The following is a 144,179-nucleotide window of genomic DNA, read 5'->3' as shown; positions in this document are numbered from 1 at the left end:
CAAGTATGCTGAGAAAAATATATACTATAATAAGCTTAACAGTAGTAGAGTAATCAGAGCAGTTGCTAGGTGTTGTAATGGGAAAACTCCAACTAAGTGAGAAACCTGAAATTAGCAAATGCAATAAACATACAGAGATGCACATGGAGGTAATCCTAGTATGTGTAAAGCAAAAGTAATAGGAACTGTATTGGAATGTGCTTCACTGTCATTTGTTCAAACAATTGATTTTCCTCCTGATTTGATTATCTTCAGGATTATCTTCAATAATATCCTGTTAACTAACATAAGTCCATAAATTATTGAGAGTATAGATTTAATAATAAGAAGGACAATAAAGAGGGTAATGCAATACAAGTTGTTTATTTTGTTGTATGGTTACTAAATTTGAAAAAGCAAGGTGATTTGGAAAAGGGGAGAAAGTGGGAACATACAGAATCTCACTATATAATTTAATCTTACATAGTCTAAACGCTGCAATCAAACTGCAGATTAAAACACTAAAAATTAGAATTATGCAGGGAAAACTATTTTATTAGTTGAAAGTAAAGGAGAATTAGAAGAAAACTCATTATGAAAGAAAAAAATAGAAAGTGAAGAATACAGGTAAATGTTAAATATCAAGAGGACAAAGGATATGCCAACTAATATGTTTATTTAAATTATACTTAATAGCAAAGAAGTAAAAATGATTTGCTTTTTGGGCTTAGCAGTAGAAAAAATAAACTGGAGAACTAAAAAGGAGATTGCTAAAACAAAAGCAATAACAATAAGGTCATATCATGAATAATAAGGACATTTCAAGGATAAGAAAAAAATCATCATTGATCTTTTTAGTAGTAAAGTATGATGGATGGAAACAGAATTCTAAGGAGTAAAAGAAAGGAGAAAGCTGCTTTAAAATTATGGGTTTGATTACTAAAAATAAATCCCCAATGGTCTGTAAAAAGAATAAATCAATCAATTCTGGATCAAACAGATTACTCCTTTGAAGTGGTGATCAGCAAGCAGAAATTTATATGCTTTGGGCATATGATAGGAATAGATAAGGAAGTGTAAAAGAATCATTATGCCTGAAAATTTGGGGAAGTCGAAGAAAGAAGAAATGGCATGGACAAGGTCAAAGAAAACTACAAAAATGTCTTCAAAAGAGCTACAAATTATTGGTAGAGACAACTTAAGATGTCCTAGCTGATGACACTTAGGAAACATAGCTAAAACGCCACAAATTGTCTTTTTCATGTAGTGTCTTACCCCTGTGTTAGGTTTGGTTTTAAATGGATGCTTGGCCAAACCATTTGTGTAACAACATAGCTAGTTTTGATAGACACATACTAGAGACTTATAGAGTGATTGTCACATTGTTGCCTGAAAGTCAGCATTTTGGTCTGGTTTTACAAAGCATTTTTTTCCATTTCATTTAAATAAACCAGCATTATTTAAATGAATATAAATAAGGGTTTTTTTTCTAGCATTTCTGAAGATCGGATTTGAATAAATGCCAACATTTATTCAAACAGCATTTGCTTTGTTTTATTATGCTGAATTTTGTTCAGAATTTCACCTTGACACATTAAAAAAGCATTCAAATTGGGTATTGGCCTTTTTTACTACATAGTTCCTGCTGTATGAGCTGTAAAGACAAATGTTTTTATACTACTAGTCTTTTGTTTTTACAATTGTTATGTTTTATGGTTTTCTGTCTTAAGGGTAACTGTTAATATAATAAAATTGAATTATTTTGAAATTAAGGTTATGGTAAGATATTTTGGCTGGCATTTCAAGTGACAGTAGCTACATTTTATGAGTCAGTATAGAACTAGGGAGACACAAACTATGGAAAGTATTTTTAATTTATTTTGAACCACTGTTACAGTGAGATAATATTTCATTTTAAAAAGTGAGGAAAACATATAGTCTCATGAAGAATACTTATTCATGGCTGGTTTGTAAATACAATGGAATTAAGAAATAGCTTGTGTTAAGGAGTAAAAAAATGTAAAAGAAAGAAAGAAAAGTCATGTTCCATATTTCCTTGCTTAAAACACCTGAAAATAACTTGGATAATTAACCTTAATATAAGCAGAACAACTGTTGTAAAGATATTGGCAGCTATTTATGTTAGATGATTTGCTATCCTATTACCCAACCTGGATTTGCATCCTATGCTTGATGTTCCTGGCAAATGTTATGACTCTAAGAATATACAAACATAACTTTCCACAGGCACATTACTAATTACTATTTGTTATGAAACAGTAACAGGTGTTAAATAATAGCAGTCCAGTGCCTATCTGTAAAATATTTTTCCATATAAAAGGAACCTTGAAAATCCAACCAACCTCCAACAGGTTTTTTCCCCAATCAGAAAAAGAGATTCATCAAAGTAGACAGTGATTCTACAATGTCTAATTCCTAATTTAGGATTCATTTTATCAATCACTGTTTTCCCTAATAAATTGTTTTTTATACTCTGTCAGTCCCTCCTTTTATGATCATTTTGTCTCTTTGTTTCTATGATTCTTTTTATTACTCTAATGGGAAAACTTGCTGCAGCCAATTCATCATGGCCATGTCACCACATTAAACTTGCTGCTGGGTAAGGTGCCATAGCCAACTCACCACAGAACAACTCACTGCAGAACAATTTAACAATTCTAATTAATTATTTAAAATAAATAAAAAATATTTTAATTTTTGCCATTCACATTTCATTCTGTCCCTCCTTTTGCATCCTTTCTTTAATGATTTTATTCCACCATTTCTTTGATATTCGTGTCATTCTTGCCCTGCAGTGAGTTATCCTATGGTGAGATGGCTGTGGCAAGTTGACCTGCAGTGAGTTGACTGTGTTGTAGATGACACAAAGCTGGAGAGAATTGCTACACTAAGGAAAATAGACTTAAAATTCAGAAAGAACTTCACAGACATATGGCCCTATCTAATAAGATGCAGTTCAGTGTTGAGAAAAGTAAGGTCCTATATATACTGAAGAAAAAACAGATGTACAAATATAGGACAGGCAAAACTTGACTCAACAGTAGTGTCTGTGTGAAGGATCTAGGTGTTCTGTTGGTCACTCCTTAAGTGTGATTCAAGGTTGTGTTGCAGCTGCTAAAAGAGCCAATGCAATTCTAAGCTGTATCAATAGAGGGATAGTATCAAAAACATGGGAAGTGATAGTATTCTCTATACTTCACTAATGAGGTCACATTTAGAATACTGTATTTAGTTTTGGTCCCCACAATACAAAAGAAGTTGTTGAGTCCCTAGAAAGAATGTAAAGAGCAGCTACAAACATGATAAGGAGGTTGAAACCTAATCATATAAGGAAAGTTGGTATGTTTAGCCTTATGAAGTGAAGGCTTAGGAGAGACAAGATAGCAGTATTCCAATACTTGAAGGGCTGTCACAAGGAAGATAGTCCCTGAGAGCAGGACAAGAAGCAATGAAGGGGAAGCTCAGATAATTTCCAACCTGGAAATAAGGAAATTTCTTGGCGGTGAGAATGTTTAATCAACAGTACAGATTTGTAATAATAATGGATATTAGAGGTTTTCTTTAAAAAAAAAAAAAAAGATTGGACAACCATTTATCCAGGATGGTATAATGATCCTGCCTTGGACAGAAGGTTGGATTAAAAGACATCTCAGGTCTTTTCCAGTCCTATGATTCTATGAAATATCTTTAAGGACATCAATAATGTTCAATTCCTATGATTTGCATTCACAAAACCACAAATATTGTTTTTAAAAAGTAATCAATTCAGAACTATGATCTTTTGAGCTTGCCTATTTAACCAACAAGAAAAGGAATTCTTATATTACATATAATTCTTATATTACATATATTACATATTACGTATTCTGATACAACATACTTATGACTTTGAGTGAGAAAGAAGAAGGTTCGTGTGATAGTCAATATCCGTCCTTGCCTTTTTCAAATTTTATTATAATTTCCTGCTGTAGGTAAGCACTTCATAAAGGCTTTTGGAAAAGGTGGGGTGGGGAAGGGTTAGGAAAATCATTGACTGAAACCTCATTATATGTCTAACGCTGATTATAAAGCTAAAGAATCTCCTTAGCCCAGGAATAAAAAGCAAAAAGCAAATATTCCTTCCTTCCTTCCGAAAATACTTGCTATTTTTTGTGCTAAATAAAATGTTCTCTCCCTTTTTCTGCAAAAGAAGGCAAACCAAATTCCAGCACATACAAAGCAATAGATAATTTCACACAACTTTCTCCTCCTCCTTTTTCTTTCTAAGTTATAAGGCTTTTAACAAAGGTGGTATTCAACCGGTTAGCACCGGCTCGGGAGAACCAGTAGTAGTGATTTGGCGTGGGTTGCTGAACTGGTACAACCTCTGATTGGCCATGCCCCCAACCCAGTCGCCCAGTTGCCCAGTCGGTCACTTCTCCTGGTCACTCTCCTCGCTTTCCCTACCACATTGCAGCTGTGGCGCAGCTCAGGCAGATGTCCCAGGGCTGCTGCACATGCACACTGCATGTGCAGCCACTACACGTACAGTGCACATGTGTAGCAGCCCTCCCAGAGCACATTTTCTTCCTTCTCCTGAAAGACATACCTCTTCTAGCCCAGCCCAGCCCGGCCAGCCAGCAGGTCGGTGGGCAGATGTTCCGGGGCTTCTCATCCCCCTTGTCTGCAGTCTAGGGCTGCAGTCTAGCAACCACACTGAAAAAAGCATGTCCTGTTCTATGTGCCAGGCCCGGCAAGTTTGAGCAGCTGGTGTATAAAACAGGGAGGCACCGGACAGTTGGAGTAGCGGAGCAATGCCGGAGGTCAGTAACCGCCTCTTTCACAGTGCAAGAAGCCTCCCCCAACCAGCTGGCTGGTCTCCTCTTTCTCTGTCTGTTTGTTCTGTATGGCCAAGGAGGAGGAGACCAGCTGGCCAGTTGGGGGAGGCTTTCTGCACCAAAAGAGGCAGCTAGACACAGAAAAAGAGTCACCTCCAGCAGCGGCCCCTTTGGCCGGCTGGTAACCTCCTCAATCATACAGAATAAACAGGCAGAGAAAGAGGAGACCAGCTGGTTGGTTGGCAGAGGCTTTCTGCTCTGAAAGAGGCAGCTGGAAACTGAAAAAGAGTTACCTCCAGCAGCAGCCCCTTTGGCTGGCTGGTCTCTTTCTTCACAGTCATACAAAACAAACAGGCAGAGAAAGAGGAGACCAGCTGGCCAGTTGGGGGAGGCTTCTTGCACTGTGAAAGATGTGGCTACTGATCTCCAGCTCCGCTCCACTTCTCCAAGGTCCAGCACTACCCTGTTCTATGTGCTGGCTGCTCAGACTTGCCAGGCCCAGCACTTAGAACAGCGCATGTTTTTTTTGGGTGCATCTGCTAGACTGCAGCCATGCTGAAAAAGCACACAGCAGCTGCAGGCATCTCACAACAAGTGGGGCGAGAAGCCCCGGGACATGTGGCCACCTGCTGGCTGGCTGGCTGGGCCAGGCTGGAAGAGGCACGTCCTCCAGAAGAAGGAAGAAAACATGCTCTGGGAGGGCAGATGTCGGGCAGGTGGGTGGATGTCCCAGAACAATTTAAAGGTTGACTTTAAGAGCACCCCCATGGAAGAAGCCGAGAATCACAAGGAGTGTGAAGGGAGGAAGACACCGTGCCTCTGAGGAAAAGAGGAGGTGCCGAAGTCCTGGCTGTCACCCAGGAGGGAACTGCAGAGGGACCCATCACACGCCCCTGTTGCCCCCACCGCTGCCACTTTTGCTCTCATTCTCAGCTTCTTCCATGGGGGTGCTCTTAAAGCCGATCTTTAAGAGCTGGAAGACATTTTGTTAGATCGCCATCAACTCATCGTTGGGAGAGGTGTAGCCCCTGACTACATGATAAGACTTGGGCAAACTTCTCTGACTTTTAAAATGCATCCATGCAGTGTCTGCCTCCCTTCATGCTCCTTGTGCACACTGGGACTGCCTAACTGGAGTGAGAGAGAGTGAAGTTGACTGCTATGAGGCAAGCACCTTGGCATTCCCTCTTGCTCCTCACAGTCGCCCTGAGCTGGTGCAGTACTTTACTTGGGCAGCCAGACAGCCGCAGGAACACCCACAGCAGCAACAGGCAGCGCCACAACAATAAGGTACAGTAAGATTTGATGGTGCAAATTTATCTCTGGAAAAAAACAAAACAAAACCCATTTGGCAGGCAGACTCGGCAGGCAGTCGTGATCTTTAGTTGGGCTTTTTTTTTGTCAGCCCAAGGGTGGAGGAGAGGGGGGAAGGTACGCAGGAAATCACCCTGTCTCTGCAGCATTGGTCATGTGACTGAGTGGCCATGGCCAACTCGACGTCACTTTCAGCAAGGTACTGCACCACCTTGCCAAGTTAGCCGCGCCCAACCAGTCACATGACCACCAAGCCATGACCACCAAACAAGCCACACCCACAGAACCAGTAGTAAAATTTTTGAATCCCACCACTGGTGCATATGTGCTTAACTGAAGATCTTTGTGTTATCCTTTAAACTGATAATTACTTGAGACTTCTCAGTTAACCAGAATACAGTTAATATCTTTAACTTTTTTGCCTTTTGCATTTGGTTGGAACCTTCATATTACCTTTCTCTAAGTTCTTTTTCACTGAATGGAATGCATTTCACATCAAGTATAAACTACTTAAGTTTTCCATGTTAACTTTAGGCTGTTAATTGCTTAAGATCTCTATAATAGCTTGTACACTGCTAACTGTACGTAGTAAATATCAAGATAACCTGACTCCATATGCCATTGGTTTCATTTAAAATAATAATAATGATAATAATAATAATAATAATAATAATAATAATAATAATAATAATAATAATAATGTTATTTTAATTGGTTTTTTTCAGATTTACACAATCCATAACTCTATTTAATAATATATCATACTTAAGTATTCTTTCAAGAAGAAGCTTGAGGCAACACAGTTGGTGTTGATGTGTTCAGTTACAATTGGACTGATGTTTCTCCAATCCCTCATGCCCAGTTCTCCTGTCTAATTCTTCAGTGCTGTTTTGGCTGCAAGGAAAACCAGAGCTCTTGCTGGCGCAGACTTCACCTTCACCTTTACTTTCACCTACACCCTCTGTGAATTGGACAACTGCACAAGAGAGTTCAAAGTCTTGAAACCAATTAGCCTGTTTCCAGTGTAATGCATGTAAGTGAAAGCATAATTGAAAAGACTAGGCTTTTCTTCAGCCTCTATGGAAAGAATTTTTCAAGGAAGTCCTGGATCATCTGCTTCTCCTTGAGGACTGCTTACTATATTGAGGAATGCAATATAGCTTCAACATATAGTCTCCTTTCGACCATTTTGAATGATTACAGCAGCATATGCACTGTGATTTGACACAAGAATCAAATCACAAATTCAGAGCCTTCAACATCATTTATCTGCCTGCTGCAGCTTGACTGTATCAATCCAGACAATCACTATAAAGCCAAGAGAAACAAAATCTACCTTTTTGCTGCCATTTATAGGTTGATGGGTAGCAGGCATAGTGAATTTATAAGGACTCATTCAATTTTATTACATCAGATAGTATATTTTTTCCTAAGGCCAACAATATGACTTTACAGTCTCCTATTCATTATTTGTAGTCTACAGTATCATTAGTTATACAATTTGGCATGTCTCCACTTATTATTTCTGCAGATTTAGCACCTGCTTACATTGTTTTTTAGTAAAGAGAATATCACTAAGTAAAACCAAAATAAATTCTGCAAGAAGAGCAATGGAATAGCTTAGACAGAAAAACAGGTGTTTAGAGTATACACATTTTAGTCATGCTGACATAATATTTTTATTGCAACATTTTTGTCATTGCTTAGAAGGAGAAAGAGCAGAAAAATAATAAGCTTGGAACACATTTTCTGTATTCTAGATTCTTGTCTAAATTTTATAAAACTGTAGTTATTCCACTATAAACAGGGATGCAAATTTCACAGAATCATGGATTTGCAAGGAACTGTTTACTACTCAGTTCTGGAACCTAACTTAAAATTCCTTTCATAGTGTGAATGTATCAAATAAAAGGAAACCCACATCTTTATTTGTAATTGCTTCACTCTCAAACTGATCCTATTGTTAGACAGTATCATTAACATTCAAATGGGATATATGTTTCAATAATATAAAAGCATTATTCTGTGACTTTATCCATATTAATGATTTATATGGTCATCTAGACATTGCTATGTGGTTATATAACTAATTCAGTCTTTATATTTCCATAGCAATGGCAGCTATAACTACTACCGGAATAACCTTTGTAAGATATTATTATATTAAATGGTGATGCAACCATCATAATGACATGAGGTAAATCTAACCTATAGGTGGTTATGTCATAATATATACATTAGAACCTTGACATCATGAATTCCGGATTACCTTTTTGGTATCCTTTAATTCTGCTTGAGTCTTCAAAACTCTTAATCCACATAGAAATAAATGAAATTAATTCCTTCCCAGGATTCTGAAACTGCTTTTATTGCTGTAATCAAAAATTATATTCTCCCTTACTTGTATCCATATTACACACATGCTTCTATCACATTTGGCATCTAATACATTACAATTCTAATATTCATATCACATATAAAGTGAGATATTTTCATTGGTTCTTTACTTCATACTCCTTAAATGAAGAATTTTATATTAATATTTTTATTTACTCTTATTTAAAAAAATACTGTCAAAAAAGAAATTAAAAAAGAAACAGCAATATGTGAGGATAAGGATACATACATACAAACGCACATACATATACATAAGAGAATGTGAAAAAAGAAACCAAAGGAAACTATATCATTTTTACAGTAAATAGTTACACTTCTCTATACACTTATCTAATTTGATTATTATTTAAGCTCATACATATTTGTAATACATTTGTATAAACATCATGTTTTTCTCTCAACTTTTTCTTTTTCACTTATACAAGTGAACCTCATATTTCATTATACTTGTCCATACGAAGTCACATCTATAGCTAATTTGTATAGCCCTCATAAATAGGAAATATAATCAATCCATTCAATGAAGGGGACCATATATTTCCAATTCTGCAATGTCAGCCTCACGGTTGTAGTAAGCAACAAGGAGTATACATTTATATTGTCCAGTTGTCAAATTCCAAGTATGAAGTATATAGTTAAAAAGAATATTAACCTCTGAAAATTTTAGCTTTTGTCACATAATCATACTTTTCATCTATTTTCTCCTGCTGAACAAGATAATTTTGAATGTTGTGCATTTGCTCAGGAATTTATATATTCCGCAGATTTTTAGTATATTGTGTTCATGTCATTATCCATGCATAAGGAAAAGTTTATATATTAAATTCTATTCTCTCAGTCCCACCTCTTCTGCCACCCCCTCCCCACCAGTCTGATATTACTAGTCTCTGACACCAATATCCTATCACTATATATTTCCTCTTGCTGAGGATTTTTGTTTTATTTTATTATAAGAAAACATGTGTAAACTTGGAAAGCTCCTCATATGCTCATATGCTCCATCACAATTGCTTTCTTCATGTAATGGACCTACATCTGCTGGTGTTTCTACTGGTTGGTACAAATAGATTTCTTTTCAGTTCTGCAGGGTTCCATTTTAGATATCCCAAGGCTCTGAATCAAAATGAACAACTGCTTTTTCTCACTGCTATTATATATTCTTTCATAAAAATCTACAATATAAGATATTATTGATTAAATTGCACATATGAATAAAAGCAAAGCAAATAGTATGCATAATATAGCTCACAACAGGAATAGGCAAGTTATTACTGGCTCAAAGCACATGTAAAAATGGGAGACCATCTGATAGGAGCAGTTCAAAATGGCTACCATATAAGCCTTACTTATTTACAAAAAGTTTTACATAATGAGAATAGTCAGTAAAAAAAAGTGCATTTATCAGAAGACAAAAATGCCCAAATATATATTCTGTATCATTCTAGTAGAATTGCTATACACCCCAAATAACATCAGGAGCCACTGTTTTTCATATTAATATGCAAAAAAGCCCAAACTCACCTCCCAAAACCAGTCAGGCAGATGCTGAGGGATTATTGGAAACACATAGGAGTCAATGTCACTATGCATCTTATATCTAGCTCAAAATCATATGTAGATTTCCATTACATATATTGGAATTTACTGAAGAGTAAATATTCATAGAAACATTAATAGAAAGAGCAGAAAGGAATCGACTGCTTTTTTTTTTTTCAAAATAAAGTTTTGCATGCACATTTTTCAGGATTCCATTCCACCCCCCACCCCCCCATGTACCATTTTACTGTATATTCAATACTCACAGTAAGTAGAAGATGTAAGAGATGTGAAGAAAAATCTTACCAGAAAAGATAAGGAAAGTCACAATTGGCTTTACTTTGATAGGAGATCACAAGGATATACCGGGGCTGTAAACTATACTGGAAAGCAAATAAATTTCACAGAAGAAAGCTGGAACAAATAACTTTTATATTGCTGTTCAAATCCTCCCAATAAGATGGATGTGCCCTTAGAATCATTAGCAGTTGAGCCCAACTTGAATCATGTTATTTAGTTTATCCTGTTATCATTTTTTTTAGAAATGCTCCTGATTATGAAAGGAATGCAATTACAAGACAATTTTGGAGCTTTCTTTCAATTAGAAATGTTATTTAACTTACAGTTCAAACCTAAACCTGATTCAAAGGGCTCAGCTCTCTGATACTGCTTTCAAATGAAGAACCTTGTAAGAAAAGTTCCAAACTTGATATACCCACTGGGAAAATATCAGTAGAGGCACAAAAGAAAGAAATATTTCAAATACAGTATTTAAACTACTGAGAACTCTTTCTACATAGGCTTTTGTCTACATTTCAATATACGTTAATGTTTGGTGATTTTCAATTTCAGTTCTTTTCTCCTTAAAAATACAGCCTCAAGAAAAAATGATGAAATCTTAGAAATGACCTTTATTTGTACCTGGTGTTATTTGTCATTTAAAGTTTTTCACTAGACTTGCTTAGATAATACTCAGCAATGGAGTTCTAGAAGTATTAATGTGGTAAGTTTGTGATGAAAACAGTATAATGAAAAAATGATCTTGCTAAATTAATGCTTGATTACAGCATAGCTTAGAGAGTGATTGGAAGACATTGCAATTTAATTTTACCAAACTACAGGTGAACATTAATAATATACCTATGTAATTGAATGTGTCTTCTTAATCAGAGAAGCTGAATGGATACCTTGGTAAAGTAGCTTGTTCTGATTTCTTCAAGAACTGAAAATATAGTAGCTATAAGCTTTACATGCTACTTTTATCCAATAGGGTAGTCTTCCCCAACTTTCAATAAGTATAGTACTATATCATCCATTACCTCATCAATTATAGCCATGATGAAGATAAATGTAGCCAGACATTTCTGTGATGTGTCAGGATAAAGAATGGTCAAATAAAAATTATATGTGAAAAGTCAAATCATATAACAAGATTTGTTGATTATAATTGCTATATGTTGTATATGAAATATGTAAGTGTTGAAAAGATATTTGCCAAATAAATAGTGTTGTTTTTTTATATCAGTATTTACAATGACCTACATTATACCCAGTAGAAATCATTTCCCACTAGGAGAACTCAATGTTGCAAGTGTCCAAATTGATGCAGTAAAAGAGAAAATAGAAGCTTTCATGTCCTGCATGATTTGGAACAACCAGTTGTTGCCTGTGGCATATGAATTAATGCTGAACTAAATGTTCACTGCTTGGAAATTTCTGCATATTTGGACAGCTTATGCAACATATAAACAAGAGATATTTTAAAATACCTACTATTTTAAAAATTAGTAGCAGGTACAAAACATTGAAGTGGAGAAGATGAAATGTTAGGGAAAGAATTTATTTTATATAGCTTTAGTGATATAGATTCAGGTATTCACTTTCTGACAAAGCCACATTACTATTTCAAATTTATTTATTTATTTTTATTTATTTATTTGATTTGTTAATCGCTTACAAGTTAATAGGTATAAGTATAAACATGAGTAAGAATACAGAAAATAGGTACGAATAAATGGGGACAAAAGGACAGGGACAACAATTGTGCACTCATGCATGCCCCTTATAGACCTCTTAGGAATGGGGTGAGGTCAAATCATAGTCTACTACAGAATTGAGCTACTATGTTACTGTTCCTTATATACTTGAAGTCAGAATGACTAATAAAAATGTCACTACATTATCACCATACTCAGTTGCACTTCAAGTAGCCGTTTCCAGGATCTTTCTCCCTCTCCCCTTTTCACTTTTCAAAGACAAGAGGAAAGAAAAGCAAGTCATAAAACTCTTTGCAGCTTTTTCTACTCATACCATTTTCTCCTGGAGATTACCTGAACTAGTTGGAAAGTCTTGAAGGTCTTTTAACACAAAACCATGTCCAGAGCAGGATTTGTCCAGAGGTGGTATTCAGCAGGTTCTGACCAGTTCTGGAGAACTGGTAGCAGAAATTTTAAGTACTTCAGAGAACCGCAAATACCACTTCTGACTGGAGATTTCACAGTATCCTTCCCTTGCCATGCCCACCAAGCCACGTCCACAGAACTGGTAGTAAAAAAAAATTGAATCCCATTTGTCACACCAACTCAGTCAAATAGCTGACATCTTATCTTCAAAAGTTCAATGTAATTTGTAATTTTATTGATTAGCCAATAAACCATATAAAAATACAGAATGCAAATTTGAACATTAACAATATCATATATAAAATAGTATGAAAGAAACAGATTATATAACAAGAGTAAACTAAATAATTCAAATCATATTTCTGTATCACTCTCTACAACTTACCCCGATGAGACCCACATATGCAGATCATAACTGGACTATTTTATTCAAATAAAAGATTGTGTTATATGCAATCTTTGAATTTTGACCAAACATTAAATATGTTGTTTTAATTTAAGGCTCCCAATATATTTTTCATTTAATGTGTGATCCAAGACACTGTTCCCTTTCTTCTACACTTGACATTCAAATAATATATATATTGTGTTATGTAGAAGATATCATACGTAGAAGATGGTAGTGCCCAACTAGGAAGGTGAGGATCTCACTTCAGCTGGTCAATCAATTGTGAGTGGGGCTCTCACCATTTTCATACCTGACTGAAGTATATAATTGATCAAAATAGATTTGCAGATCATCCCTGATCAGAATAGTTCTGCTGGGTCACTGCCTGCATCAATTATTGCCACAAACCGACTGATCGCATGGCTGAAAACCAGATCCCAGAGTGTTGACCATCTCTGGAAACTGCCGCCTGATCAGCCGCCTACATCTTTAATGACCTGTGATCAGCCAATCCCTTGACAGAGATCCTGATCTCGGAGCACAGGTGCTCCTATTTCACCAAAAAGCACTAAAATCCAGAGCCTGTTGAGCATTGTAGCACTACAAGCAATATATAATTAGCCTTGACTCTTAATCAACGGCAGAGCTCCAATGGCTGATTTTCTAATGGCTCAGTGCATTCCCTGCCTTCTCTGTAGCCCTACTGATTCATGCAGCAGCATAATCCCTAAGATTGCTGACTGAAGACAAGAAAATCTGTGAGATCCCTAAGATCGCTAACTGAGGATCTGAAGTAACAAGAGAAGAGTAACCTTCTGCCAAAAAATTTTCATCTACACTTTCAGCCTAATATATCCCTTCTTCCTACATCCCCCAGGAGCCATCAAAACCAAATCTTCTCTTTCTATCCCACATTATTCTCTTCTTGCCCTATTTCTTCTCAATTTAATTGATTAACTGATCTTAACTAATTGATTAATTAATTTTTACAATTTTTATCATTAGTGATTAATAGATTATTATAGATTATTAGTGACTAGTGGTTATTGTTTAGTTCATTTAACTGTTTTGAATATTAGTATAATTAGAATGTTTAGTGCAAATTAGTGTTTAGGGCAATTAATTGACTAGTGGGTTTAGTGATTAGTGTAATTAATTATTAGGGTGATTGATTAGTTAAATTAATTGACGAGTGTGATTCATATAATTGACTGTTTGGTTTGATATTGCTTTATTGATTACCATAATATCTTGTTTGATTGAACAACTCAATCAACAAACTATCTCAACAAACCCACCATGCCAGGAAAACATCCAATGTCAAACCACAACCTAAAAAGAAAGAAATCCCTACTAAAGAACCACAAGACTCCTGCTTTTGCCTTATATGTAAAGAAACTTTTAAGGAGAATGAAGATTACATCAAATGTCCCCTTTGTGACAACTATGCTTACTGTAATTGCATAGGATTACCCAAGCAAATGGCTCTATTCTCAAAATCATCCACCAATGCTTTTCAATATTTCTGCTCACTGTGCAGACCCGAACTAGACAAATACATTGCCCTGTTTGAAAGAGTTGATACCATTGAAACACGTATAACATCCCTTGACAGCATTGTAGCATCCCTGGACACTATGCAAGCAAGATTAACAAACCTTGGAAAAAAAGAGACAGCACAAAAAAAAGAACATCAAACAACTACAAACCATATCTCTACCCAACAACCGCAACCAAAACCCAATCCACAAAAAACCACAAATCCTACAAATATTGATATCTCCTTATGCTTATTCTTATTTCTATCATATTGTAAGTGTTAGACAAAATTAAATAAATAAATAAATAAATAAATAAATAAATAAATAAATAAATAAATAAATAAATAATGTCTTCTATCTCTGAAGCTCCATTAATACAAAACATTCTTTCTATGGTACTTGGTTAAATCTGCCATATTTAACATTTATCTCCAACTGCTTGAATCTTGCTTGGCTAAATACCATTCTAAGATGTTTAGACATTTTATATTTAAATATTAGGCAATTTGAAAAGTGCTCCAATGATTGAGCACCCATAATTCCAGGGGAAAAAAGTTCTACTGCTTAATAGCCCTAAATCAGTAAGTTTGAATTTCTCTTGGTAAAGTTTATACTTATAAATTCTTAGCATACTATCAAGCACTATGAAGCATATATACACAATTGACTATTTAATTATTATATGCAATAAAACAGAAAAATATCTATATACTTTGCTGTTTGTTTAAGAAATTGCATGTGGCATTGGCTTGGTGAGCCTGGATTACAAAGAATTCTGCTGACAATTAAAAAGCACAGCAAGAAATGTGATTTGTCAGATTGCTTTCACAATCTTTTCAATTCTTAGCATATTGAAATGGCTATCATAATCCACCTGAGAGAATGTTAAGGCTCAAGCACACCCTGGGATGTAGTAATATTAAAGTGACCAATGCCAACTCTAAGGTCCATAATATATGTTATAGCTAGATTTATAGATAAGCTTTATAATTGGGCACATATAATAATATAATGTGCCAAACTTTATAAAAGCTTGATTCACACATCAAGGTAGGACTTTATTTATTTTAAAAGCTATGGTTTATTTAATAATTAATCAATTATTGCTTACCCATGATGCTCAATTGAAGTTGATATGAAATAAGATAAGATATGAAATACATACTTTTTTGAGGCAATTGCATATTATTTAATAAACTTTAACATTATGCGTTATGTGACTCCATCTTAAGTCTACAATAAGTATCTTAATGGCATTTCCACTCCAGGCTTTGGTATACAGGTGAAACTCAAAAAATTAGAATATTGTGTAAAAGTTCATTTATTTCAGTAATGCAACTTAAAAGGTGAAACTAATATATGAGATAGACTCATTACATGCAAAACAAGATAGTTCAAGCCGTGATATGTCATAATTGAGATGATTATGGCTTACAGCTCATGAAAACCCCAAATCCACAATCTCAGAAAATTAGAATATTGTGAAAAGGTTCAATATTCTAGGCTCAAAGTGTCCCACTCTAATCAGCTAATTAAGCCATAACACCTGCAAAGGGTTCCTGAGCCTTTAAATGGTCTCTCAGTCTGGTTCAGTAGGAATCACAATCATGGGAAAGACTGCTGACCTGACAGTTGTGCAGAAAACCATAATTGACACCCTCCATAAGGAGGGAAAACCTCAAAAGGTAATTGCGAAAGAAGTTGGATGTTCCCAAAGTGCTGAATCAAAGCACATTAATAGAAAGTTATGTGGAAGGGAAAAGTGTGGAAGAAAAAGGTGCACAAGCAGCAGGGATGACGTCAGCCTGGAGAGGATTGTCAGGAAAAAGCCATTCAAAAGTGTTGGGGACTTTCACAAGGAGTGGACTGAGGCTGGAGTCAGTGCACCAAGAGCCACCACACACAGATGGATCTTGGACATGAGCTTCAAATGTTGTATTCCTCTTGTCAAGCCACTCCTGAACAACAAACAACATCAGAAGTGTCTTACTTGGGCTAAAGAAAAACAGACCTGGCCTGTTGCTCAGTGGTCCAAAGTCCTATTTTCTGATGAGAGCAACTTTTGCATATCATTTGGAAACCAAGGACCCAGAGTCTGGAGGAAGAATGGAGAGGCACATACTGGAAGATGCTTGAAGTCCAGTGTGAAGTTTCCACAGTCTGTTGATTTGGGGAGCCATGTAATCTGCTGGTGTTGGTCCACTGTGCTTCATTAAGTCCAGGGTCAACGCAGCCGTCTACCAGGAGATTTTGGAGCACTTCATGCTTCCTTCCGCAGGCAACCTTTATGGGGATGCTGACTTCATTTTCCAGCAGGACTTGGCACCTGCCCACACTGCCAAAAGCACCAAAACCTGGTTCAATGACCGTGGGATTACTGTGCTTGATTGGCCAGCAAACTCGCCTGACCTGAACCCCATAGAGAATCTATGGGGCATTGCCAAGAGAAAGATTAGAGACATGAGACTGAACAATGCAGAAGAGCTGAAGGCTGCTATTGAAGCATCCTGGTCTTCCATAATACCTCAGCAGTGCCACAAGCTGATAGCTTCCATGCCACGCTGCATTGAGGCAGTAATTGCTGCAAAAGGGGCCCAAACCAAGTACTGAGTACATATGCATACTTATACTTTTCAGAGGTCTGATATTGTTCTATGCACAATCCTTGTTTTATTGATTGCATGTAATATTCTAATTTTCTGAGATTGTGGATTTGGGGTTTTCATGAACTGTAAGCCATAATCATCACAATTTTGACACATTACGGCTTGAACTATCTTGCTTTGCATGTAATGAGTCTATCTCATATATTAGTTTCACCTTTCAAGTTGCATTACTGAAATAAATGAACTTTTGCACGATATTCTAATTTTTCGAGTTTCACCTGTATCTACTTTAGTGACAACATGCCATGTGATAAGTTGCTATCATTCTTCATGGCAGAACAGCCAATTTCTTTCAATTCAGCTATGACACAGTGCACACTGCAAAAATATTATTTTTGTCTTCCACTTCTTGAACTTGATTTCAAAGATACCCTTATCAGAACACTTGATCTTAATCATTTTCATCAGTTTTATAACCCAAGGAAGGAAGGAAGGAAGGAATTCAGCTTTCCTGCACATTTAAGCAGTTTAAATAGAACTCTTGCTTGGCTCATACATATAATTAGTCTATACCAAAGCATGTAGCCATTAATGAGCAGGTGGGAAAATACTGCTTGTAAATCTATTTAATGTAATCACAATTTTCATTTTCATTTTGTAGGCAGGCATAATGATGCCTTGATATTAAGCAGTTTTCTGTTGTTTCTCAAAAGTTATGAGAATCTGTTCCTTTGGAAATAAAAATGCAATGCATTAATAGCCAATGACAAACGGCCTTGAGAAGTTGGAGAACCTTAACTCTACCTTTAGATTAGAATATGAAAAAGTTTAAAGATCAGACTGTCAAATTGGTCTGATGTCTGGTCTTATAGCTAGAATGAAAATGTGCTAAAGCAGGGATGCTCACTACATTCTTCACACAGCTCATCAAGTGGGTCAGGTGAAAATGTTAGACCTTTTGTTTTGTTTTGAGGAATTTGGGAATGCTTTGAAGTCAAGATTAATGGGCAAGTGGGAATTATTCTCATAATGGGCTATTAGGAATTATGGTCTAGTTAATTCATCATTGTCTAGTTAGATTAAAATGTGTGTGAAAGAATGTTCAGTTACTATTCCTACTTGTTCTGTCTAATATCCATCTTAGTTCCAATTCTCTTTTTCTATTTATTAGTGTAATATAATATCCAGTAATAACAGCAAGATGTGTAGTAGTTCACAATGATCTTATTTATTTAGGTCCATCTTTTCTTCTTCACACCACATGACTTATGTGGAACAGATTATATTTATTCACATTAATTCAAAAATATCTTAGATATTTCCCATTTGGAAAAGCATCTTTCAAGAAATGTTGACTGAAATGGTACAGAGATATGCTTGGGCACATCATATTTTTATATGAATTTACCAAAAATGTACTTGTAGGAAGGTTTATCAATCTACAATAATCAACTGACTGTAAAAACAAACAATCCAACCAAGTAGAAAATACGGTAGATGTGTAAGATTGGAAAAAAGAGAACCTGGGTAAAATCTATTTTCACTGATTTTTGGATTATTTGGTTTTGATTATTTGGAATAATTTCACTTTATTATGCATAGTGATTCCAACATGACAAAATATCTTTAAATGTGTGTGTCAGTTTTTGTGTGCTTGCTTTTTTTAAAAAAAAAAATCCAGCAGCATTCCCCTATATGTTATTATTTTCTAGCCACTGAATGCCTCTTTAACAGTTTTGGGTGCTAAACCAGCACATTTTTTTAAAAAAAACCCACAGACTTTCTGTATGAGAAAAAGTTACTTTTGCTGTAGTCTAGCAACATTTAGAACATTTACATTGGGATAATTTAGATCTGATTGAACTATATATAGTTGCTTTCACTGTTGAATAACCATTTGTACTTTGTGATGGATATGTTGTTAAATAATATATTTTCTTCTAACATATTTTTTTTTCTGCAAAGAAAAAAGTTTCCATTTGGGAACTATGACATTCAAATCACAGGCTCTTATTTATATTTTAATATTTTCTTTAATATTTAAAGCTACCTTCAATTCATCTTGAGACCTTTTTTCTACCTAATCTGTTAGGGTTCTTTATTTAAGTAATAACAGTATTTGTCCTCCTTCTTTAAAATATGATTCAGCACTTCCCCTCAAAATATATGACAAGCATAGGGCTTTTTCACATTTTCCTTTTAATTAATGAAAACACTACCTCTTTATTATCTTCTTCTTATACAGCCTTCTTCTTAGGCTTGTTACATGATAGGCTTGTTTATGTTGACATTGATTCTTTCAGTGAAGGAATCTGGTTAGGGAAGTAGCATGATCCTCTTTTCCAAAATGAAAATATGACCTAGTTTTCCAGAAATTATAGAAATTATTCAAATGTTATGAAAGCATTGACTTCACATCCCACTTTCACAGTACTGGATGAGTTGCTTGTGTACTGGGTGATTGCCTTCAATATTTGTCAAAGAGGCCAGCCTAAAATATCTTTAGCACATCTTTAGCAAAGCAATTTCCAGTTGGCCACAGCCCCTGTGTCAAGGGACTTGCCTGTATAGCAAGAACAGTTTGACATAAAATACCATTTTGCAAGTGCTATAGATATTCCATCAGTCTTTTTATCAAACTGATCGGAGGGGAATGGAGTTAGCCATCATTATGGAAGTGCTTCCTCAGGACAATAACCACAGACAAATGTTCGTCTTTGATTGTTACTAAAATTATTCTTGGTCAAGGAATAAAATGAAACCTTCATCTGATTTAGTCTTTTCAACGGTGTTGCATTTGACTATCGTGTAAATGCAAAATTTTGTGTGGAGCTATATATTACTCATTTAATATTTCATCCATTTCTTGTTTAAATTGGTTTATGAAGTAGTAATAAACAAATTTAGCATATATTTTAAGGTTTCAATTATACAAGTATTTTTGATATGGCAAAGGCAATTAGTTTAGGTGGTGATATTAACAATTGCACTGAATATTAGTAGAGCCTGATTCTTTTGTATTTTAGAAAACATACTTTTGATTTATGGAAGATCATTCAAAATCCTATTTTCCCTTGACTTTTGTTGAAGTTCAGATTAGATAATCAGAAAGTTTTTAATCTTTCAATTGAATTTCCAGGATTAGAATATGAATAATTGCAATGACCTCGAGTGTTTATATTAAAGTCCTTAGTCTAAGGACCAAAACAAAAAAGGGATAGTAGAATAATAAGAGAGAAATACATGAATAATGCAATGAAGAACAGACAGAGGAAAAATGTGTTAAATAATTGATCTGCTTATAATGTTTGACAATTTACAGACCTAGTTGAATAAGAAGGAAAATTAATGTTCAAATTATTTATTTCACAAGTCTTTGGAAATGGTTCATCAGATGTTGAACTAAACACCAACATAAATGCAGTACAACTACTGAATATAATGATAGAGTTTAGATAGATTCTGACAACATCAAAAGGATGTGACACAAAATCAGTTTAGATTATTTGTTCCTTTCACAATCTTGCTCCAACATATCAACATCTACAGTAGTACATACATACATATTTATTTAATATTTCATTTCTTAAATAGGCATATGAATCTACCTCCTTGCCCTTCATTTTCCCATCATAATCATTTTACAAGGTAGATGAAATTAATAAGAAGAAGCTAAGTGCCTTGACTAATCAGGTGTAGTGAGAAAGACTTTTGGGAGAAAGAGTAAAGAGAGAGAGAGACAGGTGGATGGTTTTTTTTTAATATAAGCCATTTCCAAATATCTTTCTATGCAGATTCTAAACATGCTTTAAAATACTTTGCCAGGGGACAACCATGACCAAGAAATCCAGATTAAATCATAATAATTTATTTCACCTTTATCTCAAGCATGTGTATTTAGAAATAAGATCCTTGCAACTTAGTGGTTCCTCAGTAAATACTGTATATTGAAACTGAGTCATTTAAGCCAAGAGATAGATATATTATAGACAGACAAACCAACATCTGTTTCATTTTTTTCACTTTCTTCTCATGACCATATATGCCACTACCATTCTATATATTTATTTTTTTAAAAAAAACAATTGAATTTAATGGGATTTAATGCATTATTGGCAATGTATTATTATTTTTCTAAAAATGGTAAGTTTAGTAAACATTAAAAGTGTGATATTAATAGGAATAGCTTGTTATAAAGGTAACATTCAAGTAATGTAATGTAGTACATATCTATGGAAATTCTTAGTCATCCAGGTCATGGTTGTCCCAAAGGTGCTTTTTTCCAGCGGCAACTGGACTTTCTGTTTGTTTGTTTTAAGATGTTTCACTTGTCAACCAAAAAGTTTCTTCAGTTTTGACTGGATGGTGGGGAAATCCTCCCATTCCCCAGTTTATATACCTCCCTCCCTTTACTTATCAAAAGAAAGAAAAAATCCATTTGATATGTTAATTGTTCTGCAGAGAAAAAATATTTAATTTCCACTACATTGACTAGCAGATTTTACTTTGACTGAAAATGACTATTTGAAAAAAAACCAACTTGTTTCACAAGCTAGATACTGAAGTGGACTGATCCTCCTTTCAATACAATAGACTGGAGAAAAATGAATTCCCAAATCTAACATTTATTGTGAGAAGCGGATTCACAGATCTTAATGTCTCCTTACTTTCCTTCTTTTATAAAACATTCATAATCAATTTATATGAACTTTTCTTTTCTTCAAGCAATGTCACTAAATTTATTTCTATTTCTCTCTTGCTTACTTTAGTCTCCTGCTTGTAGCACTTAGCTTGATGATATACAATTAATTGCTTAGAGTAATTGTGTATTTGAGTAAGTGCAGTGGAATTATATATTAGAGGACGTTTGGTCATTGCTAATTCTAAAATTAGTTTCAGAATTTTTATACTTGATTACACTGCATATTTGTTTTGCAAGATTGCCTGCATGAATATTTGCATATTTCTAAAGTGGATTCAAGGTCCTAAATGCACCCTAGATCTTTAAAATACATTAAAAGGGGATGATCCTTTCTGACCATGATTTCTATGTATTTTAAAGGGAGTCATTTACTCCAAATAAAATTTGCCTGTCTGAAGTAATCCAACATATAGGGCATGCTTCAAATTTCCATATCCTTGATTACGTGATCAGACAAGACCCAGGAATAATATATATGTTACATGTTATGACAAATGTCTTTTGGAACCCTAGACCTGGATGTGTCTTTGTTGACATTTCAAAAAAACAGTACAGACAAGTTTTATACAGGTTCTTTGGAAATTAAAAGCAGAATGCATGAATATGGATCTGTATTACAAATGTTAAGTCAATGGATTTTGTAGAGCTATTCATTTACTATTCTATTTTTCACTATAGGTTTGTTATATTTATATTTGTGTTTGTATCATATTTTGTTATGCTTTACTATATCACACAGCCTTATGAAGAGATTTATTTATTTAAAAGATTTGTATGGCCAACCAGCTTAGCTCAAGTGACTTTTGGTGGTATGGAGAAAATTCAATAACATCTAACAAAAAGAATATAGAAAGTACAACACATAAACTGATAAATGGCAATAAAATAATAAAATGGTCATCCACATGGCTGTGAATGTAGTAATCACATGATGATTACAAATATATTACAGGCATCCACTCTGAAGTACTATTTGCATGGTATACAGGTTAAGTAACTAAAGGGTTTCTGAGTTTTTTCTGAGCTTGGTTTTATTGGTAACATTTATTATTAGGTAATGAAACACCTGCAAATAAACCTAACTATTCAATCCTGATATGCATTAGAGCCATTGTATAGGACATAAACCTGCACAGTCTGTAGAAGAGTCTGAGTAGTACTGTGGTAGTGAATATTAGTTGCAGTGGATGCAATATATAATGTTGAGTTAAGATCTGGGGCTGTATAACATAACATCTTGATAACATTTACATTCTGAGCAGAGATTTCTGCAGGCAAAAAAACCCCCTATTGTTTCACTGCTTTGTACATTCATTGTGACATCAAATGCACAAACAAAAGAGCATTACGATCCTTTCATAATTTTGACAAAAGCTTTGGATCCTACAGACACCTCTGATTCATAGAATGATTTTATATTCACATCTATGTTTGGTTCAAATGATTTCTTTCTCCCTGCAATGTTGATTTATAAAATAGTTATTTTTATTTACTTTTTAAAATATATATTATAATACTATAACAATTAGTAAAATTGTAAAACCAGTATACATTTTTAAAAGTAGGTAGTTGCACAATAAAATGACCATAAGTTTGCTGAAAAGTCTTCCAGACTTTAACTGCTCAAAAGAATACTTGAAAGATTGTTAGTAAAATTCTCCAAGCTCATTTTAAAATTTAATAGAAGCTCTTATATTTTTTTCATTCATCAATTTAAACCTAAAGCAATACTTAAAAGCATGGCCATGATTATCTATAAAAATAATTTAAATACCACATAATTCTGCCTGCACAACTATTCCTTAGAGCTGGGTTAACAAACACCATTGCATCATTATTTTTGGCTATGTAACCAGGACTTGGCAAGAGTCAAAGTTGCTAGATTTTTATCTAATTTCATATATTACATGCATTTAAAAAATTGATTTTCTTAAAACATTCAAAAAAAGAACTTTTGACCTCTGCTTCACACCAAAAATGCCATAAAAGTCATGGAAACCTAATGCTGATACAAATCAGCCACCCACAGGTTTATAACAGAGATAAACAATGTTTACATGCCCATTCAAAAGAGACAACCAAAAAGCTAAAGAGGAAAAAAACAAATAAAAACCACTTCCATGTCATAAATCAATACCCAGACAAATAGATATCAGAACAATATCCCAATCAGGGGACTAGCAACACAGACAAACAATGAAATAGTAAACAATAGTCTAATCAAGGAACCATCAAGAACTCTTCTACCAACACTAACAGGAAAAGTAAAACTGAGTGCACTCCACTCTAGCACTGATGATGTGACTTTTTTAGGTAATGAATCATCTGCAAGAAAGCAACCAACTTAGAGAGCACCCACAGTTCACACTCAGAAAATCCCACAGTTCTACCCTGAGCCACCCATATTCTCTTCTGTTGCTATGCTTCACCATTAGGTATTCTTGAAATGATTACCTTCAGCCAATTTTAATCATAGACAGAACCTTTATAACATAAAGTGGGGAGAAAGAGAAAACAGGGGCTCATGTGATGATAAGAAGAGAAAAATATAACATATAGCATCAGAACTTTGAGAAGAAAAAATATATACCTTATAAATAATGTTGGAGTAGGCATCTTGAAGCTCTTGGAAACCTGTTTAATCCTGCTGAAGTCTTCCAAGGTATCTGATAAAAGAATGCTGAAGCTTTCCATAATAGCTCTAAGTTTATAAAAATGAAGGTCATATCTTCTTTATGCAGCCTGCCCTTGAGAAAGGCTGAAGAAAATCAAGTCCAGTATGTATATTCAACTCAGGGTAGTGAAAATATCTAATATTTTTTCTCCTATTTTCCTTATAACAATAATCCTGTGAAGAGAGTTGGCCTGAAAATAATTGAATGGCCCAAGGTCACCTAGCTGGCTTTCACACCTAAGGGAGAACTAGAACTCATAGTTTCCTGGTTTCTAGGCCAGCACCTTAACCATTATGGCAAAATTGCTCTTCAGTTTGGTTGCCATGTGTAACATGATAGACTTTACTAGGAGCAGAGCTTTTACTTTGCTAGTAGAAAAATAGTTAACATTCACATGCTTGAATCATCAACATGCCAAAAAATCAATGTTTTCTGCTTGCTTGCTTATTGCAAAGACTGCAGGAAGGCAGCAAAAAGATTACAGATGATTGCTTAAATGCCTCCAGTGAAATGCATCTTGACTTAGAGCAATATGAATTGCTGAAATAAATGCTGCTGCTTTTGCATGCATTATGAGAAAAACTAAAGGGGAAAATGCTAAGAAGGTTTTTGTGCACTGAATTATTTATCATTTCTGGACCTGTCATGACATACAATAGACAGACAAGAAAAATAAGAAGTATTTTTGAACTGTGGGAAGCAAGTTACATATACTATTATGCTATCGCTCTATCTCTTTATCATTTGCCTGCCTGCCTGCTGCCTGTTTGTTTGCCTGTCTGTCTGTCTGTCTATCTATCTATCTATCTATCTATCTATCTATCTATCTATCTATCTATCTATCTACTCTTTATTTGCAGATGATACAAACACATATAAATCTCTAAACAGTTAACAATTTAAAGTTAATACAGAAATAGAAGAAAATAAAATAACGAGAAACTTCAACTAAACATCGAAAAACCTAATACCTAAACCAAAAAAATCTACTTTCAGATTCCCTGAAAATCCTTTGAAACAACTCAGTTTCAATTAGCTTTCAGAAAAGTGTCAAGACAGCTGTCAGCCTAGTCTCAAAGGGAGATTCTTCCATAGGACAGAATCCTATTACCAGGAGAGGAGAGGAGGGGAGAGGAGAGGTGGTGAGGGGAGGGAGAAGGGAGGGAAGGGAAGAGGAGAGGATGGGAAAGGAGGAGGGGAAAAGGAGGAGAGGAGGGGAAAGCAGCAGAAGGGAGGAGAAAAGAGTGGGAAGGAAAGAGGAGAGGATGGGAGAGGAAGGGAAAGGACAGGACAGCTTCTTGCTTGGGTTTAACCTTATCTTGTCTTTTTTCATTTTTCATTTTTTATTTATTGAAAACTTAAAATACAAACTCAGGAGAAACAACCAAGAGTAGAATAAAACTATACCGGACAAAAAACCAAACAAAACAAGTGCATTAGAAAAGAATAGAAAATACACACATATTACCCACCTTAGTTGAAAACAGCGAAACAGGTCTATAATACATAAATTTCTTCAACTTCATTTACCAAAAAAATTGACCTATCATCTATCTACAATTAGATAGTAACAATTAACAGGTAAGCCCAACAATATAAGCTAACTTCAATATCCTTGTTAATAATCCATTATTGTGTTTTACTTGCAGTTTCAACCTTAACCACTTAGCCAACACTATCAGATGCACATTGTGACAAAATGTGATTCTTTCACATGTGATTTTTTCAAATTTAGGCACTAATTTTTTCCCCTTCATATTCATTTTTTCTAGTGGGTTTGAAAAGTCATCTTGTTATTTATTTACTTATTTTTTGCTAGATACTGTCTGGGTGAAGATGACAAAAAAAGTGTCATAAAGCCAGGTGAATCTGTTCTATGCATATCAAAGATAATAAAAGCAGTATTAATATATGCAAAACAATAAGTTTTTGTCCAAGCTATAAACTAAAAGGTTAGAGCTAGTATCAGATTAAAATAAGTGACTATGCTTGAGTGTATGAACCTATGCAAACTTAAAATAGAAAAGTAATAATATATTTATTATGTAATTTCATTATGAAAAAATCTTACTGAATAGTGCAAGGAAGAAAAATTGTATTTTTAAATTACCTTTAATTTAAACTTATGAATGACTAATATTTACATTTTATAGAATAAGCCATCTTCAGTACAGTTGTAGGTTGTAACTCAGTTTAATTTTAACTGTGGTTTTGGAAAATGTATATTTAAGTACCTGGAAATATCATTACCAGTTCTCCCTAGTGATGGAAAAGGTATTCATTTGCAAGTTGTTGTCAATCAGAAGACAATACTTAGATAATTAAATCAACTGTTTACTAGAAAAGTGTTATACATTTTCTCATGCTGTTAATATCCATTTAGTATTCCAGATTTTTAAAGTTGTTATACACATTTGACATTATTTCTTTAATAGCTTAATGGTCAATCTTCATATCTTGATATTTTAATCATCATGTTAAGTATCTGCTATGCAAATGGGCATTCTTGGCAGACAGATAAAGAAATGGACTATGAGTATAGTATATATGGAGTATATATTGAGAGACATACATCCTGTCCTGAGTATGGTGGACATAGTACTACCATGGCATAGTCATGTCAGAAGCATCAAAGTCAGGGATGGGATTCTACCAGTCCTCACTTATTCACTAGAACCGGTTGTTAACTTTCTAAGTAGTTTGGAGAACCGGTTGTTAGAAGAAATCTCCTTTTGTTTTTTCCCACTTTACTGGCCCAATCCTGTAAGGAAGGCAAGAAGGAAACATTGGTGTTGCTTACAGAAACTGCCTCTTGATTAACCCTTATTACGTTCTTGCAGGACTACACTTCCTGTCTCTAGAGCTTCTCTGCAGATTTTTTTTCTCCTTTTCTGGTACTTTGCTTGTGTGGAGCCCAAAATTTATATATGTGTAACAATTTCACTTGAAAACCTGTCAGCTTGACTTTCTTTTTTTTTCTTTTTTAAAAATGTTTTATTATTTTTTAGACAAACATACACAAACACAACATAAAAACATCAAGCCATCTTCCACTTATGTACATACAGTGTGTCAGTTGGTTTACAGATTGTTTTGTGCATCCACTTCATAGTCACCACTTACAATTACTTGTATATGTTCTCATATTATCTATCAAATATTCCTAAATACATTGATATCATTGTTAATCAATCATTTGACTATACTATTATTCGTTCATATTATGCAAGATAATCCATATTTTAACTGATTTATTTTATGACAATTCTATCCCATAATTATATTATGATTATGATAAAGATAATACATCTTTATATATTCTTTATATTCTAAAATTCTAGACATTTCATTACCATGTTTTATTGTCTAACCATTGATAAAATAAATCTCAAATCTTATAAAATTATTTATCTTCTTGTTTCTAATTTCAAATGTCAATCTACTCATTGCAGCACATTCCATTATTTTCTTAATAACTTCCTCCTGCATTGGTATTTTCTAATTTTTCCAGTTTTTAGCAAATACAATCCTAGCTGCTGTTAATACATTTACAATCAAATATTTCAATTCCTTACTGTATATTTCAGGTAAAATTCCCAATAAAACTATCTCTGGTTTCAAGTCTATGTGTTTATTTGTCATTTTTTCCAACCATGTGTGGATTTTAGTCCAATATTTTTTGGCCTCTGCACACGTCCACTACATATGGAAATATGAGCCAGGTATCTGATGACATTTCCAACATTTTTCAGATTTGTTCTTGAACATTCTTGCTATTCTTGTTGGGGGTAGATGCCACCTGTAAAACATCTTATACAGATTTTCTTTATATGCTGTTGACATTGTCATTTTATAATTTTGAGACCACAATTTTTGCCATTTCTCTAATAGACTACATTGATGTGTCTTCTTTTTTATTTTCTTTGAAGAAAATAAATTGCATATCTTGTGAAAATTTGAAAAACCTCATCTATTCCATCCATCATCTTCTCTTTAGTTATTTCCAGTGCCTCAGCCAAGATTTCTACCATTATCTTTGCCAAGTTTTGTCCTTTTTCTTGCTCTATGTTTTGGAATCTAAGATAAAATTCTGATCTGTCCATCTCCCATCCCAGCATCCCACTTTTATCTTGTTCGATGACAGTTAATCTGCCATCAATATCTCCAATCTTCTTATCTCTTTCTTTATCTTCTTCTTCAATTTTTTTGGAATCTCTCATCATACTTCATCATCATTTGTTGAATATTCTCCACCTTTTCATCAATTTTTCCTGTTCTTTGTTCAATGTTCTCTGTTCTCTTTTCAATATTCTCTGTTCTTGCTTGTATGTTTTGAATTCTTTGCATTATCATCTGCAGTGTCACCTTTTCCTGTTCTTTTTCCTGTTGTAACATCATCTGTATTGAGCGTTGTCCTCCAGATGGTGAAGAGGAAGAAGTAGGAATTGAGGAAACAGCCGCTGTTAGTTTCCTCTCATTTCAAACAATTCAAAATCTTCAGGTTCTTCTAGACCTTAATCCGCTCGTATAATGGCCAATTGTAATTCCAAGTAAAAATAGTGGAGAAAAAAGGAAAGCAGAATAAAAGAAAAGCTTCTTCAGGTTCTTGTACAACTTAATCCAATCAATTGGTTAAATAGCGAGAAAAATCCCCCCAAAAAGAAGAAAAAAACCATAAAAAGAAAAAGGAAAAATTGTTAAGTATTGTAAGTGGCAAAGAAAAAAAAAATAAAGTTCTTCAGGTTCTTCAACACCTTAATCCAATTAAAAAGTCTCGAGTATAAAAAGGGAAAAAAAGAGCCACAGAAAAAAACAATATAGGAAGTAGATAAAAAGATGGTAAGGGAAAGGAAAAAAGACAAAAAACTACTCCCTTAAAAAGAAAAATTAATACTAAGAATTTCCCTTTAAAATAAGATGTAAAAACAAAAAATAGACTCCAAAAACAAAAAAAACAAACAAAAAAGAATTCCAAAAGGCCAGAGATCCAAGTGGCTCTCAAAAATAGTAAACTAATAAGGAAGGGGTTTGTTGCAGTAGAGAATAGCCCAACGTAAAAAAAAAGAAGGAACACACTGCACCTATTTAATTATCCACGGCTTTTGGTTAAGTTCCAAACAGTTTTATAGCTCTCTTCTCTAGAGTCTTATAATCTTCTTTCTGTAAATTTCAACACCAGACTCCAGCCACTGATAGAAACCCAGAGGAACACCTGCAACTCTCCCATGCTCTTTCCTCTATCTTATCAAACAGGCTCAAAGTCCTTGAAAAAAAGCCTCAGTTCTTTCTCAGCTTTGTCTGGTCGAAGAAGCAAAAGAAAACAATGTTTCCAAGCCTCTAGATAGCAGTGTTATAAATTTTCCTCTACTTTCATTTTCCCCCTCCTTTTTCAAACAAGATGTGTTTTAGGTAATAAAAAATTAATTCAAAATGAAAGGAAGACTTAAAAAAAAGAAAGCTAAAACGGAATCTCTAGCCTAGAATATTATAAAGGCAAAAAAAGAAACAATAAGAAAAAAGAAAAAGTAAAAAAAAAAAACAGTCCAGTTTCAAAGTGAAAAATCAAGCATTATAAGTCCAGCAATAAAAAGGAAATACTAATTTTGACTTCCTGTTTAAAATCGCCGCTTAGTCACTTCTGTCTTAAATTTTACAAATTCTTTCCTTTCCTTAGGGTATTCTCTCAGATCTTAAAATAAAAGAAAAATTCTCACCAAACACTTTCTCTTTCCATTCTCTTACATTTCGGAGCTGTCCCAACTTCAGCAGCTTTAATGGCTGTCTCTTTGCCGCTGGAAAAAGAGCTTCTCCTGGATCTACCAGCTTGACTTTCTTAAAGGGGAAGGGTTGTTTAAGTTTTTTACACTGTTATTGGGAGGAAATACTCCCCTGTCGGAGTTAGCACTTTTAAGAAATAATTGAATAATGAAACAGAGCTGCTGGAAAGAAGTTTTTAATGACAAGGAATCAAGATTAATGACATTCAGCAAGGCTTCTTGGTTAGGTAGAAAGATTGACATTCAAACATGAGTTTACATACCCTTTCTGAGTTTTGGTTTTTGGTGAAGTTTAATTCTGTGCTTGGTTACATTTAATCCTGTGTTTATTGATGGGATAATTTTCCCTATTTAGCTTTGTTTGGAAGGAAAAAGGTTTATCTCCATTCCTGAAAAGAAACTGGGTTGAGAAATCTGGATAGTTCCTGTGTCTATTTGTTCTAGTATTTGGTTTAACAAGCAACAGCTACTGTTGTGATGTAATTATTTGTAATTGTGTTTGAATTTTTTTTCCTGCCTCATGGTTTATTTTTCTATCTGGGAAGGGGTTCTTCCTTCACTTCTTTAGTGGTATCTGTCACTGTCCTTTTGGGGTGTACTTCCAAGAGGCAGGATGCAAGCTTGGTGCTGATTTTTTTACTGCCTTTCTGGGGGGCAGGTGACCTTTCCTTAAATCTGGATGTTTTCCTTAGGATATCTTGTGAGGTGAGACCAGCTGGTGTCTTTAAGTGGTGCAAATGGATCTAAGGATTGCTTCTCCTGGGTGTGCTTTTTCTGGAGACCTTAAATGACCTCTCTGCTAAAGGGTTTCACTTTATGAGCAAGAATTGGTTGCTGATAGTTATCATTGCATTTTAACTATTTTAATTCCTCAAGGTGCTCTGGCACCCTGCCTGATTTGTAACTCTGGCTTGCAGGCATTTTTAATCTAATGATTGGTATTTAGGGCAGCTTTTTGCAAGCAAAGAAGTTTTTTTGTATTTTTATACGGGTAATCCTTGACTTACAACAGTTCATTTAGTGACCATTCAAAGTTACAATGGCACTGAAAAAAGTGACTTATGACCATTTTTCACACTTATGACCATTGCAGCATCCCCACAGCCATGAGAGGCCAGGCGAGGAGAAGCGCCCCTCGATGTGAGTGATGTTGAGTTGGCCATGCCCACCCAGTCTATGAACACCAAGCCACACCCACCAACGAAGCCATGCCCACAGAACCGGTTGTTAAAATATTTGAATCCCACCCCGGATCATAGTGCTTCCAGGTTTAAAGGATTGAACAGTGACATCATTGTTGCCCAGGGGATGCATAGTTGAGGCTCCTTAAGTTGCCCACTGAAGTGGTACCTATTTGTCTACTTGATATCACTTTCTTTCAAACTGCTGTGTCAGCAGGAGCTGGAGCATGTGCGGCAACTGGGTCTTGAGCATGAGCCTGCTAATCATCAGTTCAGATCCTAAACTTGTGAGACACCACATTTCTTATGGTGGAGCTAGGATTGATTTAACGTTGTAGCATATGGTCACAGAATTGGAGGATCTATCTATGCTTTCCAGTGATATGTTCACTGCTTCTATGAGATAATGTGCTTCATCTCAATTTTGTGGAGAATCAAACAAGGGACAATTTTATTTAAGTGAAGTATCTTCCTTGTAATTAACCAATTTTTTACATATAGTATGCACACAAAGAAACTACTGTTGCCAAATGAACTAGTACACTCTATGAGGCTCCACTTTGCTCCATGAAGGCATTGCAGATGCTAAAGTGAATAGCTGCTAAAGTGAAGTATCCTTTACAACTTTATACAATGCTGTTACCATCACAGTCTGGTGGTGAATATACAACACTCTACACATCTGCCTAATTGTAAGAGTTATCTTACAATGTACAGTAGAAAATTATATAGCTTAAATATGCACCTTATGAAGAGTTTTTCCTTTTTATCAGCACTGAAGCTCCCTTCAGCAGAAACATCTGCAGGGAGTAAGCAGAAAACTCAGGATGACAATTAAAACCAGGCAATCGAAGCCCTAATCTTGTTTTACATGTGTTGTATGAGCAGATCATTAAAAGAGGGATGGTGATTATGGGTTAGAGGCTGCCAGTCTGATTTCTTTTTAGCCCATTATTAACCCAGTATTTCAAAATGTTAGGGAAATCTGTATCCATACATAATTGTGTATGTAACGTACTGTTTATTTCTTTTTATTCACCGAATTACTTTTTTCCTTACTAAAAAGGTATGCATACTGTATATTTTTCATTTCAAAGAAGGTGTGTTAAGGTCTCAGAATCTCCAGTCTTTACAACTTTTGTAACATTTATTTTAAATGTATATTATATTTGTATAAAACATTATATTGGTAGTGTTATAAATTACCGCCATCGTTTCCCTGTGTGCTTTTTTCCCCCACAGTAACCACCTACAAGTTTTCAGCATTTTCCATTTCACCATCACTTAAAAGCCTCTAACATGTATGTGTAGTTTAAACATTTGCCCCAATACTTTGTTTCAGTTTTATACTTGTCATTATGAGTCCAGTCATTAATTGGAAAGATCCTTTTAGAACTCTTTTGGTTCATATCAAGAATTATGTTCACTCATACTTTGCAACTTTCAATTGGCATGATGGCACATTATAAGATAACAATTTTTAATCAATACAATACCACACCACACCACACCACACCATGTCATACCATACCATAATACACAATACAAGACAATATACATACGTACACATACAAGATTAGGAAATAGAATTTACCAACGTAGGAATTTTATTATGCTGTCTTTTTAATGACTTGGTCTTTCAATGTACTTGATATCTCTGTATTTAATAAATATTTCAAAAATTCACCTCAACCAATCATATAGTAATAGAAATAGAACACTTTGAAAATTATCTACAACTTTCTGCCAAATGTATTGCTTATAGATAATTATAATTATTTAGTCCTTGTTTAAAATATCCAGGAATGTCAGGCTATCTATTCCATTGTTAATATTTTCCCTCCCTAATAAATACCAAAATACATTCACTTATAATTTAAACCCATTTTTTTCTTCTCCTTTATTCTGGAACATTTCTGAACAATTATGCCTCATTAGATGTCTGAAAAAAACTATTTCTTGCAATTTTCTCTCTCAAGCAAAGTACACAAATTGGTCCTATTTTTTTATACATTTTCATTTTAGATCCCTTATCAGCTAGGTTGTTCTCCTGAATGTGCACATTTTTCCACCATACTTCCTAAAATATAATGCCTTATACTTCTTTGATGTAGTCTATGATTTTATTGAGTGTTGTTTCTGTATTTCAGTTAAAGGTACATTTACAGTTGGTACCCTATCCAGTTTTGCCTTCTGTCCTATTTTTTTTTAATGTAGGATTTGTGCTTCTTAAAATTCATGATGCTAGCTTTCCTCCTTTGGCACAGAAAGTAGATATAGTCCTGAAATATGCCATTCAACAATTTTTTTCAGAATGAAATAATCTCTTTATGTATCTGGTGACAATCCAGTCCAGCTCACATTTTGTTATCCTCTCTAACAGAATCTCATGTTTGTCAAACTTATCTATAATTTGTCATTTTAAAATATTTCCAATCTTCCAACACAAAGACCAATCTTGTATTATTGAAAAAATAATAATTCTATATAGCTTCCTAGTTCAAGGACCAATATTGCATGTTTAATAATGCATATGTTCAAAGAAAGTTCTGTGTATCAGAATAAAATTCAGGACTGATAATTAAATAACTGAAAAATTATTGGTATCTTTTCAAGAGTTTTTAATGTATTCAAATGTGAAACATCTCTATGAGTAAAGATGTGCATATTAGAATAGAATAGAATATTGGCCAAGTGTGATTGGACACACAAGGAATTTGTCTTGGTGTAAATACTCTCAGTATACATAAAGAAAAGGTACATTCATTAAGAATCAAGAATCATAACGTACAACACTTAATGATAGTCATAGGGTACAATCAACAATCACATCATACTAGGAAACAGTCAAGTGGGAGGGGATGGGTGATAAGGAGTGGTGAGAAGATTAACAGTGATGGTAGTGTACACTTTGTAAATAGTTGAACAGTGTTGAAGGAATTATTTGTTTAGCAGAATAATGGCTTTTGGGGAAAAACTGTTCTTGTGTCTAGATGTTCTGGTGTGCAGTGCTCTATAGCATCGTTTTGAGGGAAGGAGTTGAAACAGTTTATGTCGGGATGTGAGGGGTCTGTAAATATTTTCACAGCCCTCTTTTTGACTCGTGCAGGAACTGTCAAGTTACATGGAGCTTTAACATTTGTCAATATAACAGAAAATATTTTGAGAAATAATATCTCACCTAAATTGTTTTTTTCCCTCTGTAAAACCCTTTATTGGATCTTAGCTTAGTAGGAAAAGCATATGGATAAAAAACAAAAGATCTAAAGTTCAGCCCCTGGTATCTCCAGTGTTATTAAAAGAGATCTGTTATGGAAATATGGAAATGACCTTTTCCTAAGGACCAAAAAAAATGAGGTAGATAAATAAGTGATATAAATGTGTATAAACAAATTTCTTACATTATTTTTATATTGTTTATTGTCTCTGCTAAAGCCTTCAAACCAGAGTGTGAAAAATTGGCTAATAGTCTGCCAGATCAAACATCCTTACAAAGAAATAACCTTTATTGAATATGCCTGATTTATGTCATTGTACCACAGATTATAATCTTTCCCAAACTAGAACTGTCATTGCTTTTCATAGCTCTTCAGATAACTCAGCTGTCATATGAAGGAAAAAGCATTTGAATTTGATCCTGCCTTTTGTTAACTGTGTCTGTTAGTATTCATTCTCCACTGATGTTGAAGTAATATCTTACAAGATCTTTAAAGAGGATATAATATACCTTATATACAGTATTTATCAAAACAATGTTATCTGTGGATACAATAAACTAGCCATGATGTTAATAAACTCTGAAAGCCTTGGCATATCTATTTTTCATAACAATTTTAATACTCAATACATTAGTTTCTGCCCTTCATATATTTAATATCTACTGCAATTTTAAATGGAACACCATGCCCTAAATCTTATTGAAGCATATCACTGAATAAAAGAAAGAGGAGGAGGAGGAGGACTTTTTGATGGCAGGGGGAATGTTGAGGCTGTACTGCCATACTTCCTATTACCTATCACAGTATTCCAGCTGCTTTTCTGCTATTCTAGTTGTCCCAGAAATATCAAGGTCCAGGTACCTTAACCAATTTGACCCATTTTGAACAATAAAAAAAAAAGATTACATAAATACTGCAAGAAATCCTTACTCCACCCACTTGAATATGTGACATTCTTAGTTTTCTATTTTTGCATCCCTACCACATCGCTCTTCTTCACAAGTAATTAGATCAGGGTTCACTTTACTATCAGATACAATGAAATATTTACTTCAAACAGCAGATCAAAACAGGAAAAATCAGTTGAGAAGCTAATAATGTACCCAATCAGTTTTATTTATGTAAATTCTTTCTTTGTGTGAAGGATATGGTGCCCTACTACAACTGTTGAAATAAAATTCTATGAATGGATGTAATTGGAGTCTTATTATCTTTTCCTTCTGATTGCAAATCTTTTATAATGACCCAGAATTAAATAGCATAAAAAGACCCCAAAATATGTCTACAATTGAAATATATTTTTTTACACTTAAATATTATACAATTAATTTTAAGGAAGGTTATATACATCAGCTAATTTAATATTACTTTATTTCTACAGCAGGTGAAACAGTGTTTAATTGAAGAGGCAATAAGAGTTTTACTAGAAGCAGTAGAAATTCACATACCAAAAGCAGTGGTAAAAGTCAGACCAAGATTGAAGTAATTTTTGTTGTAAATATTCAAATTCTGTTTAGATTTTAAGTAGGTAAAGGTTTCCCTGTTCAGATGTGTCTAGAGGGCAATGTTCATCTCTGTTTCTTAGTCATGGGAACCAATATTGTCCAAAGACATTTCCATGGTCATGTGGCCAGCATGTTTATATGGGGGGGACATGGAATTCTGTTACCTTTTCACCAAAATGGTACCAATTTAACTACTTGTATTTGCATGTTTTTTCATTATTAAGTAGACAGGAGCTGAGCAGGTATATAGAGCTCACCCTGTCATGCAGTGCTTGGGTCTCAAACGAGCTGACAATCTAAGCATCTTTAACCACTGAACTATCGTATCCTCTAGATCAAGTTTCAGCAACCTGCAGCTCCAGAGCTGCATGCGGCTCTTCGGCCCTTTGCTGTGGCTCCCTGTCCCATCACTGGCTAGCCTCACTCCTCACCCTCCTCTCCCAGTCACTCCTCGCCTGAGAAGATAAGGGTGATGGCAGGAGATGGAGAAGCAGCTAGGGCTGATTTTCCAATGCCTCACTCTTGCTGAAACTTCTTCTGGCCCTTGTTGATGCTGGGTATGCCTTGGTCGTATGGGGAGACACTGGCCCCACCCAGCCACAACCGACATGGCCTCACTAATATGAGGGCTGGTGGGGTGGGAATGGGATCCAGGAAGAGAGGACGACAAAATGGGGGATGGGCCCAGAGAGCCCAGCCGCAGCTTTAAGACGCTCAGGGAAGCAGGAAAAGGGGGCTGGCCCTGTCAAACCTTGCATGCCCATGCCAGGGATCGGGCTTGGAGAAAGCCAGAGCACTGTCGCCAAAGATGCTTGCCCATCAGCTGGTCTACCCTTCTCTGTGTCTCTCTCTCATTCTGTTTGTGTGCATCTCTCTCTATGTCTCTCTCTACATGTATATGTGTGTATGTATCTCTGTATCTCTTTCTTTCTCTCTGTGTGTGTCTTCTCTCTCTTTCAGAAAGCCAAGGCTGGGCCAACCCAGCAAGTTCTCCTTGGGGCTTTTCACTTCTTCTTTTCTTTCTTCTTGGCAACTTTTTGGAAATCCAGACAGGCTGAGGAATGAGTGTGACCCATGTTGGAGGCTCCCCTTTGGGCTACCCTCTTCCTCCTTCTCTTGTGACCCCATGGCCAGCTGTGGTGGAGTCTGCACATGCTTCCCGCCCTGTGGGTGCCTTTGCTGTTCTTTGACTGAGCCCAGCCACTCACTTGAGGAGGGTCTCTCCACTCATGCACACCCTTCCAGCCCTGCCACAGCCAGCCAGGGGGTCTCAAGAGGAGAAGGAGAGGGAGGAGGAAGAGAAGGGTCACCCAAAAGGAAACCTCCGGTTTAATTCATGCTTGTTCCTGAAGAAAGAAAAGGAATAATGAAGAGCCCCAAGGAGAGCTTGCTGGGTTGACCCAGCCTTGGATTTCAGAGGGGGGGGGAGGGAGGGAGGGAGACAGAGAGAAGAGACACACACAGAGAGCAAGATATAAAGATATATACACACAGAGAGACACAGACACACACAGAGAGACATACATACACACACACAGAGAGAGAGAGAGATAAAGAAAGAGAGAAGGGGAGATAAAGAGTGAGAGAGGAGGAGAGAGAAAGAGAGAAATGGAGACACACACAGAGAGAGACAGAGGCAGAGAGAAAGGGGGAGAGAGAGGGGAAGATAGAGAGGGAGACTGTTATATTCTGGGCATGGGCGCAAGGAACGGAGACGAGGCAGTGAACAGTGAACTTCAACTCTTTATTAACGACCAGGAACAGAGCAAAAACCCTGGGCAGCAGCAGCTCTTTTATAGGGCTGGCTGCTGTCCCATTAACCAATGACTTACATTAAAATGTTTAAATTGTACCCAATGAGAGACATTCCGCTAATAGCCAATCAGGTTGCTCCGTAAGGACCAATCCCAGCTCGCTATCCATGGACCAATCAAAAGTGCAGGATTACGAGCCTGCTTTTCTATCAAGGTTGTCAAGCTTTATTAAAATATGTTTATGTTAGTTCATAACACCCCTCCCCCTAGGTTCCGTTTGAGGGATGTGGTGATATAATCGCGTAGATATGCAGGTCGTTTCACCTGCCTGTTTGATTTTCACTGTTCCACGGTTTCTGTCTGCAGTCTGATTCGGTGGAACGCTTCTAAGTTTTTCTGGTACGGGTGGTTCCGTTTCGGTGCGGGAGGACTCGTGCGGCTGCCATTGTTGTTATCCCAGTCCCCAAGGGTTACTTCCGGGTTCCGTGGGCTTTCCTCCCTCGTGGTATTTCCCAGCGGTGAAGCTACCCGCTTCCTGATTCTTCTTCAGTTGGCGCTTCTTTGGGTTGGTTGCTGGGTTTCCCTGATTACATCATTATCTATTTCATTTTCGGTCCCTCGATATCCCTCCCCCTCAGTTTGCGAATAGGGGAGTCGCATGGAAATGGGTGGCAATCTGGAGCGAAGTGATCTATATGGCGTTTCCAAACTCTCCCGTCATTAGTCTGTAGGCGGTAGGATCTGGGGCCTGTGGGTTGGGTAATGGTTGCAGGGACCCACAATGGGTCGCCGGAGAAGTTCTTAGCAAACACCAAGTCACCTACCTTGAATTCGCGGCACTTCCCGCTAGACCCGAAAGGGTTTTTCTGGTGAATAAGAAGGATGTAGACGGTCGAGGTGGGAGCGAAGTTTCCGTCCCATTAACAGTTCGGCAGGCATTTTATTCGTGACGCTGTGTGGGGTGATGTGTTGAAGAAGCAGGATTCGGTTCAGCTTGTCGTCGATGTCTCCAGAATCCATTTTTGTAGTGTTTTTTTACGAATTGGACCATTCGCTCCGCCCTTCCGTTGGCCGCAGGGTGTGCCAGCGAGGTTAGCGCATGGCGGATGCCCGGTCTGCTAGGTACTGTTCAAATGCCAGGGCAGTGAACTGGGGCCCATTATCAGAAACTAAAACGTCTGGTAACCCATGCGTTGCGAACAATTTGTTCAGTTTGTTAATGACTGAATCAGTTGTGGTTGTCTTCATTTTATGTATTTCTAGCCAGTTGGAATAGGCATCCACTGTTAGTAGAAAAGTGTGTCCTTTGGTGGGTCCTGAAAAATCAATGTGGATGCGGGACCACAAACCCCGAGGGGTTTCCCACTCAGTTGGTGTCGCTTTAGGTGGGGCGTTGCTGACGTCTTGGCACTTCCGACACGTGGTTACCCAGGCTTCGATCTGTTTGTCGATGCCCGGCCACCACGCGTAGCTCCGTGCGAGCGCCTTCATGCGCACAATGCCCGGATGTCCATCGTGCAGTACTTCTAAAACTGTCTGTTGTAGTCTCTCTGGGACTTTGACTCTATCTCCCCAGAGAATGCAGCCCTTCTGAGAGAAAAGTTCTGTCTGCCGGCTTTTGAACGGTGCGAAGTTGTCGTGGAGTTGGTCGAGTGCCCACCCTCATTCAACCCAGCTGAGAACTCGTGTTAAGACAGGATCCCGTTTAGTCTCGATGACGATGTCTCTCGCTGTTAGCAGCGGCGAGTGTAGCGTTTCAATTTGGAGTGTCGTGAGGGTTGGAGCTGGGTTGTCGATGGCTTCCGGAAGTAGGGAATGGCTTAGCGCCAGCGTGGGGAATGGCTTTCCCGGGCGATGTTGCAGTAGATAATTGTAGGCAGCTAGGAACTCTGACCAGCGAGTCATTCTTGGCGATAATATATAGGGGGTTGGTTTGTCTCCTGCTATAATACCAAGCAATGGCTTGTGATCCATAATTATAGTAAATGGTCGTCCATACACGTATTCATGGAAAACGCTTTACAGATGATACAACAGCAAGAGCCTCTTTATCGAGTTGGCTATAGTTCCTTTCGCCCTTGATAATGTACGTGAGAAAAACGCAATAGGTGCTTCATTTCCGTTTGGTAATACATGACTTAAAACTGCTCTACTCCAAACGGTGAAGCGTCGCATGCAATAGTCAAAGGTAAAGTCTCGTTATACTGCATTAATACAGCGTCGGAGGTTAGTAAGTCTTTCACTTGTCGGAAAGCGCCGCTCTCGATGTCCCCAGACCCAGGTTGCTCGTTTGTCGAGAAGTCTGTGTAGGGGCTCAGCTACGGTCACCTTCTGGGGCAAGAAGATGTTGTAAAGTTAATGAGCCCCAGAAAGGCTTGGAGGTCTGTTCTATTCTTAGGTGTTGGGGCGTTTTTTATTGCTTTTAGCTTGTTATCCGAGGGATAGATTCCTTGACTATCGAGAAGGTATCCAAGGAACTCCACCCTCTCAGTACACAGTTGACATTTATTTTTTTTAACCTTGAGGCCGGCGTCTTTGAATTTCTGGAGAACCATTCTGAGACGCCTTTCTAAAACTTCTCTATTCGGGGCAGCAATTAACACATCATCAAAATATGGCACGACTCCTTTTATGCCTTGTAAAAGTCTCTCCATCAGACTTTGAAAAATTCCCAGGGCTACACTCACTCCGAATTGGAGTCTATTGCACTTAAAGGCGCCTCTGTGCGTAACGATAGTTTGTGCTTCCGCAGTTTCCGCATCTATGGGTAACTGTTGGTATGCCTGCGCTAAATCCAATTTTGTGAATATTTTTCCGCCACCCAGGGAGTGGAGAAGATGTTGAACCACCGGCACCGGGTAAGACTCTGCTGAAGTGCGTGGTTCAGGGTGGCCCGATAATACCCACAAATTCTCAACGACCCATCCGGTTTGATGGGTGTTACTATTGGGGTTTCCCAACGGGCGTGGTTGGTTGGTTCTAAAACACCCTGGGCAATTAATTTATCGAGCTGCTCGTCGATCTTTGGTTTTAGTGCAAAAGGCACCCGACGAGGCTTAAGGTGGATGGGAGGTATTTCAGGATTAAGGCTAAACGATATTGGGGTCCCCTTGTACTTGCCTAGCTTTTCTGAAAAAACGTCCTGGAATTCTTGGACGAGAGACTCCTCCCAGTCGTCGCTCTCGGCTCGGTGAACGCCGGCTACCTCGATCCCGAGCGGGGTGAACCATTGTAGGCCTAACAAACTAGGCCAGTCACGATTGACGACAGTCAGTGGTAGTGATGCGGTACGATTTTTGAAGGAGACTTGGACTTGGCTGGAGCCGACGACTGGGATTCTGTTGCCCTGGTAATCTTTGAGTATGATTCTTTGGGGGCTGAGATCCTGATGATGGATGGCCGGAATTAGTTGTTGGAGGGTCTTCCAGGATACCATTGAGAGAGACGACCCTGAGTCGACTTCCATTATGCAAGGTTGGTTCTCAATGGCGACCCTTACTCGGATCTTTCTCGCATCTAGGGATGATGCATGACCGATGGTAATAGTTTGGTGTGTTTCTTCCCATCTAGTTGAGGTGGCAAGTGCTTTATTTCTGTAGTAGTGGTTGTTCCATTGGTGGTTCTGGTGATCTCGGCTCACAGGAGGATTTCCTGTAGACTGGCGGTAGTTATTTTCCTTCTGAATTGGGCTGGAACCTTGCTTGCTTCTACAGACCTTTGCGATGTGGCCTCTCTTTCCACAGAAACGGCAGAGTGCGTCGAGGAATTTGCAATCAGATTGTGGGTGGTTTGCCCACAACCCGCGCATTGACGCGGGAATCGTTGGTTTCATTGGTCTCATTCTGACCGGAGTCGGTTGACCTCTTCCTCATCACTTTCTGATGAGGATTCTAGAGTCCTCATGGTGCGCCGTTATTGAGTGCCTCTCTGGACCAGGCGAAGTATCATTTGCGAGTTGACGGAGCGGTGCGTTGGTGCGGCGCATTCAAGCGGCCGACTTCCTGGTTGCTTCTGCTGCAGTAGCATCTGCAATGGCATCTGCAAGATCAATGTCCCCTTTGGCCATGATCTTGCTCTGCGTCGTGTGGTCATCTAATCCCAGAACTATGCGGTCTCGTAAGGCTTCCTCGAGGTTTGAAAACCCACAGAGGCCACCCAAGTTCCGGAGGTCAGCGATGAAGTCTGCAAGGCTTTCGCTTTTCCGTTGGTCCCTCTGGTAAAACTCATGTCTCCAGACAAGCGTTGGCACTGCGGGTGCATAGTGGGCCCGTAGAAGGGACGCAAGGGTGTCCCAATCCATCGTTTTCACCTCAGCCGGTTTTGCGAGTGCTTTCGCCATCTTAAAGACGGCAGGCCCGCAATGGGTCAGGAACACTGCTCGTTTTTTGCCGGTCGTAGCGTCCTTTAAGTTGTTGGTCTCCAGAAACATCTGGAACCTGTCCATATACGAGTCCCAGTCTTCGTTAGCCAGGTCAAATGGAGCGGGTGGTATGGCACCGCTGGACATCTTGCCATTGTAGGTGCTCCTTCAGCCACGTGCTCTGTTCGTTGCTCTGTAAGTGTTCAGTCAACTCTGATGTCTCTGCATCCCATCCTCGTCGCCAGTGTTATATTCTGGGCATGGGCGCAAGGAACGGAGACGAGGCAGTGAACAGTGAACTTCAACTCTTTATTAACGACCAGGAACAGAGCAAAAACCCTGGGCAGCAGCAGCTCTTTTATAGGGCTGGCTGCTGTCCCATTAAACAATGACTTACGTTAAAACATTTAAATTGTACCCAATGAGAGACGTTCCGCTAATAGCCAATCAGGTTGCTCCGTAAGGACCAATCCCAGCTCGCTATCCACGGACCAATCAAAAGTGCAGGATTACGAGCCTGCTTTTCTATTAAGGTTGTCAAGCTTTATTAAAATACGTTTATGTTAGTTCATAACAGAGACGGGGAGACAGAGATACAGAGAGAGATGGAGAGAGAGAAAGACAGAGAGAGGGGGAGAGGGGAGAGAGAGGGAGAGAGGGGGAAGAGAGAGACATAGAGGGGGAGAGAGAGAAGATACAGAGGAGAAAGAGAGATACATAGAGGGGGAGAGAGAGAGATACATAGAGAGGTGGGAGAGAGGGAAGATAGAGGGGAGAGAGAGAAAGACAGAGAGAGGGGAGAGGGGGAGAGACAGAGACAGAAAGAGATACAGAGAGAGGGGAGGAGAGAGGGAGGGAGGGAGAGAGGAAGGGAGGGAGGGAGAGAGAGAGAGAGAAGGATGTTGTGGTTCTATGGTATTTTTTAACAAGTAGTTCTCTGTCCTAATGATTGGCTGGGTAGGTGTGGCTAGGGGGGACATGTGACCGGGTGAGAGTGAGTGACGTTGAATTGGCCATGCCCACCCAGGTTTTGTGACTCCCAATGGTTTTTTTCCTCTGGAAAATGGGTCCAAATGGTTCTTTGAGTGTTTAAAGTTGTAGACTCCTGCTCTAGATTTGAGGTAGGTATGAATAAAACATATAACCAGCTTTCCTTCTTTTCTTTAAATTAAAAAAAAACATTTTTCACCTTGCCATTACAATTTGTTCATTCTATTTGCACAGATAAGGTTGCTATATTATCTAGTTTCCCAGATTTTATTCAGTTCCTATACAATTGGGCACTAAATCTATAACTGGCCTAGGTTCAGTTTTTAATTTTAAAAAGAGTTTCCAGCTATTCTAGAATCAATAACAGAAGCTAAAGTGACCAGGCATTATTATTTCTCATCATTTAGTGAAAAATTAGCTTACTTTACCACCGTCACTACTCTTTGTGTAGCCTATATGTAACACTGCAATTAGCTTGGTGTTTGAAGAAAGTAGTAAGATGACAAGCAGGGAGCTATAGGCATTTGAGTCACAGCATTTTTATCAAAAGGTGAAGTCTGACTATATCCTTTCCAATGTCCTTTTTTTTCTAAATCAGAAATTGCATCACCCATGGAAATCTGTGGAGTAACAATATAACTACACAAAAGTTAATATTAAGTACAGAAGTTCATATTACACGGTTCAGAAGCTCAAATTCATATTATTCTCTGAAGAAGATGGACAATTAAGAAATAAATAAATAAATAAAATTTTTATATCTATTTCATCAGAAAATTGATGCTGTTATTAAGAAAAAAAAATCCTTACCATTTTCTGTTTGATTATCACTTTAATCCATCTATAGCTCCCTTTAGAGAAGGGTGCCATGACTCTCAAAAACATTTAATATAGTGGATTTAAAATAGAAACTGAAAATTAGTAAGATAGTTTTGAATTTCTAGTCCACATTTCCTTTATGAAAAAGAATGCAACAACGGACAGTCTCAATAAATGCATTCCCATGTACAAGGGCAACATGAAGTCATGTTATTCTCCAATTGCTTCTAGTAATTATTATAAATATAATAAAATGTGCTATACATCATAGGTATAGTAAAATGTCTTTGTGTTTGTGTGTGTGTGTGAGAGAGAGAGAGAGAGAGAGAGAGGAGAGAGGGAGAGGGAAAGATGGAGAGATGTGCACAGGCAGCCTAAATTTGAGGAATTAGCAAATTGCATATTAATTGACAAGAATCATTTAATATGTAGGAGTATAGGCTGCTTTGAGATTGTTGTACTATCTACCAGTTCATTCCTGTGATCTAATTATTTAAGTTCTTATTTTTTCATTTACCCATTTCATATATTCACAACAATGTAACACTGTCTTATTATCAAACATAAATGCAAAAAAAAAAATAAATATGCTTGCACAGCAACAAATTCCTCTAACAGAAGGGAAAGGGCTTTGTGAATCTCCATGAAAATAATTTAAACAAAAGTCTTCAAGTATTTTCAAAATAGGACTGAAACTGTCACTGGAAGACATGCCAGCAGGTTTTCAACCACAGTGCTATACTTCTTTTTCTATAATTCCAAAAGCAATGGTATATGTTTATGTGGTATTAGGATATTATCGTGGTATTAAATTACATCAATTTCATTCTTGGAAGTTTGGAAGATGATTCCTAAGCTCTTTGGAAAGTTTTTACCTTTTAGTTATTTATTTACATACATATGTAAGTAAATCTATATACTATCAAATTCTTGGGTTTATTTGATATTTTGCAACCTTCAGTTGGGCACAACAGCACATTATAAGATAAAAAAGCAATTAATCAATGTACTTCAAATTAGCTAACTTAAAGAATGAATCCTAAAATCCAGAAGCCATGAGTCCTGTGGAATTGTAATTTGGCAAAATTGTGGACATCTTAGCACCATCCCTCCTTCTGACTACACTTTCCAAAAAGCCATAAGTTCTGTGGTACAAGGGAACATGAGAGGGATGTATCTCCATCAATTTTATTGCCTTCCTCTGGCCTTTGCACCAAATCAGCTTGTGGCAAGGTCTGAGAGGTGAACCAATAGATAAACTAGCAAAGGAATAAGAGTTATGAAGACCCAAACTATTAACAATTGATTGACCTATATTTTTTCATTTGGATATGACTGATACATGAATGTGCCCCTTAGTAATACTGACAAACATAATGAACAGAGTCTACAGAGACAAAGTCTAAATGTAATACAAATCTGATATAGCAGCATTCCATCTATATTTGATTCAGCTTGAAACTGCATAATCCTTCAGAACAGATTGCCATGCATGGATAAAGACACAAAAATGTCTCCCTGCCACTCCCTCACTATTTCTCTGACTATTTGTCTGTCTCTCTGTATGTGTAAAAACAGCCTGGTTTCAGAGATTGTAAAACTGAGAACTAGAAAATAAAACTTCTTGCCTAACTTCTTCTTTTTAATGAAAAAAGGAACTCTTTCAATTCACAACAAAAATGTAATCATCAAATTATTTATATGTCCTTGAAAAGAGATATCTCCAATTCATTTTCTTTTGTTTGTTTGTAAATCTGCACTCTTTACTGTATTATTAATAAACTATAGAAGGATATTGAAGGACATTTTATCAAGAGATGATGTTTACTTTGGTACAAAAGCTGAAAGTTTGAAATATGCAATGGGATCATAATAATGAATACAATGTCATGAGAATGGAGATGCATTCTGAAAGTGAAATGTAATAATGAAACAAAATGTAATAACCAACTTAACATAGATCATAAAAAGCTACCTGATAAGACTATTGATCCATGTAACTTAGTCTTGCCTGCACTATGAAGAGAAAATTGGGATCCAACTGTAGGCCTGATTGTCTTTGTTTCTTTTCCAGTTTAAATGTTCTAGTTGTAAAAGACAAAGAACTGGAGAAGATAATAAAATATCAAGATCTGAAACCTGAAGTTGAAATATTATGGCATAAACTGGCATAGTGGTACCAGCGGTTATCAGCACATTGGATGACATATCAGAAAATCTTAGACAGTGCTTAGAAAATCTGCATACTGACAACATTTCTCTTTCTCAGTTGCAAAAGGCCATATTGCATAGATCTACACATATACTACACCGACACATTTCAACATTCTAGATTTGGGAAAGAACTTGAGACTTATAAAGATCAACACCAGCTGAAGAACATAATAATAATTATAACAATAACAGTGGAATAGTGGCTTGGATTCAAGCCATATATACATAATAAGAAGACCTGGCAATGGCTAAGATCAGGAATGTTCAAGAAAGAGACAGAGGTATTAATTCTGACTACATAAGACCATGCCTTAAGAAGAAATAAATACAAAGCCAGAATTGAAAAAATAACAACAAAAGATCTCAAGTACCACCTCTAGAAAGAAGCTGAAGAAACAGTGGGTCACCTGGTTAACTGCTGATGAAGATCGCATAGGTTGACTACAAACAATGGCATGACAAAGTAGCAACAATGGTACATTGGAAGATTTGCAAGAAATATCATTTGCCTGCAAGTAAGAAATGGTGGGATCATATAATAGAGAAAGTAATAGAAAATGAAGAGGCTAAAGTGCTCTGGGATTTTAGCATTCAAACAGGCAATCATTTGTCACATAACATGCCAGACTTAATAATCATCAATAAGAAAGATATAGAAGTCTGAATAGTGGACATGGCAGTACCTGGAGACATCAGACTAAAAAAAAACCTAGATAAGATAACAAAATACAAAGGCCTGCAAATAGAAATAGAAGCAATATGGAAAAAGAAAACAAAGGTAGTATCAATAGTAATAGGTCATTGGGGTACAATCCCAAAACAACTGGAGCACCACTTGAACACCATTGGCATTGACAATTACACCATCAGTCAACTGGAAAGGCAGCTTTATGTAGAACAGCTTACAAACTGTGATGACACCTCCAATGCCATTAAATGTCAACATCTGCCTATTGCAGGTCCTTGGGAAGTATTCTATAGGTGGATAAAAATGCCAAATTCAGTCAAACATCTGGCTGACCATGCAATAAACCATCATCATCATCATCATCATCATCATCATCATCATAACCTACAATCTGTCAAATACTTTTGGAAGAAGTAATATTTCAAAATGACATGAGGTAATGATAGACAATATACGGTAAGTATATTGGTAAATGTTCTTCTAAAATTCAGGTGTATCATTGATAATCTACTGAATATGAAAGGGGATAAACCTGGGATTTCTGCTTGCAAAGCATTTGTTGTTGTTTATTACAGTTATATCCTAGCTCTTCTCCAGGAGAAAAACTACATATTGCAAAAAAAATTAATTTTCTTTTAGGTTACAAGGGAACAAGCTGTAAATGGATAAAGTTACAGATGTATTCTATCAGCTTGCTATTTTGTTCCACAGTGATAAAAACTTTAATAGCCATAAAAGACACCCGACAATTCTAACTTAAAATAGGTGTGGGAAGCTACCTACCCTCTAGCTCTTGTCTACTCTAACTCTCTAGTTCTTGTGTACTCTAATCTACTCTCAGCATCTCACAATTATTGCTCATGTCAACTGTGACATTAGGAACTGCAGATAATTTGAAATGATTATTTTTTAGTATAAAAGTTGTTGCAAATATTATGTTGTGTAATAATCACTAGAAATTAATTGAAAACAAAACTGTTCATGGATTACATATTTTAAAATTGCTGGAAAGTTTAAAATGAAAATGATGCTAATAATTTAGATTAAATTTTGGTTTCTTAAATATTTAACTATTACACTGAAAGCTAAAATATTGCTAGTGTATTTTCTTTATATGTTACATATTAATTACATAAAATCTTCACTATCTGTGATAAGTTTATTTTAAAAATAGATATAGTTATATGTGTTTCATATATAGCATCAATCTACATCAAACCAACAGCACATATAACCAACTATACTGACATGAAAATGACAACAGATTTACAAAAAAAGTACTCAGATAACTATCTTGTGATGCCATAATATCAGTTACATGTATGTAAATTTTGTCACTTGAGTGATGACATCAACATATATTTGTTATCAATTGACAACTTCCCATCCTTCCCATCCCCATGTCTCTAATTAGAATTACGCAATGAAACACTATAATGTGAAGTAAGATAAAAGTACATTTACCACAAAGAGCCAATTTGATACAATGGTTAAAGCATCTGGTTAGAAACTGTGTATTCTAATCTAGCAACTATGTATTCTAAACTTACCTTAGGTACAAAGGCTAAGCTGGGTGACCTTGGATCAATTTCTTTCAGCTCTAAGAAAAAGGGAATGGCAAACTACTTCTGAAATTTTGCCAAGAAATCACACAAAATCACAAGAAAATCACTTTTACAAGCACTGAGAATTAGATATATTGAATAGAAGAAAGAAGCTACCACTACTCAAGTCCTAAAAGGTACATAGAACTGTCAGTACAAGTGGCAGGATGCTCTAAATATCAATTGTTAGAGAACAATAAAAAGAGACAGCACTGTTCCTCACATGGTTTGAAGTGCCTTTGGTGCTCTCTGAGCTTGGTTGTTTCCTTGCAGAGGATTTAAACTAGGTAATCCTAGGTTTCAATACTGAACTACAAATATTCTCCTTTATTGATATCACATGGTTTGCTTATAGGCTTCCTTATCAGGTAGGACATGAGAAAGACATTTGCTAAACTAGAAATGCTTTCAATCAGATCCACACAATAATCCTTTTACTCCCCCCTCCCACCCTTCCTCTGAAACATTAAGTGTTTCTAGTCTTGGTACACCCTGGAGGTTTATATGATGGAACACTGACTGCAGTAAATGAGAAGCCTGAGGCAAAAAATATAAAGGACAATTGAAAGAACTTGTTTTCTTTCTTCTTTTTCCATTCTATTGTTTGTTCATTAATCATTAAGTCTATGTGATAAATATTTGGGGAAAAAAACAATCAGCCTAAGACTATATGATGTAAGGCTAGCATGCTAAAAAGCAACTAAAATTATAATCAACTCTGTGTTAAATAGACCTATAATGCTAAGTAATGCAATTGAGGAGATTATAATTCTAGTCCATTCTGCTCATATTACTGAACCACTATGTTATAGTAATTTTAGGTCTCTTTGATCACCAGAGGAGAAAGATTTATTTATCACAAAAGGTAACTCTTCTGAGTTAGCTTCTTAGCTACACAATTCAATGGCCTCTACAGAGCTAGTTAATACTTCTGAATCGAAATAATAGGGCACTCTTTGATGAGTTTAGACATATCTCATCTAAGAATAATTGAGTAGATTCCTTACATCCATCTAATACTTTTTAAAAAGAAAAGTCAGAAATGGTATGAATATATCTTTTATGATGTAATAAAATTATCAGTTCTTTTAACATAAATTTGGATTAAACTTTTGAACTATTTAAACAAACACAAACACCTTAGAAAGAGTACATGGAAGAACAATGATCAGGGGCCTGAAGGCAAAATCATACAATGTATATTTCTGGGTGTTAGGTATGTATAGTGTAACAGAGAAAAGGACTAGGGGTGATATGACAGCAAACTTCGAATATTGGAGAGGCTCTCACAAAGAGGGAGACAATCTGAATTCCAAAGAACCTGGGGGCAAGACAAAAAGTAGTGGGTGAACAATCATTAAAGAGAGATCAATCTAGAATTAAGGAGAACTTTTCTGACAGTGAGAACAATTAATCTGTGGAATGGCATCACTTCAGAAGATGTGGATGCTCCTTCACTGGAATATTGGATATTATTGGAAGAGACTGGATATTATTTGGGAATAATATAGGATTTCCTGCAGGATCAGGGGTTGGACTAGAAGACCTCCAAAATTCCTTCCATTATTCTATATTCTACATTTCTTCATCTTTAATGCAATAAGAGACCATTGTTCTACTCTGTAACCATGTTTTCTCTGCCATGCTCACAAAGTTGAAAATCTAGCATTCTTGCATGTTATTCACTCAGGATTTGCTTTTTATTTGCAACTATTTTTAGAAGATCCCTTTCAACCCTATTTTTCTATTTGTGTGTGTATGTGTGCGTGTGTGTGTTCTATATTCTATGTTCTATTTCTCTGAAATTGCTAGACTTACTTTAGTTTTCTGAAATATTGAATTAATAGTATTTCTATGAATCTACTGGTTTCTATAAATAATGAAGTGTCCAAGTCAATTTTATTTCTAAATTGAACCAAGTATCTTTAGACATGCCACTGTCTTTTAATTTCAGCATGTTTTACATCTACAGGATAGTAATATTGATAGCTTATAAAATCATGTTTACAAGTAGACAATTTATATGGATGAATGAAATTTTTTGAAAGAAATTGAATGTTTTAATATTGGGGTAGTAATAATTTTAATACTAATATTATATAGGTATGTATGTATGTATGTATGTATGTATGTATGTATGTATGTGTAATTCTGTTCTGTTCTCAGGTGGTCTTTGTCGGCTAGGCGTTTGGTTCTAGAGATAAGGGTCTTGGCTACGGAGTTGATCTGTGCAGGGTGGTGATGGGAATATGCGTTTAAGTAGCGGTTGGTGTGTGTTTTCTTCTGGTGGATGGTGTGTCAGAATTACATACCCTCACTAAAGTATTAATTTCCAATGGATACCAAAGAAACACAATTACCAACCTAATCCTAAGGGAGACACCCCCCAAAAACCAAGACACAGAACAGGACAACGGTATTGTCCTTCTCCCCCACATCAAAGGCACCACAGATAAAATCAGCAAAATTCTCCGCAAACATAGCATCAGGACAGCCTTCGGCACTGACCAAAAAATAGCCAACATCCTAGAACTCCAAGGACAAGATCCAGCTAGAAAACCAAGGAGTTTATGAAATACCATGCAACAATTTCCCAGACACATACATTGGACAAACCCACAGGAGAATAACTGCACACATTGCAGAACACAAGAACGCAGTCAGAAAAGAAGAGAATACTTCTTCCCTTTTCCAGCAACTTAAAGCCACAGGACATGAAATTAATTTCAAGGGAACCAAATTAATCTCCAATACTGAACACTTCAACAAGAGAATAATCAGGGAAGCCATCAAAATAGAGAAACATCTACATAACATGAATAAACAGGATGACACCTCCCACCTACCAGACATCTGGAAACTAGCCCTTATCAACAAAAGAGTCCCAGCCACGAAAACCAACACTGGACCCAAAACAACACATGATGCCACCACAAATCTCCCTCACCAGACTCAAACCCAAACCCATCCCATAGACGAAAGGCAACCACCATCCAGAAACCAGACCATGGCTGCATCGCCAGCTGCCACACACTCCGACCCCCAAACTAAGTAAACTGACACACACCATAAACGTATAGCCAGACCTGAAACTCGGAGCCAAACCAAAACCGAACGTTACAGCATAGCCATCCGTTCAGGATGTCACATCACGGAACTCAGGAGGTTACACCACAAAACCTCAGGATGTTGCAATACAGCCAATGACCCAGGAGATTACAGCACAAGACCCAGGATGTCACAACAATAGAACTCAGAAGGTCATCACACAGCCCATTACCCAGGTCGTTACAACACAGGAGGCTGATAGACACACAGCCAGTACCTCAGCCACACAGGTTCTTACGAAAAAGCCAACCAATCTGCAAACATCAACTCCATCAACCAATCAAAAAATAACAACACAGCCAACCAGCCCACTTAGAACAGAGCCAGCACACCACACCTCCCCACCAGTATTTATAGAGGGACAGCAGCTCCGATCATGCTTTGCTCACACAAGCACGAAGCCGAAAGCACCAGCCTGAAGATGGCGAGTGGGACCTTGTCGAAACATCACCAAGATACTCTCAATCTTACATGGGCAAAGACCTGAACACTCCAAACCTGCATATACATGTATATGTATATGTATATGTATATGTATGTGTATGTGTATGTGTATGTGTATGTGTATGTGTATGTGTATATATATATATATATATATATATATATATATATATATATATATATATATATATATATATATATATATATATATATAATGCTTAACAATCATATAAAAAGCTATTTCTTCAATGCCCACATTGAAGATACTATTTGAAAGACAGAGGAGTATTTTGTATTTTATTTATTTATTTGTTAAATTTATTTGCCACCTATTTTGCTGTGTGGCTTTTAATAATAAATAAGTAAAGCCAGGTCTTCAGGCTCTTGTGGCAGGATAGGAGGTCTTATCACAGAGAGTATGATATTCCAAAAAGCAAGCACTGCAGCAAAAAATGATCTTCTTCTGCATCCCACATTCTTTGATCAATGGGATCTGAAATAGACCTCTGCCTGCATGAGTAGGATAGACAGTTCATCAGGTAGCCTGGACCAATGCCATAAAGAGTTTTAAAAGTCATAACCAACACCTTGAACTGCACTTCTGGTAGTCAGTGAACTTCGTGGAGCAGAGATGTAATATAGACCATCCTAGGGACTCCAAAGATTGCTCTAACTGCTGAACTTTGCAATAGCTAAAGCTTCCAAGTGGATTTCAAGAGTAGCCTTATGTAGAGCACATTGCAGAAGTTAAGACAAGAGATGATCAGAGCTTGAGTAACTGAGCACAAAGAGTCATGATCCAGGGTGCACAAATTGAAACAACTGGTGCACAAATTGAAACTGTGCAAAAGTGCTCCTGGTCACATGTTTGAGCAGGAGACATGAATCAAGGAGAATTCCTAGGTTGTGAACTGAGTCTGATAGTGCAACCCTGTCCAGGACTAAGAATGACACACACTTAGGTTCTGAAGCTCCATGCATCCAAAACCACTCAGAGTTTCCAAGATTCAGTCTAAGTCTGTTGTCCCTCATCCAGATCTCTAGAACCTACAGGTGTTGTGAAAAGGCAGAAACAACATCACTTGGGTTATTAATAACAGAATAACACAGTTGGAAGAGACATAGAGGTCTTCTAGTCCAACCCCCTGCTTAAACAGGAGATCCTACACTATTTCAGACAAATGGTTTCCGATTTTTTTTAAAAAAGACCCTCCAATATTGGAGTACCCACAACTTTTAGAGGCAAGATGTTCCACTGATTAATTGTCTAACTATTAGGCAATTATTTCTCCTTATTTCTAGGTTGGTTCTCTCCTTCATTAGTTTCCACCCATTGCTTTTGTTCTGCTTTCAGGTGTTTTGGACAAAAGGTTGACACCCTTTTCTTTGTGGCACCTATTTAGATATTGGAAGACTGCTATCATGTCACCCCAGTCCTTCTTTTCATTACAAAAGACATACCCAATTCTTTCAACCATTCTTCATGTTTTAGCCTCCAGTCCCTTAATAATAGTTGTTCCTCTTCTCTGCACGCTTTTCAGAGTCCCAACATCTTTTATTATATCATAGTGACCAAAACTGGATGCAATATTCCAAATAGTCCACTCTTAACAAGGCATGATAAAGTGGTACCGTGGTAACCATTTGTCTGAAATATTATAGGACCATGATGGTGAACCTATGGCACATGTGTCAGAAGTGGGACACAGAGCCATCTCTCTGGGCATGCCAGCCATTGCCTGTTGCTTTTCTAAGTTCTGATGTGCGCCAGCCAGCTGGTCTTCGTGCACACAGGAGGGCTGGAAGCTGGAAGAGCAGCTCCTGGCACACACATGTGCACTGGGCACCTGGTCTTCTGGTTTCTAACTTGCATGTACATGAAAAGACCAGTTGGCATGCATGCATACGTGTGATAGAAACCAGCCAGCTGCATGCACATGTGAAGATCAGTGGATCGTCGCACATGCATATTAGAAACTGGCTGCTACCAGGTCTTTCTGGTTTCTAACACTTTTGTTTTTTCTTGCCTAAATGTAGAACCTTACTTTTCTTACCATTTTGTTTACATTTTGTAAACAAAATTACATTTTGTTAGAAAGCACCCAGTATTCAAGTTTGTTGAGATCCTTCTGAATCTTGAGCCAATCTTCTGGAGTGTTGGCTATTCCTGCCAGCTTGGTGTCATCTGCAATTTGATGAGTTCCCCTTCTATCCCCTTGTCTAAATCATTTATGAAGAAATTGAAGATTACTGAGCCTAAGACAGAGCCTTTAGGTATCCCACTACATATTTTCCTCCTTGTAGATACAGTTACATTAAGGACTCTATGTTGAGTGTGGTTGATTACAAATCCATCTGATGATGATGGTTATCTAACTCACATTTTTCTATCCTATCAAGTAGTAGGTCATGGTACTGAAGTCAAAGTAAACTATATCCACAGCATTTTGCTGGTCTGCTAATTTTGTCTCTCAAAGAATGCAATAAAATTTATCTGGAATTATCTTATTTGTGACAAATCCATGTTGGCTTCTAGTTATGACTTTCTTTGCATATAGGTGTTTTCAGATTTGTTGCTTGATTATCTTTTCCATACTCTGGTATTGATGTAATATCAATATTTACAGCACAAATGCTGATAATACACACTGTATCTCTTTGTATATATATAGTATATATATATATATATATATATATATATATATATATATATATATATATATATATATATATATATATATATATATATATATATATATATTCTTAAGTTTTCACGGTATTTACATGTATGGTATTCAGCTTTGTTCGGGTATTTGCCCGCGGCTTGCTTTCCCAGTTCTGCCCAGCCCGCACGGCTCTGGCGCGGACCTGGCGGGATGAGCAGAGGGCCTGGCGGGAAGCGCTCGCTGCCTTGGTGAGAGCTCTGCCGCCGGGCAGGAGGGCCCACCTGTCAGCTGCGCTGGGTGCCCCAGGCAAAGCTCTTGCGCTCTGCCCAGCGCCAGGCAGGGATGGTGGCTGGGCGTTTCTCCCGAGGTGGGCGATCCTGCGCTGCGGCCCGGAGATTTGCCTCTCCACGTGGGTTGGGCTGCCCTCTCGGGTAGGGTAAGCTTTGTTGTAGTAGGGTGTCATTTTTAAAATAATTGGCTTTACCTTCGAAGGCAAAGGGAAGGCAGCGACAGGAGCACCTGAAGCCAAGTGTCTCCGCAGGGCTCTGGTTGCAGGGAGGAGCCCTGGCTAGCCACACGTCACTGCTCCAAATGCCGCAGCATTGCTCTAATGCCGCAGCAGCAAGGGAGAAGGGAAAGCAACGGTGGCGAAAGGTCTCCCGATGAAGTGCCCCACCAACGCAGGCACCACCATATCCGGGCATGCAACAAAAGTACTTCCCTAACGGCAAGCCCCCGCCATTCCCCCCATTTTGCATGTTTAATATGGGCCTTAATTTGGGGGAGGGCTTAATTTGATTTTATGCCAATAAAACATGGTGGGGCTTCCTATTGGTGGAGGCCGTATTGTTGGAGAAATACGGTATAGGCATTTGGGATTTTAATTTGCCAGATATTAACTTTGTAATTGATTGGCCACTTTTAGTGGGTAAATAAGGAATTAAGGATATTTATATTAATACATTTGTACAATGTCTTTGCACACATATTCTTTTTACTTATGAGTAGAAAAATCACAAGTTTAGGAACAAAAAGTAGTATTTTACAGTCTATGTTGCATGCAATAAAACAGCCAAACAATGTTTTAGAATATTATCCTATCCTATCTTAATCATTCTATGTATATTTCTCAAATTCTTAGGACTAGATAAATTAATCATTATTAAAAGTATATAATTAATTATGTACATGATCAGGGAATATTTCTCTCCTTTTAATTATTTCAGATATCCAGAAACAGATGGAAATGTCATATTTCATACTATAGAATAAATAAACTAGCTGATGGTGTTAGAAGACATTTATATTTGAACTTTTAAAAATTTTGAACAGTGAAAGAGTGCCAGATGACTGATGCATAGCAAGTGTTATCTTTAAAATAGAGGGGGAAATAGAAAATTCAGTATAGTACAGCCAGTCAGTTTGATACCAACACTTAGGAACATCTTAGATTTTATTCTAAGCAGATTAATTTAAAAAACTTGAAAACAAGGGATCAATTACAAGAAAATGCTTTTTAAGCATTTTAAAGCAATTTTAATCAATTTTCAAAAATAATACTATCTTTAATTATGGGCACTTCATTTAAGAAGGATTCAGAGAAACTGGAACTGATTCATATAAAGACAGATTTAACTAAGAATATTTGGCTTTGGAAAAATTAACTAAAGGCAGATGTGATAATACTAATACATATAATAATAATAATTTGTGAAAAATATTTCATAGAAAAAGGTCATAACTTGTTAACTCTTAGTCTAAAATTCTGGACAAGGAATAATGGATTTGAATTTAAAAAAACATAGAATTTGATAGAGGATGAAAAACTTCCTGTTAGAAGAGTTAGACAGTTCAACAGAGAGGCTCTGTTTTATTGGATGCATTCCAGCAGAGGCTAGGCAGACATCCCTCTGGAGTGATTGAACCGGAAACTGAACTGGATGACTGGACTTGATGTGCTAAACTATCCCTTTTGATTTTCTAAGTTTATGCAAATCAATGGGCAAATGATTTTAAATACAGGGTCCTCATTTGTCTTTGAAATATATTTTGAGTTATAAAGCTATTAGCTGCATCTGTGAAGAACCAAATCTACAAATATTTAGCAAGTCCCAGAAATTCTAATATACATAAGTTGTTCCTAATTAACAAAATAATTTTCCATGAAAGCAATTGATTTTATATTTCACATTGTAGTTTCTAGATCACTTGATAATGTATTTATGGATTTATAAACTAATTGTACAGAGAATGTCTTTGAGCTGATAGAGTTCTGTGTCTTTTTAGTTTGAGTGACAGTTTTACTTAGTTTGGGGAGCTATCTGTGAAAATTCCTGTTTGCTGCCTTTCTTTACAAGGACTGTTGCTTTCAGCCTTATCTGTTTACTTTAAAAGGTGGGACATAACATTTTCCTGTTTGCTGCCTTTCTTTACAAGGACTGCTGCTTTCAGCCTTAACTGTTTATTTTAGAAGGTGGGACATAACATTTATATATATATATATATATATATATATATATATATATATATATATATATATATATATATATATATATATATATATATGTTTTCTTAAGTTTTCACGGGTATTTACATGTATGGTATTCAGCTTTGTTCGGGTATTTGCCCGCGGCTTGCTTTCCCAGTTCTGCCCAGCCCGCACGGCTCTGGCGCGTGCCCTGGCGGGATGAGCAGAGGGCCTGGCGGGAAGCGCCGCTGCCTTGGTGAGAGCTCTGCCGCCGGGCAGGAGGGCCCACCTGTCAGCTGCGCTGGGCGCCCAGGCAAAGCTCTTCGCGCTCTGCCCAGCGCCAGGCAGGGATGGTGGCTGGGCGTTTCTCCCGAAGTGGGCCGATCCTGCGCTGCGGCCCCGGGAGATTTGCCTCTCCACGTGGGGTTGGGCTGCCCTCTCGGGTAGGGTAAGCTTTGTTGTAGTAGGGTGTCATTTTTAAAATAATTGGCTTTACCTTCGAAGGCAAAGGGAAGGCAGCGACAGGAGCACCTGAAGCCAAGTGTCTCCGCAGGGCTCTGGTTGCAGGGAGGAGCCCTGGCTAGCCACACGTCACTGCTCCAAATGCCGCAGCATTGCTCTAATGCCGCAGCAGCAAGGGAGAAGGGAAAGCAACGGTGGCGAAAGGTCTCCCGATATGAAGTGCCCCACCAACGCAGGCACCACCATATCCGGGCATGCAACAAAAGTACTTCCTAACGGCAAGCCCCCCGCCATTCCCCCATTTTGCATGTTTAATATGGGCCTTAATTTGGGGGGAGGGGCTTAATTTGATTTTATGCCAATAAAACATGGTGGGGCTTCCTATTGGTGGAGGCCGTATTGTTGGAGAAATACGGTATAGGCATTTCGGGATTTTAATTTGCCAGATATTAACTTTGTAATTGATTGGCCACTTTTAGTGGGTAAATAAGGAATTAAGGATATTTATATTAATACATTTGTACAATGTCTTTGCACACATATTCTTTTTACTTATGAGTAGAAAAATCACAAGTTTAGGAACAAAAAGTAGTATTTTACAGTCTATGTTGCATGCAATAAAACAGCCAAACAATGTTTTAGAATATTATCCTATCCTATCTTAATCATTCTATGTATATTTCTCAAATTCTTAGGACTAGACAAATTAATCATTATTAAAAGTATATAATTAATTATGTACATGATCAGGGAATATTTCTCTCCTTTTAATTATTTCAGATATCCAGAAACAGATGGAAATGTCATATTTCATACTATAGAATAAATAAACTAGCTGATTGTGTTAGAAGACATTTATATTTGAACTTTTAAAAATTTTGAACAGTGAAAGAGTGCCAGATGACTGATGCATAGCAAGTGTTATCTTTAAAATAGAGGGGGGGAAATAGAAAATTCAGTATAGTACAGCCAGTCAGTTTGATACCAACACTTAGGAACATCTTAGATTTTATTCTAAGCAGATTAATTTAAAAAACTTGAAAACAAGGGATCAATTACAAGAAAATGCTTTTTAAGCATTTTAAAGCAATTTTTAATCAATTTTCAAAAAATAATACTATCTTTAATTATGGGCACTTCATTTAAGAAGGATTCAGAGAAACTGGAACTGATTCATATAAAGACAGATTTAACTAAGAATATTTGGCTTTGGAAAAATTAACTAAAGGCAGATGTGATAATACTAATACATATAATAATAATAATTTGTGAAAAATATTTCATAGAAAAAGGTCATAACTTGTTAACTCTTAGTCTAAAATTCTGGACAAGGAATAATGGATTTGAATTTAAAAAAACATAGAATTTGATAGAGGATGAAAAACTTCCTGTTAGAAGAGTTAGACAGTTCAACAGAGAGGCTCTGTTTTATTGGATGCATTCCAGCAGAGGCTAGGCAGACATCCCTCTGGAGTGATTGAACCGGAAACTCAACTGGATGACTGGACTTGATGTGCTAAACTATCCCTTTTGATTTTCTAAGTTTATGCAAATCAATGGGCAAATGATTTTAAATACAGGGTCCTCATTTGTCTTTGAAATATATTTTGAGTTATAAAGCTATTAGCTGCATCTGTGAAGAACCAAATCTACAAATATTTAGCAAGTCCCAGAAATTCTAATATACATAAGTTGTTCCTAATTAACAAAATAATTTTCCATGAAAGCAATTGATTTTATATTTCACATTGTAGTTTCTAGATCACTTGATAATGTATTTATGGATTTATAAACTAATTGTACAGAGAATGTCTTTAATTATATGAAAATAAGAATAAATCTGATCAGGATATCATGTGATACTTATTGAATGAACAATCTATAACTATTTAAAATTCCCACATATCCAGATGACAGATTTTAATAAGAGATTAATGTATGTCTGGAAGTTCTGGCAATAATATTTGCTCTGAATTGACTTTTTTTCTTGTTTATGATCGTGAATTGAGGAAATATTAAGTAAGTACCATATTACAGGCATTGAGAATAGATGTATCAGTTAAACTATAGATTAATATCATAATTAAGGATATTAATTATGTTAAATCATAGTTGAGAATTTTTATTGGAATGATCCTTGGAATCTTTAATTTACTCATCAATTATTGTAACCCAAATCAATATCAGAACAAACAAGATTTTCAATATGAATTCCTTACTATGATTTACACATGGAAGATATGGACTGTTCATTGCAGTAACAAATACTGAGTATGAAATACAAGAGATATTCGTATGTCTTGCTATAATATTATCTGCAAATGTCTATGAAGATTCTCAACCACCCAGGTCATGGTTGCCCTAAAGGTGGTTTTTTTCTGAAAAGCCACTGGACTTTCTTGGTTTTTTTTTTCTTTGAAAATGTTCATTTCTCATCCAAGATACTGTGTGGTGCCATGCATTTATGAAGTGGTTGTTTTGTTTCCCCAATGTACAAGTCGGCACATGTCTTACTGCATTGTACTGTATATATCACATTGCTCAGGTTGTGTCTGTGTGTTTTGTCCTTTGGGTACCCAAGCTTCTGCATTAATGTAATCCTGGGTTTAAATACAAGGTTGTGCTTGTATATTGTGTTGGCTGAAAATCCTCCTGAGATTTTCAGATATTCCTGCAATATTTGAAATCAAAATGTTGCTCCATTTGTTATTTTCTTTTTTGTCTGCATTGAAGGAACTCCTGCTGGATCATTTTTGTGGATTTGAAGGCTCAGTTAGGATAACTACAAATTCTGAGGGCTTCCTTGATGTGTTTGTGTTCTTTCTGTTTTTGTTCTTTGCTGACAGGCAAACTTTTGCTAGTAATGAGAACCCTATCCCATGGAGCTGAAGGCTGCAGTCCTGTTGCCTCTTGGAAAAAGCATCTTTGGGATTATCTGCATATATTTTTTTTGTTCCTTGCATTTATTCTGCAAACTTAGAAAGAAACAGCAGCTATTGGAATAACATAATATGAGGAACATTGATCCCAGAAATTGTGAGGTCAATATTGCTGGAAGGTTTTACAAGTTTGCTCTAACTCACCTAGCTATTTGATTTATTGACTTAAAACTTTTGTCCAGAAAAGCAAGCAGGAATAAAACAGAACCTTCACTGTATAAGCACAGGTGAAATGCAACCAAGGTTATTTTCATGTCTACAATTACAAATGCTGCTGCCAGACTAATGCCTACAAAGCCCTGCCAATTTTCTGCCTAGTCATTTTATGTAGTTGTCAAATACCAGAAATGATGTCTCTGGTAGTTCTATGTCATAATTAAAGTGCCAGAGTCAATAGATATAGAATATCTTTCACTTTTAGCATTCAACTTTGAACAGTACCTACCAATAAACTGTCTGTAACTGACATACAGTACTTCTATAATCTTTTTAGTCACTTTGAATCAATTTGTTCAAAATAATGGCAATGTCAGTATATTTGGTTCTATTTCATATTGCGCCTATGTATTGAATTTTTTGGTCTCATCTTTATTTCACATATAGATTAGAAGCTGCTGGACTGAATATTGTTTATGGAGTTTGTTTGCTTACTGAGTATGGAATTTTTAGTGTTTACCAACATGGAAGAAGTTTCTTTATGAGAAATTTTTGCATAGCTGTCATTATTTTAGGAATCATCAGAATGATTTGACATCATTTTCAAGAGAATCAGAGAATCAAAATGCAGTAAAAACACACAGAGAGAGAGAGAGAGAAAGAGAGACAGACAGACAGACAGACAGACAGACAGAGACAGAGAGACAAACACAAAAATGAGATAACGCTCAAATTATTCATATTTTCTACTTAATAGTTCTATTAATATGGACCAACATCTGATGTAGGGGTTTATTTATTTCATTAATTATTTCATTTATATAGCTGCCCATCTTACTACTGTGAGTCTGGGTAACTAAGAAGAAATTAAACAACAGAAAAGAAAACAACTCAATTAATTGAAAAAAATATAACCACTTTCAATTAATATATTATGTTCCAGCAATCCAAATATATACTATCAGTTAAAACACAAATGTAACAAACAAAAAAAAACATCTAATTCCCTGCCCCAAATGTTTAATGAAATAACTAAGTTTTAGCACCTCAAAAAAGTTAAGCAAAGTTAGAGGGAAGCTGTCCATAGGGCTGTGGGTTAAGAGAGAAGGAATATCTGCTAGACCTCACACTTGACATAATACAATAGATGTTAAGCCTTTTGATTATGTCATTTCTTGTGGGGAAAACAAAACAAATATGAGGAGAATGGTCCCACAAATAATCTATGCCATCCTATGAAAAAGCTACAAAGCCAGAACCTTGAATTACACCTAGAAGCTCATTGGAAGGTAGTGCAGTTTATGAGGCAATAGTCTTATATGAGTGTAGCATGAAACATACAGCACAGTAAGTGCCACCACATTCTGGACCAATTTCAATTTGAATGTTTTCCAAGGACAGTTCTGAACATAACACATCCAAGTTGGGGGTGACTAAGGCATGAGTTACCAAAAGTATAGTCAGAAGTGGGCTGCACTTTTGTTGTCAAGAGGTTCGCTGGTGGTGAACATACGAACCTTAAACAGGTTTATCAATGCATCAGAAAAACAGACCTAAGAAACTTTTGTGAACAAAATAAATGAAATGAAATAAATGAGAGAATTGAATTAGGAAGGAATGGGAAAATTTTAACTACTCAATGTTTTATAAAATATAAGTGAAGTGGGGGGGAAGTAATTATGGAAAGTTTATAAGTGTTCCCATAGAAGTATGATATCTATTTGAAAAGCAATGTGTAAAATGTTTAAGATTTAAATGAATATTAATATTAATGATAGAGTTGAATTGGTATGGATTGTTGTATTAATTATATTATATATTCATAATTTTCTCTTTTTTTAAAATACAGTGTGTAGTTTTAGAATGTGCCAAGCAGAATCCGAATGGAAGTTATGTATTATATTAAGTGTTATAATTTTAGGGGAAAGATATAAAGGCGTCATACTCCAATCAGTGATTACAGGAGAAATTTTGTTTAATGAGAAAAGATAATAGACAGCTGAAACAGGACAGACAAAGAATATAAGTATAATGATCTGAATTGAGATGAAATAAATAAAATAAAATTAAGAAAGTTAAAAGAGGGGAGAAGCTATATAGAAAATGTAGAATGGTAATAAGATATGGAATGGTATATAAAAATGAGCATGAACTTGAATTTGTGTCTGTACGAAGAGATGTAACCCGGGATCAAGCTGCTTTCAAAAAATATGTTTTATGTTTTTATGTTTTATGTTTTGTTTGTTTATGTTTGTTTTTAAAAATCAATAAAATTTTCAAAAAAAAGAAAAGAAAAATAGACCTAAGAGGAGGCGTCGCTGGCGTCGCGACGATACGGTGTGAGATCTTGAAGATCGGAGATTACCACCAATATCTTTGCTTCTGGACGGTCCAAACAGATCTAAACCGTCCTGAAGAGATGGTGAATGTAAAGAGTGCATCCAGTCAATCCCAGGGAGACCGCAAAGTCCCTGGTAGATCCAGGAGAAGCTCTTTTTGCCAGTGGCAAAGAGGCAGCCATTAAAGTTGAGAATGTTGAAGTTGAGAAATGGAAGAGAATGGAAAGAGAAAGTGTGCTGATTTGGTGAGAGTTTTCCTTTATTTTAAGACTTGAAAGAACACCCTAAGGAAAAGAAAGAATTTGTAAAATCTAAGACAGAAGTGGCTAAATGGCAATTTTAAACAGGAAGTCAAAATTAATATTTCTTTTTTTTATTGCCAGACTTTTAATGTATGATTTTTTTACTTTTAAACTGGACTAGTTTTCTTTTTTATCTTACTTTTTCTTTTTTTGTCTTTTTCCTATTTTTGGCTTTATAATAGTCTATGTTAGAGATTCCCTTTCAGCTTTGTTTTTTCTTTTAAGTCTTTTCTTCATTTTTAATTATTTTTTATTACATTTTGTTTGGAAAGGGAGGGGAAAAGTGAGACAATAAATTGGACTAAACAACACAGAAAAAAGCAAAGCAAAGCAGAAAGACTCTCCCTAGATCCTTTTTTAAAATGATAGATGAAATTAATTTTAAAGATGCATGGAGAGAAAGAAACGCTAAGACCAAACAATATACCTTCTATTCAAATAGACATTCATCATGGTCCAGAATAGATATGATATGGATGTCAACAGAATTGATCTCTAATCTCCAAGAAATAGATATTGAAACAGGTACCTGGGCAGACCATAATCCAATGATAATTAAATGGAAAGGACAAAGAAGAAGATCTAGATGGATGTTAAATAACACTATACTAAAAGAAAAAGACTTTATACAGAAAATGGAGAAAGAACTGGCTTTTTTTTTTTAAAGAAAACAAAAAGGAAGACACATCAATGCAGAATGTATGAGATACAATGAAGGCATATGCTAGAGGCTTGATAATAGACTACACAAGGAAAAGAAATGTTACAAAAAGATTAGCCTCTAAGACATCAGAGGATGAGTATAGGGGACTTGAAAAAGAGTTACAGAAAATATTAGAAAAAATGACAAAAAAAACCACATAGACTTGAAACCAGAGATATTTTTATTGGGAATCTTACCCAAAACATACAGTAAGGAATTGAAATATTTGATTGTAAATGTATTAACAGCAGCTAGGATTGTATTTGCTAAAAACTGGAAAAATGAGAAAATACCAACACAGGAGGAAATAATGGAATGTGCTGCAATGAGTAGATTGACATTTGAAATCAGAGAACAAGAAGATAAACAATTTTATAAGATTTGGGATTTATTTTATCAATGGTTAGACAATAAAACATGGTAATGAAATATGTAGATTTTTAGAATATAAAGAATATATAAAGATGTATTATTTTTAGCATAATCATAATATAATTATAGGATAGATTTGGGATGATAATATGAATTGTCATAAAATAAATCAATTAAAATATGGATGATCTTGCAAAACATGAATGAAAAATAATATAGTCAAATGATTGATTAATAATAATATCAATGTACTTAGGAATATTTGATAGATAATATGAGAATATATACAAGTAATTGTAAATGATGACTATGAAGTGGAGGCACAAAATAATTTGTAAACCAACCAACACACTGTATGTACATATGTGGAAGATGGCTTGATGTTTTTATGTTGTGTTTGTTTATGTTTGTCTACAAAAACAATAAAACTTTTTCAAAAAAGAAAAAGAAAAACAGACCTAAGAGATTTACCTTCTAGTTCTGATTTTCATTTTATACAATGCATCAAGAATTCTGAACAATATTTTTGTATTATTTTTTCATTCACTGATTAATGCTGCTATATATTTTTAATGTATAGATTATTCTGTCATTATTCCTTGTCAACCCATCATTGTATTTCCTGTATGGTATATATGATAGGATAGTATGCTTCTTTTTCTCTTATTTATACCAAATAAGTTTAAATGTACAATAAAACCCGATTAGCTATTTCAATTTACTGGCAGCTTTAATGGAATCTCTAATGAATACTGATTGTTTATTATTTGTGCAATGGAAAAGGCTATCCAGCTGTTAAACCTTCTGATTGCTATTTCCTCACTTGCAACTGGTCAATACAGCTGGCTGATTTAAAGCAATGGGGAAATCACTGATGCAGCTTCCAGAGAAAAATCACTAACTTGTGGTTAAGGAATGCTAGTCAGTTAGCATGCCAAGAAACTTGAAGCATTTTATCCTCAATACAGATTAGCCAAAGAGTCCTGACTTTAGTCTCTATATTCAAAAACCTTGTCATCTTGCTATGTTCACAATGAATTGCATTGTTAAACATAACATCTGAGGTAATGACAGAGTATGGATAAGGAATTCTGTTTGTGATGATCTCTTGGTAATCAGTTATAATGGTCACCAAGCAGTAACTGCTTGTTTTTAAAAATGGATAATAGCAATTATATTCCTAAAATTCATATAAAGTCATATGGTAAATCATAAAATTATTTTCTGGAAGTTGCAACCCAGCACAATACCAAGAAAAAAGTGCCATATGAACAGAGTGGAATGAAGTATTTATAGCAGCAGAACAGGTGGGTTTTTCAGCAATTATGATAATGCTAATAACTAATGGAAAAGAATAATTGGCAGAGTGAAGGCAATTGGGGTTGAGATGCTGAAAACAGGCAGGCATATACTAAGAGATAAAAGTCTCTTCTATGTTAATTGAAAATAATGAGTACACCTTAAACTGGAAATTTTCAATAGACAAAAGTGATTTATACTAGCATAATCAAGTTACACTGAATTTTTTTCTACAAGAATCCAACTGGCATTCTTCCATGTAACACTTGATTTTTCCTTGTGGAAAATCACAGTTCTAGATGCATAATTAATTTAAAATTGAATGAAATAAGTCAATAGAAGTAGTCTAGAGAGGTTAATTTTGAATTAATTCAGTTGGTCTTGGACTAAAAAGATGGATGAGAATGGATTTTACAATAAATGAATACTAAACAAGGAATGAAAGACAGAGATAACAAAAGAAGACTATAAATAAGAAAAAAGTAAATTAAAGGCATTTTGTTTTGTTTTTTGTTTTTTTCCTTCTAAGTAATTTTCTAAGCCAAAGTGGATAAACAAACACTCTTGAAAAATCATATAACTACAAGGCTATTCAAACATTCTATTTGGAAATTATATTTATAATTAATCTTAAATAATCAGATCAGACATTCCTGTATACACACAGAGAGCAATTGAATTAACAATTGAATTTTTACATTCTTAAAAGCTAGTTTTGAATATTTTTTTAAAAAAAATGGAGTTGTGATTTATAATGTTTAATTATACTATTTATTAATCATGTCAAATGGGGAAATGCATTAAAATAAATATTAAAACATAACATAAATAACAATTTAATCCAAATTAATGAACACTAGTATTAATGAACATTACAAGCAATAAGCATAAAAGAGCTGTAGAAATAAAATAATATATACAAAACACAATGAACTAATATCAAGTAAAGTAGATCAGTTACTTTAGTTAGAAGTTAGATATTTCATTTTATTTACTATATAATGTAGCTTTTCAATATGTAGATAATATGTAGGTAATGATATATTTATCAATTCTTACTGTTCTCATTATATGGTTATTTTCCTTTTATAGTAAATTTTCTTTTTATAGTAAAGAAACAATAAATGTTAATATAGACAATTGATTACTCTTTGATGTAAAACAGTAGTGAATTTCTTGTTTCAATGATGTGTAGTAAATAAATTAACTGTTGGAAATCCAGCAGTCATCAATCATGGCTGATATTGACAGCCATGATTGAGCAGAGTTGGACTGGCTAGTATTTCATGGACCACCAGAAAATAAAAAGCTTTTTATTTATTTTATTTAGTGTTGCAGAGTAAAATGTCAGATTGAAAACAAAATATATGGACAAAGATAGAAAGATTTGGTATTACCCCTAATAGAGGGATTATTGGTGAAGATGATGGAACCTACTGAAAGAGCTAAATTGAGTTCTTTGATCATAGAACAGACAATATCAGTGTTTATTACTGACTAGAAATCCCTTGTAGACCTTTTACATAAAACTGAACAAAATGTATGATTCACTTTTGATGATTAGGCAGGCTAGATTATAGAAATAGAATAGAATTTCTGTAGAATAAGGGGTTAATTTATAATTGTACTTAAAACAGCTGTAAAGATCAAAAGCTACTTCTTTTTCTTTTTTTAAATTTTTTTCTTTTCTATTTTTCTTTTTTTCCTTTCTTGCACATTGAGTTTTCTTTTTGATTTCTTACTTTTTGTTTTGTTTTTCTTTCTATTAGATTCCATTAGTTTTTAATCATTTTTAAAAAATCTTTAATAAAATTATCTTACAAATGAAATAAAAATCAAACAAATTCCAAAAAGTTATATTACGTATTGTTGTTTTCATATTATTGCTAATAAAATTAATGACATAGTCATGAAGTCACCAAGTGTTCAGCTGGACTTGATGGAAACTATATCTTTAATTACTGAAAAGTTAACAATGCTATGAATATTAATCTAAAAGACAGAAATAGTAGGATAATTTCAGATTATATACGTTCTCAGATTACTTCTCTAGAAATTAAGATTCCATAGCAGTGTTCTGATTAAGTTGAAACAGAAATGTTTGTAGCATCAACATGATTTTAAAACTATTAAGGTTTATGTTTATTAGATCATCCTGGATCTCAACATATATAGCATTATATAGTAATTTTTCTCCAGAACAACCCTAGGAAATAAGTGGAGTTGAGAGACAATGAGTATGTCATATACTATGGCTAAGGATAGACTTACTTTAAGGATTATGTCCTTAATCCAGGTTTAATATCTTATCCATGCACCACCAGGCAAATATACTTAATTGCTAGGGACTGCTTTCCCAAAAAACTAGCCATAGATAAAATAAACAATTGGACAATATCAAAACAAAACCAAATTTAATTATTATACATTTATATATTAAATGTATTTGATATAATTAGACCCCATGTACAAACAATAAATCTGCCTAGTTGTCATCTAAATTATGATTAAGTGGAAATATTTGGAGGTCTTCTATGGTAAAATTAGGCAGAGGTAATTTAGGTAGTTTTATGTATGAGATGCCCAAATTCATTATTTTAGAGATAATGAGCTTTAAGTTTATGTTCACATTTATGTTTCTCTTTTTAAAAAAGCTGAAATAACAATTCTAAAGTTAAAATGCCACAAATATTTTGAATGAAAATGATTTAGCTTTCAATCTTAATAAAAGACAGTTATATATTTATATCTATAATGCCTATACTATATAGCACCTAATAATAATTTATGACATAATCATTTTTAATTAATGAGAGAGTGTGATATAATACAGAATAGAATTCTTTATTGACCAAGTGTGATTGGACACACAAGAAATTTGTCTTGATGGAAATGCTTTCAGTGTACATAAAATAAAAGATGCATTCGTCAAGAATCAAGATTCATCAGGTACAACACAATAATAGTCATAGGGTACAATAAGCAATCAAATCATACTAGGAAACAGTCAATATAAATTGTAAGGATACAAGTGACTAAGTTACAGTCATACAGTCGCAAGTGGGAGGGGATGGGTGATAAGGAGTGATGAGAAGGTTAATAGTAATAGTAATGCAGACTTTGTAAATAGTTGAACAGTGTTGAGGGAATTATTTGTTTAGCAAAGTGATGGCATTTGGGAAAAAACTGTCCTTGTGTCTAGTTGTTCTGGTGTGCAGTGCTCTATAGCGTCGTTTTGAGGAAAGGAATTTATGTCTGGGATGTGAGGGGTCTGTAAATATTTTCACAGCCCTCTTTTTGACTCATGCAGTATACAGGTCCTCGATTGAAGGCAGGTTGGTAGTAATTGTTTTTTCTGCAGTCCTAATTACTCTTTGGAGTCTGTGTCTGTCTTGTTGGGTTGCAGAACCAAACCAGACAGTTATAGAGGTGCAGATGACAGATTCAATAATTTCTCTGTAGAACTGTATCAGCAGCTCCTTGGGCAATTTGAGCTTTCTGAGTTGATGCAGAAAGAACATTCTTTGTTGTGCTTTTTATATATGGATTAAAATCTGTTGTTGAAAAAGATCTTAGAAATTTATATGGACTAGTTTAACTCAAGATTTTGACACAACTATAGTAACAATTTTAGGACATTGTAAAATATCCAGGCAGAACATAAAAATATTATTTATCTAAATCTTAGTTAAACATCTAAATTCATTTCTTCCTATATTTTCTTTGCTTCATTGAGATTAGCTCACAAATTGCTGTGTTATCTTCAGTGTCAAATATAAAATCATTCATAATACACATTATAATCTCTTCTAAAATGTTATTATTCAGTCAGTTGAATAGAATCTGCTACTATACTGATATCTGACAAACAAAACTGGTTCCCTGCAGAACTGTTCCTTTTCAGAGATTACTATCCAATGTTTATTATGATTCTGTCATGTATTTTCCATGATAACCAGTGGAAAATTCTTTCTTAGCATTGAACCTAATTGCCACGTTTTATTTTAAAGAAAAATTAGTTATATATGGGCAATCATTAAATCTAGAGTCCTGAGAAACACTCCAATTTTACATGAACATGTGAGTGATATGCAAGAAAAGTGGGAGATACAACAGGCAACAGATCCATTCTGAAGCTAAATGATGCTTGGTTCAATAGAAAGTGACAATTTATTGAAGAATTGAATTTCTTTGCTATTAAAGAATTAAATTAAAATATTTTGGTTGTGCCAAGGGAACTTTTCTACCCTGTCTCTGTTTAATTTATTTTGGTAACAGTGTAATTAAGATATTAGGGTAAATAAAATGATGCAATTGTTACTCCACAGAAAGAATGAATTTCTCTAGCAGGTGGAGCTTTCTCACTTCTTTGAATTATAGCAATTCTTCAATAGCTTCTCTAATAAAATTGCATTTTGAAGTTCCTGTGTGACTCCTAGGATGTAATCAAGATTTGTAACAAGCATATAGTCTGTTTCAGGGGTGGGATTCTATCAGTTCGCACCTATTCACTGGAACTGGTTGTTAACATTCTAAGTAGTTTGGAGAAGCGGTTGTTAGAAGAAATTATTGGCCTAATCCTGTAAGGAAAGCAGGAAGGAAACATTTTAGTGTTGCTTACAGAAACTGCCTCTCTGTTGACCCTTATTACATTCTTGGCAGGACTAGACTTCCTGTCTCAGGAACGTCTCTAGAGTTTTTTTCCCCCTCCTTTGCTGGTACTTTGCTTGTGTGGAGTGACCATTCAAAGTTATAATGGCACTGAAAAAAGTGACTTAGGATCATTTTTCACACTTATGACTGTTGCAGCATCCCCATAGTCATGAGAGGCCAGGCGAGGAGATGCGCGCTTCGATGTGAGTGATATTGAGTTGGCCACACCCAGCCAATAACATGACCACCAAGCCATGCCCACCAACTTAGCCATACCCACAGAACCAGTTGTTAAAAAATTTGAATCCCACCCCTGGCCTGTTTGATAAATAAGTATCATGTATCTGTTGACAAACCATAATAAATTTGTATATAAAGTCATGTTAAGAGACATTTTAGCTGTATAAATGTTTTTCCTTATTCCAGTTGGGAGGCATAGAACAACATCAAAATAATACCTGTATCTCTAACTCTTCAAGTCTAACCAGTTCCATTATAATGCTTTGAAAAATAATTGCTCAAGCAGCTGCATTATATAAAATGAAGCACAGACAATGAAACAGAATGTAACCCACACAAGTGCCTTAATTGTGAATTACTATTTTTAGAGGAAACAGAACTCTGTGAATTATCTTTTTAAAAATATTTTTATTTTATTCAAAAAATTAAGGTAAAATGCAAACTTTAAAAAAAAGAAACAAAAAGAAATTATACAAAAACAAAACAAAGTTACACAAAACATTATAAAAGAAAAAATGTGCATTAAAAAGACAAACACAGATATACATATATTACACCCCCATTGGATATTGATAAATATATTGGAACATTATTAGTTCCCCCCCTTGTGAAACAGGCTCAAAATTTATAATCCTCTATCTCTATTTGCAACCAATTTGAGCTATTATTTACCTACTATATATAAAAGCAAAGCAGTTAATAGGTTGAACTACTCTTTGCACATTATCATGTATTGATAGCACATACAGCCAAGGAACTGCAACATCTTATGTCCATGAACCAAGAATGCAAGATAAATAATATGAGTATCAACAAAGAGAAAATAGAAGTAATGACAATCATAAAAAAGCACAACTTAAACACAGTAATAGCGAAGACAATAAAACAAGTATCAGAATTCATATATCTAGGAATGATACTGAAGATGGAAAAATGGATGAAGAGATTAACATAAAATACATTAATGCTAACCAAGTATTGGGCAGCTAATCCCACTCCAACAACACAAGTCAGTAAGTACTGAGCAACAAGAAATCTCATACAGAGCATATTCATCTCTATCCTATGTTACTAGTGCCAAATATGGTTACTTGCAATAAATCATAAGTGAAAATTAGTCACCACAAAAATTGTGTTTGAACAAAACTGCTGGAGTGACCAGAGGGGATAAAATTTAAAAAAATGAGACCATAAGGGAAGCAGAACCAATCTTAAACTAAATACAAAAACAGCAAGTTAAGTGATTTGCTCACCTGAAGAGAATATCTTGGGATTCTATACCCAAAAAAAAAAACATGAGAAAGAGGAGAAAGAACATGAGGCAGACCTAGAAGATGGAGAGACAACATCAAAGGCACACTACAACAACACCAAATATCAATGATTGAGGCTGCCAGAAGTGCAAGAACAAGAACTTTTTGAATAAGCATAGCAATAGGTAAGATTGCATTTAATAAACAATAATAAATGGACAATTAATAAAGCTGAAGGCATCAAATATATATGCTGGAGAAATGATAAACTGACTGATGCGACATGTCATTAAAAAAAATCATGTAGCCTGGAACTTCCAGTTGCTCTTCCATCGTGGTCGGAGCGGAATCTGCGATCGTGTGTGGTTTCGCTCCAAGCTCAGTTGTTGGAGGGTCCCAATTGGGACCGGAACCACCCAGGAGGGGTGGTGAAGAAAGGGGGAACTGCTTGGAGGGTCAAGGGGAGCTGCATCTCCCTTCCCTGACAAGATAAACCCTCTCTGAAGACAAGTTGTAGCAGTGGTCAAAAATGGCCACCATGAAGACAGGAAGCCCTCCAGGAAACTAAGACTGTGCTGGAGTGGTGAAGTGGTGAGTGGAGTGTGAACCAGGTGAAATATATGTACATTAAGGTACCACAGAATTAAGAAACAAAGAACTATTTTGGATGAAAGTTTATAGAAGCAGCGATCAGAGAGACAGGGAAAGAAATTGGAATTTATAAAACTGGCTTTGAATATTGAAATGAACTTTGGAGGTGAAACTCAGAGGAAAATATTTGAGCTTGGAAATTAAATTGGAAAACTGTTGGACTTTTGGCACTAAATAGGCATAAGTAAAGTCTGGAATTGAATGTGTTGAAAAGAAATAATAGCTAATAATTGAAATTAGCAAAATTAATAAAAGTTTTATAATTAAAAAGGGAAAAAATGAAAGAAAGGGTGGAACGTGAAAATAGTTAACTAAGAGAAAAGACCAGAAAATAAAGAGAAACAGGAAACAAACAAGAATGAAAAGAAATTACATACATAGTTAGGAGAGTGAGAGACAATGGGTAAAAAAGAATAGAGAATGAGATTCTGCAAGGTAATATGTTGTGATATATAAGAATAAGTATTTGAAAATTGATAAGATTGGAACTGATATTTTTCCTTTTTTCTTTTCTTTTTCTTTTTTCTTCTTTCTAATGATTATTGTTATATTGTTATTGTTATATATGGAATTTAACAGAATAGATATGGAAATGGGAATTTATTTTAAAAATGTTAATTGATAATCAGTGGTGTATAAAATTATGAGAATCATAATGGAAATATTAATATCAGTTTCTATAATTAATTGACAAGATTAATATTTTTGTAATACATAGATGATATTTAAGGTGATTGAGAAAAGAATACCATGCAGAATCTGACGTAAAATATGTGTATATCTGATATTTAATAGATAGGAAAATATTGTTATATAAAATGAAGGTGGCAAGCTTGATTTGACAACTAAAGGGGATAAATTTTAGAATCAATAGAACAAGGATTGTTAAAATGGCAAATGTGACAGATAAAAGTAATATGTGCAATAAATATAGAAATTAAATAAGAACCTTAGATAATATTGTAAAGTAAGATATGAGAATATCCCAAGAAAAATGAAGTAAGTTAAGATAAGAATTGAAAGTGGATAAAATATGTTTAATGAATTTAATATTAATAAGTAATAATGTGATATGAAACTGAACAAAAAAGATGAATATGTAACTATGGTCATGTTTGTACTGAAATGTAAAAACCTTGGAACCACACTGCTTGCCAAAAGAGAGGTTTTTTAAAAAAAATAAAAATGAAAGAAGGAATTGAATAATGAAATTATCATGCATACTTAAATAATATGGTGATGGCATTAGAAGAACATATTGGAATATTGAATAATTAAATGAAAGATTATAATACAAATATGTGTATTAACATTAGAGATATGATTAATGTTATTATTTTTGTTTGCACCCAAATGTATGATGCTTAGGTGCCGCACTGTTTATGTATTAATGTGTATATGTAGAATAAAATAAAAAACTTGTTTTAAAAAAATCATGTAGCCTGTATACTTAAATACACTAAGGGAAGAAATATTAGTAGAAATGAACACTGTACATATAAAAAACACATTTTCTTTGGCACAGTGCTCTGTAGTGTATAAGCATATACTGTATATAACAGCTCTTTAAAATGTTCTTAAAATAATTCTTAATACTGTTTCAATTCAAATATATGCTCTTACTGAATCAGAGCAATAAACAGATATATAATCTCTATTTCAACTTGACATTGTCAGGTTTTGTCTAGATTTACTTATCTGTGTTTCACTGTACCTTCAAAAAATGTAACCAAATCCATTATTGAATTCTCAACACATGATAGATTATATTTCTTTGATAAGCTGGTGGCATTAGCCATTCTTGTTTGGATTCTTTCTTCCTGAAATGCTATCCCCCAAATAATCTAGTTTTTATAAGCATTGTAATGTATATTGGATATGAATAACAATATAGTTTTTACAAGTGACATTAGAATAGATCTTAGTGAATTGTATAAAATAATATCCCTTTATAAATAGTATTTTAATAGCATTCGATGTAACTATACAGTGCATACTTTAATCAGTAAGATCTAAAAACCTTATGACATATTACAATACTGACATTTCAGTCAAAATGGTTTAAACTAGAGGATATTTACATTCCATGTTGGTTTCAGAAAAATATGGATACTATTTTTAGGGAAGCTTATAGCCAAACGGATTTGCTTAGTGTTATAACCTAACAGACAGATCTTACTTACACAGAACTCAATTAAAATGTTTTGCTAAAATGAATGCCACTATGATTAGATGTTGTAATGCATTGTTTTATTTATTTTTAATACATGAGACAGACATCTGTTTGAAATTTGGAAAACCATTCCCAGTCTGTGCAATGTTTAACTAAATTGTCTGAAGGTCTGATTCAATATCAGGAAGATTCCAATGTTCCTTTATTCTTGTTAAGAAAACATAAATGTCTATGCTTGTCCTTTTGTTCCAGCAGTGCTTTCCATCCAACTGATTGCATTCATTTTGCTACATCATTGATTAGAACAATGATTTTTCTTAGTATGAGACAGATGTAGTTGAGAATGCCCTTTATTTATTTCTGACTAAATAATATTGAAGCCATGTTTTACATTTTAAATTTGTTTTTATAAAGTTTTGGCAATATTTTAAAAATTTCATAAGAGTTACACACATTAAAAAATAATACTATGTTAAGCTAAATAATGTTGATGCAGATATTAGACCAATGTAGATAATTCAATTTGAATAGATTAAATTGGGACTCTTAAATACCACGGGACTTAAAACATTTGTTTTAATTTTTATAGAATTTTAATAAATTTTCATCTGAACATTGAAAGAAAGTGCAAAGTGGAATGAAAAGATGCTTTTTAGATTTTTTTTAGTCCTTCTTCAATGCTTCATCTGTCCTGCACTGAAGGTCTGTCAATGGTAGACTGTGTATGGGGAGAGAAATATATTGGTGATGATCCCTAAACATATCCTGTGGTTTTTCTATCCACATCATCCTAAGTTTCTTCTGATCCCATAGAGAGTGGTAAACATCTGTTAATCTTCTCTATATCTTCTACGGTAGCAGTCCATTAGCATCAGTTTTTAAGTGGCTCATATTTCAACATCAATATTCTCTGTAATGTCCAGATGCTTCACAAATTACTTGCATGTCTGTGCTATGCATTGATTATTCATCCAGTTTCTCTCACTATCTCCACTTCCATTTCATTGTGTCATATCACCATAAAAATCTTATTATAAACCATCCAGAATATATTACTTTTAAACTTTGAGATGATTTGGGATATGTAAAAATACTATGGAAAATTTTCTATGAGTTGTTCACAATAATAATTTGTTAACAGAGAGTTTTGAAACTTCAGCAATAGTACTTAGATTTGCATAATGCTTTAAAGCATTCTATGATTAATTTACAATGTCAACATATTGCTCCAACAATATGCTCCAACATCTCACCAAGCCTTTTATTTTATTTATTTATTTATTTATTTATTTTTATTTGTCAATTGCTTACAATAGGTATAAGTAAAAACATAGTTATGGGTACATGGATACATATAAGAAAAATATAAAAGAAACAATAGGACAGGGACGGTAGGTCCCCTACAGACCTCTTAGGAAAGGGGTGAAGTCAATAGTAGACAGTCTAAGGTTAAAGTTTTTGGGGTTTGGGGAAGAAATCACAGAGTCAGGTAGAATATTCCAGACATTGACCACTCTGTTGCTGAAGTCATATTTCCTGCAATCAAGTTTGTTGCAATTAACCTTGAGTTTGTATCTATTGTTTGCTCTAGTGTTGTTATGGTTGAAGATGAAGTATTCATTGATAGGTAGGGCATTGCAATGTATAATTTTATATACTATACTTAGATCAGACTGAAGACGGCATAGTTCTAGATTTTTTAGGTCTAGAATTTCGAGTCTGGTGGCATAAGGTATTTTGCAACGAGTAGAGGAGTGGAGAACTCTTCTTGTGAAATATTTCTGGACTTTCTCAACTGTGTTAATATCAGATACGTAATGTGGGTTCCAGACTGATAAGCTGTATTCGAGTATTGGTCTAGCAAAGGTTTTGTATGCTCTAGTTATTAGTGCAATATTACCAGAGAAAAAGCTACGTAAGATTAGGTTAACAACTCTTAATGCCTTTTTGGCTATGTAGTTGCAGTGGGCTCTAGCACTTAGGTCATTTGAGATGAGTACTCCAAGATCCTTGACAGAGTTTGGATCATCAACAAGGTCTTAACTATTTATTCTGTATTTTATTTTCTGATTTTTTTTGCCAAAGCTTGGAAGGATGGAATGCTGAGTCAACCTTCAGCAAGTCAGGATCGAACTCCTGAAAGTGGGCAGAGTTAGCCCGCAATACTGCATTCTTCCACTGTATCCTGGTTTTTATCTTTTATTTCTTTATTATTATTGTTCTTCTTGTTAACTATTTTGTCATTAATGTAGTATATAGATAACAGGTTAGTAATTTGCAAATGGATTTGGTAGTTTAAAATCTTTTAGACCTGTTTTGCAAGGAGTGGGAAATTAATTTTATAGTGATATATTAATCAATATTCAACTATGAGGGATAATATGTGTATAGGTGTTAGGATTTTTTTTAAATGCACTTTTTAAATATCTTGCTTGTTTTGTGTTTTAGTTTGTTTTTCTTTAATTGTTTGGGTTAGGGTATTTTTTTTTTTAATAAAATAAAATTTGAATTAAAAAAGTCTTGTTACAACCTGGCTTTATTTAATAAGACCTTTATATGTATTGTATTCTATGGTAAAATAGGAACAGGCATACATTCCATTCTAACATCTAGCTTTGAATATTTTACTTGCTCTAAATGATAATCTTCATTTAGAAATACAGGAAGTGAAAATTCGACAGTTCTTTTACTTTTCATTTCATATTTTATGACTAAGCAATATAAACTAATTTTCTAGAATGTGTTGCTTAAAGGCTAATAATAATAATAATAATAATAATAATAATAATAATAATAATAATAATAATAAAAATTTCAAAAAACAATAGCTTAGACAAGTCCCTTTATGATAACCAGGCAAGTATTAATGTGATTGATCATCTTGCAGAATGAGGCTTTCTCTCATGCTTTTTAACATCATACTGAAAAATACTGGGAGGATCCTCTTTTACAGAAAAATGTCCTGTATACTGATTTACCTCTACTTTCTATTCACCGTATATACCGAGTATAAGCCAAGTTTTTCAGCCCATTTTTTGTGCTGAAAAATCCCCCTCGGCTTATACTCGAGTCAGATTCCCTCTGAAAAAAAAAATGGTGTGGAGTCGCTGCCGCCGGAGCGGCCCCAGTCCCGCCGCCGGGAAGGGAAAGGCAAAGCGCTTTTGCCTTTCCTTCCCAGCTGGGGCTGTTGGGAGTCGCTGCCGCCGGCGCGCCCCAATCCCGCCGCCTCGGGAAGGGAAAGGCAAAGCGCTTTTGCCTTCCCTTCCGGCTAGGGCTGTTGGGAGTCGCTGCCGGCGGCGCCCCAGTCCCACCGCTCGGAAGGGAAAGGCAAAAAGCGCTTTTGCCTTTCCCTTCCGGCTGGGGCTGTTGGGAGTCGCTGCCGCCGACGTGGCCCCAGTCCCACCGCCGGGAAGGGAAAGGCCACGGCTTGGAAGGCCGCCACTGGAGCGAAGTTGCACGCAGCCGCTGCGCGCTAGCATCGGATCGGGCGCACCGGATGGTTCCGACCGAGCCCCGAGCCGTCTTTGGCGCCCGCCCAGCGCCGCGGAGCTCCTGTACCGGGAGAAGGGGAAGACCCCCCGGGCAGGGCAGGAGAGGAGCTTCTCCCACCCGCCCCTCTTTCCGCGCCCACCGGTGTCCCCGCAGGATGACCCCGCCCGCAGTCGCCGCCGCTTGAAAGAGACGGGCCGGGGTGGGTAGAAAGGTGCCGGGCGCCTTGGAGGAGAAGGTCCCAAGTTCGCCTGTCTGCCCGCGGATGTCAGCGGAGCAGCCGCTGCTACGGGAACAGTTTACTGCCATCACCCTCAAAAGGGGGCAACCGGACAGGGAATCCGAGGGCAGCGCTGCTATGCGTGCCGGAGGTGACAAGCCCCACTGGGTGGACGTGTTTGCCCAGAGACCCCGGACGAAGCAGCGGCAAAGCTCCGCTGACATCCGCGGGCAGACAGTCGAACACGGGACCTTCTCCTCCAAGGGCGCCCGGCGCCTTTCTACCCACCCCGGCCCGTCTCTTTCAAGCGCGGCGACTGCGGGCGGGGTCATCCTGCGGGGACACTGGTGGGTGCAGAAAGAGGGGCGGGCGGGAGAAGCTCTCTCCCTGCCCCGCCCGGGGGTGTCTTCCCTTCTCCCGGTACAGGAGCTCCGCGCACTGGGCGGGCGCCAAAGACGATGCTCGGGCTCGGTCGGAACCATCCGCACGCCCGATCCGATGCTAGCGCAGCGGCTGCGGCAGCTTCGCTCCAGCGGCGGCCTTCCAAGCCGTGGCCTTCCTTCCCGAGGCGACGTGGGACTGGGGCCGCACCGGCGGCAGCAACTCCCAACAGCCCAGCCGGGAAGGGAAAGGCAAAAAGCGCTTTGCCTTTCCCTTCCCGAGGCGACGTGAGATAGTGAGATCGTTTCCCAAATTAATTATTTTTATTTTTGAAATTTACCAGTAGCTGCTGCATTTCCCACCCTCGGCTTATACTCGAGTCAATAAGTTTTCCCAGTTTTTTGTGTAAAATTAGGTGCCTCGGCTTATATTCGGTCGACTTATACTCGAGTATATACGGTACTTGTGCCAGGGAGATGGTTGAATCATTACAAAATGGCAACTAAGAATATAAGAACATCTTTCCCAATAAAATGAAATAGAAGCTTACAAAATTTAGCTATATCTTTCCTATTGTCGCCCAAGCTCCTGTTATATTTATCTGCAAACCACTGTGCTCAAATAATAATTAAAATCAAGTTAAAATACAATAAAATCTATCCAGTCTCAAAAACTGATTTCCGTAAGCTGATACATTGAAACCAACCAAAATAATGTGCACAAATTCCAACTGAAATTCAAACCTCAAAAGTTTTCAAAAGGGAACAAAAGCAACTGGGGGATTTCATTCTAAGATTAGGTTATGTCAACATTCTGAATTATTCTTTCCCAGAAATGCAGTTCTGGGATTTTCTTTAACCAATGGAACACAGATTAATCATTCAGAAATAGTCTGTGTAATGACCACATGATCAGTGTAGGTAGTCCTCATTTTATGACCACAATTGGGACCAACAACACAGTTGTTAAGTGAAACATTTACAAAATGAAATCAGTGGTGTGCTTATGATCTTCAGCTTTTCTTTGCTTTACATATCTGTGAAGATCATAAGTGTAGGAATTTGTCCCCAAGTTACATTTCATCACCATCATAACTGTGAAAAATCACTAAATGAGTTTTAGATATAGAATCAGATGTCTATGTGCATATTCTGTGAAGTCAAAGTGAAGCTAACCCAGCTTGACCAGCCACTTGGTTTTGAGGCAGGGGTCTCTACTATACTATTAATGTTGAAAAAAATCAATGGATGACAGAAAAAAGATAGCCAAAGACAAGCTGCAAAGTTCCCCTTCCTTATTTTGCTTCACAAAACTGCTTTAATGATTTATTTATTGATGTTGATGAAGTGAATCTATCAACTGACTTGCAAATCAAACCATCACATCAAAGCCATTTAAATGTTTCTATGAGCGCATTATTTATTCATGTATCTATATAATTTTGTTGTTTATATTTTGTATTTTAATCATTTTTACTGTAAGCTGTTCTATAAGTATTGTGTAACCATCTGGTATGTTCACATATCAGTTTCATTCTGTCTTCTTTCTCACCCATCTTGAAAGAAAAGTATAGCTTAAATAGGGCATCTACATGAAAATAACTGTAATAGACAACTGAAGAAAACACGTACAGAAATATTGATATAACATGATAATAAATTATCCATGAGATCTGTAAACGACTAAGGCTATAATACTATCTCCAATTTTCCTGTAAGAATATTGTATTCAATGAGACTTTCTTTGGGTAGCTGTCTATAAGTTTGCTAAGTGAGCCTCATTGTTCCAAATCAGCTCAAGCCATGCTTGTCTTATTTCACTTTCTGAGAATTTGAAATAAGTGTTTTCCATAAATAATGCCTCAATCTTACATAGGCATGCATATAAAGTAAAAAGAAATGCCAATACAATAATTATTTAGGATAGGGATTTTTTCTTCAGGATGTTATTTTCACTACTATAGAAATAAAAGACGTTTAATAACCTACTATATCAGACGCTTGTCACATCCCATAATGATGGTGAATATATTTCCAAATGAAAAAGCAAGCTGGACATTTTTCATTTATAAAAAGTCATTCCAGGTAATTCTTAAAATTGCTTATTTCTTGGAATTAGAATGTAATGCTTATCTGTTGTATAACATGTCTGACACAGCTGTTAGATATAAATTTTGTTCAAGCTTTTACATGAACTTCAGTGTCAGTAAAGGATAGAGTTAGAAAACAGGAAATAGAACATTCCCTTGCCTATGGCACCACAGAAGGCAACAATACAAACCAATAATTGTATAGATTTATTGAATCAAAAAGTTGAATTAACTTGTTTCATTATTGCATTGCTTCAATCCTAGCACAACTAATTAAAGGGACATATGATTCCTTGACTAATGTAAACAGAGATTACACTAAGCTAAATATTTAGATTGAAATCTAAATATTTAGGTTACATCTAAATCTAAATCAGTTAATATTGAACTGTGTAGATCTTTTCCAATGTGAAAAGATAGTGGGATAAGTAGCAGTAAGCAATAGTGTGACCTATATAGTAGAAATTATATATTACATATACTAGATTTTTTTCTTAAATTCTTCCAATGATCAAGTGGGAAACTGAAGAGAATAAAACATGAAATCATGTGCAAGACTGCATGCACTTCCCATTTTCAAACCCCTTATCCATGTATGTTTCTATGATTTTGGTAGATCTTAATGAGGAAATAAATATATAAGATTTGTAGAAGGACTGTGCAAAACAAAGGGATGCTTAAGTGAAAATCAATGTTAAGTTGTTTTCAAAAGAAAAGTTTCCTCACGGGTCTCTATACTTCTAGTGAACTGAAGTGGTTTTGCATTAAAATTCAGATAAAGCTCAACCATGAATTTTGATCCTCTAGAAACTGAACCTCATTAACAACTTGTTTTTATCACATACTTCAAAGAAGTTCAATAAATTGCTTTACTACTTATAAAAAGAAAATCATACATGTACTGTAGAAGATCTGCTTACTGCCACCACAGCTTTATGTCTGTATCAGAGGTACAGAAATTTTGTTTGGAACTTCATTTGAGCTATGTAAACTATTTTAAACTATTGTAATAGTTGAATGAAAGTCTCAGACTGCCATAAATCAATTTAATGAAGAAACCACATCATCTTGTTGCCTTGTGGAGCACAATGTGAAGTGGAGCACATTGTCTCCAATATACATGGCAGGTACATTAATTGTTAAGCATGCTATACCACAGGATACTAAAATATCTTACATCCATTAAGGAGATATGAATTGTGCACAAATTTCATTGTAATCATTGATTCTACCTAGATAGATTAAATAGGAAATTTGTTTCAATTTAATTCAATAGTTCAAACTAAGTTTTAGAGGAAAAATATATTTTCTACAAGGTCTCCCAATTTTTCAAATCAGTTTAATTAAATATGATAATTTGTTACAACTTCCAATTTGACTATCATCAAACTACATTTTCAAACAGCTTTATATATTTAGTGCATGCTGAACCTCATATAGACTGTATTAAATTGAGAGAATGAAACTGAAATTTGGTGATGACAGATAGTCACAGAGAGAAAAACAAACTGACAGGATTATTTTAATACATGGTTAACCATATTGAACAAGCTCAATGCAGCTTAAACCTGTTTGACTAGGGAGGATTTATACTCTTGATATCTTTTTGCCTGGCTTGTGGTGTGGAGGCTTCCAAATAATTGACAGTCTGGTGGAACCCCAGCCACAGAATTATCAGAGAAGGCATAGAGATTGAAAAGATGAAAGACCTGAAAGCATGAATAGAAGAGATGATTCCACCAGACTGTCAATTATTTGGAAGCCTGCACTCACAAACAAAAAAATATCCACACCACAAGCCAGGCAAACACCTGGGCACAAACAGATCCCCCTGATACCTCCAGCTCAAACACACCCCAACCAGGCACCCAAATGAAACCTAGCTTCCTAACAAATGATAGCCGTCCATTTACTCGGAGCCAAGCTGCAACTAAAAGCCATGATTGAGCAACACAACTTGCTAGTAGCAATGGACCACCAGACAAAGAAAAAAAGCTTTTTATTTATTTTATTTAGTGTTGCAGAGTAAAATGTCAATTGAAAACAAAATATAGGACAAAGATAGAAAGATTTGGTATTACCCTAATAGAGGATTATTGGTGAAGATGATGGAACCTACTGAAAGAGCTACCAATTGAGTTCTTTGATCATAGAACAGACAATATCAGTGTTTATTACTGACTAGAAATCCCTTGTAGACCTTTTACATAAAACTGAACAAAATGTATGATTCACTTTTGATGTTTAGGCAGGCTAGATTATAGAAATAGAATAGAATTTCTGTAGAATAAGGGGTTAATTTATAATTGTACTTAAAACAGCTGTAAAGATCAAAAGCTACTTCTTTTTCTTTTTTCATATTTTTTTCTTTTCTATTTTTCTTTTTTTCCTTTCTTGCACATTGACTTTTCTTTTTGATTTCTTACTTTTTGTTTTGTTTTTCTTTCTATTAGATTCCATTAGTTTTTAATCATTTTTAAAAAATCTTTAATAAAATTATCTTACAAATGAAATAAAAATCAAACAAATTCCAAAAAGTTATATTACGTATTGTTGTTTTCATATTATTGCTAATAAAATTAATGACATAGTCATGAAGTCACGAAGTGTTCAGCTGGACTTGATGGAAACTATATCTTTAATTACTGAAAAGTTAACAATGCTATGAATATTAATCTAAAAGACAGAAATAGTAGGATAATTTCAGATTATATACGTTCTCAGATTACTTCTCTAGAAATTAAGATTCCATAGCAGTGTTCTGATTAAGTTGAAACAGAAATGTTTGTAGCATCAACATGATTTTAAAACTATTAAGGTTTATGTTTATTAGATCATCCTGGATCTCAACATATATAACATTATATAGTAATTTTTCTCCAGAACAACCCTAGGAAATAAGTGGAGTTGAGAGACAATGAGTATGTCATATACTATGGCTAAGGATAGACTTACTTTAAGGATTATGTCCTTAATCCAGGTTTAATATCTTATCCATGCACCACCAGGCAAATATACTTAATTGCTAGGGACTGCTTTCCCAAAAAACTAGCCATAGATAAAATAAACAATTGGACAATATCAAAACAAAACCAAATTTAATTATTATACATTTATATATTAAATGTATTTGATATAATTAGACCCCATGTACAAACAATAAATCTGCCTAGTTGTCATCTAAATTATGATTAAGTGGAAATATTTGGAGGTCTTCTATGGTAAAATTAGGCAGAGGTAATTTAGGTAGTTTTACGTATGGGATGCCCAAATTCATTATTTTAGAGATAATGAGCTTTAAGTTTATGTTCACATTTATGTTTCTCTTTTTAAAAAAGCTGAAATAACAATTCTAAAGTTAAAATGCCACAAATATTTTGAATGAAAATGATTTAGCTTTCAATCTTAATAAAAGACAGTTATATATTTATATCTATAATGCCTATACTATATAGCACCTAATAATAATTTATGACATAATCATTTTTAATTAATGAGAGAGTGTGATATAATACAGAATAGAATTCTTTATTGACCAAGTGTGATTGGACACACAAGAAATTTGTCTTGATGGAAATGCTTTCAGTGTACATAAAATAAAAGATGCATTCGTCAAGAATCAAGATTCATCAGGTACAACACAATAATAGTCATAGGGTACAATAAGCAATCAAATCATACTAGGAAACAGTCAATATAAATTGTAAGGATACAAGCGACTAAGTTACAGTCATACAGTCGCAAGTGGGAGGGGATGGGTGATAAGGAGTGATGAGAAGGTTAATAGTAATAGTAATGCAGACTTTGTAAATAGTTGAACAGTGTTGAGGGAATTATTTGTTTAGCAAAGTGATGGCATTTGGGGAAAAAACTGTCCTTGTGTCTAGTTGTTCTGGTGTGCAGTGCTCTATAGCGTCGTTTTGAGGAAAGGAATTTATGTCTGGGATGTGAGGGGTCTGTAAATATTTTCACAGCCCTCTTTTTGACTCATGCAGTATACAGGTCCTCGATTGAAGGCAGGTTGGTAGTAATTGTTTTTTCTGCAGTCCTAATTACTCTTTGGAGTCTGTGTCTGTCTTGTTGGGTTGCAGAACCAAACCAGACAGTTATAGAGGTGCAGATGACAGATTCAATAATTTCTCTGTAGAACTGTATCAGCAGCTCCTTGGGCAATTTGAGCTTTCTGAGTTGATGCAGAAAGAACATTCTTTGTTGTGCTTTTTATATATGGATTAAAATCTGTTGTTGAAAAAGATCTTAGAAATTTATATGGACTAGTTTAACTCAAGATTTTGACACAACTATAGTAACAATTTTAGGACATTGTAAAATATCCAGGCAGAACATAAAAAATATTATTTATCTAAATCTTAGTTAAACATCTAAATTCATTTCTTCCTATATTTTCTTTGCTTCATTGAGATTAGCTCACAAATTGCTGTGTTATCTTCAGTGTCAAATATAAAATCATTCATAATACACATTATAATCTCTTCTAAAATGTTATTATTCAGTCAGTTGAATAGAATCTGCTACTATACTGATATCTGACAAACAAAACTGGTTCCCTGCAGAACTGTTCCTTTTCAGAGATTACTATCCAATGTTTATTATGATTCTGTCATGTATTTTCCATGATAACCAGTGGAAAATTCTTTCTTAGCATTGAACCTAATTGCCACGTTTTATTTTAAAGAAAAATTAGTTATATATGGGCAATCATTAAATCTAGAGTCCTGAGAAACACTCCAATTTTACATGAACATGTGAGTGATATGCAAGAAAAGTGGAGATACAACAGGCAACAGATCCATTCTGAAGCTAAATGATGCTTGGTTCAATAGAAAGTGACAATTTATTGAAGAATTGAATTTCTTTGCTATTAAAGAATTAAATTAAAATATTTTGGTTGTGCCAAGGGAACTTTTCTACCCTGTCTCTGTTTAATTTATTTTGGTAACAGTGTAATTAAGATATTAGGGTAAATAAAATGATGCAATTGTTACTCCACAGAAAGAATGAATTTCTCTAGCAGGTGGAGCTTTCTCACTTCTTTGAATTATAGCAATTCTTCAATAGCTTCTCTAATAAAATTGCATTTTGAAGTTCCTGTGTGACTCCTAGGATGTAATCAAGATTTGTAACAAGCATATAGTCTGTTTCAGGGGTGGGATTCTATCAGTTCGCACCTATTCACTGGAACTGGTTGTTAACATTCTAAGTAGTTTGGAGAAGCGGTTGTTAGAAGAAATTATTGGCCTAATCCTGTAAAGAAAGCAGGAAGGAAACATTTTAGTGTTGCTTACAGAAACTGCCTCTCTGTTGACCCTTATTACATTCTTGGCAGGACTAGACTTCCTGTCTCAGGAACGTCTCTAGAGTTTTTTTCCCCCTCCTTTGCTGGTACTTTGCTTGTGTGGAGTGACCATTCAAAGTTATAATGGCACTGAAAAAAGTGACTTAGGATCATTTTTCACACTTATGACTGTTGCAGCATCCCCATAGTCATGAGAGGCCAGGCGAGGAGATGCGCGCTCGATGTGAGTGATATTGAGTTGGCCACACCCAGCCAATAACATGACCACCAAGCCATGCCCACCAACTTAGCCATACCCACAGAACCAGTTGTTAAAAAATTTGAATCCCACCCCTGGCCTTTTTGATAAATAAGTATCATGTATCTGTTGACAAACCATAATAAATTTGTATATAAAGTCATGTTTTAGCTGTATAAATGTTTTTCCTTATTCCAGTTGGGAGGCATAGAACAACATCAAAATAATACCTGTATCTCTAACTCTTCAAGTCTAACCAGTTCCATTATAATGCTTTGAAAAATAATTGCTCAAGCAGCTGCATTATATAAAATGAAGCACAGACAATGAAACAGAATGTAACCCACACAAGTGCCTTAATTGTGAATTACTATTTTTAGAGGAAACAGAACTCTGTGAATTATCTTTTTAAAAATATTTTTATTTTATTCAAAAAATTAAGGTAAAATGCAAACTTTAAAAAAAAGAAACAAAAAGAAATTATACAAAAACAAAACAAAGTTACACAAAACATTATAAAAGAAAAAATGTGCATTAAAAAGACAAACACAGATATACATATATTACACCCCATTGGATATTGATAAATATATTGGAACATTATTAGTTCCCCCACCTTGTGAAACAGGCTCAAAATTTATAATCCTCTATCTCTATTTGCAACCAATTTGAGCTATTATTTACCTACTATATATAAAAGCAAAGCAGTTAATAGGTTGAACTACTCTTTGCACATTATCATGTATTGATAGCACATACAGCCAAGGAACTGCAACATCTTATGTCCATGAACCAAGAATGCAAGATAAATAATATGAGTATCAACAAAGAGAAAATAGAAGTAATGACAATCATAAAAAGCACAACTTAAACACAGTAATAGCGAAGACAATAAAACAAGTATCAGAATTCATATATCTAGGAATGATACTGAAGATGGAAAAATGGATGAAGAGATTAACATAAAATACATTAATGCTAACCAAGTATTGGGCAGCTAATCCCACTCCAACAACACAAGTCAGTAAGTACTGAGCAACAAGAAATCTCATACAGAGCATATTCATCTCTATCCTATGTTACTAGTGCCAAATATGGTTACTTGCAATAAATCATAAGTGAAAATTAGTCACCACAAAAATTGTGTTTGAACAAAACTGCTGGAGTGACCAGAGGGGATAAAATTTAAAAAAATGAGACCATAAGGGAAGCAGAACCAATCTTAAACTAAATACAAAAACAACAAGTTAAGTGATTTGCTCACCTGAAGAGAATATCTTGGGATTCTATACCCAAAAAAAACATGAGAAAGAGGAGAAAGAACATGAGGCAGACCTAGAAGATGGAGAGACAACATCAAAGGCACACTACAACAACACCAAATATCAATGATTGAGGCTGCCAGAAGTGCAAGAACAAGAACTTTTTGAATAAGCATAGCAATAGGTAAGATTGCATTTAATAAACAATAATAAATGGACAACTAATAAAGCTGAAGGCATCAAATATATATGCTGGAGAAATGATAAACTGACTGATGCGACATGTCATTAAAAAAAATCATGTAGCCTGGAACTTCCAGTTGCTCTTCCATCGTGGTCGGAGCGGAATCTGCGATCGTGTGTGGTTTCGCTCCAAGCTCAGTTGTTGGAGGGTCCCAATTGGGACCGGAACCACCCAGGAGGGGTGGTGAAGAAAGGGGGAACTGCTTGGAGGGACAAGGGGAGCTGCATCTCCCTTCCCTGACAAGATAAACCCTCTCTGAAGACAAGTTGTAGCAGTGGTCAAAAATGGCCACCATGAAGACAGGAAGCCCTCCAGGAAACTAAGACTGTGCTGGAGTGGTGAAGTGGTGAGTGGAATGTGAACCAGGTGAAATATATGTACATTAAGGTACCACAGAATTAAGAAACAAAGAACTATTTTGGATGAAAGTTTATAGAAGCAGCGATCAGAGAGACAGGGAAAGAAATTGGAATTTATAAAACTGGCTTTGAATATTGAAATGAACTTTGGAGGTGAAACTCAGAGGAAAATATTTGAGCTTGGAAATTAAATTGGAAAACTGTTGGACTTTTGGCACTAAATAGGCATAAGTAAAGTCTGGAATTGAATGTGTTGAAAAGAAATAATAGCTAATAATTGAAATTAGCAAAATTAATAAAAGTTTTATAATTAAAAAGGGGAAAAATGAAAGAAAGGGTGGAACGTGAAAATAGTTAACTAAGAGAAAAGACCAGAAAATAAAGAGAAACAGGAAACAAACAAGAATGAAAAGAGATTGATACACCAACTAATGGATGAGAAAGATGTCTTACAACATGAGATAGAGAAGAAAAAAGATATCATTTACAACTATTTTCAAAGATTATATAAAAAGGAGGAAGTTAATGAAGATAAAATAAGAACTTATTTAGAGGAGACGAATGACAAGGTAATTGGAGAGGAATGGATAGAGTTATTGAATAAAGATATTACATGGTCTGAATTGAAGTCAGCAATGGAGAATCAAAGTAATAACAAATCTCCAGGACCAGATGGGATTCCGGCAGAACTATATAAAGCAATATTGGAACTAGTAGGACCACTGATGCTGGAAGTGTTTAATGAGGTACTTCTGGCAGCCAAGATGCCGGACTCGTGGAGGGGCGCTGATTTCGCTAATCCCGAAGGAGGATGCAGATCATAGATACATCAACAACTATAGACCGATTTCACTTTTAAATGCGATTATAAATTGTTTACTTCTATCATAGCTAATAGAGTAAAACAAGCTTTAAATCCATATATACACGAAGATCAAAATGGATTTCTTCCGTCCCGACAAATAAAGAACAATTTAAGAACCGTTATCGATGTCCTAGAATATTATGAAGCCCACCGGAGAAACAATCCGCACTCATGTTTTTAGATGCTGAGAAAGCATTTGATAACTTAAATTGGCACTTTTGATTCAAAAATTTACAATATGAGTCTTGGCACCAAATTTGAAAACATTATAACAACTATTTACAACACACAACAGGCTAATATACTAATCAATGGCGAACAAACAGATCCAATAAATATAGAAAAAGGTGTCAGACAGGGCTGCCCTCTCTCACCTCTTCTTTTCATTTTGCCCTAGAATCACTCTTAACACGGGTTAGACAAAATTCTGAAATTAGAGGAGTGAGGGTCAAATCAGAAGAATATAAACTACAAGCGTTTGCTGACGATATGGTTTTTCTTTTGGAGGAACCCATGGAAAAAGGTTATAATCTAATAAAAGAATTAGAACAATTTGGCACAGTGGCAGGATTAAAAATCAATAGAAAAAGACGAAATTAATGACCAAAAATTTAACAGAAAACCAGAAGGAAGAATTAGAAACAATGATGGGGATACAGGTAACAAAAGGGTCAAATATTTAGGAATATGGTTAACACCACAAGGTAAATCACTCAAAGAGAACAATTATGATAAACTACTTCAACAAACAAAGAAAGATTTAGAATCCTGGAATAAGTTGCAGCTTTCCTTATTGGGCAGGATTGCCTCGATTAAAATGAATATATTACCAAAATTTCTTTATTTATTCCAGACAATCCCAATTAAGTTGCCAAAAATTTTTTGAAGAATTAAATAAGATCACACTTAAATTTATTTGGCAGGGGAAAAAACCCAGGATCAATGTAAAGGCCTTACAAGATGCAAAAAGTAGAGGGGGTCTAGCCCTTCCAAATTGGGAATTATATTATTCGGCAGCTATCTTATTATGGATAAAAGATTGGGTGAACTTACTTAACAAAAGAATTTTAGCATTAGAAGGGCATGACCTCCAGAGAGGGTGGCATGCCTTCTTATGGGAAGTGGGGAAACCCAAGCAGTCTTACTTTCATAGACACCTCATTAGGGACTCATTATTAATTAATTGGAAAAAATATGCAAAAAACACTATCTAAAAATTCCGATCTGGCTATCAATAATGGAGGCAATGGTACATCCCAATAATTTGGACATAACAAAAATGATTAAATATAAAGATTTATTAGATCCATAAGGAAAATTAAAAACTCGACAAGAACTACAGGAACAGGGATTTAAAATTGATCAGTGGTTATATATACAAATCCATAGCAGATACAAACAAGATATAAAAGACTTTGGAATTTATAACAAACTGCAGTATTTAGATAAAATTTTACTAGGATCAAACAAAAAGAACATATCCAAATTCTATAAATACTTACTGGAAGTAGAATTAGAACAAGAGATAGTCAAAGGGAACATGATAGCCTGGAGCAGGAATGTCGGAAGAAGTATTACATTATCAGAATGGGAAAAGATTTGGAACAGAAATATTAAGATTACAAAATCGGCAGCATATAAAGAAAATACATACAAAATGTTTTATAGATGGCACTTGCCCCCTTCGAGGTTGGCGAAAATGAACCCAAACACGAGTCCAAAATGCTGGAAATGTAAAAGCATAGAAGGAACCTACTTTCATATGTGGTGGTCTTGCAAAGAAACCCAGAAATATTGGCAAAAATCAGAAAATGGTTGGAGGAGATAACCAAAGAACAAATCGAATACAAACCAGAGTTCTTCCTACTAGGGATCTCTGATAAACATTTACCCAAAAAGATGAAATATGTAACAATTCATATCCTAACTGCAGCCAGATTAGCGTTTGCCCAGTGTTGGAAATCACCCTATGCACCTACAGAACAAATGGTCATCCAGAAAATATGTGATTGTGCAGAAATGGATAAATTAACTATAGCACTTAAAAACAAAGAGGCTTCAACATTTTACGATAATTGGAACTCTTGGTATAATTGGTTAGTCCAGAGATAAACTGCTTAATGGACAATGGGTAATTTAAGCATAGATATCGATAAGATGTGTGTATTCAAATTAAGGTAGGAGAATTGGATCTTGCAGACTGTCAAAAAGGATATTGTCTGTTTTTAAACGCATCTTTTTTTTTCTTTTTTCTCTTTCTCTTCCTTTGTTTCTTTCTTTCTTTTACATCTCCTCTTCTCTTTTCTTTCCAGTTTGCAAGACCGAGTGTTCTTTTTTTGTTTTTTTCCCTTTTGTGTATGTAATGTCGATATGTTTTTAATTGTAAATTTAATAAAATTTATTTAAAACCAAGAATGAAAAGAAATTACATACATAGTTAGGAGAGTGAGAGACAATAGGTAAAAAAGAATAGAGAATGAGATTCTGCAAGGTAATATGTTGTGATATATAAGAATAAGTATTTGAAAATTGATAAGATTGGAACTGATATTTTTCCTTTTTTCTTTTCTTTTTCTTTTTTCTTCTTTCTAATGATTATTGTTATATTGTTATTGTTATTGTTATATATGGAATTTAACAGAATAGATATGGAAATGGGAATTTATTTTAAAAATGTTAATTGATAATCAGTGGTGTATAAAATTATGAGAATCATAATGGAAAGATTAATATCAGTTTCTATAATTAATTGACAAGATTAATATTTTTGTAATACATAGATGATATTTAAGGTGATTGAGAAAAGAATACCATGCAGAATCTGACGTAAAATATGTGTATATCTGATATTTAATAGATAGGAAAATATTGTTATATAAAATGAAGGTGGCAAGCTTGATTTGACAACTAAAGGGGATAAATTTTAGAATCAATAGAACAAGGATTGTTAAAATGGCAAATGTGACAGATAAAAGTAATATGTGCAATAAATATAGAAATTAAATAAGAACCTTAGATAATATTGTAAAGTAAGATATGAGAATATCCCAAGAAAAATGAAGTAAGTTAAGATAAGAATTGAAAGTGGATAAAATATGTTTAATGAATTTAATATTAATAAGTAATAATGTGATATGAAACTGAACAAAAAAGATGAATATGTAACTATGGTCATGTTTGTACTGAAATGTAAAAACCTTGGAACCACACTGCTTGCCAAAAGAGAGGTTTTTTAAAAAAAATAAAAATGAAAGAAGGAATTGAATAATGAAATTATCATGCATACTTAAATAATATGGTGATGGCATTAGAAGAACATATTGGAATATTGAATAATTAAATAATGAAAGATTATAATACAAATATGTGTATTAACATTAGAGATATGATTAATGTTATTATTTTTGTTTGCACCCAAATGTATGATGCTTAGGTGCCGCACTGTTTATGTATTAATGTGTATATGTAGAATAAAATAAAAAACTTGTTTTAAAAAAATCATGTAGCCTGTATACTTAAATACACTAAGGGAAGAAATATTAGTAGAAATGAACACTGTACATATAAAAAACACATTTTCTTTGGCACAGTGCTCTGTAGTGTATAAGCATATACTGTATATAACAGCTCTTTAAAATGTTCTTAAAATAATTCTTAATACTGTTTCAATTCAAATATATGCTCTTACTGAATCAGAGCAATAAACAGATATATAATCTCTATTTCAACTTGACATTGTCAGGTTTTGTCTAGATTTACTTATCTGTGTTTCACTGTACCTTCAAAAAATGTAACCAAATCCATTATTGAATTCTCAACACATGATAGATTATATTTCTTTGATAAGTTGGTGGCATTAGCCATTCTTGTTTGGATTCTTTCTTCCTGAAATGCTATCCCCCAAATAATCTAGTTTTTATAAGCATTGTAATGTATATTGGATATGAATAACAATATAGTTTTTACAAGTGACATTAGAATAGATCTTAGCTGAATTGTATAAAATAATATCCCTTTATAAATAGTATTTTAATAGCATTCGATGTAACTATACAGTGCATACTTTAATCAGTAAGATCTAAAAACCTTATGACATATTACAATACTGACATTTCAGTCAAAATGGTTTAAACTAGAGGATATTTACATTCCATGTTGGCTTCAGAAAAATATGGATACTATTTTTAGGGAAGCTTATAGCCAAACGGATTTGCTTAGTGTTATAACCTAACAGACAGATCTTACTTACACAGAACTCAATTAAAATGTTTTGCTAAAATGAATGCCACTATGATTAGATGTTGTAATGCATTGTTTTATTTATTTTTAATACATGAGACAGACATCTGTTTGAAATTTGGAAAACCATTCCCAGTCTGTGCAATGTTTAACTAAATTGTCTGAAGGTCTGATTCAATATCAGGAAGATTCCAATGTTCCTTTATTCTTGTTAAGAAAACATAAATGTCTATGCTTGTCCTTTTGTTCCAGCAGTGCTTTCCATCCAACTGATTGCATTCATTTTGCTACATCATTGATTAGAACAATGATTTTTCTTAGTATGAGACAGATGTAGTTGAGAATGCCCTTTATTTATTTCTGACTAAATAATATTGAAGCCATGTTTTACATTTTAAATTTGTTTTTATAAAGTTTTGGCAATATTTTAAAAATTTCATAAGAGTTACACACATTAAAAAATAATACTATGTTAAGCTAAATAATGTTGATGCAGATATTAGACCAATGTAGATAATTCAATTTGAATAGATTAAATTGGGACTCTTAAATACCACAGGACTTAAAACATTTGTTTTAATTTTTATAGAATTTTAATAAATTTTCATCTGAACATTGAAAGAAAGTGCAAAGTGGAATGAAAAGATGCTTTTTAGATTTTTTTTAGTCCTTCTTCAATGCTTCATCTGTCCTGCACTGAAGGTCTGTCAATGGTAGACTGTGTATGGGGGGTGGGGAGAGGAATATATTGGTGATGATCCCTAAACATATCCTGTGGTTTTTCTATCCACATCATCCTAAGTTTCTTCTGATCCCATAGAGAGTGGTAAACATCTGTTAATCTTCTCTATATCTTCTACGGTAGCAGTCCATTAGCATCAGTTTTTAAGTGGCTCATATTTCAACATCAATATTCTCTGTAATGTCCAGATGCTTCACAAATTACTTGCATGTCTGTGCTATGCATTGATTATTCATCCAGTTTCTCTCACTATCTCCACTTCCATTTCATTGTGTCATATCACCATAAAAATCTTATTATAAACCATCCAGAATATATTACTTTTAAACTTTGAGATGATTTGGGATATGTAAAAATACTATGGAAAAATTTCTATGAGTTGTTCACAATAATAATTTGTTAACAGAGAGTTTTGAAACTTCAGCAATAGTACTTAGATTTGCATAATGCTTTAAAGCATTCTATGATTAATTTACAATGTCAACATATTGCTCCAACAATATGCTCCAACATCTCACCAAGCCTTTTATTTTTTTTTTTTATTTATTTATTTTTTTTTATTTGTCAATTGCTTACAATAGGTATAAGTAAAAACATAGTTATGGATACATGGATACATATAAGAAAAATATAAAAGAAACAATAGGACAGGGACGGTAGGTCCCCTACAGACCTCTTAGGAAAGGGGTGAGGTCAATAGTAGACAGTCTAAGGTTAAAGTTTTTGGGGTTTGGGGAAGAAATCACAGAGTCAGGTAGAATATTCCAGACATTGACCACTCTGTTGCTGAAGTCATATTTCCTGCAATCAAATTTGTTGCAATTAACCTTGAGTTTGTATCTATTGTTTGCTCTAGTGTTGTTATGGTTGAAGATGAAGTATTCATTGATAGGTAGGGCATTGCAATGTATAATTTTATATACTATATTTAGATCAGACTGGAGATGGCATAGTTCTAGATTTTTTAGGTCTAGAATTTCGAGTCTGGTGGCATAAGGTATTTTGCAACGAGTAGAGGAGTGGAGAACTCTTCTTGTGAAATATTTCTGGACTTTCTCAACTGTGTTAATATCAGATACGTAATGTGGGTTCCAGACTGATAAGCTGTATTCGAGTATTGGTCTAGCAAAGGTTTTGTATGCTCTAGTTATTAGTGCAATATTACCAGAGAAAAAGCTACGTAAGATTAGGTTAACAACTCTTAATGCCTTTTTGGCTATGTAGTTGCAGTGGGCTCTAGCACTTGGGTCATTTGAGATGAGTACTCCAAGATCCTTGACAGAGTTTGGATCATCAACAAGGTCTTAACTATTCATTCTGTATTTTATTTTCTGATTTTTTTTGCCAAAGCTTGGAAGGATGGAATGCTGAGTCAACCTTCAGCAAGTCAGGATCGAACTCCTGAAAGTGGGCAGAGTTAGCCCGCAATACTGCATTCTTCCACTGTATCCTGGTTTTTATCTTTTATTTCTTTATTATTATTGTTCTTCTTGTTAACTATTTTGTCATTAATGTAGTATATAGATAACAGGTTAGTAATTTGCAAATGGATTTGGTAGTTTAAAATCTTTTAGGCCTGTTTTGCAAGGAGTGGGAAATTAATTTTATAGTGATATATTAATCGATATACAACTATGAGGGATAATATGTGTATAGGTGTTAGGATTTTTTAAAATGCACTTTTTAAATATCTTGCTTGTTTTGTGTTTTAGTTTGTTTTTCTTTAATTGTTTGGGTTAGGGTTAGGGTATTTTTTTTTTTAATAAAATAAAATTTGAATTAAAAAAGTCTTGTTACAACCTGGCTTTATTTAATAAGACCTTTATATGTATTGTATTCTATGGTAAAATAGGAACAGGCATACATTCCATTCTAACATCTAGCTTGGAATATTTTACTTGCTCTAAATGATCATCTTCATTTAGAAATACAGGAAGTGAAAATTCGACAGTTCTTTTACTTTTCATTTAATATTTTATGACTAAGCAATATAAACTAATTTTCTAGAATGTGTTGCTTAAAGGCTAATGATAATGATAATGATAATGATAATGATAATGATAATGATAATAATAATAATAATAATAATAATAATAATAATAAAAATTTCAAGAAACAATAGCTTAGACAAGTCCCTTTATGATAACCAGGCAAGTATTAATGTGATTGATCATCTTGCAGAATGAGGCTTTCTCTCATGCTTTTTAACATCATACTGAAAAATACTGGGAGGATCCTCTTTTACAGAAAAATGTCCTGTATACTGATTTACCTCTACTTTCTATTCACCGTATATACTCGAGTATAAGCCAAGTTTTTCAGCCCATTTTTTGTGCTGAAAAAATCCCCTCGGCTTATACTCGAGTCAGATTCCCTCTGAAAAAAAATGGTGTGGAGTCGCTGCCGGGCGGCCCCAGTCCCGCCGCCTCGGGAAGGGAAAGGCAAAGCGCTTTTGCCTTTCCCTTCCCGGCTGGGCTGTTGGGAGTCGCTGCCGCCGGCGCTGCCCCAGTCCCCCGCCTCGGGAAGGGAAAGGCAAAGCGCTTTTTGCCTTTCCCTTCCCGGCTAGGCTGTTGGGAGTCGGTGCCGCCGGCGCAGCCCCAGTCCCGCCGCCTCCGGGAAGGGAAAGGCAAAGCGCTTTTGCCTTTCCCTTCCCGGCTGGGGCTGTTGGGAGTCGGTGCCGCCGGCGCGCCCCAGTCCCGCCACCTCGGGAAGGGAAAGGCAAGCGCCTTTGCCTTTCCCTTCCCGGCTGGGGCTGTTGGGAGTCACTGCCGCCGACGCGGCCCCAGTCCCGCCGCCTCGGGAAGGGAAAGGCAAAGTGCTTTTGCCTTTCCCTTCCCGGCTGGGGCTGTTGGGAGTTGCTGCCGCCGGTGCGGCCCCAGTCCTGCGTCGCCTCGGGAAGGGAAAGGCCACGGCTTGGAAGGCCGCCGCTGGAGCGAAGCTGTGCGCAGCTTACTGCCATCGCCCTCAAAAGGGGGGCAACCGGACAGGGAATCTGAGGGCAGTGCTCGTTGCGTGCCGGAGGCGACAAGCCCCGCTCGGGTGGACGTGTTTGCCCAGAGACCCCGGACAAAGCAGCGGCAAAGCTCCGCTGACATCCGCGGGCAGACAGGCGAACACGGGACCTTCTCCTCCAAGGGCGCCCGGCGCCTTTCTACCCACCCCCGGCCCGTCTCTTTCAAGCGGCGGCGACTGCGGGGCGGGGGTCATCCTGCGGGGACACCGGTGGGCGTGGAAAGAGGGGCGGGCGGGAGAAGCTCCTCTCCCTGCCCTGCCCCGGGGGGGGTGTCTTCCCCTTCTCCCGGTACAGGGAGTTCCGCGGCGCTGGGCGGGCGCCAAAGACGACACTCGGGGCTCGGTCGGAACCGTCCGGCGCGCCTGATCCGATGCTAGCGCAGCGGCTGCGGGCAGCTTCGCTCCAGCGGCGGCCTTCCAAGCTGTAGCCTTTCCCTTCCCGAGGCGACGCGGGACTGGGGCCGCACCGGCGGCAGCAACTCCCAACATCCCCAGCCGGGAAGGGAAAGGCAAAAAGCGCTTTGCCTTTCCCTTCCCGAGGCGACGTGAGATAGTGAGATCGTTTCCCAAATTAATTATTTTTATTTTTGAAATTTACCAGTAGCTGCTGCATTTCCCACCCTCGGCTTATACTCGAGTCAATAAGTTTTCCCAGTTTTTTTTTGTAAAATTAGGTGCCTCGGCTTATATTCGGGTCGACTTATACTCGAGTATGTACGGTACTTGTGCCAGGGAGATGGTTGAATCATTACAAAATGGCAACTAAGAATATAAGAACATCTTTCCCAATAAAATGAAATAGAAGCTTACAAAATTTAACTATATCTTTCCTATTGTCGCCCAAGCTCCTGTTATATTTATCTGCAAACCACTGTGCTCAAATAATAATTAAAATCAAGTTAAAATACAATAAAATCTATCCAGTCTCAAAAACTGATTTCCGTAAGCTGATACATTGAAACCAACCAAAATAATGTGCACAAATTCCAACTGAAATTCAAACCTCAAAAGTTTTCAAAAGGGAACAAAAGCAACTGGGGGATTTCATTCTAAGATTAGGTTATGTCAACATTCTGAATTATTCTTTCACAAATGCAGTTCTGGGATTTTCTTTAACCAATGGAACACAGATTAATCATTCAGAAATAGTCTGTGTAATGACCACATGATCAGTGTAGGTAGTCCTCATTTTATGACCACAATTGGGACCAACAACACAGTTGTTAAGTGAAACATTTACAAAATGAAATCAGTGGTGTGCTTATGATCTTCAGCTTTTCTTTGCTTTACATATCTGTGAAGATCATATGTGTAGGAATTTGTCCCCAAGTTACATTTCATCACCATCATAACTGTGAAAAATCACTAAATGAGTTTTAGATATAGAATCAGATGTCTATGTGCATATTCTGTGACGTCAAAGTGAAGCTAACCCAGCTTGACCAGCCACTTGGTTTTGAGGCAGGGGTCTCTACTATACTATTAATGTTGAAAAAAATCAATGGATGACAGAAAAAAGATAGCCAAAGACAAGCTGCAAAGTTCCCCTTCCTTATTTTGCTTCACAAAACTGCTTTAATGATTTATTTATTGATGTTGATGAAGTGAATCTATCAACTGACTTGCAAATCAAACCATCACATCAAAGCCATTTAAATGTTTCTATGAGCGCATTATTTATTCATGTATCTATATAATTTTGTTGTTTTATTTTGTATTTTAATCATTTTTACTGTAAGCTGTTCTATAAGTATTGTGTAACCATCTGGTATGTTCACATATCAGTTTCATTCTGTCTTCTTTCTCACCCATCTTGAAAGAAAAGTATAGCTTAAATAGGGCATCTACATGAAAATAACTGTAATAGACAACTGAAGAAAACACGTACAGAAATATTGATATAACATGATAATAAATTATCCATGAGATCTGTAAAACGACTAAGGCTATAATACTATCTCCAATTTTCCTGTAAGAATATTGTATTCAATGAGACTTTCTTTGGGTAGCTGTCTATAAGTTTGCTAAGTGAGCCTCATTGTTCCAAATCAGCTCAAGCCATGCTTGTCTTATTTCACTTTCTGAGAATTTGAAATAAGTGTTTTCCATAAATAATGCCTCAATCTTACATAGGCATGCATATAAAGTAAAAAGAAATGCCAATACAATAATTATTTAGGATAGGGGATTTTTTCTTCAGGATGTTATTTTCACTACTATAGAAATAAAAGACGTTTAATAACCTACTATATCAGACGCTTGTCACATCCCATAATGATGGTGAATATATTTCCAAATGAAAAAAGCAAGCTGGACATTTTTCATTTATAAAAAGTCATTCCAGGTAATTCTTAAAATTGCTTATTTCTTGGAATTAGAATGTAATGCTTATCTGTTATATAACATGTCTGACACAGCTGTTAGATATAAATTTTGTTCAAGCTTTTACATGAACTTCAGTGTCAGTAAAGGATAGAGTTAGAAAACAGGAAATAGAACATTCCCTTGCCTATGGCACCACAGAAGGCAACAATACAAACCAATAATTGTATAGATTTATTGAATCAAAAAGTTGAATTAACTTGTTTCATTATTGCATTGCTTCAATCCTAGCACAACTAATTAAAGGGACATATGATTCCTTGACTAATGTAAACAGAGATTACACTAAGCTAAATATTTAGATTGAAATCTAAATATTTAGGTTACATCTAAATCTAAATCAGTTAATATTGAACTGTGTAGATCTTTTCCAATGTGAAAAGATAGTGGGATAAGTAGCAGTAAGCAATAGTGTGACCTATATAGTAGAAATTATATATTACATATACTAGATTTTTTTCTTAAATTCTTCCGATGATCAAGTGGGAAACTGAAGAGAATAAAACATGAAATCATGTGCAAGACTGCATGCACTTCCCATTTTCAAACCCCTTATCCATGTATGTTTCTATGATTTTGGTAGATCTTAATGAGGAAATAAATATATAAGATTTGTAGAAGGACTGTGCAAAACAAAGGGATGCTTAAGTGAAAATCAATGTTAAGTTGTTTTCAAAAGAAAAGTTTCCTACGGGTCTCTATACTTCTAGTGAACTGAAGTGGTTTTGCATTAAAATTCAGATAAAGCTCAACCATGAATTTTGATCCTCTAGAAACTGAACCTCATTAACAACTTGTTTTTATCACATACTTCAAAGAAGTTCAATAAATTGCTTTACTACTTATAAAAAGAAAATCATACATGTACTGTAGAAGATCTGCTTACTGCCACCACAGCTTTATGTCTGTATCAGAGGTACAGAAATTTTGTTTGGAACTTCATTTGAGCTATGTAAACTATTTTAAACTATTGTAATAGTTGAATGAAAGTCTCAGACTGCCATAAATCAATTTAATGAAGAAACCACATCATCTTGTTGCCTTGTGGAGCACAATGTGAAGTGGAGCACATTGTCTCCAATATACATGGCAGGTACATTAATTGTTAAGCATGCTATACCACAGGATACTAAAATATCTTACATCCATTAAGGAGATATGAATTGTGCACAAATTTCATTGTAATCATTGATTCTACCTAGATAGATTAAATAGGGAAATTTGTTTCAATTTAATTCAATAGTTCAAACTAAGTTTTAGAGGAAAAATATATTTTCTACAAGGTCTCCCAATTTTTCAAATCAGTTTAATTAAATATGATAATTTGTTACAACTTCCAATTTGACTATCATCAAACTACATTTTCAAACAACTTTATATATTTAGTGCATGCTGAACCTCATATAGACTGTATTAAATTGAGAGAATGAAACTGAAATTTGGTGATGACAGATAGTCACAGAGAGAAAAACAAACTGACAGGATTATTTTAATACATGGTTAACCATATTGAACAAGCTCAATGCAGCTTAAACCTGTTTGACTAGGGAGGATTTATACTCTTGATATCTTTTTTGCCTGGCTTGTGGTGTGGAGGCTTCCAAATAATTGACAGTCTGGTGGAACCCCAGCCACAGAATTATCAGAGAAGGCATAGAGATTGAAAAGATGAAAGACCTGAAAGCATGAATAGAAGAGATGATTCCACCAGACTGTCAATTATTTGGAAGCCTGCACTCACAAACAAAAAAATATCCACACCACAAGCCAGGCAAACACCTGGGCACAAACAGATCCCCCCTGATACCTCCAGCTCAAACACACCCCAACCAGGCACCCAAATGAAACCTAGCTTCCTAACAAATGATAGCCGTCCATTTACTCGGAGCCAAGCTGCACTAAAAGCCTCCAATATAGGAACACAATGTTGCCAGCCAACCAAGACAAAAAAAGCCACAAAACAGACAGAAGAAATTAGAAATACCAATCAAGCAGAACACAGCAAACTCCAAGACCAATAAACACAGGCCAAGACTCCCAACCAATCAGGATGAAGAAAAAACCATTCTGGCACAGCAGTAGGCTAGCCCCAAATTTAAAACTGAAACAACTGTAAAAGTCTGACTCACAGACGAACACAATACAGAAGCCTGATGATGGCAGATGAGATTCTGCCGAAACGTTGCTACAACTTTAAAAGCACAACTATAATGACGTGGGAAAATACCCGAACAAAGCTGAATACCATATATATATATATATATATATATATATATATATATATATATATATATATATATATATATTCAGTTATTTCAATTCTCAAACAATATTGCCTTACCCGAGGGAAGAAAAAAAATTCTATTGCAATTTCAAGCATATAATGTAACAAAGTAATGATTGAATACCAAAGATAAGTTTTATAAAATAGGATCATGTTTAAACATAACACTCACACTAAAATTTTCAGTAGACAGTTAATTCAGAGTTAATGCTTATTTAGTGACTACTAGACGCAATTCAATTTTTAAGTGAAGCTGTTGTTTAGTGTGAACCTCTTGCAGTGCCCAGAGGCTGTGGGGACCTGGATGGGGGCAACAAAGTATTTGTAAACAGCAATGGACCATGCCCAGTATTTCCTAGTCGAACCACAGAAAAATACAATTATCTAATACATATCTATTTTACAGAAGACAATGTTGAAAAAGCACTACGCAATCTAAAACCATCTCTATCTACTGGACCAGACAGAATCTGTGCCTACTTCTTTAAAAAGCCAAAATTCTATTGTCAAACCTATGGTCACAAGCCATGTTCATCCCCATCTTCAAAAAGGGAGACCTCAGCCTAGTTGAAATTTACAGACCAATCTCCTTATGCTGCGTCACCTGTAAAGTCATGGAATCAATTATTAACCAATCCATTATCCTCTATCTAGAGACAAACAAACAACTCTCCAATAAACAATTTGGTTTCAGAAAAAAACTATCCTGTAATCTGCAACTCTTACACTGCAAAAACATATGGACTACACAACTCGATCAGGGCAAAGCAATAGAGGCAATCTACATAGACTTCTGTAAAGCCTTCGATTCAGTGGTACATGACAAACTACTACTAAAACTAAAATCTTATGGTATCGCTGGATAACTGCATAACAGGATAGAAGCATTCCTGTCAAACAGACAACAAATGGTCAAAATTGGGAGCATCTTATCAAATTCTGTACCTGTCAACAGTGGAGTCCTCCAAGGCAGTGTTCTAGGACCAACTCTCTTCATACTCTACATAAATGACCTCTGTGATCATATTAAGAGCAAGTGCATTCTCTTTGCTGATGATGTAAAGCTATTCAACACCACAGACAATACTGCTACCCTTCAAAAAGACCTCAACTATGTATCAGAATGGTCAAACAATGGCAACTTCAAATCTCAACAAATAAATGCTCTGTCTTACATACTGGCAAAAAAAATCAGAAAATAAAATACAAGCTGAATAGTCAAGACCTCGTTGATGATCCAAACTCTGTCAAGGACCTTGGAATACTCATCTCTAATGACCTAAGTGCTAGAGCCCACTGTAACTATATAGCCAAACTCCTGCAAGACTAAGTAGATTTGACTGGGACTTAACAACTTTAGTTTGGATGGGGTGGTACTCAATGAAAAAAATCCATATATTGGGATGGGTCTCCTGGATTCACAACTCCTTTTTGAAGAGCAAATGGCAGTCACAGCTAGGAGAGTCTTTGCACAACTTTGTCTTGTGTTCCAGTTGTAGTCTATCCTGGATCAGGTGTCCCTGTGGTCAGTCATTCAACCTCTAGTCATTTCACATTTGGACTACTGCAATGCACTCTACAGGGGGTTACCTTTAACAACCATTTGGAAGATACAGCTGGTACAGAATACAGCAGCACAGACAGTTCTTAGGACCCTAGAATGGCCCATGTTACACCACTGCTTTGTGAGCTACACTGTGTGCTGGTTTGTTTCTAGGTGCTATTCAAGTTCTTGGTTTTTACTTTTAAAGCTTGATCCCCAAGTGGAGCTTTAAACTGGAGTTGGTTGAATAAGTAAGACCTTATTCCACCCAATGCAACCAACTGCCTATTTTCCATCTTTTGTCAATGATTATAGGGGATGACCAGGCTGAGCCCAAGGGAGGAGTCAAATGTACCATCAGTCTTGAGTCACTAGAGATCTAAGTCCAGCCCATTTTGAATTCTGTTGACTCTTATCTACTACCAATTTGCTTTGACTATTAATAGTTCAGATTCTTCTGGACTCCTGGTTTCCCATGCCTGACAACGATATTTGTACTGGGATTTTATTGAGTATATATTTATATTTAATTATTTTAATATTTTAATGCTGTAAGACACCCAAAATCAATCGCTATCATCCATCATGTGTATTAGATTTCACAGGTGAATTATATGTTCTATAAAGAGTGCTTCTTTTAAACTTTTGAATCTACTTCCATAAGTTTCACTGAAAGGATCTTGATCCTTGTATTTTTAGAAAAGGAGGAAAAAAAAGATCCCTGACAACTTTCTGCATGTTTTTATATATTTCAGTCTCATATCAAGCAGACTAGAGTACCAAAATTCTAGTAATTTCTCTTATGGAAATTGTTAAAACTCTTTTATAATGCTTGTTGTCATTTTCCCTACATTCCCTAGCTGTTTTACATTCTTTTTCAAGTGTAGTAACCAGAGCTATACATGGCATTCCAGATTCAAATACACCATAGATTTGTGTATTAAGATCATTACAATGGCATTTTTATTTTTTCTTTAACCTATTTTTTAAATTATAGTCTTCACTCAAATAAGTTGTATTTATAAATAATAAGCTTCTTTCAACTTTTGCATAAAATGGCTCTCAGGCATTAAGAAAACCATTTAGTAGCAAGACTATTTATGCAACCAGACTGCAACTTATTAATTCAATAGTTGAGTCAATTATCTTAATATAGTCTAGAGAACACATCACATTTTGAGAATTAAATCTGCAAGAGTCTATTCTGCGTTGCAATTGAAGATGATTAGTTGTGAGTAGCCAAGCAATGTTTACCTTGTTTGACAGTTGAAAATGCCACACTGAATTATTAAGTCAGGTCTGAATGATGTTTTGTCGAAAATGTATGTGCATAAACAATGCCAGTAGTACCTCTAATTATGACTTGTGGCAATATAGTTACTTTTCTTGAAGAATTTCTTTGATACTGTTAATAATTCTTGCACTATTGATGATAGATATTTTGCTGGCCCTTTTGTTGTTTACTTTTAAAATATTATTTTATTAAAGTTTACAAAAATTCAAAGATAAGAACTAAGAAAAAATATAAAAAGAAAAAAGCAGTGAAAAAGAAAACAAAAGAAAACAAAAAGATAAAGATAAAGATAAATACAAACGATCTCACTTCTACCAGACTACAAACTATTTTAGTTATTTAACACTTTCTTTAGCATTTCAAAATTACATTTCTTCTTCCCATATTTCATTCTTTATCAATAATCAAATTATAAAACTTCATCATTCAGTTCTAATAAGAAAAATCTACTAACAGCTATCAGAAATGTTAACATATATAGTTTAACCTTAGTCAAATAAATCTTTCTGGTATTCCGGCTTATTTGTTTGATTTCTGGTAAGTATTAATGGATTTTTCTTTTAAGCAGAACTGAATGACCAGTCTTTGTCTGTTTATAAAAGTCTGTTTATAAATGGGAGAAATTTCTTTTGCTTCAATTCGCAGAGAAACAGATAAATTCACTTTGTATTCCTTCCATTTACTTTCAAGAAGTTTAATCTTTAATTCCAACAAATATTCCTTTGACAAACAACTTCAATAGTTTATATCATTTTTGTAAATCCAAGATACAAAAAATTCCAAATCATTATTTTGATGTATCATTTGTATGTCCCCTTTAATTATTCAGAATCAAATGATTTCAAATGCAAATCCATTAGGGCATTTTTTTTCATATCAGTCTTGTAATCTGGGATTTTTAAAGTACATTTTATCTAATAAAATATGTTCTTCTCGGTTAAATACATGTTTATAGTATCAGGCATTACATTATACATTTCATTATAATACATTGCTCCCAAAAAGTGTTAATATCTTCTGTAGTCAAATTGTATTGTTCCATTGTATTAATGGGTCTCTTCTTTAATTGTAATCCTTATTTCTCTCTGGTTTCCTCCAGTCAACCTTCAAAATCCTCTCTTATCATATGATTATGGACATAATATATTTAGATTTCAGCAAGGCATTCGACAAAGTAGACCACAACCTACTTCTTAGTAAGCTAGAAAAAAAGTGGAATAGATAGCACCACCACTAGATGGACTCGCAACTGGCTGACAAACTGTACTCAACGAGTAGTCCTTAATGGGTCTAAGTCTACATGGAGGGAAGTAAGCAGTGGGATGCCACAAGGTTCTGTCTTAGGCCCAATACTCTTCAATATCTTCATTAATGACTTATATGAGGGAATAGAAGGGGAACTTACCAAATTTGCAGATGATATTAAGCTGGCAAAGAATAGCTAACACCCAAAAAGATAGGCTTAAGATCCAGATAGATCTTGACAGACTAGAACACTGGGCCGTATCTAACAAAATGAAATTCAATGTAGAGAAAAGTAAAGTCCTACACTTAGGCAAGAAAAACCAAAAGTACACATATAGACTGGGTGAAACCAGGCTCAATAGCAGTAACTGTGAGAGAGATCTTGTAGTCTTAGTGGACAACCAGCTAAATATGAGCCAGCACTGTGCAGCAGCAGCCGAAAAAGCTAATGCAATCCTAAGTTGCATTAACAGAGGGATACAATCAAGATCAAGTGAGGTACTAATACCACTCTATACAGCCTTAGTAAGACCACATCTAGAGTATCGCATGCAGTTTTGGTTACCACATTATAAAAAAAGATGTTGAGACTCTAGAAAAAGTACAGAGAAGAGCAACCAGGATAATTCGGGGACTGGAGACTAAGGCATATGAAGAACAGTTGCAGGAACTGGGCTTGGCTAGTCTGGTGAAGAGAAGGACCAGGGGAGACATGATAGCAGTCTTCCAATATATATATATATTTTTAAAGACAAATTTTATTAGTTTTACGAAACAATACACAAACAATCAAGGCATAATAACATAAAAGATCTTTTCTAAGAAAACCAATAGAACATACAAAATAGTTCCAAATTGTAATATATATATTTACGTTATCTGTTCAACTTCGTATCTTATCCCAACTTCTCCTTTTCATTCTATTATCCAAATTATATTTCTTGCTAATTAGAATTTTATTGCCTTTCAAAAACAATACACAAACATACAAAACATAAAACATAAAAAATATAAAACATCTTTTCTGAAAGCTGCTTGATCCCGGGTTAAAACTCTTCGCACAGACACAAATTCAAAAATCATATTTACTTTATATATCATTCCATATCTCATTACCATTTTCAATTTTCTATATAGCTTCTTCCCTCTTTTATCTTTCTTATTTTTATTTTATTTATCTTATCTCAATTCAATTCATAATACTTATCATTCTTTGTCTGTTCTATTTCCAGCTATCCATTCATCTTTTCTCTTTAAATATACTTCTCCTGTACACTGATTGGAGTGACGCCTTTGACTCTTTCCCCTAACTTAATAATACTTAATATAACACTTAATTTATATTGGGATTCTGTTTAGTACATTCTAAAATTACACAATAAATTTTATGAGAAAAACAAAAAACAAAATAAAAGCATATAAAACCACTATCAATACCATTAAAAAGCTAATCATATATATTGATACTCATTTATATCTTAAACATTTTACTCTAAATACACATATAAAAACACAATCTTATGTACCTTCCAGAATCCCTTTTTCAATTAGATTTACCCATTGTCTCTAAATAAGTTTTGTTTCTTTAAATCTTGTTTCCCACCATTAAGGCTTCTCATCCCCTCCTTTCTCTCTTGCTTATTTTTCTCCCTGCCCTTTTTACCCCTTTGTCTCTCCTCCTCCCTTTTCTTCTTCTGCTTACCCCCTTTCTGTTGTTTTCTAACCTTGTATCCACCTTTCATCTCATTTTTCTCTTTTTTGATTGTTTTTTCAAACCTTAAAATCCCCTTTTTCTTTTCCTCTTTCTCCTCCTCCCCAAAAGGAACCCATTGTTCATCAAAGATGGCTTCTTCTTCTTCTTTGTCCCAGTCATCCTGCTGCGTAGTCAATTTTTCATAAGTGCATACCGCCTTTTCTAGAAATTGAAAAAGAGTGCCCAAAGTATCTTTTCCATCTTGTTCTTCTTTTTTATATTTTTGATATTCAATTTTTAGTTCATCCACAAGCAATGCCATCGTGAGGAGAAAAACTTTTTCCAAAACAACCACTCAAGTATTTTTAATCAACAATTATTCCAAAAAGTTCCAAAGTCACCAAAGAATCCAAATAAACTATTTCTTTTAATACTTTTTTCTTTCTTTCTTGTATTTCTCTTTCTGGGGTTACTGTTTAATCAAAAAATTCCAATTAAGATATATCTTTCTTTAAAGTTCTAGGCAATCTCCTCCTTTTTCAAATTCTGCTCCAATTTATTTTTTTCCCCTCTCCCTTCCCACTTACAACAACAATTTTCCTTTAATTGTTCAGAAATCCATACCTCGAATACAGGTTTTCCGATTTCTTAAGTTGTTAAATTCAATGTCCAAGAATCCTTTATCCCTTGGCTTTATATGGGGTGGGAGAGTGAAGAAAAAAAAAACTTTCCCTTGACAGCTTTCTCCACCACTTTGCAATCTTCTTAGGGATACAATGTATCTTTCAGGCAATTCAAGCAATTCAGTTTCCAGGGTATTTAAAAGTTGTTATTCTCCCGGCTCAGCCAGCACTTTCACTTCTCCTTTTTCTTCTTTCTCCTTCTTCCTCCAGCACAATCTCATCCAGCTGCCGGCTTCTTTGTGGCGGCCATTGCTGACCGCCGCTCCACCGCCTTGAGAAAAGGAGGTTATGCTGGGTGGGGAGTGGGTCTGCGATACCCCCAAACCCCTCTCCGGATCCTCCCTATCTTCGGCTGCCTCTATGGGGCAGCCTTATCCTCCAGACCCGTCAGGATCGGAGGCACCAAGACGGCTAGCACAACACGGATCGCGCAGGATCGCGAATCCCTGCCGCCGCCGAAGCCTGGCAAACCGGAAGTCAGCAGTCTTCCAATATTTGAGGGGCTTCCACAGAGAGGAAGGATTCAAGCTATTCTCTAAAGCACCCGAAGGCCAGACAAGGAATAATGCATGGAAACTGAACAAAGAGAGATTTAACCTGGAAATAAGGAGAAACTTTCTGACAGTGAAAACAATCAACCAATGGAACAGCTTACCCTCAGAAGTTGTGGAAGCACCATCACTTGAGACCTTTAAGAAGAGATTAGACTGCCATTCATCAGAAATGGTGTAGGGTCTCCCACTTGTGTGGGGGGTTGGACTAGATGACCTATAAGGTCCCTTCCAACTCTGATTATTTGTTATCTGTTATTATTTTCTAATCAACAAAATATTCCCACAGGATTTTATGCAGCTGATTTTAAAATCTTTCTACATTCTTTCATATAATTTTAAATACTCCATAGGGAAATATTATTTCAAGTCCATGTTGCCCTTTAATTTTCCCAAATCAACATTCTGGTCCCCCTTTTGCTGTTTTACAAAAAAGTAAAGCTTTCTTTTTAATTCTTAAACTTATACAAAATTTCTTTCATCCAGGATAAATGGAAAGTGTCCTTGTATGATGGAATTTGCCACACAGAAGATTCTTAACATCCAGAAAATTAACACCGAGCAATTTTCTAAAGTTGTTAAGAGGAGTAATGGTCAAAGACAATGCCCATTCAAAGGCACAGAATTACAGCATAAGTAGCATGATTTCCCTCCAGGTCCCAAAGCTTTTGAACCCACTGGAGATTGCTATTTTATTAGCTTTTTGTTGGCAGACTCTGTATGGAGCAAGTGGTATTGATGATTCTAGATTATCTTCTTCATCTGGAGTTCTGAGGAACTGATATATTTTCCATGTGTATTGGCTTCACTCTGATGAAGCTATCCATCACTGCTTCTCCAGATGTGATCCTTTCATTATTTCTTGAGGGCAAGTGATGAAACTTCATGTTTGACTCATATTTTTTTCATTTACAAATGTGGTAAGGCTGTTTGTTATAGGTAAGCACTGAGGGTGTTATCTAGTTGAGTAATGAAACATCTACAAGAAAACAACCAAACTGTAGGGTTTGCATGGGGACCACAAACTTCAGCTGAACCCGGGTAAAACAAGCGGCTATGGGTGTAAGAGACCTCTGGTTCCAATTGCTTACCTTCATTAACTCTGAATAGGGTTGCACTACCAAGACAAATCCAGTGCATGCAATTTTGGGGTCCTTCTGCTCAAACAGCAGGTGGCAGTAATGGCTAGGAGAACCTTCGTGCAACTCTGTGTTGTATACTTTTAGTTTGGTTTTGCCCCCTTATCTGGATCCTGTGGCCCTGTTCATTCATTAATTCATTCATTCATTCATTCATTCATTCATTCATTCATTCATTCATTCCCTACTAATTTCTCGCTGGATTACTGCAATGTGCTCAACATGATGCTGCCCTTGAAGAGTATTCAGAAACTGAAGCTGGTACAAAATGCAGCAGTGTGCACACTCCTGGAAGCTCATTGGGATGCATACACAACACCTTATTGTGCGAATTGCATTGGTAACAATTATGCTTTTGGATCCAATTCAGGGTTGTCCTCTGATGGGACAACTCAATCCTACTCATCAGAAGAGGCTTGCTATGAATCATGTCTGCTAAGGAATTGAAGCAGGCTAGATCAAGGAGAAAAACTATTCTGCTGTGGTCCCATGTCTGTGGAACATTTTACCACTGGCCTTCAGGAAGGGTATCAAAACCTGGCTTTCTGACTGGCTTTGGGCCTCAAGTGGGGTCTCACATCCTGAGGTGGCTGATGGAATAGGAAGACCTTAGCCCCATCTCTCTTAGTCTGAATTTAAAATTATATTTTAATTCTGTGTTGTTTTAATCTTTTAACTATTTTTTACTTGTTTTATAACTTGAAACCCATCCAGAGTAGGGAAGATGGGCAGCATAAAAAAAATTGAATGAATGAATAAATTTATAAATAAAAAGCTTAGAGAGCACCATGGCCACCAAATATAGATATATTTGCTGGCAGCATCTATTTTCAACTTTATTTGCAAAGAAACTATTTCTATATAGTTTTCAAGCTGCTTATTTGTTTCTATTACCTACATAACTTGCATAGATAATGAATTCATGCATGGGCCATACATCTATATACATATCTGTTATGTATATGTAAATAACGTAGTTGGGTTGACAATATATAAAATACAAATATATATGTTTATAGCTTTAAGGAAAAATACTGTAATGTATTATGCTGTGTTCTGGTTGGTTAATTCTGCTACAAGTTGCCATAAGAGGGAGCTATAGATCATGGTTTAACTATCTCTTTCTCTTTTTCACTGATGATCTCTCTTTATACTGATACTGACTACGGACTGATACTGACTAACCCTGTTTATTTTGATATTCTGTTGATATCGAAGGTTATTTGTTGTATTATGGTTTGATATTTGTCTGCTGTAAAAGACACGGAACCGGTAAGAAGATATAAGAAAACTTTACAACTGGATATTTCTGGACTGTTAAAAATGTGTATGACATGGACTGTTTATTGGACTGTGCTATTTCTTCAAGTAAACATTAATACAACTTGTTCAACTCTGTGACTGTATATTTTTTCATAACTGTTCTCATAAACTGTTTTCTGTGTGCATATCCTTTGTATACAAGGGTTATTCTGCACACATCCTAACAATATCTCTCGATAAATTATTTTGTTACCACTTACAAATAAGTAATTTCCTTATATGTACATTCATATATTCACACTATTCCCTTTTGAAGGAAATAATATTCAAAAAAGTACTAAGAGGAGTAAAAAATAGTAAACCAAAGAAATGAAAGACTTGAGGTGAGAAAAATAAAATATATCTAAATGTATTTTAAACAATATTCATTATATTTCTTTGTATCTTTTTATATTTTAAAACCTTTCTTAGTTTCACTAAATCCATACATTTCTTTTCCTCACATTTTTATTCATGATGAAAACAAAAGTGCTTTGTTTTAAAAAAACGTAGAAATTGTACCACAATTTATTCTCTTTTGGCACAGGTGGTGGCAGACAAAGATTCTCTTTTTTAAGAACTTCAAATTATACATTGCTTATAAAATCTGGACCATTCTTCAAATAATTCATGTCAGATTTTTTTTTAACCTTTAAAGCTTATATTGTTTCAGTTATACCAGAAGTCAAAAAGAAGTAATCATGGTGACTGGGTGTCAGTTGTTCTCTAAAATAACATCTTCATTGCCCCAAAACATGTTATTACATATGGTTAAATACCTTGTCATTTTCTCATGAAATCTCATGTAATTTTACCATTCTCACAAGATCTTTAAAAGTCTGAAAAGACTGCCAACTATTGAAATATATTGTTACATTTTCTGAATACTAAAATTCAAAAAATGTGTAACTGACCAAACTTACAAAAAGCAAATGATATTGAAGAAAGAAAATTGGTACTCAAGGAGAAATGCTAAATAACTCAATCTTGAATTGTAATAGATTTATCCTGTCTCTCACCTAAGAATGCATACTATACAGTTTATGTCCTGCATGTAGACTACTTCTGAGGTTATAACTGAATACTAAAACAACAGAATATCAGCTTTATTTTGTTTTCTTAGATTCCTTATTCTGAAAAACAGGTTTGACATGCACACTATACAGTTTAAAGCCTGGAGAAGTAAAACATACGGAGGAATAAATAGAAAATAAATGTGTTTTCTGTTTTATGAAATAATAACTTATATATTCTGGAATTTTGTACGCATGAATTAGATTTAAAAAATATAGAGCATAAATTGGGAGAAAATAAAATATATGTCAGTCAATGAGCTCATTTAATAGCATGCACTTATAACAGGTTTGTTTACAATTATCCATGAAAAATAAATTAACTGAAAAGAAACACAAAATATAATATCTGTTTTGGAACTGTTTTTGTACTTCTTTAGCTGTTTCTTTCATCTTCTTTATTCATTTTGAAATATAACATCTTTCTTTGGTGGAAAATGAGTTATCTGCACAGTCTGAGTAGAACCAGAACATATTGTAAGCAGTACACTAGAAGAATTTATGCAAAGGTTCTCCTTGTTACAACTGCCATCTACTCTTCAAACAAATGGGCAAGAGGATGCTTAAAGTACAAAGCAGTCTGCTTTGTATAGTAGTACTATCAGAAACACCTCACACATCACAGTCCATTTTTCTGAGATTAAACCTTTGTTTGCTTGTTTGTCCATTCATATATTCAATTTTTATGGCCACTCATTTGGTATACAACTCTGTGTAGCAAACAAAAATCTATGACAACAGTATAATTATTACCAAAAAATGGAAATGCACACCACCTGTGGCACTACATAGCATCCCATAATCGATAGCCCTAACCTCTACCCCATCTTCCACTATCTATAATCTCCACTTTAAGAAGGAGAAATACTGCAAAACAACATCTCCTACGTCAAACCGTCAGATAAGGTCCACTACTGATGGTCTAAAAAAATTCTGAGACATCCAGCAAGATCATTATTGCATTATTCTGGTCTCAATAAACATTATTCATAGGAGTAATTAATGTGGTCTTATTACCATATTGAGGGCTAATGGGCAAGGCTCCAAATACTTCCTTTCTTGCAAACTGTTTGCAACCATGGATCTAGCATCTATTCAACAACAAAGGTTATTGACTGAATGGATTTTGTTCAATATTGCTGGATTAATCTTGATGCTTCATTGAGAAATTATATGCCATGATCGCCTTCAAAACACATGGAATCACACCATCTGCAGTAACTAGTGCCTCCAATCCAGCCTTGTCTTGCCTTCTTGGAGATTTCTAGAAGGTTTCAGTGATGGTAGGGAACTAATCTGCAAGAGCACAACCAATGTTCCCAGATAAATTTATAAAATTCAACTTCATTCACTTCATTAGGTTTAGCTGGTATCCAAATGTTTGTGTGTGTGTGTGTGTGTGTGTGTGTGTGTGTGTGTGTGTGTATGCATTTTTACCTAGTTGTTAGCGGTAGTAGTAGAGCCTTCATAGTAAATAATGGAAAATCAGATTTAAATTCTTTTCCTACAGTTGTTTTCTTTTCCAAAGAATTTTTTTCAACTTTCTTGGAATTGTAAAAAATATTTGCAGATTGAGAAATAACCTTGAAAAACATAAAATTATATTATATACATACTTTTAAAAGCAGAAGTTTATTTTCTTTGGTCTATGCTATTATATTCTGTACTTATCATCTAAAAATACTAAATACTGAATGTATAAAATAATACAGAAGACATGTATTGTTAATCTCAGTGTATTAACATTATAAGAAAGAAAATACAGTAATATGAGAGAAAATGAAGAAATGTATTCTGTCATTTCAGACGCAGAGGATGAATAGGAGCTCTTCTCACACTTGGGCAAGATTTTAAATATGAAAATAAACAGCAATTTCATTGATTCTGTTGTCTTTAGCAAGTCTGGCACATCCCTCTTATCTGTACATACCTTATTTGCAATTAATGCTGTTGGGAGCTTAGCTGTTTCTCAGAAGCTAGACCAACTGATCTTGTCATCTAATGTAGGAGCACAATATGATGTTATCACACAGAGACAAAACCCTAAAACATATGTCACATGAATGAAAAATGACAACATTTATGAGTGTTGTAATTAATCCAAATTAATCCACATATAAGATAGGACACAGCAAGTGTAGTCAATCGTGCACGTGTGTACCTTAGTTAAACAGTTAAATATTTGTTTCAATTTAAGATAATAAATAAATCTATTACACATATTGTCTATTCAACTTTGTTTTCACTTCATCCATATATGTATACTACAGAAAATCTAGAATGAAAATGCCACAGTTTACTGGTTTTGATATGATGGAAAATGTCTAGGAGAATCTCGAAGATACTCATTCTATGTAACATCTTTATTAATAATCTGCAAGAGGGAGTGAAAAGCATGTTAATGAAATTTGTGGATGATAAATTAGAAAGCAAGGAGAACACCGAGAGGGCAAAGAAATGTTATAAATGAGATCCAATGAAATTGGAATAGTAGGCAGAAAATATCAAATTGAAATTCATCTTGGGAAAATGCAAACAAGTATATATGAGAAAACTCATCTTCAGCAGATGATCAACCACCACCATGCTCAGTAAAATAACAAAGACATGCAAGAAAATAGTTATTCATAATGTCATATGCCAACAATATTTTATGAAACAAATATACTAAAGCCTTTTCCAATTTAAATTTGACAGAGGGCAGATTGTCCATATACATTCCCACCAATCAGAGGGAAAAACACAGATATGCTGTTCTCATACCAAAAGCTGTCTCATGCTGAGATAATTTACATGATAAGTTATTTATGCCAAACTACCACAAACTTTGAAGGAGACTTGAAATTAGTTCACTTGAAGAACACAAAAAAGTCTTACCTGACAACATTCCTTTAAATGACTAGATCCTAGTTTGGAAAACTAATTCTAAACAAGAAAAACAAATAGTGTGAAAAATTGTAAATAGCAGTGGCAAATTATGAACTATTTACAGTGATGTTGATAAAATAAAGGTGAACATAGTTGGGGAGGAAGAAATTGTTGGAACAAGTTCTCTTTTTAAAAGAACTATTCCTTTACTACCTCCCCACCCCCCCCAAAAAAATATCCAACAACAACAATCCACAACATCGCTTACTGCTTAGTTTTTGCTTATTTTTTATTTAACAAGTCCATGTATTATTACATGCTGTTAAGGGGTTCAAGGTGATGTTCATAGGATCACATTTCATTTTATCCTCTTGTCAAGTCTTATGAAGCAGGTGAGGGTTTACCTCTAAACAAGAGGTTCACAATCAATTGGGATTTGAAGTTGGATCCTCTTAGACCAAGCATATATTTTAAAGAGAAGTTCCATATGCCAATTTTGAGATACCTCCACAGATTGGGAATTCAAAAATAAGGGAAATATTTCCAAGTATAGATATACTGATATGACTGAGGTTTTGACTGAGACCAAGTAGGCTCCCAGTCATACATAAAGGCCACCTAGTATTTTAAAAGGGGTAAAGGCTATGTTTCTTGTTTTGAATACTAGATAAGAGTAGTGGATGAACTTTTTCTTTGGAGTAATCAGTTACAATGGGATTATTTTAGCATTATTAATTTATCATTTTTATTATTTTCCATGAAAAGGCAGAAGATTGTATTAAGGATTTGGTAAATTCTGTAGCTTTGTACAATCCTCTGAAATTATCAGAACTAAAATAGGATAGTCATAATCTTTCATATGCTATTTAGATCTGTCTGTAAAATACCAAAGAAGCCAGCCAGATCAGAGCAGTAATAATAACAACAAACACAACAGTCCTTGACTTTAAAGAATTTTATGGAATTGAGTAATTGATAGAAATGAGTGACTGCAGATATCCAATTCAATTGATTAGGCTGAAAGTGAGAGAGGAACTGTTATCACTGGTTTTTTTTTTAATTTTTAGCATGTTGATTAATAAAACATGCACATCTCATTTTATAAATTCATTTCAGCTCATATCCCTAAACAAACTGGTTTATGATTTGATCTTAGTTGAAGTAGATCACTGATGAACTGGTTTAGTCAGTGATTATTTTTATCAAATGGGAGATTTGTCTTCACAGAAATGATACTATATGCATGAATCACAGTTTTTACTATTTTGACAGGCATCTGCTTCATCTTTCCATTCTACTTGGAAATGGATAGTACATGATTTTAAAAGATTACAGTAAGTAAGAAGAACTACTAAATATTATAATCTAAAACTTGCTAAATACTTTTTAACTAGCATAAAGTGCTAATGCAAGTATGTCCAGCTTGGGGAAGCAAATGGCCACACTGGACATTTTGACAACAAATTGTAAGTATAGAATATAGCTACTATAACGGTGGTATGTGGGATTCAAGGACATTATGACAATAAAGATAAGTATAGATAAGTATTATTTTCAGCATGGAGCTTTCTTAATTTTCCTTTAATTCCAATTAAAATAATATCTAAACATTTGAAAAGTGAAATGGAGCATGGGGATTGTTAAACAGAAAGGTGATGTCCAAGGTTATATTATTTCCCTTTGGAATGCTGGAATGCTAGAATTACTGCATTCCACCAAAATTGTACAGTACAAAATTTGCCAAAGTAGATGAATTAAGTTATTCTTTAATGAAATAGTAAACAAGTGTTCTATCCTGGCTTTCTTCACTGCAAAAATTAATAGAGCTGCTGGAAAGCAGATCCAGTCATTACTTCAGGTGCCTTCATTAGCCCCTTGTTAAAGCCCTTCAGTGTTCTGAGATTGCACTTACTGAAATTATTAAATGCATCTATTTCTTAGCTTCTGGTTATTCTTCAGTTTCTTTGAAGATGGCAGCAATTATTTTTTAAAGCTGGATTTGAGAGGAAGTGTGGCTGCTCAGTGTACAGCTTATCCTTTTATATGGAATATAACATATTTTGATTCACAGTTGGAAATGAAATTATTTTATGAAAATGTTTTTACAACTTATGGAATGATACTTCAGAATTTTATGCTCATTGAGTATAGCTATTCCTTTAAAAATCTAGTTTCTTTTTATATTTGTCTTAAATATTTATTTTATAATATAGTGTAAAGTTTTGAGTCACATTTAAAACTAGACTGCAAGAACAAATGAAATAATAAAGTATCCTCATGTATGTATTTGTTTGTGTATATAATAAAAATAAAAAACCACATCCAGAGAATTGGGCAGCAAATAATTTTAAAATCATTTAACAAAGTAATAAGCAAAATAATTATTTCAACAAATCTTTATAAAAATGTTCATGGACATGCTAGAAAAGAATCATCTTAGTCTAGTATTTTGTTTCTGACAATAGCCAACCAGATGCCTCTGAGGTGCATACATGCAACAGCCTAAGACTCACACAATTATACAATTATAATTGGGTGAAATAGCCCCTTCATAAAAACTATTCAACTGCATTAGTGTGCTATCACCACACTAACGTATTCCAGGAAGAAAAAATTTAAAAAGTTTTCATCTTTAAAGACAGTATCCATGTTTCACAACAGAAATAAAACACCACACATTATAACTTATTAGATAGTGATGACATCAAGGTCATTTGGTATGAGTATTATTAACTGTAAACTGAATAGTGAAGGGTCTTCTTTGTCAGTTTATGTTTTGCTGAAATTGGATTTATACTTTCTCATAAGTAGTCCTTTCCTGTGAAAGGTGTAAAGTTGGGTTTCTTGGAGTGATGGTGGTGGGGACTTACACTTTTTTTTCCTGGGAAACTGGGATAATATTAAAGGAAAGTGGGGAGACAAAAACTAACCTTATTTTGTATTTGTAAACATTTATATTATAGTTTTAAAAAATACAGGAAATATTGCAGATTTTATTCAAATTTGGTAGCATTAGGGTGTCCACAATCATGAGACCCATAATGTTTGTGGACATCCTGTTGGCAGACATCCTGTTTTATATACTTGCAATATATGTGAAAAACTAAGGATCATTCAGAATTCTAATAGTAATCATGATCTGATTTGATCAAAACATTCATAATGTTCAGTTGCTAGGTTGCTATGAAACATCTGAGGCTTCAAAGACAAAATTACAATTGGAATATAGGATGTAAAAAGTATGAACATAGAAAGCTCAACACCATGAAAGAGAAATTAATTACATATTGATTTCTTAATCATCATTAATTTGAAATTAGACACTTTCAATCAGAAAGATAATACTATTTACTACTTAGTAAATGAAAAACAAAGAAGGAAACATTGCTTTGATAACAAGAACATTAGTTGAATATAACAAACAATAACAAAAAAATTAATTAAATTCTATGGACAACCCTTTAATTTGAAATTTTCATGTTTATACTTCAACCTTTGATGTATAAGAAACAATGGCTTTATGGTTGAGTTTAGTATAAATTTGAGACAACATGCAAGCAAGTTGTGCTGCTTATTGTTGGAAAGTGAAATATTAGAGGTATAAGTATTAAGGAAGAAAATTGGTTTGTATAACACTGGAAACAGAAATGAAGCAGGAGAATGATTTATCAACTTCTGTCAATCCTACAATATCTTCATTGCAAAGACAGCTTTCACTGATAACATAGTTCTTCATTATTAATACAAACAAAAATATGCCTACATACATAGACATCATAAGATGGAATTCCTAGAAATTAATTTGAAGACATTGCTGGTACAAAGCAATATACTATTTTATTATATACTAATAAAATAGTGTGAGCTAATATATACTAGTGAAAACATAACTTAAAGACCCTAATAAGTAGATAGCATGCTTTCTCTCTCTACACGCGCACAAAAAATACTTGCTCTAGTTTTGCTTTACCCGGTAATATTTTATTACTGCCCTGTCCTGGAGTTATGAATAGCAGAGAGAATCTGCCTCCACCTTTCTTATCCCAGAAGGCTAGCAACAGCTGGTGGACATGTCTTTTTGAATATAATCCACTAATATGTAGTATAATGTTTTGGATTTTATTAACTTATTTATGTTCTTAATTTATATGATTTTTTTATGATTGTAAGACAGCCAGAATTACCTTGACATAAGATGGACAGTCAATTAATTAATTAATTAATTATCCAAAGAGCAGTTATGAAGATTTTTAGCACAATAACAAGAGAATGAAAAAGGAAAGGAGAGGAAGAGGAGACTGCATTACATGTTGAATGATTTTGGAACTTAACTCATCATTTTCAATTAACATTATAGCAACATATCCTACTTAGCTGTCATTTCTATGGTAACATGTTTATTCTTTTTTCATTCATAAAATATAGGTACTGTTTAAAATATTTTTAGTCAAAATTTTCTAGATGCTTCAGTGAATTTGACCTACTAGAACATCCTTCTATGAAAATGTTATATTGTTTTAACCCCTAAAAACACTGATTTGCCAGATCATAGATGATGTAATAATATAAGGGAAGGGAGGAAGGAAAGAAGCGAGTAAGAGAAATGCTGTGACATATATTATTATGTGAAGCTGTGAAGTTTTTCTACCAGACTGTCTCAAAGATTTTTTTTTTTAAGGCAACTGGAGTATATTTTTTTCCTGGAGGAAGAAGAAGAAGACGTTTTGCTTCTCATCCAAGAACCTTTATCAGTTCTGGAAGGATAGAGTAGCAATGGAAGTTCTAGTTCTGACAGGATGATTTGCTACCAGAGAGGATTAATTAGGAAGGCATATTGTATTTGAAAATTGGACATGGTGAGCAAATGAATTCGAGGGACTCCTTTACAACCAAAGTCCTGTGTTAATACAATATTTAAAAGCATAGCTGTTAAATGATATTGTACATGGTCAATATCAAGTATATTTTCATTTTATTTTGTTCATTCAGTTCATGAAATCTGAAAGGAAAAAGATATAATGTGGCAATCATTTGCTAAATAACTCGCACGTACAATGAAATGAGCTCATGGTAAAACTGATCTACATATCTAGAAAATAAGCCTATAACTTGTCTCTGTATTCTCTGACTACAATAATCTATCATTATATACTGTATGTATTAGAGTGGGAGATATCTCAAAATCATGCAGTTAAATTGAAAATTTCAGGTAGTCAATCCTCTCCGCTATTTCCCTATAGTTTTTCTTGATGCCTGTAATTATGAACACAACATTGATGCAATTGACAAAAATTATGGCTCTGGGTTAAAAAGAATTTTAAATCATGAAGTACTGGAAACCTTTTTTCATTTCTTCTTTTTTATTCACAAATATTCATTTGTTTTGAATTTATATAATAATCCTTCAAAGCAGTTAGTAAATTCAAACTCTGCCTTTTGGGGGGGGGGGTATATTTTCAGCTTCTTGGACATTGTGATCTCAGATTTGAGAGACTTATTCATATTTACCCATAAAAACAGATATGGAGTATTTTTGAAAACAAATTGAAATTGATGTTATGCATCAAGCATACATTATTAAACACAATTGGCTTAAATTGTGAATAATTTTCACCATTCAAAACCACAGGCAGCTTTCTAAGCAATATAAAGAAAAATGACATAATTATTGCAGATCACATGGGCAGTTAGCTTAATTATATAACAGCCTGCACATCCAATTAACTTTTTCTTTATTAGCAATGCAACTTCAAAAAACATTCAAAAATCTATTGCCTGTTTAGGAGTCTTATTCAAATTATCAAATACAGTTTTTTTACAAGAGGTAAAAATAATAAATAATATTCCTCCTGGCAAATGAATATCTATGATTTTCCACATATCAGCATTCCAATCAAACTCTCCATCCCAAATACAGCACTCAGAAACAAAGTCCATCCAAGTAAGAATTTATTAGAGAAGTTATATTGGCGCATCTGAGGAAAACCTGAATCTGAATTCCCGCATTTTCCCCTGCTACACTAAAGCTCACTAAAGCCCTGTTGTCGATTCTCAAGTCATGCTCTCCAATCCTTCTCAATTCTTAATTCCTACCAAATCCAATCACTCTTCTCCAACTCCAGTGACTCAGCCTTGAGCTCGGGTGAAAGAATGTTGTTGTGGCTATCCTTCCTTCTCACTATTCTCTCGTTCCCACAGCTGCCCATCCCCCCCCTAACGGCAGACCTAAATCTACTTCAAGATGGATCCAGGGCTGCTACCACATATATATTGGTAAAATGAAATTATATTATATTATCATATTACATAAATCATGTTGCCACTAATTGATTTTTTGCATGTGAATATTCTATGAACAAATTGGTAATTTGAATCTTTGTCAAACATCTTGGCTTCTAGCTACCATGAGCCTGGACAGTTAAAAGACAGTTTGGAATTATAGTTTAAAACTCTTGGTGAGCCATAGACAACTCAATTTTTATTTATAGACAACAACTACTGAAATATTGTCAATAGCATCTTGGAGTATTGCTACCTTTTACATAGTGTAGATACTGTATGATAAGCTGATTGGCAGGAAATAAACTATTGCCAGGTGTTATGTACTGTATATGTAAATAACATAGTTGGGTTGACAATATATAAATTACAAATATATATGTTTGTAGCTTTAAGAAAAAATACTGTAATGTATTATGCTGTGTTCTGGTTGGTTAATTATGCTACAAGTTGCCATAAAAGGGAGCTATTGATCATGGTTTAATTCTCTTTCTTTTTCTCATTTTCACTGATGATCTCTCTTAATATTGATACTGATACTGACTATGGACTGATACTGACTATGGACCGATACTGACTAACCCTGTTTATTTTGATATTCTGTTGATATTGAAGATTATCTGTTGTATTATGGTTTGATATTTGTCTGCTGTAAAAAGATGTGAAACCGGTAAGAAGACTTTATAACTGGATATTTCTGGACTGTTAAAAACATGTATGACATGGACTGTTTATTGGACTGTGCTATTTCTTCAAGTAAACATTAATACCACTTGTTTAACTCTGTGTGGCTGTATATTTATTCATAACTGTTCTCATAAACCTTTTTCCATGTGCATATCCTTTTTATACAAGGGTTACTCTGCACATATATCCTAACACCAGGAATCTAGAAAAACAAAGTACCTGTCACACACATTATTATCTGATGAACTACTGTCAGATATTAGAATAATTGGGGCATTTCAGAACCATCAGTCAGCAATAAGGGGAAATAGGGAAGAAAAATTAAAGCTAGAATACGATATTGATTTGTTCCAGAATTAGGTATAATTTTTTAGAATTCTCATCAAATGAACTTCAATGTCACTAGAAAAACATTCAGATTGTTAGAAGATTAATATTCTAGCTCCCATATAAAGACAATAGCAAAGCTCATTGTCCAAATTTTGGGCACAGGAGATTCTGACTTCAAGTGGAAACCTTTCCACCAACCCAAATTACATGGATCTTGTTCAATCTGGTTTCAGGCCTGATTATAATACTAAAAAGCATAGAGTTGTGGCTGTCAACTGGCATTCTTGTGATAAGGACAATGTATCAATTCTGATACTTTTTGAACTATCTGTGCTTTCAATAACAGCAGTCATGGTTTACTTCTGGACAGGATCAGAAGGTGGAGGCATGGTATTGTGATGAACCTTCCTGTTCCTCCAGTGCTGATTCTAGTCATTATTGGCAATGGGGAAGTGATGCAGTCCTAGATGTTCCAAACACATATTGGCAGATCAATCAAAAATTTATTCTATACTAAATGAAAAGAAATTCAGAACAATAATTTGTTAAGTGCTCATTATGATTTTCTATACACACTAGCACATAGAGATGGAGACAAGACCACATCTTAGGCATAGTGAATTGCTGTAGAGTTCATGAGGCAATACATATATGGTCCCAATGGTACGCATTTAAGTGTATGCTTTATATCACCTCATGTTAGGACTGTCCTTACAGCATGGTGGAATGGTAATGAGAGAAGGAAGGGATGTTTGCACATCTATTCACATGTATATGATTGGATATTGGTGATAATTCTAATTATCAATTTATTTACTGAAACTCTTGAAACCAAAACAATTTTCACCTTTCATTTATAGCAAGAGGTCTAAACTGTTTATCCTCACACCTCCTTAAAGTGCAATCTTAATGTACATATTTTCTCTAAAACTCCAAACACTGATATGATCATAAATGAACAATGAAAATAATAAAATGAATCTTTGGAAAAGGTGCATTAATTGTAACACTGTAAACAAAATGTTCTTGACTTTTCTCCTGGCTTCTGTACGTACTTCCTCAAGGGAGGTACACTGTACTTTGGGAATCCCTGATCTTAATAGTCTGGTTAAATTTTTATTAGTCAATCACAGTTTATAAATTTAGCTTATCCCAGATAATTAATATAAGAAAAAATGGAAAATGAAGAACTAATGGAATGCTGAGTGTAATCTAAAGATAGAAGAGAAGTATAATGAACAAAGTGAAAGAATGAAAATAAACATATTAAGTGCCCAATTTGTTTAGACCACTATATTTAATTTGCCAATATATTTTTCAGTATATTTAATGGAATATTTATGTACCTCTTTGGTGGTCACTATTGTTACTTTTCACAAGACATACCAAATTTTCCAGCACTTTTAAACAGATGTAATATAGAACACAAGCATGATTTTATAAACTACAAGTCCTCTGAAAATCTGTCAATATATTTGAATGATAAATACCAAATAAATATCTATGAGACATACTGTAACCACATGATTAAAACAATCCTTAAGAGATTGCTGTTCCCCCATCAAAAAAATATATCTAAATTTCAGTCTGTATAATGTCAAAGCCCATTTTGCAACATTTGTCTATTTCCTGATGGATAACAAGCAAAGCTTTTATGTTAATATATGAAAATCCCATACCACTTGACTTAGGTGAATTAAAATTAAAGCATTACAAACAATCTTTTTTTAATCGGATCTCAATTCCTCTAAGGAAGACTCTAAGTGAAGAAAATTTAACTATTAATATAATTATCAGAAGAGTAAAACATGTCATAATTCTTTGTCATCTGAACAACTGTAATTTAAATAAGGCCAGCTTTTCTCAATACCATGTCTTTAAAATTATTAATAATAATTATTATAGTTAACATTTAATTGATGAAATGATATAAATGAATGATATAAATATAAATCTAAATATATGAAGTATATAAGTGTTAATCTTGCGGAGAATTGAATTGAATATGTCAACTTTTTAATGGAAACACAGCTGGAAGGTAGTAAAATAAATACAATTACTCAAAACTTTTATTCTGCAGGAGACACTACATGTATGGAAGTTGCTATGGTTGAGTTAGTCTTTAAGCAACACAGGATTTTGCCCCAGCTTGCAATTTATCTTCTTAATGAGAGCAGGTGAAAAAAATAGGTGAGTAGTACTATACTTCTTACAACTCCTTCACCCTCCCTTCAGAGTATATTCTAGCTAGCTTGCAGAAATATCTTGGCTTCTCAGATGGTAAGAACTTGAAAGAATAATGTTGACTTTTATGCATGTTAATGATCTTTAAACATAAATAATTCCTAAGGGAATTTGAAACCACCTATATATGTATTTCCTAGGATTCTAGACTTGAGGAGAGATAAGCACATAATGGAGGATAGCATAAGGCTCATAGTTTGTAACATCAGTCAGTAACTACCTACATCCTAGACCAAGGGTGTTAAACTCAATTTCATTGAAGGCCACATCAGGGTTGCATTTGACCTCAGACAGCCGAGGGAGGTGGGCATGGGGGTGGCAGGGTGGTCATGGTCATGCTGAGTGTGGCCATGGTGGGCATGACACAGGAATCGTGTCAGGGGCACCTGTGGTGGTCAAGTGCTAAGGCAGGACTTCCCTGAGACCCTCCATCACTCTCATTATAATCTCCTTCCTTCCTTCCTGAATGGGGAAGGAGAAGACATGCTGCCTGCCTCCCCTTGGTGAGTGACTTGTTCAGAAACCCCCCCCCTGCCCCCTTCCATGCATCCCTCTTGACCTACAGCAGCCATTTAGCTCAGCTTCTAAAGCTGTGGGGCCACTGGCAAGGTTGGGAAAAATTATTATTTTTAATGTTGCTTAGCGATGACCTAGAGGATGAGGACAACCTTCTGAAGCACTCTGCCAGCCAAAATGGGGTGCGGAAGGAGATCCTACCCCAATGGCTTCAGCGATGGGAAGGGCGAGGACAAGGATTACTGGAGGACAAGGTTTGAGGGAGGGGATGAGGGCACAGTGGCTGCAGCATGGCGGTGACCTCTGGGCTGCCTCAATACAACCCCACAAGTGTCACCCACTGCATGCTCACTGCTTCCTGTGCACACTCCAAGGGAGTGTCTGGCAGGAGTGATCAGTCCTTCACTGTCTTCAGGGTGGCCTTGCAGGGCAAATCTTGTTCCTGACCTCAGACAATATGGATGTATTGTTGAATAAAATGGTGTTGTTTCCTGCATCCGGCCTTAGATACAACCTGCGGGGCTACCCTGCCACCTCGGCTCCAGGGCAGCCTGACAGATAAGGCTGCCACCAGATGGCTGTTAGCAGGTTGTAAATTGACACCTGGTTGGCCTGGGCTGGGTCAGGCTGGGACACTATGGGCCAGTCCTTCCCTGCTTCAGGGCAGCTTCACGGGCTTGATCTAACCACCTCATGGACTGAATCTGGCCCGTGGGCCTTGAGTTTGACACCCCTGTCCAAAACTGTAATACAAACTCCAAAGTTGGATCTAGATAAACACAGGAAGCATAACACCCTTAATTTAATTTAAAAAAAGTTATAGACATCAGTTGACCTATAGAGGAAGAGGAATAATTAGCTCAGTTTTTTTGTACCCTCTCTACAGAAGATCAATAAACAATTATAGGCAAATTTTAGGCAATTAAATAAATGCTCTAACAATGTAAGTATATAATCCCCCTTTCCATTTAATCTAATTCCAGTTAATAAATCAACATTGCAAAAATTAAAAATTATTAAATATGAGATTATTTCTAATTAACCTCATAGTCCTTCTTTAAATAAATCTCATCTGAACACTTAATATTTAAAAACTTTCCCAAAATTACACTATATTAGCTCTTTTGCCGCATATTGCAAATATCTGACAAAAATCATATTTTTTTAAAGAGATTTAAGAAAGACTCATTTAGCAACTATTAAACTTACAGTTCTGAAGATTTTTCAAACTTAAGAAAACAATTTTTAAGAAGCCCCAAAGTGATTAAAAAGAGGAGTTTTGACCAAATCTTGAGGTCAAGAAAAAATCTGTTCAGAGCATGATGGAACATGCAACTGCCAGCTGATTGGAAACATGATGGCTCTTGGGTATTCCTAACATAGAGCATAGGATTCTACATCTAGCATTAGAAAAAAACACACCAAACCTTACAGCAGAATATTACTTTGTCCTAGATTCTACATCAATCATTGGTTCTTTTGAATAATCAACAATAGTTGACCTTCCAAAACTCTATTTGTCATCTTATGTCATTTTTTAAAACAAAAAACAAGAACCAAGCATCTAAGAGAAGAATGTGTGTAGTGGTATTTTAACACATATTTTTATTTTTTGGCATTAAAGAGTTGAAATAATGCTGAGTTAGGATTTGCAGGAAGCAATATAGATGTTTTTTTATAGTGCAGATATGTTGCAAGAGTCTAAACTAGTTTGATTTGTGTTGAAAATATTGGCTGGAAAACATGTTGAAAAGACTGAATGCCAAAAAAATGCATTTAATAAGAATTCTAAGTCAGATTTATTTTCTTCTAGTTGGGGGTGTCCGGGGAAAAAAATTGTCAAGCTGTATTAATATGATTAATAGCTTGTTCTAAGTTTCTTTAAAAAAAAAAAAAAAAAACCACACGGGCAACTGATTGTCTGTCTATACAATTCAGAATGTCATTTGTTTCTTGAGAACTAGCTCATACAATGGACACATCTGTTGGAGAGCTGCCAATGTAACATAAGTGGGATCTGAAAGGGTCAACTATCTCATACAGACAAATGGTAACTGATTATGATGTCTCTATGGTATCAAATAAATGTTTTAATTCAAAAAAGAAAATGTTAAATTAAGTATCTGAAGTAGTTTAATGTTCTATCTCTATTTTCTCTTAGTTACTTTTGAGGACAGAGTATCATGGTTCTTAATTGCAATATCATTTCCAGTTTTTGTATTACTTCAGTCTTTCCACTGACAAAGATTGCTACTCAGGTTTATCATAGCCTTAAAACCTTTTCCACAGTTCACTTGCCTCCCAGGTGTAAACCAGCAGAAAAATAAACTTACATAGATGTTGCTGTCTAAAAGGTCAATCTTGGTTGCTTCCCTTTTTGTTTCCAACTTAAGCATATGGAGTTCATTTCTTACATAGAGAAACATTATCCTATTCCATCTTCTCAACAGAGTAACCACTTGGCAATCACAATTCTGTTGTGATTGGCAATAACGTTGTAGACAGTCAGGATGGCAGTCACCAATGCAACTTGAACAACTGCTGGCATTTCACAAAGGCCAATCTGAGAAAGCAGGACAATATCTTTCCAACAAAGCATAATCTATGAAGAAGAATATAACAGTGCACCTGGAGAAGGATTGTTCCTCCTTGCTGCTGGTAAAGAAGACTATTCTGAAATCAACATATAGAATTGAGTTCTACATGTGGGAAAGCATGTGTGAGGTCTTGTACTTTCTGGTTCATTGACAATTAATAGTGTCAAATTTAATACTGGGAGCTCTCAACTTACAATCATAACTGGAACTAGAATATCCATCGCTAAGTAATGTAGTCATTAAATGAGTTGCATCCTATTTTACAATCTTTTCTGCTGTGGCTATTAAGCAAATCTTTCTGGTTATCAAGTGAATCTGGGCCTCAAACCCCCTTAGGAAACTCATAAATAGAAATCAGGATGCTGCCACCAACATAGACACATGCCAGTTGCCAGGCACTCAAATTTTGATCATGTTGGCAGGTAAAAAGACCAAAGGAGTATCTTTTTAGTTGACACATAGATATGAATGAGGGTGGATTTGTTAGAGTTCTGACAAATGTGACCATAGGAACACTGTGATGATCTTAAATATGAGAACCAGCCATAACTTGCTTTTTAAATACCATTGTAATTATGAATGGTTGTTAAATGAAAGAAAAATATATTTTGCATTATTTGGCACCTGTTATTCAAGGAGCAGATAATTGGGGGAAATTGTATAACCGGGTCAATAAGGGAGGGGATTTCAAGATGGTGGGGTAGCCAATAAAGGAATACAGATAGTTGTTATATATGTAATTTATGGGTAAATTCATCAAGATGTTGTTAAGGTTAAAAAGTCATGAGAAGTTGGTTTGGAATTATGCTTCATTCAAATATATACTTTATTACGTACATTAAGAACTGTTGATAAAGATAGAGGAATATGGAAAAGTAGCAGGTCTGAAAATAAATAAAAATAAAATGAAGATTTTGACAAAGAATATGTTTATTTATTTATTTATTTTATTTATTTATTTATTTGATTTGCCAATTGTTTACAAGATAATAAGTATAAGTGTATACCTAGTTGTGAATGCATGAAATGGGTACATATAAGAAAAATAAAAGAAGAATAAGAGAAACAATAGGACAGGGACGGTAGGCACGTTGGTGCGCTTATGCACGCCCCCTACAGACCTCTTAGGAAAGGGGTGAGGTCAATAGTAGACAGTCTAAGGTTAAAGTTTTTGGGGTTTGGGGAAGAAACTACAGAGTCGGGTAGAGTATTCCAGACATTGACCACTCTATTGCTGAAGTCGTATTTCCTGCAATCAAGTTTGGTGCGGTTAACTTTGAGTTTGTATCTATTGTGTGCTCGTGTTGTTATGGTTGAAGCTGAAGTATTCATTGACAGGTAGGACATTGCAATGTATGATTTTATATACCATGCTTAAATCAGACCGAAGACGGCGTAATTCAAGGTTTTCTAGTTCTAGAATTTCAAGTCTGGTGGCATAAGGTATTCTACAACGAGTAGAGGAGTGGAGAACTCTTCTTGTGAAATATTTCTGGACTTTCTCAATTGTGCTAATATCAGATACGTAATGTGGGTTCCAGACTGATGAACTGTATTCGAGTATTGGTCTAGCAAATGTTTTGTATGCTCTGGTTAGTAGTGTGATATTACCAGAGAAAAAGCTACGTAGGATTAGGTTAACAACTCTTAATGCCTTTTTGGCTATGTAGTTGCAGTGGGCTCTAGCACTTAGATCATTAGAGGTGAGTATTCCAAGGTCCTTTACAGAGCTTGGGTCATCAACAAGATCTTGACTATTCAGCTTGTATTTTATTTTCTGATTTTTTTTGCCAATATGTAAGACAGAGCATTTATTTGTTGAGATTTGAAGTTGCCATTTGTTTGACCATTCTGATACATAGTCAAGATCTTTTTGTAGGGTAGCAGTATTGTCTGTGGTATTGAACAGCTTTACATCATCAGCGAAAAGAATGCAATTGATCTTAATATGATTACAGAGGTCATTTATGTAGAGTATGAAGAGAGTTGGTCCTAGAACACTGCCTTGGGGGACACCACTATTGACAGGTACAGAATTTGATAGGACGCTCCCAATTTTGACCATTTGTTCTCTGTTTGCCAGGAATGTTTCTATCCAGTTATTCAGTTGTCCAGAGATACCATAGGATTTTATTTTTAGGAGTAGTTTGTCGTGTACCACTGAATCAAAGGCTTTACAGAAGTCTATGTAGATTGTGTCTATTGCTTTGCCCTGGTTGAGTTGTGTCGTCCATATGTTTTTGCAGTGTAAGAGTTGCAGATTACAGGATAGTTTTTTTTCTGAAACCAAATTGTTTATTGGAGAGTAGGTTGTTTGTCTCTAAGTGGAGGATGATGGATTGGTTAATAATTGATTCCATGACTTTACAGGTGACGCAGCATAAGGAGATTGGTCTGTAATTTTCAACTAGGCTTGGGTCTCCCTTTTTGAAGATGGGGATGACTGTGGCTTGTGACCATAGGTTAGGCAAGGAGCTGGTCCTGAAAGATTTTTCAAAGATTATGCTTAGAGGTTTGGCTATGGCAGTGGACAGCTTTTTTAAGAAGTAGGCACATATTCCATCAGGTCCAATAGATAGAGATGGTTTTAGATTGCGTAGTGCTTTTTCAACATTGTCTTCTGTAAAATCGATATGTATTAGATCATTGTTGTTATCTGTGGTACGGCTAGGAAATACTGGGCATGATCCATTGCTGTTTACAAATACTGAGCTGAAGAATGTGTTAAAGATGTTGGCTTTAGTGGTGTCGTCGTTGCAGTCTTTACCATCAGGTCCTATCAAGGGTGGGATAGACCTTGAGTCTTTTAGTTTGTTGTTTACAAAATTGTAAAAAGCACGGGTGGAATTGGTGCTTAGAAGGTTTTCCTCTTGTTTAATGTGATAATTGATGCATTCGGTCTTTATCTGGTGGCATAAATTTTTGTATCGGCTTTTGAAATTGGCAACGTGACCAGATTTGTTTTTCTGCCAAAGTGATCTCTTTTTGGATTGAAGTTTCCTTATTGTTATGGGTAATCTGCTTTTTTGTTTTGTTTTGGGAGTTGTTGTTGGTACATATAGTTTGATGACTCTTTTGACTTCAAGTAAAAATATGTTGTAATGGTCTTCAACAGTATTGCATCCAGTGAATAGAGATTGCCAATCAAGGGATGAGAGATCGTTCTCTATAAGATCATACTTGCCTTTTTTGAAGTTACAATTGGGGATTACATCATTGTGGTGATTTTTGTGTGGGCGTATGTTGAGACAAAATTCAATCATATTGTGGTCACTGCTGGAAAAGGGTTCTTTAGTTTGTATTCCGTAAATTAAATTCAAACTATTGCAGAAGATGAGATCGAGGCAGTTGTTTAGTCTAGTGTTGTTGGTTACTAGTTGTTCCAGTCCCAGATTTGTAATAGCATTGTAGAAGGTTGTGTGTATGATTTCAGTTGTACATTCATTTAGGGTCCAGTCAATATGAGGTAGATTGAAATCACCAAGAAAGATAAAAGGGTATGGGCAGGATGCAGCCCATGTTAGTAATGTATTTAGCTTGTTTACATGTTTGATGTCATAATCAGGTGCTCTGTAACATAGTAAGAATCGAATTGTGATATTTAAGGATAGTTCACAGATGATGGTCTCAGGAAGAGCAAGCTCCTGGGTAACTTGGATATTTTTTAGATGTAAGGACTTTTTATAGAAGATAGCAACACCACCTCCTCTACGAATTTCACGATCTGATCGGTAAAGATGATAGTCCCTTACTGTGGTAATGGAGTCAGGGAGAGATGCATTGAGCCATGTTTCACAGACAAATATAATGTTGAATTTAGCCATATTTAGTAGGAGGAAAAATTCAGGTATTTTATTCACGAGGCTTCTTGCATTGAGTAGTTTGCATTTAAGGCCAGTAGTAGTTGGAATTGAGGTAGTTAGGGCGTGCATGCCTAGTCTTGGGTGATGGTGGATCGGTTGAGGTAGGGTTGTGGTTGAGGGTTAAAGCTGAGTTGCGGGTTGTGTGGCTTACTTTTGATACAGTCAGCATGGTAGTCAATGTACAGGTCCTTCTCTCCATTGTCTAGACGTTTTTTGAGTTCAGTGCGGAGTACACGGGAGCGGGCACGTTGCTGTATGGTTAGGTCAGGGCGACAACGGAGGTTCTTATGGTTGGTGTTGGTTTTGGCGAGTGAATTTATAGTGTAAATGAATTTACGTTTGCTTGATTCATTTTTGCAAATGACCCTGCACAAGCGTGGGGCCACAGAGCCGTCTCTGTTTTTGAGCTCTCGGCCAATGCGGGAAATGTCAAGTATTTCATCAGCGGAGATGGTTGATGCTTGATAATCACTGATGATGTTTCGGACAGTTGTGATGTCATCATTGTCATTGATGTCCTCTAGACCAAATAAGATGGCGTTTGGACGTTTCCATTCACGCTCAACGGCTTCTCTGATGAGGATTGGGATATCAATATTTGTCTGGGTTGTGTTTATTTGTGGATTGGGTTTTGGATTGGGTTGTGGTTGTTGGGTAGAGATGTGGTTTGTAGCTATTGGATGTTGTGTCTTTTTTTTCAAGGTTGGATATTCTTTCTTTTACGGCGTCCAGGGATGCTACTATGGTGTTAAGGGATGTTTCAATGGTTTGGATGGTAGGGGATGTTTCAATGGTTTGGATGGTAGGGGATGTTTCAATGGTTTCGATGGTATCAACTCTTTCAGACAGATCCAATTTGCGTCTGCATGATTTGCAGAAATATGGAAACTCATTGGATGATTCTAGGTATTGAATCATTTGCTCAGGTAATCCCAAGCAGTCATGATGAGCGTATTTTTTACACAGAGAACATTTGATGGAGTTTTCATTATCCTTTAGATTTTTGTAGCATTTAAGGCATGTGCAGGAGTCTTGTGGTTCATTGGTGGGGATTATCTTCTCTTTAGGTTGTGGTTTGGCGTTGGATTTTCTTTTTGGCATGGTAGGTTTGTTAAGATAGTACGTTGATTGAATTAATTAAAGGAACAATTTTGGGTAATCTATATAGCCAATATCACATCAAACAATCAATTGCAGTAATCTCTCTAGTCAGATAATATTCCTGAGCAACAATCAGTCTAATCAATTAATTACTCTAATCACTAATCAATTAATTACACTAATCATTAATCACACTGTTCATTTAAATTCACTAAATCATTGATTTTACTATTCAATTAAATTACATGAATCTTGATCTTTTAAACTAGTCAGTAATCACACTATTTGCACTAAACACTCTAATCACACTAATCAATTAAAACAATAAATCAATTAAACCATTAATAAAATATTTTATAGAAATTGATTATCTAATCGTTGATATGGTGATGAGGTAGAAAAGTTGTAAGTTTTGAGGTAATGAATTAATCAGTGTTTAATCAAAGTAATGAGGTAGTATTAAGAGTCTGCAAGGAAAGGGTTAATTGTTTTAGTAGCAGCTGTAGTTGACTGAATGAGAGGAATTTATTGCTCTTTGTAATAGCAGATTGCTATTACTCTGTAAACAAAAGGTTGTAACACGATGTTCAAAGGGTTTTTATCCGAGTGAAGGAAAGGGCTTCACTTCTAAGAACAGAGGAAACCAACTATTCTTCTCTCCTTTTTGCAAGCAGACTTTGATTCAGCAGAGACAAACTGAACAATTCACAGGGAGGCAACAGGAAACTTTTTGTTTTTGTTTTCCCTTGATGAATGAGATTTCTGGGCCCCTCCTAGTTAACTAAATACACTTTCAAAGTTTGTTGCTTTTAAGAGAAAGAGGCACGTCTTGCACTGGCAATTTGAACAGTTTATATTTTTACTGTGTAGACTCAGATTTGTATTGAGCATTCACTCCTGGCTTCAATATACTTCTGCTTCTATCACTCCTGGCTTCAATATACTTCTGCTTCTATCACAGGAAATAAAATTGCTTCCAATCTTCACAGGAGTTCAGTTATAACAATACTTCCCTACTTATTGGGAGTCCAAAGTTACTGTCCTTTTAAAAGATGGAGTCTGGATTAGCAATTTGGTGAAGAGAGAAGAGGGAAGAGGGAAGTGGGGGCGGCAGCGGGGAAGCAGTCTGCTTCACACCCTGGCTGCAAACTTCTGAAGACAGACTCACAGCTCCCAGTGCTCACCGCCCTGCAAGGATGGGATGAATCTCACCGTCTCACCGCACTGCAAGGATGATCATAGAGCCTTCGGTACTGGCGATCCCCACCGCCTTACCTTCTAGTAAGATGGGTCGAATCGCAGATCGTTGAGCGCTTTTGAATTTAGCGCTTTCCGAGGAATGAGCTCTTTTCTGGCATGCTAGTCAAGAATGGGAGGAATCGGAAATCGCCGAGTACTTTTGAATTGAGCATTTACTGAGGAATGGCGCTCTTTTCTGGCTTGCTGGCAAGTCTCGGGCATTAGGCTTTCCACCTCACCGGCTGGACCCGCAGGCATTAGAGGGCTTGTCGCCTGGCACTGCCCGTGCCCGCCAGAGCTCCTCACGCTGCTGATACCGCCGCCGCCATTTAAAGCCTTTAAAGCATTTAAAACCTCAAAAATATGGAACACTTCACGAATTTGCGTGTCATGTTAGCAAGACAAAATTTGCGTGTCATGTTAGCAAGAATTTGCGTGTCATGTTAGCAAGACAAAAGGAAGAATTGGCTGAAATTTTGAAGATCCAGATCACAAATAAGGTTAAGTATTTGAGGATACATTTGACAGCAAGATGCAGTACACTTAAAGAGAATAATTATCATAAACTCAAACAACAGATTGTGACAGATCTGGCAAAATGGAAAATTTACAACTATCACTAATAGGGATAATATCAACAATTAAGATGAATGTATTACCTAGAATCTTATACTTGTTCCAGACAATTCCAATTAGGTTAGAGAAAGATTATTTTGAAGATTTAAATAAATAGTGTTGAAATATATTTGGAAGGGAAAGCAAGCAAGAATAAAATTAAAACTGTTCCAACATGCTAGAACAAGAGGATGCCTAATTAGGAGTTATACTATCAGGCGACAAACTTGATGTGGGTTGAGGAATTGATAATGCTAAGAAATACTAGATTATTGGCATTAGAAGGACATGATTTGTTGTTGGGATGGCACGCCTTCTTATGGTACAAGGGATCTAAAACACAGGGGTATTTCAGAAGACATTATATATGAGAGGCTTTGTTATTAAACTGGGAGAAGATCAAAAGGCAACATTATTTAAAAATTCCAGTCTGGTTATCAACTATTGAAGCATTTTCATATCCAATAACATATAACAAGGAACAAACAGACATGGTGAAATATTGAATGGAAAGGGTGAACTTAAATCTATGCAAGAACTAGAGGAACAAGGTATAAAGATGAATTCATTTTCATATGTGCAAATACATTCTAGATATGATAAAGATCTTAAAATAGAAGGCTTTTATGATAAACTGACTGACATATAAAATTTTGACAGGTACTGATGAAAAGGTGATTTAAAAACTATATGGATATTTATTAGAGGTTAAGCTAGAAGAAGAGCAAGTTAAAGAAACAATGATTGCTTGGGAGAAAAATTTGGATTTGGGATTGATTTAGAGAAATGACAAAAATTGTGGTTTCAAAATTACAAAATGACAATGTCAACAGCATATAAAGAAAATTTGTATAAGATGTTTTACAGGCGGCACCTACCCCCGACGAGAATACCAAGAATGTTTAAGAATAAACCCAAAAAATGTTGGAAATGTCATCAGATACCGGATTCGTATTACCATATGTGGTGGACATGTTCAGAAGCTAAAAGATACTGGACTAAAATCCACACATGATTGGAAAACATATATATGACAAAAAACATATAGACTTTAAACCAGAGATATTTTTATTGGGTATTTTACTGGAAATATACAGTAGAGAATTGAAATACTTGATTGTAAATGTATTAACAGTGGCTAGAATTGTATTTCCTAAAAATTGGAAAAATGAGAAAATACCAACGTAGGAGGAAGTTATTAGGAAAATAATGGAATGTGCCGAAATGAGTAAATCGACATTTGAAATTAGAGAACAAGAAGATAAACAATTTTATAAGATACGGATTTATTTTATCAATGGTTAGACAAAAAATATGGAAATGAAATATGTTAGAGAATTTTACAATACAAGGATAATAGAATTATACAGAATATAATATAGAGATGTACTACTATTGGATGGATTTAGGATGAAGTAATAAATTGTTATAATATAAATTAATTTAAAATTTTGAATATCTGATATAAAATGATGGAATAATAGTTATAGTCAAATAAATTATTTACAATGATAATAATGTATACATATATATTAGATTGATAATGTGAGAATTTATGCAAAGTGTAAGTGAGGACTATGGAGAGGGTACACAAAAAATTTGCATCCAACTGACACACTGTATATATGTAACTGGAAGATGGTTCTATGTTTTATGTTTTGTTTGTGTATGTTTGTCTAAAAATAAAAATTCTTATATATAAAATAAAGAACTGTTGATAACTGATAAATTCATTTGCATTTGAAAGAACCAAATGCTTTAAATTGAACCAATAATTAATAGGTACAATCCAAATATACTTTGCCTTCTCTAATATACAAGTTATATCACCTCTGATATATTATAGACTTTTTTTGTAAGTTCTGTATATGTAATAGGCAAGCCTTTACTATTTAGGTTTAAAGTCCACCAATCCTTTCAGACTGCAGTGGGTAAAAGCTAGATGGCAGGAATTCCAAATCTTTTAACAGCTGTGAAAGAAAGGGAATTGTGGTTAATGTTCTTCATGATGCAATCTATCTTGTTCATGTTCCCTTGTTACACAGTTATTAATGCTGTGAAAATCTTACTTTGGCTTCAGACAATATTATAGTTATTTCAATTTTGTAGGACAAGTATTTGGAAGGTGAATAGACTAAACCAATATTTTTTTAAGGAACATGGGTCTTCATGTTCTATTTTCATGCTCTCAACCCATATCCCAATAAACAACATCCATAGTTTTCAGGGAAGAGAAATTGGCTCAGTGAATACAATTTTATAGAAATCTACAAAAGTTCCACATAACTTCTATGTATGTCAGAAATTTTTAATATATAGCTATTATCAGTAAATATAATAATAACATTGTTAGCTCCATATCCTGACATCTAAATCTATGGCTACTCATAGTTTATATAAGAAAATTCTGATGAGTTTTTGACTTTATTATTTCAAGAACAACAATTTTGAGACTGAATGAAGTCAGTCTTGTGAAGTAGTCCCAGCAAGAAGGACACCCAGGAGTACCATCTCTCTTTTAATGGAAGGTTATGTTAACAGAACCTTGCAAGTGTGGAAATCTACTCCAATCCCTGATTTATTTTCTCTAGGAAACTAGGAAGGGTCTCTTCTCAGTCACTTTTGTCACCACCACATTTATTTTCAAATTTCATTCATCACACCCTTGTGGTAATTGTGAAACTATTATTCTTTCTTCTATCTCCCAAAGTAATTTCCACATATTATTATAATTCTTAGTCAGAGCTATAATACATTAAGATCAGTGTGTATTTTGTAATAAACAAGCTTCTTATTCCAATATCTTAGGATAGTACTACTTAAAATTAAGTTACATAACCCATCAATAATGATTGATATCAGTGACCTTTACTATCTCAAATGTTAATGTCATCTCTATGACATTAGGATTGGAGCATACTGTATCCCAGATCTGGTCCCACATTTTGCATTCCTCAGATGATACTATTACAAAACATAATTTCATGTGATTATAGATTTGAGTATTTTACATTATAAAATGCTGGCACTTTATTTTAAGTATTCTTGCTAATAATCATAAATATAAAGGGATGGGGGTGAGATGGCTTTTCAAATGACTCCATCTTTCCCATATAGCCAAAAACCAATTCAAGAACAAAAAGCATGTGCAATACATTTCTCATGTAGCAAATTTCTCTTCGTGTAAATGTGCATTTGAATATGTGAACAGCATTTTAAAGCCTGTCAAAGGCAGCGTGCAAACATAAAAATAAAAGTGTCAAGGAAAGAGAATCTTTTTTTGCCTTTCTTTTCCTTTGAATTAATTTGTGCATCAGTCAAAAACCTGTCAATGCACATGCAATATAAGTGACATGACTTAAGCTACTAAAAGTAGAGGAAAATAACAAATAGAACTGCATGCTGAGAAAAGAAAAGTGACAGCTATTATATGTATTCAGCTATAACAATACACTCCAGAACTGATGAAGAAATGGTGACAGAACTGCCAATTGTAATTGAATGAATTGTAAACAGAGATAAAATTCTTCCAAGCAGAACTGCATCCAGGTGGCTATGTTCTTCATTTGACACACCCATCCGTTAGTGTCAGAACTTGAATAAAGCTACTGGAATCTTGATGGGTAAATGTGTTTGTGTAACTCATTAATGCCAACATGATGTTGAGTTGGAAAAAAATATCAGTTTGTGTAAGTCATTAATGCCAACTTGGTGGTGAATGGGGCAAAAAAACACCAATCTAATTAATGAGTTTATGTAACTCATGAAGGCCAAAAATGAAGCAAAAACTCAAGCAAATGAAATCATTGAAGTCATAAATATGAAACAATTGAGCAATGACTCAGTTTATTATACATTACTAATAATCTGAATACTAAAGTAAGGAGGACAGTAACTCAGTATATTCCCCCAAGCATTAAGTTAATAATATATTGTTCCTATAGGAATAATGATATACATGTTGAAAATGCACTATTTTGGAAAACTAAAAAAGAAATCCAAAATGAAATGTTATTAAGAGAAGAAAGAAATATTAAACCCAATTTGAAAAGTTCTGATTCTTATTTTTCATGGACTGGAACATATCCTTTTCATATGACATCATAATATGTAATAATGTTCTCATGTGAGCTCTTTCTCTCTGTGTAATTCATTTTCACCTAAAACATAAAGTACCTTTTACCTATTTTTTTTCCTTCTCTTTTCTGAATAGTCTGCAACAAACACTACATCAAAAACTGGTAAAGAACTGGGAATTCTGAACAGGTATGTAATTAGATGATATGCAGCCATTTTCTTTTACATTTCCCAAGAAACACACTGCAGGAAAGTTATATTAATAGGCATCGTCACCATAATTGAGAATTTAAATGCACAAAAATCAGACAATTAGAGTGAATGAATCCCAGAGCCACTATGATTTCAGAACTAATAAATTTGTATCTCTCTATTCTCAGAAAAAAATGAATAGCACAGACATTTTACCATTAATATTCTTCAGATACTAAGAAAAACATATGAGGGGGAGGGGAGAAGAGAGACAGACAGACAGTTTGTCTGATAGAGGCATATTTCTACTTGTTTTTGTAGCAAAAGTAATCATAGAGGTACTATATTGCCTTCTGCAGGGGGATTACAAAGGAGATTAATTTGTAATAGCTCCTTGAGGCATTTCTATAGACTAAAGAGTAAAGAATAGAAAATAATTTCATTTTACTATTAAACTTGTCACCAACAATCTGCAAAGTAAAAGCAGGAAAAGTGATGTCTTTTCCAGCACATAAACACAGATTTGATGGTGAATTTCAATTACTGGTTCTATCTTAAATCAGAAGGAATCTGGTAGCACCTTTCATATTAACACCTTTCATTAAAAGGCAAAATTATATATGTCCTATAAAAGTTAGCCTTTGATTACTGATTTTCATTTTAGAGGAAAAAAAGATTTAAACCTGGGAAGTTAATGTTGAAGATAATTGAAGAATTAGCAATCAAAAAATATCCATGACCTAAAAATAAGGCAAGAAACATATGCAACGTCTTAGGTCCAGAGGTGGTATTCAGCAGGTTCTGACCAGTTTTGGGAAACCAGTAGCGGAAATTTTGAGTAGTTCAGACAACTGGCAAATACCACCTCTAACTAGGGATTTTTACAGTATCCTTCTGCTGCCATGTCCACCAAGCCATGCCCACAGAACCGGTAGTAAAAAATAATTGAATACCAGTACTCCTTAGGTCCCAAAAGCAATGGGTCTTAGCATTATGATGTACTAGGTTCTTGGGAAGAACTCAATGCTTATGAAGACAATACCAACTAAAGAACTGGAAGCTATTACTGTTATTGTTTATATAATAATAATGTTCATCTGATCGATTCAACTTTGGGTGAATTAGAATAGATAAAAACCAATCCAGTAAAACAACTTAAAAAACTATTAACTATCAAATATCATCATAATCAATTCAAAGGGAAAAAAATCAAAATAAGCAGAAGAATTATTTCTTACATCAGCGCTACAAAACTATTGTAAAATAACAGAATAACAAAATAACAGAATAACACAGATGGAAGGGACTTTGGAGTCTTCTAATCCAACCCATTGATCAAGCAAACAAATGGTTGTCTAATCTCTCCTTAAAAACCTCCGGTGTTGGAACACTAGATTTCTCCAAGCAGTTCCATTTCTTCAGTGCCTTGATGAAGTTTGGGAGAAATAGGATCAATTTACATTCTGGGAGGATGATGATTCAGATGTTGGATACCAGTGCAGAAATGGGTCTATACCTAAATCCCACTACATGACTTTTGTGTAGATTGGACTATAACGTACTTTTCCTGCTGGTCTTAATTGAATAATAGATGTAATTATGGAGAAGCTCATCCCCAAATAGCCTGGTTCCATGTGATATAGGGCTTTATATGTCATAACCAACACCTTAAACTTAACTAGAAGTAAACTGGCAAGTAGCACAGCTCATGGAATAGAGATACAACATGTGTTGATCAAGGCTCACACATAAATATCTTGACATCACATTCTGTACATGTCAGACTTTTGAGATTCAGTAGACAGAAATTCAAACCCATGATTACTAATACTACATTTATCATAAAGTTGGAGTAACAGAAATTTTAAAGTATGAAAGCTCTTCCTCTCTCTGACCTTTATTTTCTTGAGAAGTAGGAATGTTTTTTTCTGAGATGATTGTTCCTACCCCATTCCTAATTTAGACTCAGATTTCATTTATCAGGCTATAATCTAGACTGTATGTCTTTCTCCTAAGTTCACAGGTTATTCTCTAGACTATTACAATAGTAACTGCAGGTTCCAGATGCTGTTTAAGGATAAATTGCATTATAGTAATGTACTCAAGAGGTGAGCGAGGCATGTATGATTATGAGTAGAGCTTCCTGGTCAAGGAATGGGCACAACAGCACATGATAATATGCTAATTGATACAAACCACTGATAAAATTTTCTGACTCATATTAGATTTGGAAACAAAATAGCAACAGCAATAGCCCTTAGACTTATATACTAGTTCACAATGCTTTACAATTCTCTCTAAATGGTTTATAGAGTCAGCATATTGCCCTCAACAATCTGGGTCCTCATTTTACCGACCTCAGAAAGAAGGCTGAGTCAATCTTGAGCTGGTGAAAATCAAACTCCTGAACTACTGGCAGCTGCCAGTCAGCAGAAGTAGCCTGCAGTACTTCATTCTAACCACTGCTAAATCAATCAGATAATTTAATGCTGGCAAATGGCTCACTCCACAAAAAGATTTATATTAATGAGTTACCAAATGGACACAAACAGCTAGTGGCACAGGTAAGTTGAATTATATCAATTGTACTTATAGAAATATGAATATTTTATGCATTTTGATTCCAAAAGTAATATTTATGCATAAATATTTTGGTCATAAATATGGAGGGAAGACTTACAAATTAATTTTACATATGATATATTAAAAGTAAGGTAATCTTAGCCATTTGGAATATAGTTGCTGGGAAGAAGTTATGATAGCAGTTAAAAACAACAAAATAAAGTACTTAAATAGATCCTAGAAACAATTGTTAATGTTCATTATCTAAATTATAAATATCTAAATTGTGTTTAGCAGATGGAATAAAAATGTAAGGGAATGGAAAACATGTCAGTAAAACATGTCACTTTCACTAGAAAGTTTTGTGATAATGCTATTTTTCTTACTAGGATTGACTGCTAAGAACTGTCCAACTCCCACAGCTCTTACGTTAAAGATACTCTTCTTCCCAGAATTAAACATTTGTGTCTTAGACCATTCTCCTCCAGTGGATAGTAACACCTTTCTCAGGTTTTAGTTTGTCCATCCCTTGTTGGATTAGCAGATAGCACTAGCAATTGTCTTTCAAGTTCCATAGTTTCAAAAGGTTCTCTGGATGTCAGCAGAACATGTGACCTATATTATCTCCTTGTCTTGCTCAGTTTGTCATGAATGGTTATTCACAAGATTGCTTGTTTATCCTGCCAGTGCCACCAACTTTATTACTAATTATTGGGTTCTTGAGTAAGAATCATATTCAGAACATAAGTGACCAGTTACTGTTCATGCCTTTATTCATAACAGAGTTTGTTTTATTCATTTTCAAACGTATCAAGACAGTTAAGCAGTATTCACATGTATATACTTTTAATTGCAGATGTGATCAAGTAGGCATATATTGTTGAGGGGAGGGGGATGAGAGAAAATATCAAGCATGTGTGTAAGAAAATGGGATCTTAAAGACTCAAAATCTAAACACTAGCCAGCAATATAGCTGCAAAACGAAAAAAAGAAAAAAAAAGCAAATTCATTCTTAGTGTGCATCAACAGTACAGTGTCAAAATCAAGACATAAAATTATTCCTTTATATTCTTACTTGATCAAACCACACCTGGTACACTATATGTATCCAGTTCTGGGTACTACATTATAAAAAGAGCATTGACAAATGGGACCACATCCAGAGGATACCAATAAATATACAAGTAGACTGGAAGGAAAAATTAATGAGAGATTGTTAGAGACACTGCATAGGTTTAGACAAGACTGATAAATGACCTGATAGTTCTCTCCAAGAACATGAAGGAATGTCATTCCAAATCACAAGCCCAGAACAAGGGGTTTAAATTGGAAGATATATATTTAGGTTAAATATAGAAAAAATGTTTGAATGTTAAGAACTGTTCAGAAATGAAACAAAATTGCTTAGTGGCTGTTGCTCTACATTGCTAGAAGTGTTTCAATGGAGGTGGATGGTCATCTGCCAAGAATGTTGTAATAAGGGATTTTTGCATTGATCAGATAAATGGACTAGATCATTTTCAGGATATATTCCTACTCTTACATTCTCTGATAATATGGTTCAAAACTTAAAAATTCAACCAAGCTTGAATACTAGCAACTTTCTGATTTAACATATGCATGCTATATCACAACACTAGACTACAAGAAATGAATAATGGTGTAAAACCTTAGCTCACCGGTAGAAATATCAATAATCTAAAATATGCTGCTGAGAACAATTTGATAGCTGAAATTGAGGAAGACTTGGGAAATCTATAGTTGAATACGAATCAAGAGAATGCAAATGTTGGATTGCTGATGCTACTGTTCCCTTTAGTCTTCTCCCCCCATTATATCAACATGCAGCATCAATCTAATGCAAAGAGGTGAAGAAGTTAAAAAATGATTTTGATTTTCTTGGTTTAGAAATTCATAGGGATGATGACTCCAGCTATGACATAAAGATATACTTGCTATCAAGAAAATAATATATCTGGACAAAGTATTATAGTGAGTAACATTATTCAGATACAAAGATACATCCTGACAAGCAATGAATTTTTCCAATATAATATATGGTTATAAAAATTGAACCATCACAAAGAGGAAAAGAAGACAAACAAATCTTTGATTAGCTATACTTAAGAAAATTTGAAGAATATCCTTCCTTCCTACCTTCCTTCCTTATTTCCTTTTTTCTTACTTTTTGATATAACTGACCACCTATCTTATGCATCACAAATCACAAAACCAATCTCATCAGAACAGTAAAGCCAACATTTTAAAAAAAACCTAACATTTCACAAACATTAAAAAATTGCAGTTACTGGAGACCCTTAGGGCTATATCAAATTGAATTAACACTTACTCCTGAGATTTTTTCTTAATTGATATATTTGGCCATGATACAGATAATCAGAGTTGGAAGGGATCTTATAGGTCATCTATAAGCGGAGACCCTACACCATTTCTGACAAATGGCAGTCCAATCTCTTCTTGAAAGTCTCAAGTGATGGCGCTCCCACAAGGGCAAACTGTTCCATTGGTTGATTGTTCTCACTATCAGAAAGTTTCTCCTTATTTCCAGGTTAAATCTCTCCTTGCTGAGTTTCCATCGATTATTCCTTGTTTGGCCTTCGGATGCTTTAGAGCAGTGATCCCCAACCTTT

This window comes from Notechis scutatus, chromosome 5 (genome assembly GCF_049901735.1).
Source record: "Notechis scutatus isolate UNSWTSFEM ecotype Mainland chromosome 5, rNotScu1.2, whole genome shotgun sequence".
Classification (NCBI taxonomy): Eukaryota; Metazoa; Chordata; class Lepidosauria; order Squamata; family Elapidae; genus Notechis; species Notechis scutatus.
Note: the sequence above shows the minus strand (reverse complement) of the source record.